A 128,885-nucleotide genomic window follows, 5' to 3' on the forward strand; every position below is an offset into this window, starting at 1 on the left:
GCGGTGTCGCTCGACATCGCCAATGCGTTTAACACCCTGCCCTGGTCCGTGATAGGGGGGGCACTGGAAAGACACGGAGTGCCTCTCTACCTTCGCCGACTGGTGGGTTCCTACTTGGAGGACAGATCGGTCACGTGTACCGGACACGGTGGGATCGTGCACAGGTTCCCGGTCGTGCGCGGTGTTCCACAGGGGTCGGTGCTCGGCCCCCTTTTGTGGAATATCGGGTATGACTGGGTACTGAGGGGTGCCCTCCTCCCGGGCCTAAGCGTAATCTGTTACGCAGACGACACGCTGGTCGTGGCCCGGGGGGGGAGTTTTGCTGAGTCTGCTCGTCTTGCCACCGCTGGGGTGGCGCATGTCGTCGGCAAAATCAGGAGATTGGGCCTCGACGTGGCGCTCAGTAAATCCGAGGCCATGTGGTTCCACAGGCCCCGGAGAGTGCCACCTGTCGATGCCCATATCATGGTTGGAGGCGTCCGTATCGAGGTCGGGGTGCAGTTGAAGTACCTCGGCCTCATTCTGGACAGTCGTTGGACCTTCCGTGCTCACTTTCAGAACCTGGTCCCTCGTTTGTTGGGGGTGGCCGGCGCGTTAAGCCGGCTCTTGCCCAACGTGGGGGGGCCTGACCAGGTGACGCGCCGTCTCTATACGGGGGTGGTGCGATCAATGGCCCTATACGGGGCGCCCGTGTGGGGCCAGTCCCTGGCCGTGGGGGTAGCGAAGCTGCTGCAACGGCCGCAACGCACCATCGCGGTCAGGGTCGTCCGTGGCTATCGCACCATCTCCTTCGAGGCGGCGTGTGTACTGGCTGGGACGCCGCCTTGGGTCCTGGAGGCGGAGGCGCTCGCCGCTGACTATCAGTGGCGGGCTGACCTTCGTGCCCGGGGCGTGGCACGTCTCAGCCCCAGTGTGGTCAGAGCGCGGAGGGCCCAATCTCGGCGGTCCGTGCTGGAGTCATGGTCCAGACGGCTGGCCGATCCTTCGGCTGGTCGTAGGACCGTCGAGGCGATTCGCCCGGTTCTTGTGAACTGGGTGAATCGTGACAGAGGACGCCTCACTTTCCGGCTCACGCAGGTGCTCACTAGGCATGGTTGCTTCGGTGAGTTCCTGCACCGGATCGGAGCCGAGCCGACGGCAGAGTGCCACCATTGTGGTTGCGACTTGGACACGGCGGAGCACACGCTCGTTGCCTGCCCCGCATGGGAGGGGTGGCGCCGTGTCCTCGTCGCAAAAATAGGAAACGACTTGTCGTTGCCGAGTGTTGTGGCATCGATGCTCGGTGACGACGAGTCGTGGAAGGCGATGCTCGACTTCTGCGAGTGCACCATCTCGCAGAAGGAGGCGGCGGGGCGCGTGAGAGACGCACAGGCCCGCCGCCGTCGAGCGGGGGCCAGGGAGGCGGATCTCGCCCAAGCCCTGGCCCTCTAAGTGTTTCGGGTCTCCCTCACATGTCGGCCTGGGGACCGACGAAGGGGGCCTAAGAAGACGACGTGCAAGCTGCTCTGCACGCGTTTTATGCATGAGCATCCGGGTGATGGAAGGCCGGCTATCCTCAACCCACGCTGGTTCTGACCCAGCGGGGTATTCCGTAGGATAGACCATTCTAACCGGCGCCATCTAGGCGGGCTTCGGATAGCCTGCCGACCGAGAGGGCTGGTGGTCGTGGCGCCGACGACCGCCAGTCCGGCGTCCCGAGGGGGAGGGTGATGGGAGAGATGTGCTCCGCACTAAACACTTCACTTTCCCCCCTTTGCCTTTTCATGATTTCTGTCTCATGTGAGGTTTGGACTTTGGTTGTTGAGCGACAGGAGGTTTTAGTCGGTTCGACTCCGACATGCCCCGCCCTCCATCCCCAGTGAAGGGCGGAAGTCCGGCGATTTCCTCCTGACAAAACACAAAAAAAAAAAAAAAAAAAAAAAAAAAAAAAAAAAAAAAAAAAAAAAAAAAAAAAAAAAAAAAAAAAAAAAAAAAAAAAAAAAAAAAAAAAAAAAAAAAAAAGCAAGTGCAGTGCCTTGCAGAATAGATTCATTAAAACAATTGTGATAGCCCACCGGACCGGAATCGCGACTCAATGAGATGATCCTAAGTAATTAATACAAAACTTTTCTTGGTCTTTAGCTAAGTGTTACAGGTTTTTAGGTAGGCCCACGCGAGTATGTACCACCGTAAGATAGGATAGATAGATAAGATGGTATGATTCAGAAGGCGGCATTAATGTCGCAGTATTTGTGGCTCCAGTGACCGTTTAATATTACCTAAATCGCTAGCTCATTAACGCTAATAAATATTAAATGAACTTATTATTACTATCAATGTGTATATAAAAAGCTAAAGTGATGAAGCAAACATATGTATATGTTTGATACTTTACTATCAGTAACTATCTTAATAACTTAATTAAACGCCTTTTATCTTTAGAAGCAGTAATGAAAAATCGTTAAAAATCCACGTAAACGTCTAAATTTTAGTAAGAAAATTCGGCATGCGACAAAGACATTCCTTGACGGCGACAAGACGACTATCCCCTTTTGTTCTTGAGGTGTCTATTCAAGCAGCGAAAGATAAAAATTACCAAGTCGGAGGTGGTTCGAGGCGTTTTTATCAAAGAAGAAAACAAAGGGTTGTTTAATGACGGTATTAGTGGAAAGTTCACGATAAATTCGGCCTCGTTAGGGGTTCTTTGTCACTGTTGTATTGTGTCGTGAGTCAGGTACTCAAGAACTGAACTGTTTTATTAATAAACCTAATTCATTGTGAATTTTAATAAGTGAAGCGTATTCGGTACACGAATCGACGGGAATTCTAATTTAAATGTTAACAAATGAATTTATGGTTTGGTTTACTTAGAGCGTTTAATTTGAATATAGTTCAAACTGTGTATTTACTTTGTGTGTGATTTTCATAATTTAATGAGATCGTCTTGAGAAACTTAGGCGGAATGTTTTAAATGCTTCATATACAATTAGGTATATGCCGCTAGCAAATCTTGTTTGAAATAACGTGGATTCATTGCCGAGGGGCAAAAAGTGACTAAAGGGTAACTGATAGTATTGTGTAACATTGTAGCAGCTCCCACTGTTAGTACCACGCACCATATTTGGTTTCCTCAACGCATTTTGAACGCAGAAATTTGAATTATACTCTTAATATTCAAGGTAGCATATCCATTACTCCAATAAAAATAAAGCGCATTAACATATTGGTTAACAACTTGAGATTGTTGGATTTTTTTGTCGATGGGCAGATAAATACATAACCCATGTAGTGATCTCGTAACCGGCTCAGAATCTGCTACCTGAAGTCAAAATCACGTTTGCAATGTAATAAGGACTTTACTAATTTTAGAAGCCGAAAATGGTGCCAAGGTGCTAAAGTGATAATAATTTTTTCTACTACGAAATCAAAGTCCGATACTTGAATTCTGTACCCTTGAAGTTGATTGCTTATGTCCTTATCTCGTATATCTGCTTAATATAACCATGACAGAATTGGTTGGAAACGTTGCATATGAAAAGTTACTTAAGCGAAAACAAAACTATAAAAATATACCATAAAATGAAATCAAACTCGGGATACTGTTAAATTTTGGTAATAGTCCGTGACACTTTTGTTTTTTTGGTCATAAGGAAATCGCCAGACTCCCACCCTCCACTGGGGATGGCGGGCGGGGTACGTCAGAGTCGAACCGACTAAAACCTCCTGTCGCTCAACAACCAGTATCCAAACCTCGCATGAGAACAGAACTCATGAAAAGGTAAAGGGGGGAGCCCTTGAAGCGTTTGAGTGAACCGCTTAGTGCAGAGCACATCTCTCCCACCACCCTCCCCTTCAGGACGCCGGACAGGAGGTCGTCGGCGCCACGACCACCAGCCCTCTCGATCGGCAGGCTATCCGGAGCCCGCCTAGATGGCGCCGGTTAGAATGGGTTATCCTACGGAATACCCCGCTGGGTCAAAACCAGCGTGGTTCGAGGATAGCCGGCCTTCCATCACCCGGATGCTCTTACCTAAAACGCGTGCAGAGCAGCTTGCACGTCGTCTTCTTAGGCCCCCTTCGCCGGTTCCCAAACCGACATGTGAGGGGGATCTGAAACACTTAGGAGGGCCAGGGCTTGTGCGAGGTCCGCCTCCCTGGCCCCCGTCGACGGCGGTGGGCTTGTGCGTCTCTCACGCGCCCCGCCGCCTCCTTCTGCGAGATGGTGCACTCGCAGAAGTCGAGCATCGCCCTCCACGACTCGTCGTCGCCGAGCATCGATGCCACAACACTCGGCAACGACAAGTCGTTTCCTATTTTTTCGAGGAGGGCACGGCGCCACCCCTTCCATGCGGGGCAGGCGATGAGCGTGTGCTCCGTCGTGTCCAAGTCGTAACCGCAATGGTGGCACTCTGCCGTCGGCTCGGCTCCGATCCGGTGCAGGAACTCACCGAAGCAACCATGCCCAGTGAGCACCTGCGTGAGCCGGAAGGTGAGGCGTCCTCTATCACGATTCACCCAGTCCACAAGAACTGGGCCACTGATAGTCAGCAGCGAGTGCCTCCGCCTCCAGGACCCAAGGTGGCGTCCCAGCCAGCACATACGCCACCTCGAAAGAGATGGTGCGATAACCACGGAGTCCGTGACACTAGGTATTATGAGTATGAGTATATACATAGGCGGCACTGAAAATTTCGGGAATTAACGAAGTGACACAACATTACTATTTAAAAATGTATTTATTGCTTTTCGAAGTATTCTCCGCGAAATTTGACACATTTTTCCATACGATGGAACCAATCATTGAAGCAACCATTCCATTCGGAAGTTGGGGTCTCCAAATTGGCCGTTTTGTAGGCGTCCACAGCTTCTTCAGGTGATCAAAATCTTTGTCCACGCAATTTATTCTTTATTTTAGGGAAAGGATAGAAATCATTAGGGCTTAGGTCGGGGCTGTACGGCGGATGGTCTAATAATTCTATGTTTTCTTGCTCTAAAAACTCTTTTGTTCTGTGCGCGGTGTGAGAACTCGCATTGTCGTGATGGAGAATGATGCGGCGGTTGCAGTTCTCTTTACGGAGTTCAGAAACGACCTGTGGCAAACAAATGCTAGCATACCGTTCTGCATTAACCGTTCTTTGTCCCTCAAGAGGAATAGTCGTAACATGGCCGGTTTTGGAGACAAACGTGGCCACCATTTTTTTTTTGCAACACTGCGTGAACGAACAATTTTTGTTGGCTTTAATTCATTTTCGAACACCCAAACTCGTGATTGATTTTTGTTTCGGGTTCGTACGCGTATATCCAGGATTCGTCACCTGATACAATGTTGTATACAGCATTTGAGGATCCTGCGTGGAATCTTTCGAGAATTCTGACGCACCAAGTAATGCGAGCCGCTTTTTGCTCTTCACAGAGCGAACGCGATATCCATCGGGAAAACAACTTTTTTACACCTAATTGTTCATGCAAGATTATTTGTATTTGACTCATGCCAATGTCTAAAGTTGCCTGAATTTCGCGGTATGTCACATGTCGATCTTCCTCAATCAGCTTACGCACAGCATCAACGTTTTCTTGGGTGACTGCAGTTTTTGGACGACCTTGACGGGGATAATCACTGAGCTTGACACGTCCACGTTGAAACTCAGCAAACCAGCGATAAATTGTGGTTTTGGATGGGGCTTCATCACCAAATGCAGAAATCATCCGGTCAACACACTGTTTTTGTGTTAAACCACTTCGAAAGTCATAATAAATCATCGCTCTTGAATTTTCTCGAGTCAATTCCATTTTCTCAACGACTAAACAAGTTTGACAAAACCTCGTGACAAGACCGAGAACCTTTTTTTAAATAAATAAATGGTATTCGATTTTTAAAACCAAGGAGTTTTCAATTAAAAAGATTTTAATATGACAGGAACAGTGGAAATATTCCATTCCCGATACTTTTAGTGCAGCCTCGTACAAAATCCTGGTCATTTGTACTGCGAAGCATTCGTGTACTCTAGTTGGAAGGAGAATCCGCTATTACGTATTAAGTATCTACGCCATGCCCAAGACTGGTTGACAGCATTCCAGTAATTTTTACTGTTTGCCGAAGGATGGTATCTAATTCCGAGCGAATATATGTACATATATGTATAATTAATTGGCATGTTTTACAGCCTTTTGACAGGTATCAACATTTAAGGTGTCGTCATTATGACATAATAAATATAAGGAGCTACATCTCAGTTCTGAAAGTAACATTATATGTATTTACATTCAGTAGAAAAGTATCAGGAATGGATGATTTGGGGAATAAGCGAGAATGGCACTATTAAAATATACAGTGTTGTTTTTAATTATATCATATCTAGTCAATATTGCGAATTTCATAATAGCCAAAAAAATCGAAAAGAAAGTTGTCATAATTTGACATCGTCAATTTGATGGAATTTCATATTCAAAGTCACTAATAATGTTACAGACGACGCGAATCGACTTTATCAAATACACGTGCTTATGCGTGGAACAAAGCTTTCAAAAGTGGTCGAGGTAAGACGTAAGATTTGAGTCGCTTTGGTGATAAAATTTGGCTGAATAACATTTTTTTTTTGTACTTCTTGACATCGTAGTATATAATAATATAATATAGAAGATAAAACTAATTTATTTTATTTATAATAACGTACTATACATACGTAACATAACGTACATAACGTCTATTTCCATTTAAAAATCAAATGGTTACTTATAGATAATTCAATGCGAAGTACGTGGCTAAGTAGTGAGGTACAATCCATTAGCACGGACTGCTATTACTCCGATTGCGAGCTAAACGTAACACTGACATTTGCACCCAGATGCTCTGGCCGGATAAAGAGCATTCACGTGTGATCTGAAAAACATTTTTATTCTCTGCTTTCAGACATCGTGTTTACTGTTGTTGTTTATGGGTTTAAAAGGTATAATCTATTCCGTGCGAAGCTCGTAACCGAACTGGCCACGTGGCGATGTATTTTTAACACTTCGTAGATACACGTATGTTTTATATTTAAATAAACATATTATAGTTAGTTTGAAGAAATAGGTCAGTGTACTTTAAATGAGAGGTCACCTTAAATTTGTTATTCTTTGTAAATTCATATAGATTTATTATTATCTCTTTTTGGTTTCCGCATTTGGAACGAATTTGTAGTTTTTTTTTATGATTAAAGGATTACTGGTGGCCCGGAGGCCTTTCCAGTTTCACCAGGACAGGTGGGCGAGCAAAGACTCAGCCAGGAGGGGTGGGATTTACTAACACTTACCCGAGCGCCTCCGAAGGAGACCTAACAGCTCAAGAGCAATTGCTTCGCGAATGAATCTACTACCGGATCGGAATCGCGATCCGCTGAGAAGATCCGGCGAGAAACTCAGCGAGCTGATTCATGGGTTAGGTTGCACGGCGAACTCTTTGTCGAGTTCGACGAGTACGGTTACCGAGGTCCCTAAGCCTGCTCCTAGTGTTAGAGCTGCAGGCGTCTAATGCAAAGGTTATTGGATCTGATGGATCCGTAAGGACGTGTCTAGGGCGTCGACGGTGACTGGCTCCTGCGTGATCAGGATTCGGGGAGTAGTCAGCGGCGGCAACGATAAGGCGATTATCATGACGCATAGCCTTATCGAAGTACCGTTCCGACGCTGACTTCATGTATTTCTGGATAGATTCGAGGCCCAGGTCGTCGTGTAGATCAACGTTCCTCACGAACCACGGAGCTCCGACGGCTATTAGTTAGTATTCACGCAATTAATGTCTGCTGACTGTCAAACAAACAAAAGACCACAACCAAATAAGCACTTTTTAAGTGATCCTCGATGTACTGATGAAAAGATTATATGTATTATGATTACATAAAGGTCAAGGTCACGCGATATATTTATAATATATTAAATTATTTTTCAGATCATTATGAGATACTATTTGCTATTTTTAGAGCGTTTATAAAGTAAACTTACTTTTTTTTATTTAAATGCATAATTTTAAAATAGTCCAATTGATCTCAATCCCCTTCCTAATCTTGTTGTTTGAAACTTTACAAATTTTGTATGACAAATTTCTGGAAAATCTATTCTTAATATTATAAAGCTGAAGAGTTTGTTCGTTTGTTTGGTTGAATGCGTTAATCTCAGGAACTACTGGCCCAATAAAAAAAAATCTTTCAATGCTAGATAGCTTAGTGAGGAAGCCTGTAGAGCATATAACATTACGCTAAGACCAATACGAGTGGAGCACTAATAAATAATGTTTCAAAATCGATATATCATCAAATATTTTATAAAATAAAAAAAAAAAAATTTCAAAAATTATTATTAAATTTATAAATTGTTCGGCGGTAAAATTATTTAATACGCTAAAATATTTTATTACAGGTATTTAATTGAAAAGAATTTGCCCTTTACAACATTTGATTTCAATGAGTATCTTTGAAGATATCGCAGTTTGAAAATAACATCGCAGCAAAATAATGATCAAGCGTGTAATAATGATGTACAAGCCGCCGGCCAGGTGGCACGCGGCGGCACAGTATAAGAATAATAACAAGAAACACCCAAATCACTTCAAGATAGGCTTTGAAAATTGTAGATTTTTCTTGATTTCTCCAGGATCCTATCATCAGATCCTGATCCTAATGATTACAGGACCTTTCGGGAAGTTTACCTTTTCGAATAAAAATAAATAACAAATAATTACCAGAACGGCTGCGTTCTCGAGAAATCGGTGAACAAATGTAAATAAAAAAAGGTAGTCGAATTGATAACCTCCTTTTTTGAAGTCCGTTAAAAAACATGATTATGGTACCTTAAATAGCTCCTTAGCATTCTATTATTCAAAAATAATTTCACCTTCTACGTAAATGGAGTCGCGGGTAAAATTTAGGGTTATCACAAAGTAACTATTCCATGCGAACGAAATCGCGGGCAAAAGCTAGTTTCAATTTTTCTATTACGCTATCGCTTCGACCAGCTTTACTCCAAGAATTTCGGGACAACTCTTCCCCAGCAAAGATAATGTCTACAGTTGCATTTATAGTTTTGTGACCTTTTGTACATTAGCAACACAGAACAAGTTCGTAAAATGAATAAGATGTTGATGGAATTGTGACGGTTTCTGGAACACGACGTGGCTAATAATGTGGGAAGCTTGAAAAATCGTTGACCGAAAATATATTAACCCTGTTTAAAAGTTGGAAATTGAGTAGTACGGCATAACCTCAAAGTTTTGATTTTAATTTTAAATCAGGTGAGTCCTCAAAAGAACTAAATTGACTTCGAGCCAGAGTAGAACAGTTATTAAAAACAGATAAGATAACCTGAAATATTCGCAAAAAAGACTCAATGAGGCTTACAATTTCAAAAAGCGTATTTTTTTATTGTTTTTTTTTTTCACTATACATAAACAATTGGACTGATAAACCATTATTTTTTGGATACATTTTCTCTAATACGCGGTTTAACACCTTCTATATTTATCTTATATTTTATTATTTAGTAGCACTCCCAAACTTTTCATACTTACTGTAAAATATGTACTTGCTCTGCAACTTTTTCCAGATACAAGAACTAATAAATAAAAAATCACAGCACAATCTCAACTTTTCAAAGTTTGCCAATATTTTTTTGTTACTGAAATATAATGTTCTCTTTTTAATCCCGTCTATAACGTAAATGCATTTTATGCGACTATACATTTATCACGTGTGATCTTAAGAGAGTCGTGACTGCAACAGTGTCGATGAACGCAAAAATAGAATCTCAGGATGTTTGTCTATATCAAGTGAGTACGTCAAATTAACTATGAAACAGTATACATATACCGATTTTTAGGAAATTCTCCCTGACATATGCTATCAGTTAAACTGGGTAGGGATAGAGGCTTGAAACTTATTGATACGTACCTACATTAAAAAACTATGTATAAACAGTCAAGCACACAGTGAAGTGCTGCCTCTTAAAAACATCAGATCGATGACTTACATTGGAATGACGCATATCGCATCTTTCAAACCGAGACTGCGTTAATACTTCGTCGTATGTACTCTACCAGTACTTACGATAGGTATTATGGGAAGTTAAAAAATAAAATAAGATGCCATTGCTAATTACTGTGTCAATATCTTAACGGTAGCTCGTTGAGGACATGGCTGCATACTCTTAAGTAATAAAAAACCGAACAGACTATTGATCGAATAAAAAACGACGTACGTGAGAAAAAACACTGGTGGTAGGACCTCTTGTGAGTCCCCACGGATAGGTACTACCGCCTAGCCTATTTCTGCCGTGAAGCAGTAATGCGGTTCGGTTTGAAGCGTGGTGCAGCCGTTGCAACTATACTGAGTCTTTACAGCTTATATCTCAAGGTGGGTAGCGCATTTACGTTGCAAATGTCGATGCTCGATGTGCGAGCTCGTCCATTCATCTAAGCAATAAAAAAATAATAAAAAAAGGGCTTCAGTAACCACTTAACACCAGGTGGGGTGTGAGCTCGTCCACCAATCTAAGCAATAAAAAAAAAATGAACCATCTGTCGCTTCGATTACTAATTTAATAGAAGGTTCAAAAAAAATCCAGTTGTTCGCATTACATTGATAATTTTAGTCTAATATGATATTGATGGTCACTGGTCACACCGGGGAACCATGACAACGCGGACGTCGACCTATACTCGTATCGTGGAAAATAATAATAGACACTTCCTACTTGCCAATTATAACAAGTGTTTATTTGAAGCGTTTCTCCCTTACTCCTATTTTGATAGGACCGACGAAACCTCTACACGGAAAAATACGAGTTTCATAAAACATCGACACTTCTGTAATTTTTAGACCCCGATATATTTCTACTTTTTTTTGGTATGTAACATCAAACATGGGCAATCGAGCGGCTAGTCAGTATTTTGTTGCGAAATCTGTTCTGAATTTATTTTATTCTGAGTCACAATGTACCAGACATTCGATTTCGTCTATAAAAATGTATGTGACTGTAGTGAAAACACTAAAATTTCGTATTAAATATGTTAGATTATGATGAAACTCCGACGTTGATGAATTTCGTGCGACCTATATTTAAAAAAAAACACAAGTTACATAATCCGTTTGTTATTTACGGCGAACTCGTCGGAAAGATACGAAAATAAATTATTAGTTGTAGGTAGGTACGACTCATTCGATTCTTTTTTTTTATTAACAATCTTAAACTTACAACAAACTAATCACAAATTTAGTAATTATCGTCGTAATATAATACATATAAGTAGGACCCACGTGATCTTTCAAGCTAATTAGCAATCAGACTTACCACCGATTCGCGATGAACTTTCGCCACTGTAAAAAATCGACAAAGAAACTTTTTTTTTTAATGCTCATATGGGTGGACGAGCTCACAGCCCACCACTGCTGACCACGGATCCGGCCGGATACAGTGTGGTGGTCGACGCTCCACTTGGATCGTCTGATCACTGCCTTATCCGTGCTGTTGTACCACTCTCTCGTCCTGGTCGTCGAACGACGACCGGGTATCGAAGAGTTTGGAAGTATATGTCAGCAGATTGGGATGGATTGCGTGAATTTTACGCATCCTACCCATGGGGGCGGTTCTGCTTTTCCTCTGCTGATCCTGATGTCTGTGCGGACCGTCTTAAAGACGTGGTGCTCCAGGGGATGGAATTGTTTATTCCCTCCTCTGAGGTGCCCGTTGGGGGTCGCAGTAGACCCTGGTATAACAATGCCAGCAGGGATGCTGCACACCTCAAGCGGTCCGCATACGTGGCATGGGATAATGCCAGGAGACGTCAGGATCCTAACATCTCAGAGGAAAGGCGGAAATATAACGCCGCTTCCAGGTCCTACAAGAAGGTTATTGCCAAGGCGAAGTCGGAGCACGTTGCTAGAGTTGGCGAGCGACTAAATAGCTATCCCTCTGGGAGCCGTGCTTTTTGGTCGCTCGCCAAAGCTGCAGAAGGAAACTTTTGCAGGTCTAGTCTCCCACCACTGCGCAAGTCCGATGACAGTTTGGCCCATAGTGCGAAAGAGAAGGCTGACCTTCTGGTCAAACTCTTTGCCTCGAACTCGACCGTGGACGACGGGGGTGCTACACCACCGAACATCCCCCGGTGTGATAGCTCCCTGCCTGAGATCTGCTTCACGCAGTGTGCAGTCAGGCGGGAGCTCCGACTCCTGGACGTCCATAAGTCGAGTGGACCAGACGGCATCCCTGCAGTGGTTCTGAAAACGTGCGCCCCTGAGCTGACGCCTGCGCTAACGCGTTTGTATCGCCTCTCTTATTGCACTAACAGGGTTCCGTCTTCATGGAAGACCGCCCACGTCCACCCTATCCCCAAGAAGGGTGACCGGTCGGACCCATCGAGTTATAGGCCTATCCCGATAACTTCCTTGCTTTCCAAGGTGATGGAGCGAATAATAAATATACAACTCCTGAAGTATCTGGAGGATCGCCAGCTGATCAGTGACCGACAGTACGGTTTCCGTCACGGTCGCTCAGCTGGCGATCTTCTTGTATACCTTACTCACAGGTGGGCTGAAGCCTTGGAGAGCAAGGGCGAGGCTCTTGCTGTGAGCCTTGATATCGCGAAGGCCTTCGACAGGGTCTGGCATAGGGCACTTCTATCGAAGTTACCATCTTACGGAATCCCCGAGGGTCTCTGCAAGTGGATCGCTAGCTTTTTGGATGGGCGGAGCATCACGGTCGTTGTAGACGGTGACTGCTCTGATACCATGACCATTAACGCTGGCGTTCCACAAGGTTCGGTGCTCTCCCCCACGCTTTTCATCCTGTATATCAATGACATGCTGTCTATTGATGGCATGCATTGCTATGCGGATGACAGCACGGGGGATGCGCGATATATCGGCCATCAGAGTCTCTCTCGGAGCGTGGTGCAAGAGAGACGATCAAAACTTGTGTCTGAAGTGGAGAACTCTCTGGGGCGAGTCTCCGAATGGGGTGAATTGAACTTGGTTCAATTCAACCCGACAAAGACACAAGTTTGCGCGTTCACTGCGAAGAAGGACCCCTTTGTCATGGCGCCGCAATTTCAAGGAGTATCCCTGCAAGCTTCCGGGAGTATCGGGATACTTGGGGTCGACATTTCGAGCGATGTCCAATTTCGGAGTCATTTGGAAGGCAAAGCCAAGTTGGCGTCCAAAATGCTGGGAGTCCTCAACAGAGCGAAGCGGTACTTCACGCCTGGACAAAGACTTTTGCTCTATAAAGCACAAGTCCGGCCTCGCGTGGAGTACTGCTCCCATCTCTGGGCCTGGGCTCCCAAATACCAGCTTCTTCCATTTGACTCCATACAGAAGAGAGCCGTTCGGATTGTCGATAATCCCATTCTCACGGATCGCTTGGAGCCTCTGGGTCTGCGGAGGGACTTCGGGTCCCTCTGTATTTTGTACCGCATGTTCCATGGGGAGTGCTCTGAGGAATTGTTCGAGATGATACCAACGTCTCGTTTTTACCATCGCACCGCCCGCCACCGGAGTAGAGTTCATCCATACTACCTGGAGCCACTGCGGTCATCCACAGTGCGTTTCCAGAGGTCTTTTTTGCCACGTACCATCCGGCTATGGAATGAGCTCCCCTCCACGGTGTTTCCCGAACGCTATGACATGTCCTTCTTCAAACGAGGCTTGTGGAGAGTATTAAGCCGTAGGCAGCGGCTTGGCTCTGCTCCTGGCATTGCTGAAGTCCATGGGCGACGGTAACCACTTACCATCAGGTGGGCCGTACGCTCGTCTGCCTACAAAGGCAATAAAAAAAAAAAATTAAAAAAAAAAAAAAAAACCTGGTGCTAAGTGGTTACTGGAGCCCATAGACATGTACAACGTAAATGCTGCGACTTACCTTAAGATATAAGTTCTAAGGTCTCAAGTATAGTTACAACGACTTCCCCACCCTTCAAACCGAAACGCTGCTTCACGGTAGAAATAGGCAGGGTGGTGGTACTTACCCGCGCGGACTCGCAAGAGTTCCTACCACCAGTAATGACGCAAATTATAATTTTTGCGGGTTTGATTTTTATTACACGATGTTATTACTTCACCGTGGAAGTCAATCGTGAACATTTGTTGAGTACGTTTTTCATTACAAAAATTGGTACCCGCCTGAGATTCGAACACCGGTGCATCGTTCAACACGAATGCACCGGACATCTTATCCTTTAGGCCACGACGACTTCTCGGAACTTGGAGGTTTCCTCTGTTCCAAATAAAGATTTCGCAAGACAAAAAAAGTCATTGGATTAATATTTCAAATCATACCACAAATCATACTACAAGGTCGACAGCAAATGAAATAAGAATAATATTTTATTATGTTGATAAATTGAAATTCGAACGAATGAATAATGTAAACTATTTACAAAATCGTTTTTGTGATAAAGTAATTAACATTTGTTATGTACGAAACATATCTTGTTACCTTTTTTTCCTTTTGAATCCTTAAAGCAAAGATTTATAAACATTGAACAAGTCAATTAGACATAAGCACTTTGTTGAGGAAATACTCCATTGTATAAAATCCACAAAGAAAATATTAACATGCAAATATTAAGTAGAGAAACAAGAGCAAAGAGAACCAAGTTTGTTTTCAATTTTCATAATTGCAATACAAGCATTTACTTGAAACGTCGGGTAGACAGAGCTGGGTATTCACGTAATAAAAAGTTATACACAACTCTTAAGTCATAACTCGTTTTCCACAAGAAAACAAATGCCGCTATAGCGCTGCTAAATGAAAACAATAGCTGCTAGTGGCTGCGTTGCAAATCAAATTACAACTTTTACATTATGTCGGTTCCTAGATTCATTCAACACATAAACTTGCGAGGCCTTTTGCACTTAAAACTTTCTCCGGGGTAAAACTGCGGTCACAATATATCGCTGAACGAATTGTTATTGTTTGTGAAGGGAACTTTAACCGCTGTGGATTAAATTCAACCGAAGTGGCTCGTAGGCTTTCGTCGTCGTAAACTGGGAGACCTAATGTGCTTTGATTCTGCGAGACAAATACAAAAGCCTTAGAAACGAACAATTCAGTGATCTTTGTTATAAATCTTCCTTCACAACCATTCCTAATTTTTTTAGCTCCAAAAAGAAACAAAAAAAAAACCAGATGGGGTGTTTTCGTCCACTTGGATCAAAATTTATGCAGTAATAGGATGATTTCAAACAAAACATATTTGACACTAATGGTAGCCTCCCACGGTGCTATCTACTATCCTATTTCTGATACGAGGTTGATACGAAGCTGATGCGCATCTGATGCGAGGTCTGATGCATTTTGGTTTAAAGGGTGAGCGAGGCATAATACAATATAGTTGATAATTCAATCTCATCTCTGAAGGCGGGAAGTGGTAGTCACGATATGACATAAAATGGCTTCGGTAACCATTTTACACTGGGTGAGCCGATAACTCGTTTACCCATATATTCAATAAATAAAAACTATATTTTGCATATAAGCGACCGTCAAAGACCTTACATAAAACATGTCTGTTAGTCTTATTAGAATTTATGTTTTATTTATAACGTGTATAAAATGCAAATCATCGAGGAACATTCGAACCCGTTATTTGAGATATAAACCCGTGGAAAACATATCACGAGTGCTATGTTTCTTTTCACACGAGGGAATTCAAAACAACCATTAATGCTACTCAGGGTAATCATGAATATTCCATTGCAAAACCCTTTTAAGAGATAACGTTCTGCGAACCGCCTTTAATAATATTTTGTAAATATTTAATAATACACCAAAAAAAAAATTATGTTATTCGTTATCACAGCAGATAGCCGACGATCGTTTTCGTTTTCAACCTTGGTAAATGTAAACTAAATTAAATTTGGTAATTAACTGAAGATAATCAAGGGGGCGTAGAGATTTCCTTTCCGGAGATCGTCTTGCAAAACAAAAGAAAGCCAAAAGTGGGAAATAAAACGTGAGCCTTTATGAAAGTTGCGGAAACGGAAAGTTTTCCAATTGATAATAATTCCCATTGTGATGCAACACAAAGGAGAACAAGAAAGTATGGAGTTCAGAAATAAATTCTTAATTTAAGAGCTGACTGAACGCTATCTGAAAGGAAAGTCGGGATTAGAAGAACAAAGAGTGCCGCTCAGCTCACTGCGGCGAATAATTTTTTGTTGACTTCTGTTTTGCTCTTAGCCGTTTGCATAAATTGGACTGTAAACTTCTTCGGCTAACTTATTTGGCATCGATAGCAACAAAACGATGTTTGGTATAGACAGCCGGATCATTATATGTTTAGAACTTAGAACAACAAACTGAAAATATGTCATTTTGGAAACTGATAATCGAAACAAATTATTTTTGTCATTTCAGCTTCAAAAGTTGGGGATGAATTTCATGAAAATTTTCATCATCCAACGGTTTTCATTTGTCAGTGTTTTTTTTTTTTAATATAGAGAGTAGTTTATGGTTCCTCAGCCAAAAATTGCTGAAAATTGTAAGAGTTAAATTTCAAAAAAATTCAAGCAGTTCATTCTTTTTTACTAGCTCTTCTTCTTCTTCAAGATAGGTTTAACAACAGTACCAAGTGGTAGTTCAGCTATATTTCTTGTATTAACGCTATCCATGAGCATCGGTGAATACTTACAAGTGAAATGTATGAGCCGAAGAGTAATAATCAATACTTTCTGCTTATTATGTTAAGGCCCTAAACTAAAATCGACCCTCAAGATAGGATTAGCCCTTGCAAAGGGCGCATAGAGCGGAAGTTGTCAGCAATGCTCGTAAATCCTGGTTTTCCCGTGCACCCCGATTATATTCCGCTTTGAAATGATTGAATAAACGATACGCGCCAACTGAAGCCTACTGTACACTGGGTTAAATGAAAACTAGATATTTTATTCCTATTTTTGTTCAATGAAATTACAAAATTTTACAAATTACAACACATATCTTTTTATAAAATAGCATTATGTTTAATGTTTGGATTTAATATCTTTGGAAAATTTTAATCCGTGACGATAAATATCATTAAATAAATAAACACGGGGCAAAGTGTCCAGCTAGGTAGGTCCAACTTCGATAAAGAGGTGAATCGTCGAATCAAACTCAGAGGGGCAGCGTTCGGAAAGCTACGTAGAATCTTCTCATCACAAACACCGCAGTGTCAAAAGCCTTTGATCAGTGTATATTGCCAGTGATGACGTATGACACTGCGATATGGTAGCTCATAATGGGCCTTATCAGGATACTCAAGGTCACCCAAAGAGCAATGGACAGAACTATGCTCGGAGATTCGCAAGAAAACCATTGCTTTTCTTGTCTACCTATTGCTAGCAATCTCGAGGGGTTATGCTAGCTTTACCGGATGTAAAGCAGGTGATGCTCGACTTCTGCGAGTCCACCATCTCGCAGAAGGAGGCGGCGGAACGGGAGAGGGAGAGCTCTTCTTCCCTCTCGGCGCCGTGCCGCCGCCGTCGGGCCGGGGGTCGGAGGAGGGCGTTTGTCCAGCTCCAGCCCCTATGAGGAGGCAGTCTCCTCCCGGTGATGGTCACGGGGCGACCTAAGGGGGTTGAGGCTGCGCCGCACGCTACCGTCACTCTAGCGCGCTGGCACCAGGAGGACGGGACGGCGCGTCGGCGGCTGCGGACTGCGATGCGGTCCGCATTTTCGTCGTCGCTGTCGTCGCCGAACATACTGTTGAAGAGCAACCCGGTCGGCGGTGTATCGCGTTCCGACCCGGCAGGCTGGTTCTGGCCCAGCGGGGTATCCCGGAACACCAGCGGCACCGCCCGGGCGGCCTGGTAGGGCCGCCGTACCGCGGAGACCGACGTCGTTGGTCGTCGACTATCGCCTCGACGACCCGTGGGTCGGGCGTCCTCGGGGTGGCGCCGCGTGTCTGGTTGTAGTGTTGACCGCGGGAACCCCCCTACTCTGAACGGGTTCTGACCCCGGACGGAGATCGGACGTCGGGTGTAAGAGTGCAGGGGAGTCGTTTAGTGGGTGGGCCCTAAAATCCTTGGGCCCGCGATCTGCTCTCAACACCTGCAGATCGTTGAGTCTCACATACCCCGCGCGCCCCCTAGGCGCGGGGACCTCGTAGGAGGTTCGGCCCCCGGCCCGAAAAAAAAAAAAAAAAAAAAAAAAAAGCTTTACCGGATGTGTAGACGAGCTCACGGGACTCAGCCTGGCGACTTAGCTAACACTAGCAAGAGCAGTGCTTTGCTGAATCTACCACCGGATCGGAATCGCGACTCACTGACCAGATCCAGCGAGAAACTCGGTGGGCTGTGGATCAGGAGGATCCGAAATGAGCAAAAACTATTTTTATTGCAAATATATACTGCGTAATATTTTATAATACAAATTCTTTATCATTATCAGTTTGTAGATCATAGAAATAAAGTTTAAATGTGTGTTTTTGTGATTTAGCGAAAAATATTTGACCCGAAGTCTTCTTACAAGAATGTTGCATAATAAATTCTTTGCCGAGTCAATAGTAAACTTAAAATAATATAACAATACAATTGCGGCGTGCATGTAATATATCGCGTTTAATTTACGAAATAAATACCATGATTACGTGACCGGATGTATTCAGCACGGTGGAGTGAAGTGCGAGCTGGATTATTGTAAATAATAGTCCTTTGACGACACGAAATGCTAAGCGCTTTTAGAGCGACATAAAATGTAATTCAGTTACTTTCTTTGTAAAAATAATATTGTACATTTTGCAAATATAAATAAAAATACCATCCTTTTTATTAAAACTTATAATTGAATCTCTTTTGATTATTTTTCGAACTAATGAATAAAAATTCTATGCCTACATATTATATACTTTCATTTATAGAGTGAAACCATGGAGTACGAGCGTCAGCTTTATTTTGTAACTAATAGAAACTAAACTAAAACATTTGTGATGCCTTTTTACAAAACCTATCATTAGCACTACCACTTGTATTTATTATGGAAACAGTTCCATTACATTCTGAATATATTTTCTGAATTACAAACAAACAAAAATAAACACACTTTTGCTATATTTTTATTAGGGTACCTACAGAGATAGAAAAGAAACAGCGAGTAAAAATGTACAATATTTTAAATACAATGAGATATAAATCTAAATTCATGACTTGGACACACTGAGCAAAGATCCCAAACAAAAACAATGAACGAAAATGAAAAATCTTCCCTTTGTTTAATACAACCGAGACACCCTTATAATGTAACCTCCCTTTATTGTTGTATTTAATCACCTCGTTGGCCAAGTGGTGAGTGATTATCGACTTAGGGGCATCCCGATTCGATTCCCAGTCGCATTCAGAATCTTGGAGAAAATTATTTCGTATTCCGGATTCACGTGTATTTCACATTGTTACGTTTAGGTTTCTAGCATCCATAACTTAAGAACACATCCTACCGCTGGTTATGGATTGCTTATTAATTTTGAAAGGCCACAGGAAACAGAAATTCCAAATGGTATATAGACCAAAACTACTGTTGGACTGTTGTTGTAAACTTATTATATCAGGATTCTTTAAATTACCAAGTCCCTATAAGCTGTTTTAAAATCAAATATGTAATCTAAAAAAACTGTTTTATTATAATCACTGTCGCCAAAATCTGATAATAATTCCGCTCCGTGTACTCGTAATAATGTAATTATATATTAGAAGCCGTCGTGGCCTAAAAGATAAGACGTCCGGTGCAATAGTGTTGAAGCGATGCACCGGTGTTCGAATCCCGCAGGCGGGTACCAATTTTTCCAATGAAATACGTACTCAACAAATGTTCACGATTGACTTCCACGGTGAAGGAATAACATCGTGTAATAAAAGTGAAACCCGCAAAATTATAATTTGCGTAATTACTGGTGGTAGGACCTGTTGTGAGTCCGCGCGGGTAGGTACCACCGCCCTGCCTATTTCTGCCGTGAAGCAGTAATGCGTTTCGGTTTGAAGGGTGGGGCAGCCGTTGTAACTATACTGAGACCTTACAACTTATATCTCAAGGTGGGTGGCGCATTTACGTTGTAGATGTCTATGGGCTCCAGTAACCACTTAACATCAGGTGGGCTGTGAGCTCGTCCACCCATCTAAGCAATAAAAAAATAAAAAAATAAAAAATATATAATGTATTTAACTCGTAGTAATTATAATTGTATATAATGCAAATATATACTACTGGTGGTAGCACCTCTTGTGAGTCCGCACGGGTAGGTACCACCACCCTACCTATTTAGGCCGTGAAGCAGTAATGCGTTTCGGTTTAATAAAAATAAAGGGGTCGCTATTTAAAACGCAGACAAAGCTTCGACTTCATATCTCGAGGTGGGTAGCGGTATTCACAATGCGATATCTATGGGCTGCGGCAGTCAGCACCTGACGTGTCGTTTTTTTCCCCTACCTAAGCTGATGATAGCCTTGAGAGGCTATTTCAGCGTAACCTTAGCCAGTAGGTGAGCTCACGGGGCTCAAACCGGAGTGATGCTAACACTGACCCTAGCATGAGCAGTGCTTCGCAGAATCTACCACCGAATCGGAAACGCGACCCACTGAGAAGATCCGCCGAGAAACTCAGCGGGCTATGTCTGTGGGTTAATTCACTCGTCTAGCTCTTCGTCGCAAGCGACGGGTTCGACGAGGACGGTGACCAGTGCTTGTGGTACCTAAAAGCACCGTTAATGGATCGGGAGGATCCGTAATGACGTGTTTTGGGCGTGTTTACCATTTGGTCTACAGGATCGGGTATGAACGGGTCGTGAAGTCATTTGCAATGTATGTTAGCAGTATTTTTTCACATTGCCCACCTATCGCTGCCACTGACTACCGCTGAGTACTCACCGTACGCCTCCCTTGAAGAAGGACTAATATAAAAAAAATTATTATTAAAATGTTATATTATTTTGAGAAAAAGTATTAAGCTCTGAACGTTTACAGCTTAAGGTATCCATTGCAATAATTAAATTTTTTATTTAATTTTCTATTTAACTAAAACTTGTAAAGCACTCGTGCGTTCTAAAAATTAAAATAAGTAAACACTAATCGTAAGATATAAATATAGCTTTTATATCGTTCATAACATTGTCCACTAAAAAAATATTAATACAGCATTTGGAGTTTTTCTTTCATTCTACAAAGTATTGTAGTAAAATATAGTAATATTAACGATAACAGTGACATCATAAATAAATGAGGTCACACTATTTTGTAACAGACTACAGTTTCCGCCCTCAAATTACACAAATCAAAACGATCGATCCAAGCTCATCAAACGATTTGTGTATACAATCTTAGAAGCTTATGTACGTTACAATCTGCATCAATAAATTCAATATAAAGTAAATATTATTAATACGGTAGGCTTCTGTGGAGTCTACGCGAAAAAAAAAGAAGACTGAATTCAAAACAGTGAAAATTTAGAAAGAGCTGATCCACATATTATTATGATGCTTCTTAAGAAAGGCAATGGTTGCGCATGTGATTGCATTTCTTTTAACCCGTATAACGATGAACATCAATTGCTCAATAGCTCATAATGTAACTACTTAGCAAAGTAGCCAAGTTCACACCTAATTGGTATACAAGCAGTCAGCCAACCGTTCGGTCATCTCGATGATTTATTTCCATGCAAATTATACATCCGAACCGGCAGGGATATCGCCGACCTAAATCACAACTAGGTATGTTAGTACTAGGTAATCTACATAGTAGGTACTGTAATAGTTAAGTTGCATTTTACTGTATGTACGATATGAATATTTATCATAATTCATTTTAGTATTACTTCAATAAAAAATGTGAACTTAATGTAATATATAAATAATAAAAATAATAGAAATTCGTTCTTTATTTCTGTTTTATGGGCTGTTCGAACGACCCTAATCTAAAAGGTGTCCAAAAATTGACGAGCTTAGTGCCTTTAGGCAGTAAAACGTGGTGTCATTTGAGAATGTCAATCTCTAGTGACAATTTGAATCCAAGTGCTAATTCTAATCTCCTAATCTTGAAACTTAAATTGAAAAACGCTTCGCAGCTAAAACTAACATGACGTTATCGACTCATGCGGCCTTAGTACTTTGTGGGCGCAACACGACGCTGTTGCACTGAACGCGTTTGACTTTATCGAATCTTTATGTTTTAATTAACGGATACCACTTCGCCGGCGGGGTTTCAAGGAAGAGTGTCAGCGTAGTCTCAAGTGGGAATGAGATGGATTTTTACTGGTGGTAAGACCTCTTGTGAGTCCGCGCGGATAGGTACCACCACCCTGCCTATTTCTGCTGTGAAACAATACTGCGTATCGGTTTGAAGGATGGGGCAGCCGTTGTAACTATACTGAGACCTTGAAAATCATATCTCAAGGTGGGTGGCATTTACGTCCTAGATGTCTATGGGCTCCGGTAACCACTTAACACCAGGTGGGCTGTGAGCTCGTCCACCCATCTATTCAATAAATGAATAAAAAATGTGTGTTTCGGGATAAAAGCTAATCCACGTTACTCTCCCGACCTTTGTTTTTTTTCTAAACAATCGCTGGTCATATATAGGATCTATTCCAGGTATTCTCCGACTCTGAATCTGAGAAAATTTGCTCACATTAGCAGAAGTGCAGTGTAGGATCTATGACCGGATTGGAATTCCACCCATGGAGAGAATCCGGCGGGAAACTCAGCGGGTTATGTTTTCGTGTTTTCGGTTACAAGTCGAACTCTCGACGAGAACCATAACGGGTGCTTGAAGAGTCGAGATTGGCCAAAATGCGCCGAGAGTGGATCCGGAGGAGGAAGATATTATGTTTTAGGCGACGACGACTTTGCGTCACCTGGGTCGAATAGTTAGTTAGAGGCGGCCAAGATAACTTGGCTATCACTCCCGGCCTAATAGTATCACTTACAAAAAAATAACGTTTATCCCACAACACAACACAAACAAACAAACTTTCACGTTTATGATACTGAGCTTGGAAGTATGGATTTCCGTGGTTACAGGAGGAACTTAGTTTGTTTGCTTTAACTATTGTTGTGGGCGTTAACTCACAATCGAATAGTTGTTGTTCAAAATCTACACGTATACTAGCTGGCCCGGCAAACGTTGTTTTGCCATATAAATTATTTCTAGGAATGATAAATAACCTAGATACCGACTGCAGCGCCCTCTGCCGGTCTGATTTGTGAATCTAAACCATCCAGGGTGCCACCCAAACGCATACAAAAAAAATCATTCAAATCGGTCCTGTCAGGACGAGTTCAGTAACAAACACACGCACAGAAGAAATATAATAATACATAAATTATATAAAGATTACAATATAAGTATAACACGCACACATACAAAACGTTTTTTGTGAAGAGCAGCGCAAAAAAAACATTTTCAGTTGTTATGGTTATTATTAAGCAATTTTACCGTTTTGTTTATATCTTCATCATTGAGCCCTTATCATTTCAAAGTAATCCTTTTATTTCGAATGAAAAATAAAACAAAATACAGAAAACAGAGGATCGTTAAAAAGGTTGTATCAACAACTAATTAGCATAACAATGACGTTATTCTTTTTTCATTTCGTTTTACGATTGGTGATCCAAATATCTAAGCATCTTATTTAAATTTTACTGGTATATAACGAACTCTAATTCATTAGGGCATAACGAAACAACTAACAAACTACAACAAAAAAACTAACAATTAAAATATAAAATAAAATAATAAGAGCGTAAATTGTAAAATGTAACAATAGTGGTTCCCAAAACCAAAAGTAGTATTCAAAGCTGGCTACTTATGGTACTGTAACATTAAAGTAACAACATTAGAAAGACATTTTCTCAATAAATTTTACACTTTACAATTTAATGTGATAAAAACAATTATCACATTAAATAACGGATGGGCCATTCTCGTACGATCGAGCGTGTGTCCACCAACTGTCTGTGCATTTTTTTTTTTTTCCACAGTAGAAAATCGCCGGATCCCCACCCGCGCGGCAGGTGGGGTATGTGGGAGTTGAACCTCACTAAACATATAACAATAAAACAAAACTGTCACTGGAGAAAGATTTAATTTCGAAAAATATGCCATTTTTGATTTTTGTGATTTTGTTTTCTTGATATTTTGATCAAGATCAAGGTCAAGGACACACATACACACACACAAACTATGTGTTTTTAATTTACGTTTAGGTCAATGAACCAGCGTTGCCAACTCGAAATTCGTCAAGGTGGGAGATAGGGTTCTACAAGTTGGTAGTTTTCAACAAACCCTACTATACTATATAAACTAAGTTTTTTAGAGACCCTCCAATAAGAATCTGGCATCCTTAATTTACTTTTCGATTGGATAAGACATATTTGAACTATTTTTATTAGAAATCCAATGATAAAACAGAATTACAGGCCGCTAATATTCTTCTTTTTCCCATAGTTGAGAATATTTTTGATTGTAATGCATCTTTTTTAATTTTCGAGGAGGAGAATTTTCTTCATTTTCACTTTCACTTTCACTCATTTTGATAATGTTCAATTGAAACGTTTTAAAAATTACAATCAGTTATTTGTTAATTGAATCGCGTTATGATTTGAACTTTTTGAAAACTTCAAAAGTTGGTAGATAAAGTGGTAGGTTTGATTTACGACACTAAAAGTTGGTAGATCTACCGAAAAGTTGGTAGAGTTGGCAACGCTGCAATGAACGGATGTTATACGCATTTCAAATCGGTATTAATATTAATAGTGCATTAAGGACACATTATTTCTACACTTTTTTTATTAAATAGTGCATAAATTAATCCAAAATTATACTTAAAATTTTTGATTTCATAAATCTCGGTCAGGATATTCAGCAAAAGATACATATAAATTAGTTGTATTGTCATCGATCCTTGATGCCTCTAAAACATAATCAAGTTAATTGGACTTTTCGAAATTGGTGAAAATATTTTTGAAAAGTTGCGGTACATTTGTACATAAACAATTACTCTAGGCAAAGATGATAAAACCCTATTATTAAAACTAATTTTATGTAGGTTTGAATCTCGCATTTTTATTGTCATTACATTATTTCTGAGGTTTCGTAAATTTGCTAATAAAATTAATCATACTAATAAGTTAAAGTCTAATAAAAACAAAAACACCATTTATCCACCACTAAAGCAAACTGAAGAATTATTATTGTTTAAGTATTTAAACAGCTTACTGCGACAGCGAAAGGTTATTTACGGTAAAATATATTACATTATGGTATATTTTACGGTACTGGACTGTTTTCCTATCTGTTAACAAGACGGTTCTATTATTACAAACATTCAGCGTAGCATAAGAAACACAGCGGGTGAAGTTGGCCCCATAGCTACACGTGCCGAAGATCTGTACTCTATATATAAGATAGCAAATGTCATTCAGTTATAATGAATTGAATATTATCTATGGAACGTGGAGCCGAGACAGCCAGACAATGCTATCAGTAGTTATTCATTATATCTAGGTAGACTGAAACACGCAACCTATGAAGGCCATATGCTACATGGAAATGAATGTGGAATATGAAATGGAAAATATAAAAGACAAATTATGGTTTACGTTCGCTGAGAATCGCAATGATTAGGGTTCGTATTTTCAAATAATTTCGTAGAATTTCGAGCGTTTAATTTAATATTTTATAAGGGTTAAAATCTCAAAAAGGTTTATTAGTGCTAATTCTTCTTTCATTTAGTAGGTGAGTGAACGAGCTGACGAACCGGTAGGTATTAAGTGTTTTTGACGTGACAACGTCTTATAATTCGATGGAGCCGGCTGCACGCACGAAAAAAAAAACATGACTCATGCGGCGTTACTTCGCTCTGAGGCGTTCCCTTTAAGGCTTGAAGTGCAAGCGAGAGCGCGCAACGAGCGACAAAGAGGCACAATCGGCCTCCGCGTTCGGCAGCGTTCGACATCTGTCTCTCCTCCTACTTGAGTAAGCGATGCATCCGCGTGGACAGCTGCTATACAAAAAACATTTGCATGTTTTCGTCAAGTATGAAGTTCAGTGAAAAGTGAATGTGGTGTCAATTGTTTATAGCAACGATAATTGCGGCGATAAAGGTAATGATTCTTTCGATTATATGTTTTATGACGTTGTCACGTTCAACTATCGTCAGTAAAGCGACTTTACAGACAACCGATTTTTTTTGTACCTCGGTCTTCCTCTTCTCCCTCTTCTTCTCTAGAGGCGCCGGAGTTTGACTTAACCCGGTCTGTTACTCCCCTTGATCGGGTAAACGGATTCCCCAGCATTAAAAAAAAGGTATTAAGTGTTTCGAAGCTATTACATGTTCATGTTCACTTTGAAACACGTGGTCGCAGTTTCAATTTTACTTATTATAAATATATCAAAGTTTCAGCTGCTTTGAAATAATAACCAACCTGTCTTTATGATTAATATAATAAACACTTCTACCGTGGAGCATTCGTGCGTTCTGGTTTAAAAGAAAGAACAGTTATTACAATATCGACATTTTGACCATGTATACATACATACATATATAAATATACACACATATACATAGGCATTTACATAGGCATTCTAAAGGATAAAGAAGTCCGGTGCATTCGTATGTAGCGATGCACCGGTGTTCAGATCCCAGGCGGTACCAATTTTTCTAATGAAATACATACGTACTCAACAAATGTTCACGATTGACTTCCACGGTGAAGGAATAACATCGTGTAATAAAAATGAAACCCGCAAAATTATAATTTGCATAATTTGGTGGTAGGACCTCTTGTGAGTCCGCGCGGGTAGATACCACCACCCTGCCTATTTCTGCCGTGATGCAGTAATGCGTTTCGGTTTGAAGGGCGGGGCAGCCGTTGTAACTATACTGAGACCTTAGAACTGATATCTCAAGGTGGGTGGCGCATTTACGTCGTAGAGGTCTATAGGCTCCAGTAACCACTTAACACCAGGTGGGCTGTGAGCTCGTCCACCCGTCTAAGCATTATTGCTTGTGATAGCAGTTTTTGTGGAGTCGGATTTCGTTTCCATTTGACCCCATTTAGTTCATTTATTATTTGACTAGCCGACCCTGCAGACTTCGTAGTGCCTCAATCGCCTAAACTTTTGTATAAAATAAACGTAAAACAAACAAAAGGAATCCGTCCGACGGAGGACACATCAAAGGAAAAACAAAATTGTTATTTTTATTTAATTCCGAGCATTTTCATATTTATCTACCTTTTAAACCTTCTCTGGACTAACACAAATAATTCAAGACCAAAATTAGCCAAATCGGTCCAGCCGTTCTCGAGTTTTGGCGTGACTAACGAACAGCAATTCATTTTTATATATATAGATGATTATGGTGATTTCGTGTCTCACTAGTCTCCCATCTGTTTCTGGTATACCGCAGTTATGTACTCTGTAAAGCCATGGTTCAATTCATTTCTTACTTTACACAATTAGAATACAAATATGGTGTAGAGCGACCTCGTTGTCTATGTTCTTCGGTTACCATTTAACAATAAATGAGCTGCGAAGTAGTCGTAGACAAGGATTTAAAATGTCCGGTGTACACTTATCAATGAATTCAACTGTACTGGTATTCGAATTCCACAGGCATGTATTAATTTATATATTAAAATACGCTACTTGATATATGTTCAAGAATAAGTTTCACTATGAAGGAATAATGTTGTGTAATATTTATTTAATTAGGCAGTAGGTAGGGCATAAGGCCGCTTAAATAAGTACCACTATCTTGCCTATTTTCTCCGCAATCTCAGCCAAATTTTTGTGTTCTTTATCGCCTACAAAGTCCGCCACAGGGTCTTATGTTCAGCAGAGAATGTTTTTTTCCAACATTAATTAGGTTGCTGTTTCCGTAACTTAATAAAATGTCTTGAAGACCACTCATAATTTTTATTCGTTATTTTAATTGGTTAATATCATATGACCAAATGCGGACTGGGATAAAACTTAATTGGAATTATGAAAGTCATTGACCAAACAATTTCGTAATAAAGATAATTGCAGCATTTTACAGCCTAGCACTTAATTTGTCATCCCGTTAATACGGATAATCTTCTCTTGCTTAAATAACTGATAATAAATTAATGATGAAACGTATCTTAATCTAACTGAGGGAATTAGATAGGATCAGATTTCGAGAAATCGAACAATAGTAACCAAATCGTAAAATTATTGATATCAGACCGTAGATAACTAAGACAAATAGATAGAGAGATAGATAAGAGAAGATAAATCTATAATATAAAAATGAATCGTTGAATGTGTTGCGATGTCTCGAAAGTTAGATCTCGAGATCAGCTGAACCGATTTCGCTAATTTTTTTTTTAGATTAAACCTTGAAGTACGAGGATGGTTCTTACGTAGAGAAAAATTAAAAAAAATGCCTGATAAATTCTAAAAACAACACTTATACACTCATACAACTCTCATACAACGGATTCGTAATAATACTTAAAAGTCAATTTGAACTTTAATACCATACCATAAAGTTTAAGTGTTAGTGGAGAGGTTCCGTGAAGGCAAAACAATTGAATGACGTTTGTATCGTAATGTCAATATTTGTCAATAGCAGAATAAATAATAATAAATTAAAGAATCGACTGTTAGGTGGTACGAAGTTCGCCGGGTCAGCTAGTAAGATAAAAGACGTGTGGCACTCGGGGACTGCCGCGGTAAAGCTATTGCAAAGCATTTTTTATCAACTTACGCAATTACAATTAGACAATAATAATTTCATATTAAAACAATAATAAAAATAAGACCACGCTATATTTATAAACATTAACAAAAGCAAAACATTAACTGTCCCCTTCACACTCATAAGCTAGACCGCGTGAGAGAAAGATGGGCAGACTTTTCATGATGCTCGTGCAGTGCGACGTCACGACACACGCTTATTCACAAACAATACACCAGCGCAACGTGTGAATGTGTTGAACGCGAGCTACATAGTAGGCGTAGTGGGGGTGTCAGGTTATTTTCGTTACGGAATTTCTTGATTCAGTCGCCGCGCTCAAGGCCCGCGATAGAAGCTATGCAATAGCTTAATAAAAATTAATAAGCGCCACTCAAACGAAAAAGTTAAATACGAGGAATTTAAAAAACTTAACTCATAAATCAAGCTATCAATTATAATCAAGATTAAAAGCTATTTTCGTCAGTAAACGATTAGACCAACCTTAATTTTTTTTTTAGATCCCCACTAATTGTCGTATATTAAAATGCAAACACAGTTGTGTTTTATAAAGGACGTTATTACAAACATAAATTTCATCTGAAGACGTTAACCGACCCGCGAAGACCCGAGATATTGTTCAATTTGTCAGACAGTAGCCAGGGTCGGCATTCCAGCAAGCCACCTCGAAAAGAGGCACCGCCCTGGACACAAGCCAAATTTTGTGATTATCTATTCATTCTTTTCATGAACGATTCGTAAATAGCTGGATAAATATAACCTTTGTTCTACTTTAATTTTAAAAGGCACAGCTCTCTTAAATAGCGTGTACTGAAGCTACCTACTTGTATTGTAAAACCAGACTTTGTAAAGGAAACGGGAAAACAGCCGATAATTGCGCAAAAAATAATTGTTAAAATCTTTTCATTTAAACTTGCCTTCCCGTTCTTGGTATTACAGTTAAGTAATATTATAAGTTTTTTTTTTTTTTTATAGCTTAGATGTGTGGACGAGCTCACAGCCCACCTGGTGTTAAGTGGTTACTGGAGCCCATAGACATCTACAACGTAAATGCGCCACACACCTTGAGATAAAGTTCTAAGGTCTCAGTATAGTCACAACGGCTGCCCCACCCTTCAAACCGAAACGCATTACTGCTTCACGGCAGAAATAGGCGGGGCGGTGGTACCTACCCGTGCGGACTCACAAGAGGTCCTACCACCAGTAAGTATATAACATTATAGGTACATATATAACATTATAGATATATAAAATCATAGTTTCAAATTCAGAAGGTAAATTCTGCGTGTGATAAATCTAAATAGATTGTTCAATGTAATCTAGGCTTTCGCAATGATATTTTCTTAGAACAAAGTACTCTTTAATAAACAATATCTCCGCATTGATACCGGCTACATGACAAGAGAAACACGCCAGTGGCTCAATAAAAATCGACGTGTGTGAAATCGCCTTTAAGCATGATCGCATTTCCATATAATCACTATTGGACTATCACAGCCATCCATCCGAACCATTTGTTACGTTTTCTCATTTCCTATCGACTAACTTCAGATAGATTATGACTTATACGTTTTTTTTATTTGTATTTTGACTACTACTTTAACTCTAGTAATTTATTGTTTTAGATAATTGTAGCTCTCGTACTTATTGTAAGTACATTCGGCAATTTTATTAGGCTTGTTCAAAGTTATCCAATTACATTAAAGCAAAACAAAATACCTATACGTATTGCACCAAAAGTAGTGATCACTTTATTTTATTTAAACAATGAATACTCACAAAAAATGTGAATGTGAGATCTCAGAGAATTATTATTTATTATTTCTGCCGTGAAGCAGTAATGCGTTTCGGTTTGAAGGGTGGGGCAGCCGTTGTAACTATACTGAGACTTTAGAACTTATATCTCAAGGTGGGTGGCGCATTTACGGTTGTAGATGTCTCTGGGTTCCAGTAACCACTTAACACCAGGTGGGCTGTGAGCTCGTCCACACATATATATATATATATATATATATATATATATATATATATATATATATATATATATATATATATATCAAAAGAGTGATATTCCAGACAGATGTACTGAAAATCCTGACGCCAAAATCCGCCAGATACACGATGGACAAGGTAAACTCTCCGGGACTGTTTGCTTTTAATTAACCATTGATCAACAAACGGCTTTTGCCCCATACACTTTTCATGAAACAATTCCACTGAACTTAATATAGCCCTGTTTGCTCAATGTACCACGTTTAAATTACTGAACCGGCTCGTCTCATCTACATGTATTGGAGATGCTTTTTGTTTTTTAAGCACTCTTTTATTAGCCTGGTTTAAGTGTATCTTTTTATACTTACATACATATGTACGTGTATACAACAGAATCTTTGAACGTCATTTCACCGAATTTAAAACGTTTTTATTTTTATTGCTTAGATGGGTGGACGAGCTCACAGCACACCTGGTATTAAGTGGTTACTCGAGCCCATAGAGATCCACAACGTAAATGCGCCACCCACCTTGAGATATAAGTTCTAAGGTCTCAGTATAGCTACAACGGCTGCTCCATCCTTCAAACCGAAACGCATTACTGCTTCACGGCAGAAATAGGCAGGGCGGTGGTACCCACCCGCGCGGACTCACAAGAGGTCCTACCACCAGTAATTACGCAAATTATAATTTTGCTGGTTTCATTTTTATTACACGATGTTATTCCTTCACCGTGGAAGTCAATCGTGAACATTTGTTGAGTACGTATTTCATTAGAAAAATTGGTACCTGCCTGAGATTCGAACATCGATGCATCGCTCAACACGAATGCACCGGATGTCTTATCCGTTAGGCCACGACGACTTCCAGAACGTCGAATTAACTTAAAAATTTACATTGACTACTCGTATAATACAAACAATAATCTTGAAAATTCGCTTCATTCAGACTTAAAGTTCAAAAGCTTAAATTAATTAATATCACATATTATATCATTATGATAAGATCATGATTTTTTCATACAGGTGACGTGTCTGTAAACAAAAATAGGAAATAATACCAGATGTATAATATTTCAGTTAAATTAAGCTATAATAAACGATGCGATGACCGATAGAAAGTAAAATCCAATAAGTTAATACAAATATAGATACTATGTGAACGTGATAACTAACATGCTGAATAATGGTTTAAAAAAAAACTAAAAGACATGCTCCTATACAAAAACCAACTAAAAAATAGAAAAAAAAAAAATGTAATGTGCGCGATGTCAAAAGTTTTAATATGTTATTGACAGATATGACTAGAAGTCTTATCATTTTGATAGATTACAATAAACTAGAGGTCCCGCAGTCATTCCGATAGAGGCACCCGTCACGTGCGGACGTGCTCATTGTCCACTCGATCGCCCGGTCTTTGTTCGCCCGGCTTTTGTTAGCCCGGCCATTGTTCGCGCGGCCTGTGTTCGTGATACATCTGCCGACCAAGTGTGTTTCCTGGAAGCTTTTATTTGTTTTGTTTTAGTTATTTTTGTGTTCATGGAACATTTGCCGACAAAGTGTTTTCCTGCAAGTATTTATTTGTTTTGTTTCTTTTTGTAATTTCCGTTTTGTTGAGCTTTTTCTTTGTCCTGTAGTAATCGCGCCGCATTGCCACCTGTGTTCAATAGAACCGCTCAGGTCCGAGAAGTTGGGGCCTCGCCGCAAGGCGAGTGTTTTCAAGACCCGGGGCCGCCCCACCTGGGTACTCAGCGATCATGGACGCTGTATTCGCGGAATTCCTCCGACTTCGCCACCCACAGCTCGCCTCAGAGTTTCTGGCCTTCAAATCCAATCACACTGCGAGCCCTCTCGAGGACTCCGCCGCGCTCGCTGCTCCTGCGTCGCCTGTACCTGCGTGCAGAGCTTCTGTATTGAGCACCGCAGCCTCTGTCGTGCCTGCCGCTCCCGTGTCGCCTATACTGGCGAGAAAAGCTGCTGCGTCGTCCGCCGTGACCATCGTTTCAGCTGAGCGATCATCCGCGGCCTCCGTCGCGCCCTCTAAAACACCTACACTTGCTCGTAGGTCGCCTGCACCCGCCTCCTCGTGCTCCGACTCTGACTCTGACATGGAGGTCGACCTCGCCCCCGCCTCATCGACGGATGGATTCACCCTGGTACAGAAGGGTAAGAAGCGTGCCGCGGAGTCTCGAGCTCCCGCGGCCGCTAAAATTAGCAAAGCCGTGAACGCGTCGCGCCCCCGCCCTCAGACTCCCGTTGCGCCCCCAGCCCGTGCCACTCCGTCGCCGCGTCCGGTGGCACAAAATAAAACCCAGACCCCTCCCCCGGTTATCCTTCAGGAGAAGGCAGCTTGGGATCGAGTTTGCCTGGCCCTTAAGGCCAAAAATATAAATTTCACGAATGCCCGTAACCTCGCGAACGGCATTCAAATTAAGGTTCAAACACCCGACGACCATAGGGCCCTCTCTTCTTACCTCCGTAAGGAACGTATAAGTTTCCATACTTATACGCTCCAGGAGGAGCGCGAACTCCGCGTTGTAATACGCGGAATCCCTAAAGAGTTAGATGTAGAGCTCGTCAAGGCCGATCTGTTAGAACAGGGCTTTCCAGTGAATTCTGTGCACCGTATGCACACCGGTCGCGGTAGGGAGCCATATAATATGGTTCTAGTCACCCTCCAGCCTACCCCCGAGGGTAAGAAAATCTTCAACACACAGACCGTCTGTAGGCTCTCCGGTATCGCCATCGAAGCCCCCCATAAAAAAGGCACTCCTAGCCAGTGCCATAACTGTCAATTGTACGGGCACTCTTCCCGTAACTGTCACGCGCGCCCCCGATGTGTTAAGTGTTTGGGCGATCACGCCACGGCCCTCTGCGCTCGCGACCAAATAACCGCGACGGAACCGCCTAGCTGCGTCCTGTGTCGAACACAGGGTCACCCCGCGAATTACCGTGGTTGCCCCCGAGCCCCTAAAATAAATCGCCGCGTCGTCCGCCAAAACCGCCTCCGAGCTTCCGGCCCAGTCATCAAAGCCTCGGCACCCTCTGCGTCGCAGGCTAAGCCAGCGTTCGTTCCGGCGGCGGTTCCCAGTGTCTCGGCCTGGGCAAAACCGCTGCCGTACACGAACACGGCTACAACTCCCTCCTCCGCGATTCGTCCCGCCCCCGCGATTCGTCCCGCCCCCGCGACTCGTCCCTCTCCCGCGACTCGTCCCTCTCCCGCGACTCGTCCCTCTCCCGCGACTTGCCCTCCGACCGCGTCCGAAAATCTCGCTTTAGCGATCGACTTCTTTCAGTCGATCAACTTTGAGCGCGTTAACGCTTTGGGCGACGCCATTCGCGCTGCCTCCACTGCACAACACTTTATCGCCGTTGTGCAGGAATACGCCGACGTATACGCGTCATTAAATACGTACGTCCTCCCCTCACTCCGCCGGTAATCAATGGCGTATATAAGTAGAATAAAGCCCCTATCCGTAACGATAGGATTTTTTAACGCTTACGGTCTCGCAAATCAACGTGATCAGGTTTCTGACTTTTTGCGTGACCATCAAATTGATATCTTTTTAGTGCAGGAGACCCTACTTAAGCCCGCGCGCCGTGACCCTAAAATCGCGAACTATAACATGGTCAGGAACGACAGGCTCTCTGCCCGTGGTGGTGGTACCGTCATTTACTATAGAAGAGCCCTGCATTGCGTCCCGCTCGATCCTCCCGCGCTCGCTAATATCGAAGCATCAGTGTGCCGAATCTCACTGACGGGACACGCGCCGATCGTTATCGCGTCCGTTTATCTTCCACCGGATAAGATCGTTCTAAGCAGTGATATCGAGGCGCTGCTCGGTATGGGGAGCTCTGTCATTCTGGCGGGCGACCTAAATTGTAAACACATCAGGTGGAACTCACACACCACAACCCCGAATGGCAGGCGGCTTGACGCGTTAGTCGATGATCTCGCCTTCGATATCGTCGCTCCGCTAACCCCGACTCACTACCCGCTAAATATCGCGCATCGCCCGGATATACTCGACATAGTGTTATTAAAAAACGTAACTCTGCGCTTACACTCGATCGAAGTAGTTTCAGAGTTAGATTCAGACCACCGTCCCGTCGTTATGAAGCTCGGTCGCGCTCCCGATTCCGTTCCCGTCACGAGGACTGTGGTGGATTGGCACACGCGGGGCATCAGCCTGGCTGAATCTGATCCACCATCGCTCCCGTTTAACCCGGACTCTATCCCGTCTCCTCAGGATACCGCTGAAGCCATAGACATCTTAACGTCACACATCACCTCAACATTAGATAGGTCATCGAAACAAGTTGTAGCGGAGGACTTCCTTCACCGCTTCAAATTGTCCGACGATATTAGGGAACTCCTTAGAGCTAAGAACGCCTCGATACGCGCCTACGACAGGTATCCTACCGCGGAAAATCGTATTCGAATGCGTGCCCTACAACGCGACGTAAAGTCTCGCATCGCCGAAGTCCGAGATGCCAGATGGTCTGATTTCTTAGAAGAACTCGCGCCCTTCCAAAGGTCTTACTACCGCTTAGCTCGTACTCTCAAATCGGATACGGTAGTAACTATGCCCCCCCTCGTAGGCCCCTCAGGCCGACTCGCGGCGTTCGATGATGACGAAAAAGCAGAGCTGCTGGCCGATACATTGCAAACCCAGTGCACGCCCAGCACTCAATCCGTGGACCCTGTTCATGTAGAATTAGTAGACAGTGAGGTAGAACGCAGAGCCTCCTTGCCACCATCGGATGCGTTACCACCCGTCACCCCGATAGAAGTTAAAGACTTGATCAAAGACCTACGTCCTCGCAAGGCTCCCGGTTCCGACGGTATATCTAACCGCGTTATTAAACTTCTACCCGTCCAACTCATCGTAATGTTGGCATCTATTTTCAATGCCGCTATGGCGAACTGTATCTTTCCCGCGGTGTGGAAAGAAGCGGACGTTATCGGCATACATAAACCCGGTAAACCAAAAAATCATCCGACGAGCTACCGCCCGATTAGCCTCCTCATGTCTCTAGGCAAACTGTATGAGCGTCTGCTCTACAAACGCCTCAGAGACTTCGTCTCATCCAAGGGCATTCTCATCGATGAACAATTCGGATTCCGTACAAATCACTCATGCGTTCAACAGGTGCACCGCCTCACGGAGCACATTCTTGTGGGGCTTAATCGACCAAAACCGTTATACACGGGAGCTCTCTTCTTCGACGTCGCAAAAGCGTTCGACAAAGTCTGGCACAATGGTTTGATTTTCAAACTATTCAACATGGGCGTGCCGGATAGTCTCGTGCTCATCATACGGGACTTCTTGTCGAACCGCTCTTTTCGATATCGAGTCGAGGGAACCCGCTCCTCCCCACGACCTCTCACAGCTGGAGTCCCGCAAGGCTCTGTCCTCTCACCCCTCCTATTTAGCTTATTCGTCAATGATATTCCCCGGTCGCCGCCGACCCATTTAGCTTTATTCGCCGACGACACGACTGTTTACTATTCTAGTAGAAATAAGTCCCTAATCGCGAAGAAGCTTCAGAGCGCAGCCCTAGCCCTAGGACAGTGGTTCCGAAAATGGCGCATAGACATCAACCCAGCGAAAAGTACTGCGGTGCTATTTCAGAGGGGAAGCTCCACACGGATTTCCTCCCGAATTAGGAGGAGGAATCTCACACCCCCGATTACTCTCTTTAGACAACCCATACCCTGGGCCAGGAAGGTCAAGTACCTGGGCGTTACCCTGGATGCATCGATGACATTCCGCCCGCATATAAAATCAGTCCGTGACCGTGCCGCGTTTATTCTCGGTAGACTCTACCCCATGATCTGTAAGCGGAGTAAAATGTTCCTTCGGAACAAGGTGACACTTTACAAAACTTGCATAAGGCCCGTCATGACTTACGCGAGTGTGGTGTTCGCTCACGCGGCCCGCACACACATAGACACCCTCCAATCCCTACAATCCCGCTTTTGCAGGTTAGCTGTCGGGGCTCCGTGGTTCGTGAGGAACGTTGACCTACACGACGACCTGGGCCTCGAATCAATTCGGAAATACATGAAGTCAGCGTCGGAACGATACTTCGATAAGGCTATGCGTCATGATAATCGCCTTATCGTTGCCGCCGCTGACTACTCCCCGAATCCTGATCATGCAGGAGCCAGTCACCGTCGACGCCCTAGACACGTCCTTACGGATCCATCAGATCCAATAACCTTTGCATTAGATGCCTTCAGCTCTAATACTAGGGGCAGGCTTAGGGACCCCGGTAACTGTACTCGTCGAACTCGACAAAGAGGTCGACGTGCAACCTAACCCATGCATCAGCCCACTGAGTTTCTCGCCGGATCTTCTCAGCGGGTCGCGATTCCGATCCGGTAGTAGATTCATTCGCGAAACAATTGCTCTTGAGTTGTTAGGTCTCCTTCGGAGGCGCTCGGGCAGTTGTTAGCAAATCCCACCCCTCTTGGCTGAGCCTTTGCTCGCCCACCTGTCCTGGTGAAACTGGAAAGGCCTTCGGGCCACCAGTAAACTTCCAATCATAAAAAAAAGGTCCCGCAGTAGTCGAAATTCGACTATAATTAATTGGAATTGTAAGTTTGTACTCTTTATTTCTTTATTTATAATTCTTTATTATGGTTGTATTTTATACTTCTTTAATCACAAATTTCGCCAAGGCTACACTATTATAAAATATTAATAAAGACAAACAATATTAAATCTATTCTCAGTTTGACCACAGACGTCAAGAACAAAAGTTTGACATTATATAGTATGCATGCGTGTGTGCGTTAAATACATGGTATGTAGTGTGTGTAATGTTTTCTTTATTGATTTAATGTATCTTTAATGCATTATTTAAAAAAAATATTAGCATTGTGCACTTCTTCTCTGTATTGTCTATAAGTTTGGAAAATTTCATACTCCTCCGTCCGCGCAATTTTCGTAAAAAGGGATACGTTAATAAAGATTTATTTTCTATTCTAGTTGGATTTTCTATAAAACCGTGTTTTAGTTGTTTTCAAACTATCATTTATTTATAATTTTTTAGTTTAAGTAGCATTACGTATCATAATTACTCATTAATGTACATTGAGGCAAGTACAACAGTTTCCAATTTGGCAAGTGAAAAAATGAAGGCGCTCAAATGAATTTGTTGTTTTGACTACCAAAAGTAAATAATGGATTTAACTGTTTAAAATATTGAATTGTCATCGGTCCTTGATAAGTATGCCAAATTATCGAGTTAATCCGACGATTTGAAGGGGGTAAAAATTGTAATGGACTGTAGGATTAGGATGGGCAAGGAACTTAATAAATAAACTCGCGAGGATTGCACGTATAAAATTGGTATATTTTGGATTTTTTTATAAATCGCGTACAATACCACGGAAAAAAGAGAATGCCAAATTTAAGACATTCCAAAATTCAAAATTCAAATGTAATGTTAAAAACCACAACCACAACAATAAAAAAGGTTTTATACCAATTTGTTGGGTTGCCAACAAAAATAATGTTCAAAAATTCCGTCACATACTCTAAAATACATACCTTTTTTTTAGAGATTACTGGTGGCCTGGAGGCCTTTCCAGTTTTACCAGGACAGGTAGGCGAGCAAGGGCTCAGCCGGAGGGGTTGGACTTGCTAACAGCTACCCGAGCGTCTCCAAAGGAGACCTAACAGCTCAAGAGTAGCTTCTTCGCGAATGAATCTACTACCGGATCAGAATCGCGACCCGCTGAGAAGATCCGGCGAGAAACGCAGCGGGCTGATGTTTAGGTTAGGCTGCACGTTTCGAGCTCTTTGCTGAGTTCGACAACATACGTACTAACATACGTATGAAGCTAACAAAAACGTTTTAATAAAAGAGGTAGAAACTCTAGGTTTCACAACACTACTTGAAATTAAGCACAGATTTACACCGAACACGGTCGCAGGCACACTCATCTAGGACACGAGGGTCGCAACCGGGTGAAAAATAAATTTAAAAGGCAAAATATCAAATAGCAATCATCAAATAGATCATATCGAATGATCATTGTTCTATACTCTTCGTATATACTGTGTTACTTATAATATTTTGTATTCAAGTTTAACAATATTTGCTATGTGTATGTGCATTACTATAATTCTCATGTTGTATGTATTATTTTAGCTGTTCTACACACACTTATCACTTTTAATTATTATTCTCATAATCCTCTCACAGGTCTGCTGGAGGAGATTTCTTAAAAAAATATGCTGTGCCTTTGTACATAATTTTCCTATTACTCTGTACTATGTCTTCTTTTTTTTGTGTGTACATAAATAAATAGCTGCCGTTGTTACTTACATAAATTGTACTCCACGGAAATTTGAATTACAAAAATTAATCAGAATGTGTCCAATTTGAGGAATTTTTGTAAAGCTGTTGATGAAACTCGTTTCGATTATAACTATCCGAATGATGATACGGCAGAAGCAGCATTTTCATGGACATTAATAATTGCGTCTTTAATCAATTCGGGCTGTTACCGAATGATGAATCGGTTTTATTACACGAAAACGTCTATTCTGATTCGCTTTAATGTAATTAGGTAACTTTGAACGAGCTTAATAAAATTGTCGAAGGTACCACCTACCTATAATAGATACATAACTTAGGTGCAATGATCTAAAACAAGAAATCTAAAAATGTTCTTAACATTTTATGCCTACAGGCCATTCAATTTACAATGTTCTCAAAATACTGTATAGAGAACTATTTTCACATTAACAGAGATAATTAACATACAGTTTAGAGGAGGGTTAATATTGTACATAGTGCAGAATTTTTAATGATCTGGATGGAAAGCTCACAACCCTTCTGGTCTCCATGGTACCGTAATCTAGAGATGCAACGACGCGCAACTTGTGAAACCTGTAGAAATGTATTGATTCAGACTACTAGACACTTTAGACAACAAGTTGAATTTTTTTTATCATCCACTCACCATTAATATAATTCTAGCCACATTTAAACAGAATTTCTGTAATGCTGCATGCATTAAACGAATACTTGGGACATTTAAAAAGGCTTTGTGATTTTAATTGCCTTTTACAGATACCGCACTTCAATATCGAGTAGAATACCCAAGGGGGACTTGGCGGTCGCAAATCGGACGGTTGCAGCCAGACACATTAAGAAGAATCCCATTTTCAGTGAAAAAGTTAGGTAAATGGTCTGGAATGAAGCACTGCTAATAGAAAATGGACGACAATCTTTATTTCCTTGTTCAATATTCAAATGAGATACGTACGGGTATGAAGACTATTATCATATCTATCCCGTTGGAAATGAGAATCAACGACACTTATATAGATAGTTACATCTATATTTCATGTTCATATCCACGCTAACGATAAGGGAACCTTCATTCGGATAACGATGTACTGATCTCGTACCTCTGTGATTATTATCTTGACTTGAATCCCTTGATTTAATTGAAACTTTGTACCGGTTAGTTTAATAAATTGGTTTTAGTATACAGATTCTGTATGTATATAAGATTATTAGGTATGTTGTTTTATTAAAATAAAACTTCAATGTGTTGCTCCGAAAGAACAAAGAAACGACATTTAAAGTTTATTTTATAATCTTGTAACTATCTAAATAGAAATTATTTTTATAAAATTTTACACAATGACATATTGTTTATCTGTCAAGGCTTTTCGACTTTACAACATGTCGACAGCGCATGCGTGACATAATTCAAATTAAAGAATCAAATTAAAGAAAGGAATAACTTTCTTTACATGTATATGACGGAGAGACTTGTTCCATGGTGTATTTAAAATGATGACGCCATTTTCTTCATCATTATCATTGCCTTCCAGATTAACAGTAATTCAGACTCACTTTTCCAATGATTTCTGTTTATTACATTTGAAGTGTACAACGATAACAACAGAGGGCTCCGCCTCGGTCGGCTGCTCCGGTCGGAATGTTTTGTGCGACAATAGTCATTCGTATTTAGTCGTAGCCTAGTAATGAATTCTCTTAAATACAGTCTAAAGCAGTTGTCGACATGCATAACATTAAAGAAACAGTTAACTTTAACTATTTTTCGTTAACTAAATAGTGACGTTGCGCCGACATATATATTATATGCATATAAAGAAATACATTTGGGTATACCTATGTAGTTTTATTAATTCTTCGTACGGAAAACAAGAAGTTGTGAACAGGTCGAATGAATGCCATGTACGATATATATTGACTTCCGGTCAGCCGGAGGAAGGTGATCTGTGTTAATAATCCATAGTGAACAAAGAACTAGCTGTAACCTACTCAACTACACACTATTTTACAAATTCATATACTATATAGGTTTCTCATAGACCCATACTTCAATGTACAAATTGCTGTTCTGTGTGAAGTTAGTTGAAGTGTTTTATTTTGTCAATTTAGTATTTTTTTCCGGTTTAAGCGTGGTGGATTATAAAGTGTAAAGTTAAACGTGAAATTTAACTCATAGACACAAACAACTGAGTTTCTCTTCGAATCTTCTCAGTGGGTCGCGATTCCGATCCGGTGATTGATTCAGCGAAGCACTGCTCTGGCTAAAGCAAATGTTAGGATGTTACTGATGTTAGTAAGCTCGTTAACCCCGGTAACCGTACTCGTCGAACTCGACAAAGAGTTCGACCTAACCCATGAATCAGTTCGCTGAGTTTCTCGCCGGATCTTCTCAGCGGGTTGCGATTCCGATCCGGTAGTAGATTCATTTTCGAAGCAGCTGCTCTTGAGTAGTAAGGTCTCCTTCGGAGGCGCTCGGGCTGCTATTAGCAAATCCCACCCCTCCTGGCTGAGCCTTTGCTTGCCCACCTGTCCTGGTAAAACTGGAGAGGCCTCCGGGCCACCAGTAAGCCTTCAATCCTAAAAAAAAAAGTAAGCTCGCCTACCAACAATGTGAAGCCAGAATAACCCCTCGAGGCTATCGGTAGTTGGGTAGGAATATAAAAATATGTATTATATGTCATTGTGGGCAAGTGGTGAAAAAGTGAAACGGAATCGTATATCGTGGCTTCTCGGATTCTTCCAAAAAGTCTATTAAGCTCTTATAAAATTCGTTTCGTTTTTCGGTTATTTTGTTTCGTCACATCCAACATTTACGAGATATTTTCTCATCTCATTTAATTGTTTCATTTCATTCCAGACAAATGTATTTGATCCCGTCCCGTATAATTTTTCGGGTTCAATAAATATTTAAATGAAAAATAGCCTTGAGGAATAAAATCCAAGCCGTTATAGCAATTTCGCTGTGTTTAGCACCCTATTCCGGTTTAATATTATAAGAATATTTCACAACGATTGACGTAAAAATGAGAAAACACAATATTTACATTAAATTGTCAGGTTCCAGCTTTAATATTTTCTATAATATTTAATTATATTTAATATTTTTTTAATGTAACGGTAATTGTGGCCGTTTTGTATATCATGTGAGTCAGTGAGTGAATAAGTCACTATGGCCAACATTTGTACAGTACGTACTGTACCGCCCTGCCTATTTCCCTATTTCCGCAATGAAGCAGTAATGCGTTTCGGTTTGAAGGGTGGGGCAGCCGTTGTACTGTTACAACTGAGACCTGAGAACTCTTCTCTCATGGTGAGTGGCGGTATTTACGTTGTAGTTGTCTATGGGCTCCAGTAACCACTTAACACCAGGTAGACCGTGAGCTCATCCACCCGTCTAAGCAATAAAAAGAAACTAAAAAAAAAAACTTAGCTTTTTTTTTTATTGCCCTTGTAGGCAGACGAGCATACGGCCCACCTGATGGTGAGTGGTTACCGTCGCCCATGGAGTTCAGCAATGCCAGAGGCAGAGCCAAGTCGCTGCCTACCGTAAGCTTGTTTTGTTTTATACTGATGGTAGGACCTCTTGTGAGTCCGCGCGGGTAGGTACCACCGACCTGCCAATTTCTGCCGTGAAGCAGTAATACGTTTCGCTTTGAAGGGTGGGGCAGCCGTTGTGACTATACTTGAGACCTTAGAACTCTTGTCTCAAGGTGAGTGGCGGCATTTAGATACGTTGTAGTTGTCTATATACTCCACTAACTACTTAACACAAGGTAGACCCTGAGCTCGTCCACCCGTCTAATCTATAAATAAAAACAAAAAAAGAAACTTAGCTTGTTTCGTTTTATACAACATCTACTGTGTGTAACGTGCGGAGAACATCCATATAACAAAAATTCTCGTTATCGGTGAGCTGTAGCACTCAGCACGCCCTCCGGAAATTAACATTTTCTGAAGCACTTGCATATGAAAGCGGTTAGTATAGAAATGTCATTCGACAGCTTTATTATTTCTTACAAAATCGTCACCCGACTCCCCGAAGAAATGATGATACACATTAAATAAAACGTTTCATTTTCGTACTATTTGTCGAACACTCAATCCATCTCTAATAAACGAATGATAAAGGAAGCCGAAAAAGCATTTAATAGATATTCATAATGCAAAGGAAAGGAAGCACAATCAGATTTTCATTGGAGATCTCAGACGCCGATTGTCGATGCTAAGAACGGAGGAGGGAGAGATGAATACTTATTGCTAAAATGAAGCGGCCGATTAATGAACGCCGACTCTCTTGAACCTGTCGGCAGAGATTTAATTCCCTTCGAAAAATATTCAATAAACGCCACAAAGACTTCTCGCGGATCATCTGCAAATAAATCGAGGCCATCGGAGAGGAAAAATTGCAACGACTGGAGAAAAATTTCGAATTTATTAAAGCTAATTTTTATTCTTTTTATATTTTTTACTTACTTCCATTTTGAGCGCAGAAAATCTTGATGCCAGTATCTCATTTTTATTTTATTCATAATCCATTTCGTCGGAGGAAAAGTTGTCTGCTTTTGAAAAATAAATATCGAATGGAACATAAGATTACAGGCAAACTTTCTTGAAAAAAAAAACACTTCTTCAATGTTCACAATGCGAAGGAACCATTTATTATACCCTATTGTTGTGAATAGCTGCTGCCGGCTCTAGCGTTATCATGTTAACTTTTTCCATGTCCTAGTAAAAAAAAAGCCCGCTCCTACACATTAGTCATTTTATTTTATACTTTTTTTATTAGAGTACATTAGCTGATAGGTAGATATTATGTTGTACGAATCTTCCTTGTGTTAAATGGTAAACAAAACCTATACCGAAACATAATGTAAGTGTGCGCCACCAATAATCAATATCGAGGCATGTTTCTTTCATAAAGCATGTTCTATGCACTCTCAATTCTAATGGAGCGACTACCCTACAAATCAAAGCGAACAAATTCTATATATGAATTTCTAGATCTAATCACCCACTTACTTAGTAACTTATCATTAGAGTATTTCTTACTTTAGTGATATTCCGATTTTTACAGATTATTCATCGTTTTACGTCGGCCATGGTTATTAACAAGTCTAAGTAAACGTAAGATTGGATCACTTCGCAGTTTGCTATGTGTGTTAATTCAGGAAGTTACGGTTGACGAGGTCAAAAAACATAATCTTGGTTTTGTTACAAGTTATCATAAATACAAATTTCTTGACTGACGCGCTCCATTTTAAACATGGGTAGGTCCTACGTAGGTATACCTACCTAGTATAAATTACTGAAGATCAATCAAATCAATCAAAAGATTTGAGTATCATCGCCTTCAAAAGACGTAAAACGGAGGTTACCTATTCTAACATTTTTCTTTAAAATAAAACCAGGCTCTTTACATGGAATTTTTATTATTTATAGCAGCACATATTAAAAATCAACAACGACAACAACATATTAAAAATCACTTTAAATGTAATTCATGATGAGTTATTAGAGTAGTGTGAACCTTGAACATCGAAACTGAATAAGATCACATACAGCTAAGATTTTGGTCACATAGCATGCAGAAACGATGATAGCCTAGAAAGATTTATCGCTACCTGTGTGCTTAGTGCAAGTTTTTTAACGTTCTCGATAGCGTAAAAGTTAGCTCATATTTGTATGGTATGGGATCGTTTACGTACGTTTTCCGCTAGGGGCGCTGTTCCAACTGCATACTAAATTGACTTAACTTTTACGCTATCGAGAACGTTAACAAACTCGCACTAAACACACTATAAATTAGAAAACCAAAAACCTACAGGCCCGTAGCCCAAAGCGGTGGCCTGCCCCCGCGACTCATTAACTCGAAATGCTGGTCAACCAAGCTCTCCGCGACACAAAATATAGGAATAATAGATGGAGGGAAAGTGAGAAGACGACAGAAGAATCACAATCTTCAACAATGCGGGAAAGATTGAGAAGGAAAAGAAAGCTCCAACAACTCAACATGACCGTATATTTTCAAATATGAATTATACTCATGCATGATTTTTTTATTAGCAACTACGAACATTGGAATACATAGATCACAGTTTCTGATAAAGCAACGTGTAGGTAAACTGTAATACAACAGTCGAGAAATTGTCTGAATATACCTACTTATAATATGTATCGGTAGTAGGGGATAATGCGATTATGGCATCTTCAGGGAATTTCTTCACATCGAACAACAAACAATTATATACACTCAAAATTACCGTAACACTATCGGACCGCCACAGATAACGGAAACCCACACTCAACAAATATCAAGTACACCTCATCGATGATCACTTGGCCCGTACCATCGATCTTCCGGTTACTTACGTAATCGAGATCAGAGGGTTTAATCTATGTATAACTAGGTAAAACCAAAATATTTATGTACAATTTTATTCTCTATTTGCCGTTTTATTTTTCTTTTTTAATATTTTGTAACTATTATAAGATTTAATACTAATAATTATCTTATTGTTTGAAGTAATAGTTTTTTATTTCCAAAAAAGAAAAAGCCTTTAGATATCTACTGACGTTTTTGCATCTGTTTATCAACCGATTCCTTTTCTAAATGATTACAGAGACATATATTTATGTATTATAGGTACTTATTCTCAAAGTACATGGAATCCTAATATGTATTCCGTCTTCTATCCTATAGGAATATCTCGCCTAATAGCTATTCAATAAATGAATAAATCTGTTTATATCATAATATATTAGTTATTGGTAAAATACTAATGTTAACATTCGTAGCTTTGTGTACTCTCATAGTTGTACGACTATAGGTTCGGTCCTGGGAAACATACCATTTTAATAAAGTAAATACCTACATAGGATATATATAATATGTTTAAATGGGTAATTAAGTTGATTTCAGTAATCAAGAAACTTACACGATGAAGATACAGCACCGTATAATCAAAAGTTAATTCGCAAAATTTGCGTTACTAGTGGTAAATACGTAATAAATTTTAAATTTATTATGTACCTACCTATTCTATGCCATTCTATGCGGAGCTTCAAAAAAACCTACGATGCTCTCCAAATTTCGTAAATAAAATAAAATTTGTTTTTTTAATTTCAGTTTGCATGTGTTATATATTCTAATGTTAGTTTCATAATCATATATTCGTATTTATACTATAGAGCAATGTGAACTAGGGATTTAGCTATTACAAACGGATTTCAATTTCAACAGCCTATTTTTAATCAAGAAGGATGTTTAGTATATTTCAGTTTGTGCATTACATTAGTTTAATACCTACTTACGTACATTCTTAACGTTGAGAGTTATGATTATGATACAATACGAAAGATTATAAGTTCAAATACACATTTGAAAAAAATAGGACAATATTTTGCAGTGTGTCAAATACCATAGAATCCCATAAAAATACCATTAAAATTAAGGTTTTTTTGCCTACGTCAAACTATTCGATGACCCGCTGTAGGCGTCAGCAACTCACCCCATTGTGAATGAATGCAGGGAGTAGACCTAGACTACGACAGCTGTTGTTAATACAATTGGAAGGAAATGAGGGAACAATTACATTTATTAAGTAAAATTATACGAATAAAGACAAGGTTAATTTTCATGGTCTCATCTAACTAGGGACTTTGTTATAAATAACTTTTAAAATGTAATAAAATATGGCATGTATGATACAATCAGCATTAGAAAAAAATATAGTTATTAACGGCGACTAGTTTGAGATACTAATTGCAGTAGGTAGTTGTTTTTTTTTATATTTATGTATTGAGTTTACCGATTACATATATGAAGATTGCATACAAATGCGTTTTTGTATATATACACGTGGTCTAAATAAAATATTGATTTCAATTTATTCCAGTAACCTCGAAATTTCATGCTGGCCATGTTCATTTCATGTAAGCCGCGAGATCAAGCGGACTATTGAAAACGTATCAAAGGCCACATTTCGAAGACACGCGGAGACTACGGGTGAATGTCTCACACCAGACCCCTGATACGTACAGGTTACGGGAGATTCCTAAAACCAGAACACTAAACAATCAGTATAGTAATTCTAATTTTAATTGTCAATGCTATATGCCGCAATGTAATTAAAACAGATTCAAATGACGCGCAGGGTCAGTGATCTTGAAACGCGCTTGTCGCCCTTCAACTACACTCATGAAATATTAACTTAAAGGCTTATTACACTTGGCTGAATTTAGTCGACTGAATTCAGAAGCAAATTTAGAAGCTTCTGATTACACTGTTCTAAATTCAATTACTGAATCAATTGTCAGTTTAAACGCGACGAAGTAAGACGTGTCGTGTGCGTAAGAGAATGGCCCCAGTATTGTCTAGAAAACAACAATTTTTTTGTTTTTTTTGTTTTCGTTTTTTGTTTCAATTTCTCAAAATAAAAATAAATAAAAACAAGAATATCGGTGAAGAAATATTTATTGCTGTGCGGAATGTTAGCAAATATGAACTTCGTATCCAGATTTAAAATTTAGTTCTTCAATATCCCAACCCCTGATGACATAAACTATCCCTGAAACATGTCAGGCTATTTATAAATGTCTGTCACATTAAATAAAGGCGACCGAAATTAATATTTTTTATTCGAAAGCAAAAAACAAACTAAAACGTCCTCACGCACGGAGAGCTATGGGACGACTGAAACCATTAAGTAACTAAATGCGATTACACCTTCCTAAATGCGTTTCTAATTAGGCTTCTATATGATTTTGTCAGTCAGAAACCATCCTTGCTACTGAATTCAGTAGACTAACTTACTTAATGCTATTACACTTCACTGAATTCAGTAGCGACTGAATTCAGTCGACTAAATTCAGCCAAGTGTAATAAGCCTTTAACGAAACAACATGTATTTTTGTTTAGTTTAATAATGACTAACGTGTTCAATGTACAGTGTGCTTTAACAATTAATAGAAATTTCACAATCGAGATTTTGTGAATGTAGTGTCTAGGAAAGACTGCCGTTACAACTCCTTTTGGAAAATACACAGTGTAACACACTTCATTAGACACTACCACTGCTACTACAAATAATAGCAATAATAAATAAAAAAACATTAAAATAAAAGAACAAAAGTAAAATTTATTACATGTCCTTTAATGCCTTAACTATACAGATATTATACATCAACTGAGTTTGTAATTTCGACCATGATTCTGTGGCCGCTTCTTCTACTGAAATCAATGAATCACGCAGTTCTTTTTCCTCGGATATAACCTTTGTGTGAGATTTTAAAAATAAACTTAAATAAGATTGAGCTAATTCGAAATCTCTGTTACTGTTCAATGTAGTCTCTAACATTTGCAAGAATTTAACCATTACGTCTATAGAACCGCCCATGTCAGGCGCCATACTGTTGATTTCGACTTCAATAGCCGACGAGGATAAAGACTTCAAAATCTCAACGCATTTACTGAAGTCTTCATTACTATCAGAAGATACTAGTTTCTTGGCGAATGCTGACAACGTCGACAGAGATTCGGGTATCAATAACTTAGAATTACTATTGTGTTCTTTATCTTTTTCTACGTCAAATTCCAGCTCTAAGCTAGGTATGGTGGGCAGGAAGAAAGGTGCCGATTTTGGTATTGTCAGAGGTGTTTTTGGCTTATTACGTTTTTTAACAATATCGAGGTTTAATAAATTCAACCATCGCGACGTTGGCTGATTCGACAAAGTTATTAATTCTTCACTGATTTGGATGGGAGATTTGTATTCTGGTTCTTCACAGACTTCAATGATTTCTGTTTCATTTTGACATGGATCTTTTGGTGTCAATGTAGGCAGAGCTGTAAAAATTGAATAAAAATATATACTGGTGGTAGGACCTCTTGTGAGTCCGCGCGGGTGGGTACCACCACCCTGCCTATTTCTGCCGCAAAGCACTAATGCGTTTCGGTTTGAAAGGTGGGGCAGCCGTTGTAACTATACTGAGACCTTAGTACTTATATCTCAAGGTGGGTGGCGCATTTACGTTGTAGATGTCTATGGGCTCCAGTAACCAAATAGCACCAGGTGGGCTGTGAGCTCGTTCACCCATTTAGCAAAAAAATAATTATAATCTACTTGCCATACAAGATTGTGTTTTAAATATATTCTCAAAATTGTTTATCTGGTTATGATACTAGATATGTATGTTGTACTTACCAAGTTTAGGTATATCCACAGAATATCGGTCAATTGGTTTCAGGAATATCTTTTCATACAAAAGTTTGTTAGCCCACAGAAACACTCCTATATCACCGACATGCGTCGTGGCTAAGTAATCGCCAGTAGGTGACATGCTTAAGGATGTACATGGTCGCTCAGTCTACAAATAACAGTCAAATAATAAGTTATCATGTTTTTAGTACTTATACGTAATTTTTGAAAGCAATTTTCTATTTTTCGATCGTTTATTGTTGGTTAAAATTTGTTTTTTCTTAAAACAATACCCTGGGAACCTGGCATGCGTATCTCATGAAAAAGCAATCAAATATTATTATAATTTTCAGGAAAATAGCATCACAACTGACACAACATGATGACATAAAAGGATGTATATTGTGAAAATGTTCTATGTTAGTCTACTTACTACAAATATATCTACAAGTTCACCACTAGGTATGTCCCATGTACATATTGTAGAATCCATTGAAGAACTAATCAGCCACCTGAAAATTTTAAATATTCATGTTTCAAACTCCTATTTTTTTTTAATTCTGAAGATTACAAACAAGACAAAACCACTTTTTTGTGTTTCATACTAAAATACATTTATTACACACCTGCTTTGGTGGTCAAAATCAATGTCATTTATTTTTCCTGCATGTCCCTCAAATTTTCTCACTATATTCACTGTGTCTATATCAACTATAGTAATACTGAAATCCTCATTAGCCAATGCTAACAAGGCACTCTCTCTGTGGCATTTAGTCATTGAAACTGACTCTTCTAATCGCATAACTGAGTATGGTGCAGTTACTGAAATAGACATAATTCTAATTAAATGAATATTTATACTTATTCTAGGTGATTATTTTATAATATAGAATCAGCACTTTATTTTACACTAAATTGAGGTCACAATATCAAATAAATAAACAGTTATCTGTGAATCCTAATATGGAACAAGTTAAGCCATTTAAATGGTACAAAAATTAGGCACATCGAGTTTCTCAGATAATATTACTGAAAACCACCACCAAATTTATTCTATTTACAATTTTACTATACTGAACATAACAAAGATGAAAATAATAACTGGTGGATTCCTTGCATGAATAAAAAATCATTTAATTCTGCATGATATTGACTAAAATCAGATGTTTTGTGGGGACATTGTCTGGGATTGCAAGTAAACAAAATATGAATTTGTAAAAATCTTAGTGCTTGTATAGCTTGACCAATTAACATGCTTTTGAGTTAACTGTTATATATAAAGTTAATTAATTGGTAGGCATGATTTGCAAATTGTTCAATTAAATTCTGTACATAAATCAAAAATTGTTGTGATATTATAGCCAAAGGAAGTTCACTTACAATTCTTAAAGTACCAGAATTTCAGTTTATTATCTGCACCTGCAGTGATAGCCTTTTGGTTACATAAATCAGTCTCAACTCCTCTGACGGCACTTTTGTGTGCTATTTTCTTCTCATTCCCAAAAGTCCCTCTGTGTATTCCTGATTGCATGTTGAATCTGTGTACTTGTCCATTACTATAACCTAAAGGTAATTGAAATGTAATAATTTAATAAAAAAAGGGTTTTTTTGCATTTGGCATATTCCAAACTATCTCTTAATGTGTGTTTTTATTCTTTCTGTCTAAGTTTTTTTACTACCACTATAAAAGAAGGGACTTAACAAAATACAACATTTTTGAGAACATAATTAATTTTGAATACTGCTTACCGATTATAACAAAGTTTCCACAGTTAGTGACAGTGAGGCATGTTGCAACATCTCCTTTTATAAGGCCTGGAGCCTTCAGTATGTGCTGACCCATTTTCATTTTATGATAAGACCAAGTTGTCACCCAATGTAAGTTCCTATGAATCGCTGCTACACTATCCCACTGTTTATCTCTTTGCATGCATAGGCTAAGCCTTGTGACTGGCGGCATGATCAATGGATCATATTGACTTCTCTCTGTTAATAATATAAAATTTATTTCAATGCACAATATTCACTGGTGGTAGGACCTCTTGGGAGTCCGCACGGGTAGGTACCACCACCCCGCCTATTTACGCAGTGAAGCAGTAATGCGTTTCGGTTCGAAGGGTGGGGTAGCCGTTGTAACTATACTGAGACCTTAGAACTTATATCTCGAGGTGGGTGGCGCATTTACATTGTAGATGTCTATGGGCTCCAGTAACCACTTAACATCAGGTGGGCTGTGAGCTCATCCAACCAACTAAGCAATAAAAAAAAAATAAAAAAAATACCACAAAAGAATAACTTGTTTCTTTACCCTATCTTGTACCTAGTTTTCAAAAGTAAGGCTTAAAGACTTGGCTAAGAACTGTATAATTTTGCTGTTGTGTGTTTGACATACTTATGTGAAGGGATTTCTATGTGATATCTTAAATTTATAGTGTAGGTCTACAAAGTTTAACCATTAACAATAGGTATAAATTTAGGCTATGAACAAATAGTTTAAGGTTCACATTGAGTACATCAATGCCACTTCCATTTCAGGAATGGTAGTTACCTATCATCCTGTTTACTTTGTATTAATTTCTGCTGATATTTATGATAAACCTACTTTAAAGTTAATTAATTTAAAGCATATTATGCCAGTACCCCTAGCCTTTGTAGAAACACTATGATTTAGAATCTAGTATGTATATAAGACCTATCAGTTATAATAGAACTTACTTTTTTTCTTGGAAGCCTTTCTGTTACGAGAAGCTCTCCCCAAATTCTTATTGAATGTTTCTGATATAGTATTCATAATGTAGAGGCTACTATCTCTTCCAGCTACTAAAAGATTATCTCCAGTTAAGCCACAATATGTTACATAATTTGGAGGGAGAGCGGGTCCGTCTCTGCAAAAATTAAAATTTTATTATGATAACAGTGTTCTAGTAACCTTCACAACTAATTTAGCTGATTTTTTTTTTTATATATTAAGCCCTGTTATATTTGGATCTTATATTTGTTAACTAATCTGATGAAATTTTAAAAACAATACTAGTCTTTAAAATAATGGCTTAGTTTCAAAAGTTGACTTGACAATACCTTTTTCGCAAAAGTCGAGCTCCACCATCAGGCATATCAAATATCCATAGCTTCAGAGAGTTGTCCTCAGAATTTGTTACCATCAATGGTTCCGATAACATACAGTGCAAGCCTGCTACACTAGCATTATGAGCAGACTCCATCTGTGTATGAACTCTCTTTTCTTCTAAGTTCCATGTAACTATATGACCGGCAGAGCTTCCGGTAACCATAATAGGTGTGCCGTTTATTTGAAATGACAGAGAAGTGACCTTTCCCCAGTCATGGGTGAACTCCATAACAAGTTGATCATAACGCAAATTGTGAAGCACAATCTTGTTATTCGCTAAAGCTATCGCAACAACATCGATTGCAGGAGCTGGCTCCGTAATTTTAACGCAAGAGTTCCAGCCATTAAAAGTATAAACTAATTTTGATGTATTTAAATTCCATAACTGTAATCTGCCTTGTTTGCTGCCCAAGAGAACTTTGTTTAAATATGTAGGAGGATGACATATAGTGGTTATGTCAAATACTTTCTTTTCATATGGTATTTCTAGTACTACTGTCTCTTCTTTGATATCAAACACTTTCAAAATGTTTTCTTCATCTATTGATATAAGATGAGGGCCAAAAGGATACATCAACTTAATGGAAGCATTGTGTCCTCTATACACATGCGTTAATTCGCAACCACGTCTCCAGGCATAAATGTTATTTTCACTTGCAGTGTAGACATGATATTTGTCTCCAACCATACATGTTATGGGTCCTGGATGCTCACCACTAACGCTAAGCAAGCGGAATTTGTTACAGCCATAAGTGTGAAACCACTTTCCTACGCTCGTACAAAGTATTGTTTCACCACGTCTTTGGATATATCTAGCAACACACGGCACATGTGTACTAACATAACCTAAAACCCTGCTGCCTGAGAAAATGCGACTACTAGTTTTTTCTGACATATTGAAAAACTATTAAACATTTAGTTATTTTCGAGAAATTAATTCACAAAAATGTTCATCATAATATTTCTAAAATAAGACAATACGATAGTTATTCCGAATATAACTTCAAATGATCTCACTTTTAATTATTTTGTTGTTGTTTTCTAAATAGATGAACTGTTTTTTGATAATGAAAACAGATGTTTAAAACAATTTGACAATGTCTGACAAGTGACTGATTACCATGGAGTTAATAAGTACCTACAACTGGAGTGCTGTCTGATGCCGAGAAATCGGTCTCGAAAGAGAATACTTTTTGGTCGCGGTGTCCTTGTCTAATGTGGTGACCATATAAAATTTATTTATAGGATAAAATTATACACATGCATCAGTTTTGAATTTACCTTAAGTAATTCTGTGTAACCCTATGTAAATACAAAACACGTGCTTGCAACGTTTTATTTATGTAAATTCAATTCTAAACATTGCTTCGTCGTCATGGTGCCTTTTTTCGACGTTTTTTTTTGGAAGTTGCTGCGTTGTCGAAAATCTAGCACTGAGTTTTATTACAAACATCATTACCTCAGTGCTATTACTTAAACTTCCTCAAACTCATGTTTAACGTCCGAATACTCAACCGCGACTTAAATATTATGTTGAACTTAATTACGCAATTCCTACTTTAGTGTACTGGCTAAGTGGGCCGTGCAAATTAATATTTGACACACTGAGTGAGACACTGCAACACAGATGGTCTGCGCGTATCGGGTGCTCTTTTCCTACATTCACATCTTCAATTGATTTAAAATTACTTGTATTTTTACTTCTGTGCTATTATCATGACACGTGTATATTAAGTCTACTAGTTACATTTTATGAAATAAAACACAATGGGTAATAAAATGAAATGAACTGAAATTCATTTATTTGTTATATGTAAACAATTAAATAACTCTTAAATGACAAGTCAATACACATAACACAATACACATAGTACTTGATCTCTATTTACAAAATATTGGTTATATTATTATTATTAAGTTCAGTAAATTTTCTGTAATCTTATAATATAACATTTCCTCTATTTATTTTTAAGTAAATTCTTTTTTTTCAACGAAATACATAATTTATTTTAATCAATATCTAAGTGGACCATGAGTATCATTAAAATTTCGCAATTTAAATTTCAATTCAATTAAAAATCGCCATTTTTCTTTAATAAATCTAAAATCGACTTTATATTTACAATCACTATTTCACGACTTTTAAGTTTTTGTTTCAATACCTTAACATCTTGTCGTAATTTTGCTTTTCTCGGGGTATTTTTTATTTCTTGCGTTTGAGTACTTGATTCTTCTTGTTTGACCTTTTTAAAGGACATTTTCCAGAAATTCCAAAGTCATATTTACTAGAAGATCCTCCTCGTTCGCTTAACGTCAGGCAAATGATATACATGCTTGCGTGCGACGCTATTCAATACAATAAAAAAAGTTCAAGAAATACCACGTGATGGCTCTTATAATATGAAAAATACATTGCAAAATTATAGTTTTCACGATTGTTTTTTCAAATTTAGTATATGACATAGATTAAGTACAATTTACAAGACAAATGGTATTAAATATTATAATGAGAAAATATATCTCACATTTTAAAAATATATGCTCACACTAGTAAAAATTTATCAATGAATCTGACATATGGAAGGATATTCCACAAACTGGAGAGGATTCTCGCTTAAAACCACTTATATTAAAAGTGTTCACCATGATTACACGGAAACTTTTACGATTTTCGAAAAAAAAACAAGCCACAAGCTGTATCAGTGCCATTTTAACTTCGCACTACAAACGTAAATAGACGCCATTTTTCTTTTAATCCATTCATAGCTCTTTTTCGGTGATGCCAACAATTAATCTGGCTTCCCACCAAATTCAACATGAAAACCATCAGAAATCTACGTACCTACCATAAAATTTTCCATTAAACAGAGTTCTTATTAATATAGAACAATATTTTTTTTGTTAATGAGCTTTATTAATATATGATGTTCTATTAAAAATCAATATATATCATATAATCAATACTTCTTATATAATTTATTTTAATAAATTGTCATCATCAGAAAATAAATTCACCATAACTTTGTACGTTTATGTTGAACCAATTTAATTTTTGACGTTGATGGAAATTCTAAATTGACGCAATATTTTCTAGTTAAGTTTAAGTCACATCGTTTAAATAATATGTATTTAGATATATTATTGTCATAAAATGTTTAAAATCCTGTAAAGTGGATTGATTTTAACCTTTTCAATAATTTTCAACAACGCCCAAGCTACTAAAAAATCCACTAACCACTAAAAGCCATTTTTGATAACTAAGACGGGGGTCCAAATTCCGAGATTTTATGGAAAATCCTCTAAGCTAGCAACACTGCTTTTTGTTTGTAAAATGTGCGAGAGGGACACCACCACTTAATAATCATTCTCTTTTCAGACCGTTTTTCCTTACATCTTTTGCTATTTAAAAATAAACTTTAAGCCATAGAGATAAAGTATATTTTTAGTTTTTATGTCAAACGAAGTAAGCACTCCAGTTAGAATAGTAACTCTATGCTGATTACCCTTTGATTCGTCCATTAGACAAGCAAAAGGAACGCTGCCCATGCAGTAAGAACTTTTTGTCCCAAAGGTCAGTCACGTCTGTGTGTCAGTCACGTCATCGCGTCACCACGTGTGAATGGTTAAATAAAATGGAAAGCAAGCAGTTTAAAAATTTGAAACTGAAAGGTAACTAAATGAGGTGATGTAATACACCACTGTAGATGTTAGATGAGAAGAAATTAAATAACTCCAGTATACTTGTGAAACGCTTAGCTCTTAATTAGCGACCTTTACTACAGTTTTTAACCGGAAAAACGCCAAATATGCTTTCCCGCCAAAAATATTTTTTATAATTATCAAATTTTTCATTAAAGTCGTCGTGGCCTAAAAAAGGACGAAATGTTCGATACGTTCGTATTAAGCGATGCAACGATGTTCGAATCCGGCAGGCGAGTACCAATTTTTGTAATAAAATACTTTTTTTTTTATTGCTTAGATGTTTGGACGAGCTCACAGCCCACCTGATGTTAAGTGGTTACTGGAGCCCATGGACATCTACAACGTAAATGCGCCACCCACCTTGAGATATAAGTTCTAAGATCTCAGTATAGTTACAACGGCTGCCCCACCCTTCAAACCGAAACGCATTACTGCTTCACGGCAGAAATATGCAGGGCGAATACTTAACAAATGTTCACGATTGACTTCCACGGTGAAGGAATAACATCGTGTAATAAAAGCATTCCCGCAAAATTACAATTTTCGTAATTACTGGTGATAGGATCTCGTGTGAGTCCGCACGGGTAGGTACCACCACCCTGCCTATTTCAGCCGTGAAGAGGTAATGCGTTTCAATTTAAAGGGTGGAGCCGTTGTAGCCGTTGTAACCCATTGTAACTATACTGAGTCCTTATAACTCATATCTCAAGGTAAGGGGCGGCATTTACGTTATAGACGTCTATGGGCTCCGGTAACTACTTAACACCAGGTGGACTGTGAGCTCGTCCACTCATCCGTCCGTTCAAGTATAGCACCTTTTGGGGTCGTGGTCTAAACAAAAAAGACAATAATGTTCGAAACTTTGGGTGGCTTGTCCACCCAGCCCTCAAGACAATACAAGATAAAATATACGTAAAAACAAAATCTATACACTGAGGCCATAAGTTTTAAATAATTGGTGCCAAATTCCAATTCAATCAAGGAATTCAAGTCTAGATAAAGATTCCTTAATGAATAAAAGTACATAATATTTTCTTTACAGATATGGGGTATCGATTTAAACACGGAACGGAACTAAAGGACTACTATGATGACGGAGTAGAACAACACAAATCAGTAAAGGCTCTAAAGCTTTGGCGCAAAGTTCATACAGATTGCAAATTTTATTTTAAAATAAAGCTAACAACATCTATACACGAAATATTTATTTCATACGAATCATAAAAATAAGAACCATGAAAAAACTCCTTATAGAAGTCCTTGGCGTTTTAAATCTTCGAAAGTCTTACGATTTACAACATTGCCTTGAGAATCTTCAAATTCTTCATCATTCTCTGCCACGAAACGTTCAGTTTCTTTCTGTTGTTTAATTTTCTCCCACACTGAAAGTAAGTATGTGTTTTTAAAACAACCTTTAATAATTATTTTTTCATTTGGTATTTACTATAATAATAATATAATGACTATAGGAATAAATTTTAACACTGTTGTTTTTCGGAGGTGCTTAAATGATGAAGTTTATCAAAAGCAAATGCCGAATTGTAGAAATAAGCCTTAGTACAGTTGAGAAGGCAAGAAATACAGCTAAATTTGATGTGTACAAAAAGTTGTGAAACAAATTAAGAACGTTAACTTACAAGCAAGGGCATCTTCAATTTGTGTGACATTGGCAAAATGAGCTGTATTCGGTATTCCAAGACATCGCATTCCGTGAGCGTGTCTCCACTCCGCAAAATGTCTCTGAAACGCTTTCGGTCCCTTGTATGTATAGTTCCCGCAAATTTCGCAATTGTAGCTTATATTGAGACCGTGTAACTTGTATAACCAATATGGAATAGGCTGAAATACCATTCTTACATTTATTATTATGGAATATGTAAAAATTATTTATATCTTGTTTTGGAATCTTTTACAGTATATTCTCACTGATCCGGCACTTCACTAGACTGACATGTCCAATAATCTGGCACTCTCCGTCCACGCCTCCCTCGCCCCTCTACGCTTATGCGTATGTAATGCATCAGAAACAGAAGAAACAGGAGAATGAGATCCTGAAGTGATATTCTATCTATTGCCGATTGATTACAAAATCTATCAGAAAGAGGATTGAAGTTGAGTTGAGTGAAGAAGGGATCGAAGAAACAGAGCAAATTATGACAGATGTAGAAATATGCGAAGTAGTACAAGAAGAAGAAACCTTTAAATACAACTGTAAGAGTTAAACCAGATGAAGCATTTAATTGTTTCAATACCTGCATGACATGGGCAGAAGAAAGCGTCATTTCTGCCAAAGGTATTGTTATAATTCTTCTAAACATGCGAGAAGAGGTTGTTAAGCAAGGCAGTGCGTTTCCAGAGATCTTTTTTGCCACGTACCATCCGGCTATGGAATGAGCTCCCCTCCACGGTGTTTCCCGAGCGCTATGACATGTCCTTCTTCAAACGAGGCTTGTGGAGAGTATTAAGCGGTAGGCAGCAGCTTGGCTCTGCCCCTGGCATTGCTGAAGTCCATGAGCGACGGTAACCACTCACCATCAGGTGGGCCGTATGCTCATCTGCCTACAGGGGCAATAAAAAAAAAAAAAAATGATTTTTTCTCTATAATCCAGATTTAACCGAACATTCCATTAATCCAGCACCCTCTGGTTTTTAACAGTTTTTAACAGTACTGAATTAGTGAAATTATACTGTAATTACATTTGGCCAAAATATTTCAGCATCTACCGTTTATGCGATCTTATTAATGTCTATTTGTATACATACATACCTAGTCAGGTCATAAATTCTGTCACATGTTTAATGTAAAATAATTGAAACAATTTATTCATTATGTAACCATTCATATACCAAAATGAACTTAACAAAACATAGATTCTTATGACACTAAAGTTTATTCAAATTGACCTCCGTGATTTTGAATACAGGCCTTCAATCTGCGCGGCCAGTCGTCTATCGCAGCACGAACGAGGTCCATGTCAATATCGGCGGCTGCCTTAATCAAGGATGTCTTGAGTGACTCCAAATTGGGATGAGGCTTTGAGCACGCCTTTTCCTCCAAGTGTTGCCATATCTTGTAATCTAACGGATTCAAATCTGGACTGGAGGAGGGCCAGTCTTCGTGCCGGATGAAGTCGATTTCACGCGCCGCCAGCCAGTCTTGTGTGCTCTTCGCTCTATGAGCTGGCGCCGAATCTTGTTGGAATACCCAGTGCCTGTTATTGAACATGGTATGAGAAACAGGTTCCACAAGGTTCGTCAGGACTGTATTTTGATACACAACTGCATTCGTTTTTACACTTTTCTCACAAAAATGTACCTCTGTTAAGCCCCAATAAGAAACTCCCAACCATACCATGAGCGAGGATGGAAAATGACCTCGTTGGATACGCGGAATACGGTTGCTCGCTTCTTCACTACTGTGTGCGTACACCTTATCATTTTGTTTGTTGTAGCTCTCTTCTACGGTAAAAATTTTTTCATCCGAAAAAAGAATTTCCCGATATTTTTTTCCTGCGTACCGCTTCAACAAAGCGCGGCATCTCTTCAGTCTCAGGTCCATTAGACGAGCATTCAAACGATGTCCTGTTTTTCTTCGATATGCCCGAAGCCCTTTTTTTTTTTTTTTTTTAACGCTGGGGAATCCATTTACGGATACCCGGTCCGGGGGGGTAACGAACCGGGTTATGTCGGACTCCGGCGCCTCCTGAGAGGAAGAGGGGGACGAGAAGGTCCTCCACCTCCCCGAATTTCTCGCAAGAGACTACGCCTTGAAAAAGGCGCGCGAAGCACTTGCCCCGCAGAACGACTACCGACTAAACCCCATCGAGCTCCACCACACCGGCTACACCAGACATACGGTACCGCAGTGCGCGCCGAAAGTCTGCCTTCGCCGGTATCCGTCCTGATGATAAGACGGGATTTCATATCCGGGAAAATCCCGAAGGACGTCATTTCGGGAGATACACCGTGGGCGGCGCACAGGAGCCACCTTGCACCGCTCCACCACCGGACCGACAGTCGAGTACCGGGCGCCCCCGCACCCGCCACCTGATAGTCCCTACGGGGGCTGAGCGGGAGCTTCACGCCCGCGCCGGCCATCCCGCCTTCTGCGCTGAGGTGCTGAAGAGGGATCCCACTCCCTTTCACGCTCCTCAGCGTCACGGGACGCCATTACCAGGTCACAAAACCTGGCCATGGCCTCCCAATGCCCGAAGCCCTAAGTCTTCATTTAACACCCTTTTCACCGTGGTTCTGCTTAACCCCATCTGAAGGGCCAACAGTTTCTACTTACGTTTGGGATTTCTTTGAATTCGCGCCTTCACAGCTTTTATCACTGCTGGAGTCCTAACAGACCGAGGGCGACCACTTCTTGACCTGTCATCTACACTAGAGTCTTCATTGTATCGTTTGATGGTACGATAAACGAATCTTTTGGTTATATTCAAATTTTTCAGTATGTTAAAAATTTGAATTGGCGCGTAACCGCAACGATGCAACGCAATAACTGCAACACGGTCTTCTTTAAGCGTCCACTCCATATTTAAAAATGAGTAAAATTCTAAAAGTATACATTTTTATTTTCATGAACAAATCGAAATTCGAATTCAATAAACTTTTTTGTGGCCAGCATTCTAAAATAAAAGTTTTTACTGTGTGACAATACTTATGACCTGACTAGGTATTTATAAAATTTCGCCTGCATATTTACTTTCTAATTCTGTTGCAGAATTATGCAGTTAATAATTATGAGGTTTCAAAGAAGTTCATGCATATGTATTCAATGCATATTTATTTATAAAACATGAAACAAATCAGAACATTTGAACCTCAACCCCAGTCATAGTTGCATAATTTGATATGAATAGACGCGATGTCTTGCCCCATCAGCCTGTTATTTACTAATACATGAGTAATGTTTACATTCGAACTGTTTTTCACAACTTTAGCAAATAATAATCTAAAACTCACCTTTCCATCCCATCCCAGTGGCAAATTCTTAGGATTATATGGCACTTCATCATCATCTGAATCAAGGTCTGGTGCTGCAGAAGCATCACTTTCGTCACCGCTTTCGTCGCGACGTTCACCAGCAGCTCTTGCAGCACGACGCGTTACATTTTCAATAGTTGATGCTCGTGTACTACTTATTATAGTCGCGAACCTATGGAATTCAATCAAAATAACACCTTCTTATGTTAGTTTCTTTTTAGGGCAAAGAAAGCCTACACTTAATGTATTATCCTGTCTTGTATACACATTAAGCTTTTCCTCATGGCTAACCAAATCAATATCAATTGCATTTGTATCCTACTCTACTATTAGTCCTAGTATCCTATTTACATGCCTAGAGTTAGAGATAAACCTTCTAGTACTGTTCTGGTACAACTTTTCATTATATTAGCTCTACCGTTGCTCCACTCCAGCCTCGCTTGCACAAAGAAGTTGCTTTCTAAATCTATCAGTTTTCACTCTGCAGTCTAAAAACTATATTCCTTGCATGTTGCTTAGATGTTTTAGTTAGTAAATTATAAAATTAGTAACCAACACTATTTTGAATATTGATTTGGATATTGATTCTTTATTGTTTGGTAATTGAATAATATATTCTACAATAATCTACTTACCTATAAACCTGTGCTTCAATTGCAGCAATGTCTTTTTGTCTTTGTTGTGTGGTAGCCTTTGCCTTATTTCCCTTTTTCGCAACAAGAGACTTGTCAAGGGCTGTTTGACCTTTAGTGCTAAACAACCTAGAATAAAAAAAATATTAAATGTTTTTTTATAGTATTGATAAGAGGACGAGCTCAAAGCCGACCTGCTGTGAAGTAGTTACCGGAGCCCATAGACATCTATAACGTAAATACGGCCACCCACCTTGAGATATGAGTTTTAAGGTCTCAGTATAGTTACAATGTTGTAAACTTACGAAAAAAAAGCTAATATAATACTCACCTCTGTGCTCTTTCTTCCAAAGTTCCACCACATTTTAAGCCGAGAGCCATAAGAGCTGATTTTAATCTGTCCAGGCCAAGAGACGCCAACTCTTCCCATGATGAAAAAGCCGACAGATCTAAATGCGCCCCCACATTTGTTAAAGCTCCACCAGTTTCTTTCTACAAGAATTTAAATGTCAATGTTACCAGTACTAATCATTTTCTAAATTTATTTTCAAAATTTAATTTCAATTCAATATATAATAATACTAAACAAAATTATTTTCATAAAATGAAGTACACAATTATATTTTTATAATTTCATACTTACAGGCCATCCTGGAAATGTACCAGACTCCCATTGTTTTAAAAACTCCTGATGCCCTAGAGCCATTTCTTGAGCCTGATCCAAAAGAGGTTTAACTCTGGACACAAAATCTTTCATATAAGTGAGCAATGCACGAATGTAATTCCTGTATTCACTATTCTTCCTTTCACGAGGTATGTCAAAGAGATGATCAAATATGCTCAAGTATGTAATATAATCTACTTTCTGTAACAAAAATACTAGTCTTTTTGGTTTGGTCTTAAAATCCTACAATCAACATGCTGGCTTTTAAATGACTATATATGACTATATATAAATATGTTCCAAATAAACTATATGAACATTCACATTGTACTGTATAATTTATATAACTTTTATTATATAAAACAATGAAATACTTGCCTCAATACCTTTCAAGTTAATGTACTTTTCATAACACGAATGTAGGTCCAAATACTTTCCATAGCCTTCTTCATCAGTGAACTCGACAGGAACTGAAAATTTATAATTATTTTTTTCTAATACAATTAATAATAAAATAACATAACTTCTGTTGAAAACAACAATGATGACAATATGTACAAAAAATATTTAATATTTCCAACAAATACCTGTGTAATCCTCAGCAGGATTTTCCCTTTGATTTGCCAACTCTTCAAATTCTACAGACATGGGTACAGATATCTACAACAGAATACATCATGCATATGAAATAAATTTTAAATATATTGGGTACTGATGAAGGTGTTTATGAAAAATGTTAGGGTGCTAATCTGACCCATAAAATTTAAATAGATCCTTAACCTGTCTTACTCATCGCTTTTACATTCATGTATTTATTTTCTGGATCCCAATCAAGTGTCACTCCTCGAGACAGCTAGCAAAATTAAACAACTGGCTGCATTCTGGCAAGGGAGTCAGGATGCTTGTATCCCACACATCCCACATAAACATGAATTAAATCAAAATATAAAAAAATGGTTTATTAATCAAATTATTATGCAAAATTTATACAAGTAATAACTTTTCAGGTGTAAAAATTTCTACATCTACATAATAGATGCACTAAATCACAAGTATTTTCTATTATAATTATTGTAACTCACTTCATTTGGATGTTTTCTATGAAACTCTTTAATTTGCTTAAGTCTCGAATAGAACTCCTGGAACTCATGTGGACCTGACAATGCTGATATTTCTTCTTTTCGTAATCCATCTTTATCTTCATACAATTCTTTAAGTCTTATAGAGGCTTCAATATATCTCTAGAAACAATTAATATATGCTAAAAGACTAGTGGTTACACAAACTGTAAATTTAATTGTATATACATACATCATGTAAATTCTTCAAACGATGATCAGCATTTATAGTCTCCCGATGCTGAAGAAACATAACCATTATAATATATTTCAGCATAGTATGTAGTATATGCAAAAAAAAATTCAAATTCTATAACATACAGTGTACAATTATAAAACAACAAGTATTAATTAGGTTTACATCAAAAATAAATATATTCCATAGCAAATACTTTCATCATGAAGCAATTCTGATTTCCTATACATTAGAGAAAAAAATTACATTTCCTCAAGTCTAACATTAATTCCTACGATCATGAGCTCTGTTAGATATATAATATTTATTTTTGGCTTAGAGAAATAATGCATAATTATTAATTATGCATAATCAGTTACAAGTACCTAAGGAGAAAAAACGAAAAAAAGAGATGACGAAATAAAAGAGCGCTGGAAGATATATTTTGAAAAATTAATGAATGAGGAGAACGACTGGAATAGAGTGATTAATAGGAAGCCAGAGAACGTCGGATTTGTGAATGAGATTAGTATGTATGAAGTTAGAGAAGCAGTGAGAAGTATGAAAAGCGGAAAATCGGAAGGACCAGACGGTATACCAGTGGAAGTATGGAAGATACTGGGAGAAGACGGATATAAGTGGCTGACTTTATTCTTCAATAAGCTGCTGCAAGAAGAAGTGATCCCTACGGAATGGAGCATCAGTACGCTGGTGCCCATATACAAAAATAAAGGGGATGTGCAAGACTGTGGCAGCTATCGGGGAATAAAGCTTATGTCTCATAGTATGAAAGTTTGGGAGAAAGTGATAGAAAAGCGATTGCGAGATGAAAGTGAGATCACCCAAAACCAGTTCGGGTTCATGCCTGGTCGCGGGACAACGGACGCCATATTTGCACTACGCCAAGTGTGCGAAAAACATCGCGACGTGCACAGGAATCTGCATATGGTGTTCGTTGATCTAGAAAAAGCGTACGACCGAGTACCTAGAGTAGTTTTGTGGTGGGCATTGAATGAGAAAGGTATACCTGGTAAGTATGTGAGGTTAATCTGTGCCATGTACAGTCGAGCCAGGACGTATGTACGAACCGCCGCGGGGAATTCCGACGAGTTCAATGTGGCAGTGGGCTTACACCAAGGGTCTGCACTAAGTCCCTATCTCTTCCTGCTTGTGATGGATGCCTTGACATCGGAGATACAGGAAGAGCCCCCTTGGTGTATGCTGTTTGTCGATGACATAGTACTCGTCGGAGAAAACGGGCTCGAGGTCCAAAACATACTGGAGAAATGGCGATGCAAGTTGGAGAGTGTTGGCCTAAAAATCAGCAGATCGAAAACCGAACATCTGTTCTGTGATTTTGGCGGTCTCTCCAATTTTACACCCATTTCCCTCGACGGAACACCTTTGCCAGTATGTCAAGACTTCCGATACCTAGGGTCTGTTATCCAAAGCGACGGTGAACTGGATCGTACTGTGAGGCACAGAATTGACGCAGGATGGATGAAATGGCGGCAGGTCACGGGCACCATATGTGACTCGCACATCCCTCTTCCCCTAAAAGGGAAGATATATAAGACCTTAATAAGGCCTGCCGTCTTGTATGGATCAGCTTGTTGGACAACGAAAGTGGCGGATGAAAGGCGATTGCATGCAGCAGAGATGCGAATGTTGCGATGGATGTGTGGAGTAACGAGAATGGATAGAATACGGAATGAATATGTTAGAGGAAGTCTGAAAGTGGCACCTGTGACAGAGAAGCTGAGGAGTGCACGTTTGGGATGGTATGGACATGTGATGAGACGGAATGAAAATGAGGTTGTTAAGAGAGTGTTAACTATGAATGTGGAAGGATTTAGAGGAAGAGGTAGACCTAAGAAGAAATGGATGGATTGTGTGAAAGACGATATGGGTAGGAGGGGAGTGAGCGAAGAAATGGTATATGATAGAAGAGTATGGAAGGAGAAAACATGTTGCGCCGACCCCAGGTGACTGGGAGAAGGGCAGGATAATGATGATATGTAATTACATAATAATGCAATTTGTTGATTTAGAAAAAGCGTATGATAGGGTTCCCCGTGAGGTTTTGTGGTGGAGCATGAAAGTGAAAGGAGTGCCAGGGAAATACCAACGGCTTGTTCGAGCTATGTACGGTAGAGCTAGTACGTACGTACGCTCCGCAGCTGGCAATAGCGACGAGTTCAGTGTGGCGGTAGGCTTACACCAGGGATCAGCTTTAAGCCCTTACCTGTTCATCCTAATAATGGATGCCCTAACATCGGACATACAGGAAGAGGCGCCTTGGTGTATGCTGTTCGCCGACGACATTGTTCTCGTTGGAGAGGAAGGGCCTGAGATACAGAGGAGATTGGCAAAATGGAAAGAAAGGTTGGAAAACGTGGGTTTGAAGATCTGTCGAACAAAAACCAAGCACATGTTTTGTGATTTTGGTGGTTCTTCAGACTTCACGCCAATCGACTTCAAGTACCTCGGCTCTATACTCCAGAACGACGGCAACATAGACCGGGACGTCGCAAATCGAATAAACGCTGGTTGGATGAAATGGCGACAGGTCTCTGCAACAGCATGCGATCGTAGAATGCCCCTTCAGCTCAAGGGCAAAATTTACAAAACGATCATTAGACCTGTCGTGCTGTATGGATCTGAGTGTTGGGCGACGAAAGTTAAGCAAAGCATGAAAGAGGAGTGCATGCGGCAGAGATGCGAATGTTGAGATGGATGTGTGGAGTGACAAGAATGGATAAGATAAAGAATGAGTATATCAGAGGAAGTGTGAAAGTGGCCCCGGTAAACAACAAATTAAGGAGCGGACGGTTAGCGTGGTATGGACATGTGATGCGTAGAGAGAAGATGCATGTGACTAGGAGATGTATGGAAATGGTAGTGCAAGGTAGAGGGGGAAGAGGTCGACCAAAGAAGACATGGATGGAGTGTGTGAATGACGATATGAGAGAGAGAGGAGTGAGTGTTGAGATGACGGCTGATAGAAGAGAATGGAAGAGAAAAATTAGCTGTGCCGACCCCACATAGTGGGATAAGGTGGAGAAAAAGAAGAAGAAATAATGCATAAGCCCACAGCCTAAATAGTATTAAATGGTTACTTGTACATTAAGACATTAATGCCACAAAATAAGAGTCTACTAGAGGCTTCAGTTCTGACTGGTGTGTAGAATAGCTTCAAGACAGAAACTAACAAAGTTGTAGTGCCTAATAGTACCATACAAGGTGTCCCTAATGGGACAAACCAAATCAACAATAAATCAAGCTGAAACATTGTTATAGATGGAACAATGCAGATCACATTAAAAATGTAAAAAATCTAAGTTGTAATTAGTAGTTTCATAACAAAACTAACTTATTAATTGTTTCATCTGTTCGATAACAGCCCTGAATTTATACAACAAAGGTACCATTCATTCAGCAGTTCATTCAAATGTTAAATGCATCAGAATTAGACATTTAATTTTAAACAAATACATTTAGTTCATTTCTAAAAAATAAATACAACAAAAAATGTAACCATATTACTATGTGCAATAGGTGTACTAGGTGATTGTTACTAAGTTTCACCTTAATGTACAAACAAAAAAATCTTTGAAGGGGTATTCATGTGTGTATGTATTTCAATAAGCTAACATCAAGCAACTGTTTTTAATTTATTAACCTCAATAAGGCACCCGCACCCCTTAGGTAAATCCAATCTACAGTGATCATGTAACATGGCTTACCCCAGTTTTTTTGTGAAGAATTTCTTTGACCATTGCGTCCATGGTTCTTTCCCTTTCCTCATGGTAGCTTCGTTGTTGCTCTAAAATTGTTTCCATTTTTAAAGGTTATAGAAATTGTTTTATGTCAATCACCTTGTAAAATACAATAATATTAAAATAATGATTAATGATTTTGAAGTTTAAATTATGTGAGAAAATATATGGTAGCATACAAAATATGCTTCAACTCAGTTGAATCAACTGTACTAAATTTACGTTACTGAGTATTGAAATCAATATTTTAGATAATAACAATAATGAAGAATCAAATCATCAACGTTTTTTAGATATATTTTATTCATTGAAGTAGTATGTATGAAATGTATACGTAAACCATAGATACAGTGTGACCATCTCTTAACTATAGATCCTGCCTTATGCCGGCCACTGACATGCGCGCAAATATTCGTACATTGTACGAATGTTTGCGCGCATGTGAAAGGCCGTCAAACATTCATTCGCAAACCTAGCGGCCGTGCAAATGGGTTCGCATACTCAATTTGCGAACCCGTTTGCGCTTCCTCCTACACTTGTTTACGAATGTCTCACGAATTTCTCCTCCTTTTTAATTCGTCAATAGAACATTGAAGAGAAAAAGAGTTTTGAATTCTTTCCCAGACATCATTAACAGCCATGCGGTTTTTATGGGATTTCTTTTGATGAAGATACGCTACACAGTAGACGTGAAAAACTATGAAAATGGCGATTCGTCCGTTACATTCGCAATCGTCGGCGCAACTGGGCAAACGAATGTGTGAGAGACTACGCGAAGGTTCGCGGTTCGCGCGCTTTGATGTCTGTTAAAAACCGACACAGCTTGGAAAACCACGAATGTGGCGAAAACTTTGCATAATCATTTGCAAATGTCGTCCTACACTTGCGGGTTTGCGTATTCGTGCGCATGTGAGTGACCGGTGTAAGAGTCCAATCCTGCCAAAATGGCAAGATCCTGCCACATATGGTCACACTGCATAGATATTTTTTGGTACAATTTTTCCTTACTAGGAAAAGCAAAGAGATCTAAACCCATACAATCTTGTCTGTTCTAAAAATCATAGATATTAATAGAGATACAACTAGGATTTTTTTAAGGGCCTGGATTTAAGTCTTTTAAACCAGATAGCTGTTTGAATTAATAGTAACAAAGATAATTTATCTTAATTATATAACTTAGTTTTTATTTATTGTTTTACTGAACCATAAGATTACTGCGACAAGTCTCGAGATCTTTGATAAAACTCGGTAGGCATCGGCTTTTTTTTCGAAGTCCCTGCATTTCCGAAGTCCATGAGCAACTACAGCCACTCAACACCAGGTGGGTTGTTTGATGAGCTGCCTACAACAGCAAATGGAAGAATATTACAACGTATAATTTGATAAAAAATACCTTTTATCGCAATGCAATATCTAAATCATCATGCCATGGCGAAGCTATCATTCATAAAATACAATGAAAACATTTATGTAGTGCTAGAGATATAATCATTATTATATTTTTTTTAATTTCCGAATGGAAATATGAACAACATTAAAGACATGCATATTGGTTCTAGAAGGAAGAGGTAAGGAGAATCATCTCATAAGGGAGAAAAAATTAAAGTGTCCAGCTGTATGCTATAAATCAGTTCAAAAACCTCTCACAATCGCGCTGGTGTAGACAACGGATATGGTATAAATGTAGCAATCATTGAACTGAAGTATGCGGAGTTAAAAAAATAATATAATTTCGACGAAATTTCGTTTATTATTGATAATTTCAACAACTTACGGTGTACAAAATACTACAGTAAATATAACCATAAAAAATTAAGTATTACAAGAAAACGTGTACCTTACCTTTTGTGATTTTATTTCGTAATCTGTGAATGGTATAATTATTGATTTAGAAAAAGTATCTGTCAAACCTACTCTCTAATAATATTTGGCGGTTCCTTGAAATTATACCTTGATGCTAATGTAGCGTTACCCTAATTTAATACATTTCGACGGACAGTTTTCATATAGATACCTACACAGTTCTACTCTACCCTCCATTGGTATTATTTGTTAGTGATGTGCAGAGTTCGCCTTTTTTTGCATTAGAATTTCGAATCATTGATTCGAGATTAATGATCCAGAAATTCGGTACACTGCAACGCGCTTATGAAAATTACCGCGTACGTTTTCAAAAGAGTAAATCCTTTTAAAAAAATTATGGTTTCAATGAATTCAAATAAATCATCAGAATTTCAAGCTTGGTTATATTATAAAATTCTTTTGATATTATAAAGTTATGACACTTAAATTTCTTTCATTTTACAGTGAATAAGTAGGTAATTACTTAGTACAGTACAACAGTGGTAGCTATAAGTCACTAGATAGTAAAGATGGGTTAATACCGATATTTGTCAATATTAGCTAATACGAATATATTCATGATGTAATATTATAATACCTTAACTAATACGTAAATATATCCTGATATCTTAATAAACTTCGATAAAACGGGTAAACGAGTTAAACCTAGTACGGTATTCATGAAATACGTTAATAATCATAGTTATTACACATAAATTAGTTATTAAATGATTATAAATAGTATATTGTATCTAGGAATTTGACTTCATACTAAATATTTTACAAGTACTACTGGTGGTAGGACCTATTGTGAGTCCGCGCGGGTAGGCATCGGCCTGCCTATTTCTGCCGTGAAGCAGTAATGCGTTTCGGTTTGAAGGGTGGGGCAGCCGTTGTAACTATACTTGAGACCTTAGAACTTATATCTCAAAGTGGGTGGCGCATTTACGTCGTAGATGTCTAGGGGCTCCAGTTACCACTTAACACCAGGTGGGCTGTGAGCTCATCCACCCTTCTAGCAATAAAAAAAAAAAGGAATATTATGTACATTAAAATGAACATTATTATTAAATCAGAATTTGGTCAACATTGTTCATAAATATAAACAACAAGTTAGTAATATTATTTATTTCTTATTGGTGCATAAAAACATCAGCTTTTTTATTTTTTCTACCGAAAGACTGGTACGTCGCTCAGAGTGAGTATTCCAGATTCCGAAAAAAACCTCTGACACGGTACTGAGGTGGATAGTAGGTACACAACAGTTATAATATTATAATCCACGAACCGTTTGTTTCGAAAGTCATTTCGATTCAAAAATCAAACTTTTATTTATATTTCGAGAAGTTCTTAGAAGATAATTAAATACCACCGCAAAAATATATTGCCATCATAATTTATTACGTAAAAACACTTAATTTAGTTCTGGCCCTATTACGTTTTGTGTAAAAATATTTTAATTTATGAAATTGGTAAATAATGTCAACTACCTACTTTCGTTTTTCAAATCATCGTTTTAAAACCAACTAATTCGAAGGAAACAGAAAATAAAATTAAAATAATGAAAATAAAGCTCACCGATTTTATTCCAATAAATGTGAAAATGTACTATTTTGTCTTGAGTAGAATCTTTAGTAGAATCAAGAAATGAAGGTTCAAACATAAAAAAGTAATGCGTTTGAAAATTCCCACGAGCATCTTTGACATGTAAAAAGTGCAATACAAAATAGTCCTTAAAATCATACCGAAATGTACTTATTTTCATTGCTCAGTATATAAACATGTAGATTATCTCACTTAATCTTAGCGCATGCAGTATGAATGTGATAAACAGATATCCGCGGGACATGTACGGCGTATGCCAGTATATTTTCGTGTGATAGATACTTCGCTAGAAGTAGCAGTGTTCTGTGGTAGATACAACCCGACCGATGTGGTTGGCTATTATTATGAATAAGTGAATACGGAATATTAGCATATCAGAATTCGACGGATTACCGATACACGAATACAACCTGTATTACGAATATCTTAGTGAATTCTTATATATCGGTACCACCCTTACTAGATAGCATTTTTAATGTTGTAGACAGGTTTACGTAACTGTGATACTTACCAATATTCAACTTATATGATTTAACCACATGAAACTAACAAAATATAATTGATGTGACATGTCCTGTATTAAAGTTAATTTACTTTCCAGGTGAATTAAAGTTGAAACTTATACTCTTATCGCAAACCCAAACAAATAATTGAGGGGTAATTTTCAGACACTGTTAGGTTTATAATGAAAGAACAAATTGCCTTCTCATCAACTACCTACTATGTAAAAGCAATATCTTTAACTCTAATTACATATACTTATGTACATTAGTACATACAGCGTATTCGAGTCGGCATTCAAGCCTTATCGAGTAACTTGGCTCTGCACAACACTGCTTCACGTCAGCGCTGTCATTTTTCGAAATATCTACACGTTTGATAATTCTAAAAGTCGCGAATTTCTAAGTGACCGGTATTTCGTTTATGGTTAATTAAACTATAACCATGGTCTGTAAAACATGGATCGACCGATTTTCCTCCTATTTCGTAATATTTTGTTCCGTCATCATATTTGCCCAGTCCGATGTGCCTAGACCCCGCGGTGTATCTTTGTCTAAAGCATCTCTCTATTTACCGACAAAAGATTTTACTTGTTTTGATGGAACTGCTACAATACCTTTCAGCTACGTTAATGACGACTACTGTGATTGTTTCGACGGTAGCGATGAACCCGGTACATCGGCTTGTATAAACGGTGTTTTCCATTGTACAAATGCCGGACACCGGCCTCAGAATTTGCCGAGTTCCAGGGTTAATGACGGAGTCTGTGATTGCTGTGATGGAACAGATGAATACGCTAATCCTACGGCCTGTACTAACATTTGTGAAGAGCTCGGAAAAGAAGCCCGAGCAGAAGCTCAAAGAGTAGCAGAGTTGCATAAAGCAGGCAGCCAATTGAGAATAGACCTCATAGAAAAAGGAAATAAGAAGCGAAATGAAATGGCAGAACAACTAACACAACTTGAAAAAGACAAATCTGAAGCAGAAAAAATAAAGGCTGAAAAAGAGCTTCTAAAGAATGATCTAGAAATGAAAGAAAATGAGGTTTTGAAAGTATATAGAGAAGCAGAAGAATTGGAAAAACAAAAGAAATTAGACCAAGAGAAAGAAACTAATTTAAAAGAATCAACGGAACACTTTAATAGATTTGATTCAAATAATGATGGAGAGTTAAGTATAGATGAAATCAAAGTTGTTAATGTATTTGATAGGAACAAGGATGGCCAAGTTGATGATGATGAAGTAAAGATGTTCTTGGGTGGTGATGAAAAAGTAGATAAAGATGCATTCTTGTCCACAACTTGGCCTATCTTAAAACCACTTTTGATGATGGAGCAAGGTATGTTTAAACCAGAGGATGCTAAAACAGATACCACGGAGACAGAAGCTGAAGAAAACCATGAAGAATTGGATGCTGATTTTGAAGGAAATGAAGAAGATAATAGCGATTTAGATTTACAAGAAGAACATGAAGAAGATGAGACTGTGTCAGAGCAGTCAAAATCATATAATGATGAGACTCAAAAAATTGTTGATCAGGCTTCAGAAGCTCGCAGGCAATACACAGATGCTGAGCGAACTGTTAGAGAAATAGAGTCTAACATTAGAAACATAAAACAGAACTTAGAAAAGGATTATGGTCTAGAACAGGAATTTGCTTCCTTGGATGGTGATTGCTTTGAATATGAAGACAAAGAATATGTATACAAACTGTGTATGTTCCAGAAGGTAACACAAAAATCCAAGAATGGTGGTATGGAGGTAGGTCTTGGTAATTGGGGAGAATGGGCAGGTCCTGAAAACAATAAATACTCTGTGATGAAATACACAAATGGAATTGCTTGCTGGAATGGTCCAAGTCGAACAACAACTGTTAATGTCAACTGTGACTTGGAAACAAAGATCACATCAGTAACTGAACCTTTCCGTTGTGAATACAAAATGGAATTAAGCACTCCTGCTGCATGTGATGATTCTAGCACATCACAAGAGCATACATCACATGATGAACTTTAATTTATTATTAAATAGTTTATATGTTTTCAGTGCATTTCTCACTTTTTTTTGTGTTTAACACGGAATATTTGTGAAAAGTTGTAATTTTCATTAGGTGAAATGTTAACTGGCATTACAATTAATTATGAATGTTTTCTTTTCATTTTGATCAAAAGAAACTAGAGTAACTCAAGTAGTTTAAGTAGAAAAAAATTATTAAAAAGAAAATCATATTTTAATGTTCTAAATGTTGTAATCATTTTCACAATCTACATAGTTATACCTAAGTTAAAGATTTTGGGAGTCAAGACTCCGGTGTATAAATCATTATTTTTACATTCCTCAAATGCAAGGCTGTTTTAGTTTCAAATAATATAATGGCATAATGAACATAATGTGATCACTATTTCAATAAATTTATTGTTTTGGTGTGTTTATATATTGTTTTTAAATTAATGGCAGGCTACTATTCAAAAGATAAAAGTATAACATTTTGCTTTACTCTCAATTAAGGCCGATAAAAATAGATAACACCACAGTGTCAATGTCATTACCTAGAATTGAACAAATATAAAGTTGCTTGCTTCAATTTGGCTACTATCTTAACCATCAAAATTGAACAACCACTTGCTTATTTAATGGAATTGAACCTTAAACAGTAAATGTATTCTCTGTAGTGGATGTGTTAAAAAGCTCAGTCCGCCTAATAGTGGTTAATTAAAAAAAAAAATTTTAATGTGGCAACTAACTAGCATGAACTGAATGTTGGAATAGTATTGTAATAAAGCTGCCCTAGCCATCAGACATCGTAGTAGTAGCTAGAGATTGGTAGTTCTTGTTGCATCATGAGTGGCCATACACTTTTACAGTAAGATCTTTTAATCTAAATAGCAGGTATTTTCGCAACAGAGGGCGCTGGTGATATCTGATCTATTATTGGTACTTTTAGTATTTATGCCCTATTAAAATTGATTACGGTTAACGGCATGCGCTGCCTTTCAGTTACTAAAATCTTATTGGCTAGTACACAGTATATTTTCTCACATTCTTCACGAAAAGCGTAGTAAATCAGTATATAGGATATATACATAAAGGTTAGTATTATTAATATAGGTATTAATATGCAATTTAAAGCGAAAGCCACTGGTAGTCGCTCTTTCATTCCCAAAAAACCGTTGTTTCCCATAACCAGTCGTTAATTGTTAAATTGCGACCAATGCAAAAACATTAAAAAAATTAAATTTTAATATTTTTAGTGTCACATTGACTGACTCTTTGATGCATTTGCTAGTGCTCCTCAACCTGAGGGGGTCGTGACTGCGCCGCACATTAGCACCAATGGCAACGCCAGTGAGAATGTCGTTGTTGGTCGTTGACGACCCGTCGGTCGGGCGTCCTCGGGGTGGCGCCGCGAGTCTAGTTATAGTGTTGACTGCGGGAAGCGGAGATAGGACGTCGGGTCAGAGAGTGCAAGAGGATTCGTTTCTTAGGTATGGTCCTAAAAACATCTTTGGGCCCGCGATTTGCTCCCAACATCAGCAGATAGTCAAGTTCCATGTATCCCGCGTGCCCCCTAGACGCGGATACATAATATGAGGTGCCCTGCTCGAATTTCTTTTTAATTATAGTAGTTAGCCCAGCTGACTGCAACCTGACACCACCACACTTCCCATATCCCACAACAGGTTGATCTCGTGAGCTCACCTAGCGATCTCCGCAAAGTTGGCTATCAACGATGAGGTAAAGAAACAAAAAAAAGGATAATATATGTGTGTTTAGTGCGAGTTTTTGAACATTCTCGGTAGCTTATATGTTAATGTAAAATTGTATGGAGTTGGAATGTTTGCTTATGCTTGTAGCTAGTTAGCTAGGGGCGCTGTTCCAACTGCATACAAATTTGAGTTATATTGCTATTGAGAACGTTCAAAAGTCGCATTAAGCACACTGGTTCCAATAGTACAGGGAATCCTAGATTGGAGTACTAATCGTGAGTGATTTTTCGGTCAGAAATCAGCAGTACTGCTATTAAAGCTTTAGACTTTACGTTAGTATTATACCACCTGGCAGTCACAGTTTCCGGGAGCCGTTGCAGCACACTCTGTAGAAGCACACTTACACTGACAAATAAACTTTAAGTAGGTACTTGTACATATAAAGCTACCTGCTCCATAGGCCGCCTTTTTTTTTTATTTATTGATTAGATGGCTGGACGAGCTGGTGTTAAGCGGTTACTGGAGCCCATAGACATCTACAACGTAAATGCGCCACCCACCTTGAGATATAAGTTCTAAGGTCTCAGTGTTACAACGGCTGCCCTACCCTTCAAACCGAAACGCATTACTGCTTCACGGCAGAAATAGGCAGGGCGGTGGTACCTACCCGCGCGGACTCACAAGAGGTCCTACCACCAGTAATAAATGATTTAAAGACTTAGTTTCGTACAATAGCATTCAAAATGGTATGATAGGTCCTATGGATCTATTCTAGTTTACCATCTATGATATAGTGTAAACCATAGATTATCACTAATATATTTTAAGAAAAAATATAGGTTACTTTACATTATTTTACAAATTCGATGTCTAAAATCGACATAAATATTGTTTTGTTACTTAATACATAAATTAAAATTCAGCAACAATTGTTAATTGAAAAAAAATGAGCGCTAACGATATTTATCCTAAGTGTACATTTTCCATGCTCAAAGGTAAAATCGACTGTAGAATTCTTTCTACGTTAAGACAAATGGGGTTTCAAAGACCTACACGTATCCAAGCTCAGGCAATGCCCTATTTATTACAACAGAAGGACCTTATAGGTGCAGCTAAAACAGGAAGTGGAAAAACATTAGCTTTCTTAATACCTGCTGTAGATCAACTTATTAAACTTGGATTTACACTAAAACATGGTAAGTGGAATTATATTTAATCAATAGTTATTTGGGAAGGTATTTCGGAAGGTAGATAAAGCTTATGATAAAAGTACTATTTTACCTTTCCTGGGCCTGGGGATGAAAAGGATTTTGTTACTTCCCTCTCATTCATATGTAGTAGTAGTATCCTTCATCCTTTCATTTACTGTTTCATTTGCATTTGCATTTTATTATTAATGTCTTTATGTAGTACTAGATATGCCCAGTAGTATATAGCAAACCAGTAAATAATATGTTCATATTTATTACAGCAGAAATACCCACTGTTGCTTTGGTCATATTATTTACCATGATAAATAGTATCCATGTTATTATAACACAGGTTATAAACTATCCTTACAAGGTGGACGGCGCATTTACGTTGTGAATGTCTATGGGCTCCAGTAACCACTTAACACCAGATGGGCTGGGAGCTCGTCCACTCATCTATGCAATAAAAAAAAAACTAGCTAAATTTTATCCAATTTTGTTTAGTCTTTTTAAGTGATTAGGTAACAGACATCGAAATATATAAACTTACATTTTATAATGTTAGTACTATAATATTTACATTTTTTTTTTGTTATGCATCAATTCTTTTTTACTACTTGCTATGTATAATTTGATTATCCTTGGTATCTTCTTAGCTATATACAATCTTTAAACATAACTATGGATAGCTAATGGTTTTCTTGAAAACAAAAATAATAAGTAAAATAAAATCCAAACCTCATTTTCATGACTACAATTTTACATTTTGAATACTAACAACTGTGAGCCTATTCGGCTATTATTTGATGAGAAAATAAACAATAGTTCAGAAAGGAGATGCTTGGTGCTAATGCTGTTGTCACTATTTACTTAAATTAAAAAGTGTAAAAGAATCCCATAGCATATTAAACTTCATCGGCTAAGTGAATTTTAGGTACAGGTTGCATCATTCTATCTCCAACAAGAGAATTAGCTCTGCAGACATTTGAAGTACTAAAGAGACTCTTGACAGATATTGATATTTCACATTGCTTGATTGTTGGAGGTGAGAAAAAAAATAAGGATGTGTCCAAGCTACAAAAAGGTGTGTAAAGATTTCTTATTTCTAGAATAATAGAAATACATGAAAAAGTCGTTCAGATGTAAAATAAGTATATTGGTTGACATTTTTAATATTTTTCAATATGAGCTGAGCTATTAGTCCACCCTATGTTATGAATCTATTAAAGTCATACACGAAAATGTCAACTGATAATTACTCAGAACATTAATGCAAAAGCATTAACCCTTAAATGCTTTAAAATAAAAGATGTAGACAAATAATGAACAATGTAACCATTCCATATTACATAACGTAGTAAACAAATTCTGTTTTAAAGGATAAGATACCAAACCTATATCGAATGATGCAACCATGCAAATGAGGAAATGTCTGTTTTGAAATTCTGCAGGCAGGTATATTATAGGTATATTATATAGGTAAATTCTGCAGTCATACCAATTTTTCTAATAAAAACGCACATACAAGTGTCCAAAATGCTTCTCTCAATTTTTATTTTATTTTAGGCATGAATATTGTAGTGAGTACTCCTGGAAGACTTCTTGATCATTTACAAACCACAAACACATTTAATTGCAAAAATCTGAAATGTCTTATAATTGATGAAGCTGATAAACTGTTAGAATCTGGCTTTGAAAAGCATGTAAATGGAATACTGGAAAAACTTCCAAGTAAGTACATGTTTTTTGTATATTTCATCAGCCTATTTTTACCTCATAGAAACTATGTTAGTCATAGAAAGGTGGTTGGTAGGTATAGTAATATATATTATTATGCTCAAATGCACCTAAAGAGCTTGAGCTCTCCATCCCAGAAAAACGAACCTATTCACTGGTATAGTCATAAGCTTCGATCAACAATAGTAACTAGATTTCGGGTCGGTGCATAAAATCCGTCTCGTCAAATAACAGCGCACTTGAAATGTGAGCTCTTATTTTGTTTAGTTCACTTCAAACACAGCCAATGTCTACCCGTCTCACAATACCGCAGTGTGTTCAAAAGTTGCAAAAATAAGGCCCGAAAAAGCAATTTAACGGCCGGAATATCTTACTTTCGGTAAGTACATGAAGTATAAACTATATTGTAAGCTTTAAACTTATAAATAATATTAAACTTTGAACAAAATTACCGATTTTTAACCACCGCTACAAATGTTGGCCAAGGCTCGGCCAACACATGGACAAACTTTTGCTTAACAGAACAATAAATGCATGGAGTAGATTTGTGTTGTAATAATTTTTTTAAATTTGTTAGCAGCACTTCAAAATTAGTTGGTTAAAATTGGTTAATGCTGCTTTTGTGTCTGTTTGTTGGACTCTCATTAGATACTTAGCTTTGCATTTTTATTTTAGCTTTCCTAGCAATCACGTGTGCAGAATGGATCTCGATTGTCGCCAGAGAAACAAGAGATGACTTTTATAAGCCAGCTAATATCTCCGTTTATTGACACTGGACATCTTTGCCTTCCGTGCTCACGGCTACTGAAACGTGGCCGAAACATTGTAATAAAAATACCACGCTTGAAACCGTTTAAACGTTGTTTTATTATGTGCACTGGTCGCGAAAACTTAAAAATATATATTACACAAAAACGTAACGCTAATAAAATAATAAGTAATGTATAGATACTAACAAACATACATTTCCAAAACATAAAAAGTAAACAACTAAACTTTTACTTTAATTCAATAATAAATTATTTTAGTGTTAAGCGCGACTCCCTTACCTCCTGTAGTAAATAGAAATCGGCATTTCAAGAAGCAAAAATAAATAAAGCAAAACGATGTTAGTTCTCAGAGCAATTAAGGGAAAATTTACTTTATTTGTTGCCTGTTAAGATTGATTTAACATTAAAAGTTGTTTAAAATATGTATTTTTATTGGTAAGTGACAGAAGTAATTTATTGCTTTGCTCGTTTTATGTGACGAATGATCGTAAGTATTAGATAATGTTTTGGAGATTTGTGACTTTAGTACTAGGTGCCATAGTTGTTATTAGTTTGAACGTAAAAGTGTTTCAAAACTTTTTTCTCCGTTTGTTAGTAAACGAATGTAGCTATATAAGTATATATTCACGCGGACAGTTTTTGCTTTAATTTTGTACGTATCCCTTTATCTAGTTACTATTATTGATCGAAGGTCATAAGGGTCAATTTCCAAATACGCCCGGAGGGGAAAAACGAACATAATCGTGTTCTAAAAGTGTGTCCTTGATAAGTTCAGTTCAAATAAGAGGAGACCCCACAGGATAGCACACTGCCGTATGTGCCTTTACATTAATAAAAAGTTAATATTTATGAAAGTTTAGGCAGATTGCTCATCACATGCTATTAATGATAAAATTGTTATTCAGATGATAATGAAATCAGTGAACGACCATAAACACTCATCCTAAAGTACATTAAAAGTATGATATCTCGAACCTACGACCTTTGAGAGCGTGATAAATAAACAAGTAAAAACACACATTTGTTTACTCTTCGATAATGTGTGTTTATACTTAAACGATTCTTGCAAAAAATCCCGAATAGGTTAGAGGTGTCAACTTACACACATTAATAACCTCGCTGATAGTTTATAACTAGTCTGGCCATAAATACTGTTACCTACATAAAAACTTTTCTCTTTTTCAACTTTCTAATTACATATTTTGAATTTGGAACACGTATATTATTTTAAAAACTTCTTTCGATTTTGCGCCATTTTTCATATTTTTTCGTTTGCATTATCAAATTACAATATGGAATGGGGTGTTATAGAAAATAGGATTGCAGTGATCGCCTTGCACAAAGTGGGTTTTTTTATTGCCTTTGTAGGCAGACGAGCATACGGCCCACCTGATGGAAAGTGGTCACCGTCGCTCATGGACGTCAGCAACGCCAAGGGCAGAGCCAAGCCGCTGTCTACCTGCTTGATACAACAGCACCGTTCCGGACTTTATAAGAGCTGAAGACTGGCCCTCATCTAGCCCAGACCTCAACCCTTTAGACTTCAAATTATGGTCAGTTTTAGAGGACATAGCCTGCTCTAAACGACACGGCGACATTGAGCTCTCAAGGCTATCAGCTTAGGTAGGGAAAAAAATGAGTCTCTTAAAAAATCTTTGGAGCAAGCAGTGGCGAAATTTCCCTTGGAAACAGTGCGTAAATCCATAGATTCTTGACCAAATAGATTAAAGACCTGTTAAACCAAAGGTGGCCATTTCGAATAGAATTTTTTAATTTTTGCTGAGACTTTAATAAATATGTAGGCAGTGGCGTACCTAGAACTTTTGCCGCCCGGGGCGATCTCCAGTCTGCCGCTCTTTCTATTATAAGTCAATCAAATAGTGGTTTTTATAAATTAATACACATAAATAAATTATTAAGTTATTTAATAAATATTAATTAATACACAGAGTAAATTTTTTAGACTTATGCACGTATGCACTCGTAATGCACTCGTAAACATATTTATATAATATCTACTCTTCTAGCTTTCATACTAGAAAAATCGTGTATAATGCCAAGTCCATGTCAACTGGTAGTTTACACGGGCATATGAGCGGTGCAATTTATCAATCCAAATACAATTCTTCAAAACGGACTGAGAATATTTATCTACAATTTCAGAACTCGCAAATGAGTTCGTCAGTATTTTTGTTTTGTCTCGTTTAGATTTTGTTGTTTGAAAAAGATAGTTCTTATGCCGGCGCCCTAATGCTTTGCAGACCTAGCAGACCGCCTTCCGCCGGCCCTGCTTTTCAAAAGAAAAATCGATGAATAAAAAAATATTGATATATTACTTCAAAGTAATCATATAAACTTTTCAAAAGAAATGACATTTATAAACTGATATTAAAAAAATTTAGTTAGGAAAAATTGCCGAACAAAATCGAAAAGATACTTTTACGAATTCAAAGAATTTTAATGAATACAATAAAATCAAATTATTACCTTGTTCTTGAATTCAAAATTTAAACTAAGTAATATGCATTTATATACACCGATGAATAATATTCGAAATCATATAGTTAATCATAATTTATATAAATCAAATATTAAACTTATAATAATCATTTATTATTCAAGAAAGAAAATAAATATGAAATGAATAAATTGCTTTATACAACTAAAAGTAAATGCTAAAATGCCGCCCCAGGGTAAGTGCCGCCCGATGCGGACCGCACCCACCGCCCCCCCTTAGGTACGCCACTGTATCAAAACCAGCTCCGGGGGTCCAAGCTCTCCTCCCCCTTCACTCGTTGAAGGGTGGTCCTCCTGGAGATGCGTGGGCCTCCACCTTTTATTCTTTTCCTTTTGATTATTTCGTTAATTTATTTACTGTCTTTTTGTTATCTTCATTTGTTTTATTTATATTTTGATTTGTAATCTGTAACTTTCTTCGTTTTACTGTTTGGTTTATCATTTTGTGTTATTCTCTATCCTGTCTTTCTTCGCCTTTGGTTTTTATTTTTGGTTTTATTAGTTTTATTTTCTTCTTCTTTTCATTTCAATCCTAATCCTAAGCTTTGACACCCGGTGAGAGGATGCATGGCCGGTGGGCGACCGGTCGCTAGGGTGTCCCAGGGGACCGCACCCCGGGCAAAAAAAACAAAGGGAAACCAATGAAGATGTCCAGTTTGCAAAGAGTAATACCCCAGGAGGGTACCCGCCAAGCGGGAGAATCCCTCCGTACTACCGACTCGTCGGTAGTGCGCAGCCCCTCGTATTCTGGGGGGGGCACAAACTGCACTGAGATAAGGTCCGGGAAGGACGGCGTCAAAAAAGGAGCAGGGTCCTTGAAGGACATAAGTAGGAAGAACGAGTCCGCGAAGGACGTAGTAGCTATAGGGTCCGTTAAGGACAGTGAAGGGAGATCGTCCGGAACCGCTCTCGTGTCGGACGATAGTATGGCCACAGCTGGGTCGGCCCATTCGTCGGCCCGCTCTTCGCCGACACGCAGACAGCGAAAAAGAGTACTGACGATCAGTAGTGACGAGCTTGGAAGCAGTTCCGGCTCTGACGGAGCAGCCTCTACTGGCAAAGGTGGTGTCATGCCGCAATCAAAGAGAGGGCGTGGTCGTCTGCCGACCACTGGTCTGACTGTGGACAAACAGACGTGTCTTAAAACTCAGCGCTCTGAGATAAAGGCCACCGGTAGCATGAGTAGTATGCGCGAAGTAAGAAGCGCAAAAGCCACGGAAGGGAGCTCTAAAAAGGATCCTGAGTGTCGTCTGAAGGAGAGTGCTGCGATGGCCCTGAAGGTATGCAGTAAGCCCGGCAACCTGAAGAGTACGTATCAACGTGCCCTAAAGGAATTGGCGGTGACAATAATGGAGGTCACAGAAGAGCTGGCGAACCGTCCCGCGGCCCAAGAGACGGAAAGGCTGCGAGCGGTAAACGCCGGTCAGCAGGAGGAGATTTTACAGCTCCGACAGGAGCTGCAGGAGGTACGCAAGGAGCTGGCGCGCATCTCACGGGCTTTGACGTTGTCCAACCCAGTCGAAACCCCAGCCCCAGCTTCAAGCAACACGACAGAGGACCAGGAGGAGCTACGTGTCCAACGCATTATGCGTGCCGTCGGCACCATGGTTGACGCTCGCTTTGCGAGTCTGGAGATGCGGCTGCCCCCGGAGCCTCGCATCAGGCCACCCTTGGCGGCGGATAGACGGAAGACCTGTGAGAAATCGCCAGACCCTCCTCTCATCGTTGATGCTACGCTGGAATCAACATCGGTACAAGCAGCATTGCCGCCCTCCGCGAATAAGAAGACACAAGGCCCTAGACGTAAGACCACGGTGCTAGCACCCCTGTCCGAACTGGGTGCCTTCCCTCCGGCTCCAGTTGTTTTAACCGAAAGCTGGTCCACGGTCACCCGTAGGGGTGCTAAGTCAAGGGGGAAGGTCGTGAAAACAGCCGCAGCTGTTCCACCGGAGGAGAAAGCACCGTCTTCAAAGAAGAGGACGAAGAAGCGGCTTCGAGCTCCGCGTTCTCAGGCTGTGGTATTAAAACTACAGCCAGAAGCCGCAAGCCGCGGCCTTACATATCGGTCCGTCCTTGCGGAAGCGAGGGCAAAGATCGACCTAGAATCGTTAGGCATCCCGGTCCAGAGGATTCGGTCCTCTTTAACTGGTGCCAAGGTCCTGGTGGTAGATGGAGACGATCAAGTGGAGAAGGCTGATCTCCTGGCGAATAGGCTGAAAGAAATTCTGCCCGCGGAGGGCGTCGAAATCTCCAGGCCATCGGTGACTGCAGCGATGCGCATCAGTGGCCTCGACGACTCGGTGTCGCGTGAGGAGATCACCGATGAGCTCGCCAAAATCGGGGGGTGCCCGTCTGAGAGTATCAAGGTCGGGGAAATAAAGTCCGGTCCAGGCGGGATGGGCCAAGTCTTAGTTCGATGCCCGGTCTCAACAGCTGCGAAAATCGCAGCAGTCCCCAAGCTGAGGATTGGCTGGAGCGTACTCCGCGCTCATTTGTTGGAGGCCAGGAGGCTGCAGTGCTTTCGGTGCCACGAGCTGGGCCACGTGAGCGCACGTTGCCCGTCGTCAGTTGACCGCAGCCGGGATTGCTACCGGTGCGGCCAGGCCGGTCACGTGGCCTCTGGCTGCTCGTTGGCGCCGCACTGCACCGTTTGTGTCTCTGCTGGCAGACCGGCGGACCACGTCTCCGGGGGCAAGGCTTGCGCCAAGCCCCCGAGACAGAGACAACGACGGCAGGATTTCGCCACGCTTGAGAGCGCGCGGAGTCGGCCCGGTATGGCCTCGGCGACACCGATGGACGCCCAGTCATGACAGACGTCCTTCGTGTTCTCCAGGGGAATCTCAATCACTCCGCCAGGGCTCAAGACCTTTTGTTTCAGAGCATGGTGGAGGGATTGACCCACCTTGCGGTGGTTGCAGAGCCATACCGGGTCCTTACGGGTCCCGATTGGGCAGCTGACCTTGACGGCCGGGTTGCCATTATCCGTCGTGGTTGTGTGGGCGCTCCGCCCGAGTTCGCCGTCGTTGAGAGGGGTCGCAGCTTCGTCGCCGTCCTCTGGGCCGAGATGATCGTGGTGGGAGTATACTTCTCCCCCAACAGGACACTTGCTGAGTTTGAAGGCCTCCTCCTTGAGCTCAGCCGCGTCACTGGGAGGTCGCACTCCCGGCAGTTGCTTGTTCTCGGAGACCTCAATGCCAAATCATCGGCTTGGGGTTCCTCGAGGACGTGCCCCAGAGGAAGGGCGGTGGAGGAGTGGCTGGTCGAAAGCGGTCTCGTCATACTCAACCGCGGCACGGAATTCACATGCGTGAGACGTTTAGGCGGGTCCGTGGTGGATGTCACGTTCGCATCGCCGGACGTCGCGTGTCGCATCCGCGGTTGGGCGGTGATGGTTGGTGAGGAGACGCTTTCCGACCACCGCTACATCCGTTTCAGCATCGTTGTGACCCCAGGAGCGGTGTCAACGTCTTCATTCTTCGGTGGAGGCGCGGAGGGTCCTCGTTGGGCCCAGAAGCGCCTAGATGTCGAGCGGCTGCACGAGGCGGCTGTCGTCCAGGCGTGGCGCCTCGACTCACTTGGCGAGCCGATGGACGTACGCGTGGGGGCGGAACGTATGCGCGAGGCCATGTCGCGGGTGTGTGATGCCGCCATGCCCCGCATCAGAGCTCTCGCCCCTAAGCGCCGCGTACATTGGTGGACTGAGGAAATCGCCAACCTGCGCCAGTCGTGCAACGTCAGTCGTCGTGCGTACCAACGGAGCCGACGTCGAAGGACGCATCGAGACCCGGAGGAGCAAGACCGCCTTTACGTAGTGTACAGGACAGCGGTGAGGGCCCTTTGCGTGGCCATCGGAATGGCAAAGGAAGCCGCCTGGAACGATCTACTCGCCTCGCTCGATCGCGATCCATGGGGGCGGCCCTACAGGCTGGCGCGCAATGCGCTTCGACCTTGGGCTCCCCCTACGACCAGCACACTGCCACCCGAGACTTTGCACCGGGTGGTCGGGGGTCTATTTCCGGACTCATCCGGAACGGCTTTCGTCCCTCCTGTAATGGCAACGGTGCAGGTCGCTGACGGCGGAGAGCTGGAAGGTGTGTCCCAGGCGGAATTCAAGGCGGTGGTGGCGAAGATGCGCTCGAAGCGCACGGCGCCCGGCCCCGACGGTCTGTCGAGCAAGGCATGGGCTCTCGCCCTAACTGAAGATGGTTTGGGACCTGCACTTCGAAGGCTTTTTAGCAAGTGCCTCCGAGAGGGCAGGTTCCCGGAGCCGTGGCGTACGGGCCGGCTGGTGCTCATCCCGAAGGACGGTCGCCCTAGAGATGAGCCCTCCGGGTATCGCCCGATAGTCGTGTTGGACGAGGCCGGTAAGCTCCTTGAGCGTATCGTTGCCGGGCGTCTTGTTCAGCACCTGGAGAATATTGGGCCGAATCTAGCGTCCAACCAATTTGGCTTCCGGAGAGGTCGGTCGACCGTGGACGCGGTCTTGCGCGTCCGTGACCTCACCGACCAGGCGTGCTCTGGGGGGGGCGTGCTATTGGCTGTGTCAATCGATATAGCCAACGCCTTCAACACGATCCCCTGGAGTACGATCATGGAGTCATTACGATTTCACCGCGTGCCTACCGGTCTCCGCAATCTGATCGAAGATTATCTCTCAGGGCGGGCTGTAGTCTTCCCCGAGCGGAGTGGGTGGGGACGGAAAACAGTGTCGCGGGGGGTTCCACAGGGGTCGGTACTGGGTCCGCTCCTGTGGGATATAGGCTTCGACTGGGTCCTCCGTGGGGCTAACCTGCGTGGCGTCGAAGTGGTTTGCTACGCTGACGACACGCTGGTGACGGCCCGCGGAGACGACTACCGGTCAGCAGCCATCCTGGCTGTAGCAGGTGTAGCGACTGTGGTGAGTCGAATAAAGAGACTCGGCCTCGAGGTGGCCCTTCATAAATCCGAAGCAGTGTGCTTCCACTCGGCTCGGGAGGGGCCGCCTCAAGGCGCGAATCTCGTAGTCGGTGGTGTCACCATTGCTGTCCAGCCGAAGCTCAAGTATTTGGGCCTTGTGTTGGACAGCAAATGGAGATTCGACCACCATTTCAAAATGCTGGTTCCAAGGCTGATGGGGACGGCGGGTGCGCTGACCCGTCTTCTTCCCAACACCGGTGGATGCAGCGCCGGTATCCGGCGACTGTACCTGGGGGTGGTGCGTAGTATGGCCCTGTACGGTGCTCCCGTGTGGTCGCCCGCACTTACCGCGCGAAACGCGGCTCTGCTGCTCAGAGCTCAGCGGGCGCTCGCGGTGAGGGTCATCAGGGGGTACCGTACCATCTCTCAGGATGTGGCCTGTGCCCTCGCCGGATCCTTACCGTGGGACCTCGAGGCCGAAATCTTGGCCGCGACATACCGACGGAGAAGACAGTCCTCGACTCGGGAACAGACACCCGGCCCGTCGGTTGTCGATCGATGGAGGCATGCTGCGCGTGGTCTGGCGTATGCCAAATGGAGAGAGCGCTTGTTGGAGGAGCTCGGCCGAACTTCGGCCACTCGTCAGCGCACGCTCGAGGCACTGGTGCCTGTGCTGGAGGCATGGTCGGACCGGCGACATGGTGAGCTCTCCTTTCGCCTCACCCAGGTCCTTTCGGGGCATGGATGCTTCGGGAGGTATCTGTGGAGAGTCTGCAGAAGGGAGCCACATCCGGGCTGCCACCAGTGCGGGCACCCGAACGATGACGCTCAGCACGCGCTAGAAGCGTGCCCACGGTGGGAGCACCCGCGGCGAAACCTCGTCGCGGTGTTGGGGCAGGACCTCTCTTTGAGGGCTATCGTCGCCCGTATGGTAGAGGACCGGAGTTCGTGGGAGGCCATGGCTGGGTTCTGTGACTTGGTCATGGCGCTTCGTGAGGCTGAGGAGCGCGAAAGGGAATGGGATCCCTCTTCGGCTCCTCAGCGCAGAAGGCGGGGTGGACGGCGCGTGCGAGAGGCCGCCGCTCAGCCCTCGTAGGGACTATCGAGTCTAGTCGAGTGCCGGGTGCGGGAGCCCCCGCACCCGGCACTCGACTGTTGGTCCGGTGGTGAAGCGGTGCAAGGTGGCTCCTGTGCGCCGCTCACGGTGTGTCGCCCGAGACGAGGTTCTACGGGATTTTCCCGGGGATGAAATCCCGTCTTAACATTGGTACGGGTACCGCCTAAGGCGAGACTTTCGGCGCGCATCGCGGTACCGTAAGTTTCGTGTAGTCGGTGTGGTGGAGCTCGATGGGGTTTAGTCGGTAGTCGTTCTGCGGGGCAAGTGCTTCGCGCGCCTTTTTCAAGGCGTAGTCTCCTGTGAGAAATTGGGGGAGGTGAAGGACCTCGGCCCTTCTCTTCTCCCCTTCTTCCTCTCAGGAGGCGCCGGAGTCCGACATAACCCGGTTCGTTACCCCCCTCGACCGGGTATCCGTAGATGGATTCCCCAGCGTTAAAAAAAAAAAAAAAAAAAAAAAAAAAAAAAAAAAAAAAAAAAAAAAAAAAAAAAAAAAAAAAAAAAAAAAAAAGGTACGCCACTGTATGTAGGTATAATTTTTAATAATATTACATTACTTTTTACTTTATTAATATTACTTTTACGGATGTTCCGTTATAACTACTGAACCATGCATCCGATTGACTTGAAACTTGGTATCCATTTAGAAAATTACTTGTATTTAATGGATAGGCTAATATTTATATGAGTTTTGGATTCCCTAATAATAATGTTAATTTTAAATGCGCAGCGAAGCGGGCAAGTACGGCTAGTCGTATAATAAAAATAACACCCGCAAAATTCATCATTTACGTACGACCTACTCAGGGTAAAGCGTATTTTGATCGGATCGGGTACCATAATCCTGCCAATATCCAAGGGCGGATCCAGGGGGGGGGTCATGGTGTCATGACCCCCCCCCCTGAGCTGGTCCCTAGGTGGACCACATATTGAACATAATGATTTTAGGACACACTATATTGTTGCTCCTTATATTGCTCCTTAATTGAAAAATTTGAATTTTACCGCGCCACACTCGCGCGCGCTTGTCGACTACGTAACGTCTAGGTCTTTCTCTACGTTGCGCAGACTTAAATCGTGGCTAAGATCTTCAATGGTTGAAGATCGCCTAACCGGACTGGCACTTCTCCACGTTCATAAAAACGTACCCGTTGACGTAAATGACGTAATAACGCGTTTCGGGAGAAGACTTAAAAGAAAAATTGATTTTGTTATTTAAATATATGTATTTTGTCTGTTTGTATTTTGTTTGTTGGAAACCCTTGTCGTACCACTTTTGCGGAGTTTTGCGTCATACCCCTCGACATACCTCTAGCTGTTATGACAAACCATTCACCACGGTTATGGAATATAAATAAGCTGCCTCATTCCGGGCGTGATAGTGCTTCTCTGGATGTCTTCTAGAGAAGATGACAATATGTACGTGTATATGTACAAGTTATTATGTGTTAAGTTTTTCAAGTGTACAACAAAGAATAAATATTTTTAAGTACAGTACTTACGTACATTAATAACATACCTACTTTTTACTTGTATCTATTGTTGTCAAAATTAAATTATAAGCTCTTGACTTGACCATGACTATGTGACCCCCTCCTGGCACCAAAGCTGGATTCGCCCTTGCCAATATCTGCTGCGAATCAATAATGAGTTCCGGATTAATAGATTTAATAGGTCGGACATCGGTTCTGGAATAAAATTGAGACGTCAATCTCCTGTACCAATGCGGGTGGTAGCGGATTATAAGTTCGTTGAAATTATGAATTTTGTTAAAATATCAATAGTAATTTTTTATTATTAAAATGTTGGTGAGATTGCTTCTAAACTTCTAAAAAAATTGTTTTGTGTAGTGTGGCAAAATAATCTTTGTTATCTTATATTTTATCACCGTTCATTCTAACGGCGGAATCCCGCCCCTTACGTTTTAGAACTTATCCGAGTTAAGAATATTTTTATTAAAATATCAAATATCGATCGAAATATCGATTTCTAAATTATTATAGTTCTAAAACTAATAAAACGCTTTAATATAATCTCTATATATAAAAATGAATTGCTGTTCGTTAGTCTCGCTAAAACTCGAGAACGGCTGAACCGATTTGGCTAATTTTGGTCTTGAATTATTTGTGGAAGTCCAGAGAAGGTTTAAAAGGTAGATAAATAATATGAAAATGCTCGGAATTAAATAAAAATAACAATTTTGTTTTACCTTTGATGTGTCCCCCGTCGGTCTTTTATTTATCGATTGAGGCACTACGAAGTCTGCCGGGTCAGATAGTTTAATATAAAAATTGGTCTTACTGATCCTAGTCACGATATTAGGTCAATGTAATACAACGTATTGCACATTACGTTATTGCATACATATTTACTTACATCGACCTTGATGCGGGAGCAAAATTCTCTGCCTATTTCTGCCGTGAAGCAGTAATGCGTTTCGGTTTGAAGGGTGGGGCAGCCGTTGTAACTATACTTGAGACATTAGAACTTATATCTCAAGGTGGGTGGCGCATTTACGTTGTGGATGTCTGTGGGCTCCAGTAGCCACTTAACACCAGGTGGACTGTAAGCTCGTCCACCTATCTAAGCGATAAAAAAAAATCAACTTTATGGGAATTCTTGAAGCTCATCAAGTCAGAGTCAATTAATAAAATTTGTGTTAAAAACATAACTTTTTACTCATATATAATTCTTTCCTTCCCTATTGAAATATACCCCATGTGTATTATATCTAAACACATGCAAAATATCCACGTCATAATCTAACAGCATCTTTCAAGTAACCAAAGCATGATTTGGACCATATCTATGTCAGAGATTATTCTCTTAGATAGTATTTTCAGATAGTATATGTAGTTAATCTTAAATTTTTTACCAGTAGATATAAAATCATTGTACGAGTGTTTGTAATAAAATACAAATAACTATATGAATCTTAACTAACGTCTGTAGTCTGTTTATGTGGTGCTAAATACTGTATTCCATGGATCCATTCTGACGGGACTCATAACGATTTTTTAAGTAATAAATTAGGATCATAAACATACCGTAGAAGGACAGCCATTTTTCCACGGCCAATGAGATTGATCTAATTTATCTTTAGGAGACAACAAATAAAATATTATTACATTTATGATGTTGTCAGAGGAATTAAAATCGTTGATGTCTGATTAAACAGGAACTTTATTCATTCACATAACAAATTATACAAAAAAACGGATACGTGAATATATATATTTTTTCTTTTTAATTGCTTAGATGGGTGGACGAGCTCACAGCCCACCTGAAATTAAGTGGTTACTGGAGCCCATAGACATCTACAACATAAATGCGCCACCCACCTTAAAATATTTAGGTAAACCTACAAATATCTAAGCCTAGTTCTTAGAACGGGGTGCGGGGCTACCGCTCAGATCATGCTTGGGCAAACGAGTGGACTGCGAAGCTATCGCACTCATTGACGGCTATCGAATCCTATCCTATAATACTGTTGGAATTCACAAAAGTAGGCAGAGATTATATGACCTTTATCATGAAAAATCCTATAATCATAATAAGTCATTTCATGAGTATGTCTGTAAATATTCCAAGCTTTTTAAAAAAGTCTGTACATTGGCCAAGTCATTGCACTTAGGCAAACTTATAAAAAATGCACCTGACAAAATTAAAATGACTTGGAATATCATTAATAGGGAGACTGGGAATGTCAGAAACAGCAATGCTGAATCAATTTTGAAAATCAATGATCAAATAATAACTTCTCATCAAGAAGTGGCCAGTGCTTTTGAGCGCTACTTTGCTGATATCCCAGCTTCTACTACAAAATCTTTAATTTCATCTCCTACCGTCGCCGAATCATTACTGCAAGATCATGTTGATGAATGCAGTGTTAACTTTAAGTTCACAAATATTGCTATAAAGGACATAATTGATAATTTCAAGACCATTAATATTAAAAAAACTGGTGATTTATGGGGAATATCAATTAAGGTTATAAAATCCATTATTGATATAATCGCACCTTACCTTGCTACAATATTTAATGACTGTATTTATAATGGTGTGTTTCCTGATCTAATGAAATATAGTAAAATAATACCTCTGTTTAAATCTGGTAGTACTTTTGACCCCACTAACTTTAGACCCATTTCAGTACTACCTACATTGAGTAAAATTTTTGAAAAAATTATTTTGGAACAGCTTTTGAACCATTTCTATTCCAATAACCTGCTTCATAACAAACAATATGGATTCACTAGAGGTCGTTCGACTATTGATGCAGGTGTAGATCTTATTAAAAATATTTTTCAGGCTTGGGAGGAATCGCATAATGCCCTTGGGGTATTCTGCGACTTATCTAAAGCTTTTGATTGTGTTGAGCATAATACATTGTTGAGGAAATTACACCATTATGGTATTAGGGGCGTTTCATTAGAACTTATTAAATCTTATTTATCCGGAAGAATCCAAAAGGTAGACGTTAAAGGAAAGAGATCTTCCGGTGTCTTACTTAATATGGGTGTTCCTCAGGGTTCCATATTGGGTCCCTTCTTATTTCTTGTGTATATCAATGATTTACCAAAGTTTATTGAAACCCGTCACGAGGTCGTATTATTCGCTGATGATACATCCTTATTGTTTAAAATTAAACGACAATTGGAAGATTATGACGATGTGAATGATGCTATCTCGCGCGTGGTACATTGGTTTAGTGTTAATAATCTGTTATTAAATAACAAAAAAACAAAATGTATAAAATTTACCACACCCAATGTTAGACAAGTAGACACTAATATCATTGTAAGTGGAGAGACACTGGAGCTTGTTGATTCGACAGTTTTTCTTGGTATAACAGTTGATTCCAGGCTGCAGTGGGGTCCTCACATATGCAAGTTAGCGAATAGACTTAGTTCTGCAGCGTTTGCGGTAAAAAAAATACGAACGTATACTGATGAAGATACGGCACGTCTAGTTTATTTCAGTTATTTTCATAGTGTTATGTCCTATGGCATTTTGCTGTGGGGCAATGCTGCCGATGTCGAAACGATTTTCATCCTGCAGAAGAGGGCTATTCGTGCTATTTATAATATGCACCCGAGGGAATCCTTGAGGGACAAGTTTAAGGAAATCAAAATTCTAACTTTAGCGTCCCAATACATTTTTGAAAATTTATTGTACGTGCGTAAAAACATTGTAGAATTCCCCAGAGTCTGCGATTTGCATAATGTGAACACTAGGAACAAACATAGGCTTGCGTTACCGGCGGCTCGAATTAAGAAAATAAGCAACTCTTTCAGGGGGCTGGGTGTACAACTTTTCAACAAGATCCCACAAAACGTTCAACTACTACCTGTTCATAGATTTAAGAAAACTGTCAAGGAACGTTTGTGCAACAAGGCCTATTATAAAGTTAAGGATTTTTTACTAGATGGCACTACGTGGGAATGAGGCGTTCGCTCCTGGCCTTTTCATTTTTCATTATTATTATTATTTATTTGAATTGTATTTTTTTGACTTGTCTTTTTGTATACTGTAAATATGTTATCATGTTTAAAAAAAAAAAAAGAAGAAAATAGTTGAGAAAATACATAAAAAAGCCCGCTGAGTTTGTTTCGCCGGTTCTTCTCAGGACTGTGGCTTTTTTGGAACCGGTGGTAGAGTTAACATTTTCTTTTACATTTTGACATTCAACAAGTGTGTTTTTGATGACATCCAAGTTGAAATAAATGATTTTGAATTTGAATTTGAATATCACTGTTTTTTTTTAATTCTACCTATTATAGTAACTTCGAAGGGTTATATTAGATTCTCCGGGCGAGTAGGTGAGCTTACGGGACTCTAACCTGAAGACGTTGCTAGCACTAGCCCTAGCAAGAGCCGTGCTTTGTCGAATCTAACACCGGATCGGAAACGCAACCCACTGAAAAGATCCGACGAGAAACTAAGTGGGCTTTGTCTGTGGGTTAATTTACTCGCCGAACCGGACAAGCGACGGCTTCGGCGAGAACAGTGACCGGTGTTCGAGGTACTTAAAAGCACCGTTAGTGGATCGGGAGGATCCGAAATGACGTATTTAGGGCCCCATAACTGGCGAGATGCGTCCTCTTATATAGTGATCGTTGACGTCATAGTGTGCTGGAGAGGCGTAAATTACTCATGGTTATCGTTAAGTATGTCAGCGCATTACAATGCAGCGTTGTGCATTGATATACTTTTTACAAAATGTAGCATTGATATACTTTTTTTTTTCCTAACTGTTCTAGTGACCTCGAGGGGTCATGCTAGATTCACCAAACGGGAATAACAAGGACAACAAATGGCAGTAGTCAGTAATATCGTCATATTATTTTCTTATATAAATTTCGCCTAGATTTCATTCTATTGTAGCGTGCTGTTTGGTACCACAGCTGCACCTATTTCTGCATTCAAAATACCCTCTTCTCAGTCGGACACTCTTGTCAGAGTGGTCGTGGTTGCGCTGACGCTGTATGTGCAGTAGGACCTGTTAGGTCGCCCATGCTCCCGACGACCGCCCTCCAAGCAATGCGCTTCCGGGTCTGGCCAAAATACCCAGGGCAGTTGAAACTTCGACTTTCCATAAGCGACATTTCATTTATCGTCATCAGTAGCGAAACTTTACACGTGTGTGATATTTGAAACAGTCTACACCTAAACAAAGCAGACTAGAAATTAAGCGTGCAGTCCGAAACTGTTGCGAGGCTTTGTGAAATTGAATGTTCATATTTTTTTAGATGATAAACAAACCGTTCTTTTTAGTGCAACGATTGATGATAGAGTTAAGAATCTAGCTAGACTGGCGTTGAGGAGCGATCCGATCTGGATAACTGTTGATGATGACGCAAAGCGGTCCACTGTCTCTGGATTGCAACAGGGGTAACCTCTTTTTTATTTTTCATGTAAAAAGCTTTTTGTTTACGACGTTGATAGTTTACTTATCATCATCTAATGTTCAGTCAGCGGTAATCAGAGCCGGTTAAATTTACTTGGGATAAGTTTTATCCCATAAACCGTAATTGCATTGATGCGTGATCGAGCTCCCAAGCGATTAGGTTTCAATTGGGTACCGGAGTTCATAGGCGTCACAACGTAAATGCCGCCATCCAACTTGTGGCTCACGTCGTATCATGATCCTCGTGGTCAAAGTTTTCATTAAATATAACGATTGTCCGACCTTTCAAACCAGAATGCACGACAGTTTGGCGGCAAAGATATGCTGTCAGGGCCGCGCCGCCCCTGTGTGCGAAGTGTGCACACAGACGCCAAGACAATAAGCCGCTACTGAAATTATTTATGTTACACTTACACAACCACAAATTCTTTGTAGTGGAGTAAGTAAGTAGGTAAAATAGGCACAACATATAACTTGTAAATAACAAAACATATCATGCATTTATAGTACAAGCATGTAGGTATGCGGTAGGCAGCGGCTTGGCTCTGCCTCTGGCATTGCTGAAGTCCATGGGCGACGGTAACCACTCCCCATCAGGGGGGCCGTATGCTCGTCTGCCTACAAGGACAATAAAAAAATAAAAAATAAAAAACCTGCATCCCAAGATTTACGTCAATAATTATGTCAAAATTAACAAATAATAAAAAAAAAAACATTGAAAAATTAAGATTCGTAAAAATAGGAGGCGCTTCATGGGTTTCGCACACAGGTACTGCCGGGGGTAGGCGCGGCCCTGTATGCTGTCTGCACATGCTGACTTACCAATACCCTCTACCTCGAGTGATTAAACAAATCACTGACCTGTTTTTAATATCAGGATAACTATACAAATTGTCTTTCGGTTACGAAGATTGATTCGTTGATGAGTAATATTTTCTAAAGTAATAAGTCCTAGAGACAATTAAATCTAATTTACGGCTTAATCTCGATTGTATTATTTGATGTTATTTCTAAAGTTTACATACTTCAATTGTCAGTAATCACGGATACTGTGTAGTATCAGTGATTACTCTTTCTACCGTGTATTATTCTTCACTGGTGGTAGGACCTCTTGTGAGTCCGCACGGGTAGGTACCACCATCCTGCCTATTTCTGCCGTGAAGTATGCCGTGAAGTATGTAATGAAGTAGTAATGCGTTTTTGGTTTGAAGGGTGGGGCCGCCGTTGTAACTATACTGAGATCTTAGAACTTATATCTCAAGGTGGGTGGCGCATTTAAAGGCGTAGTCTCCGTGGACCAATTGGTTGAGGGCGCGGACCTCGGTTCGCGACTTCTTCCTCTTTGTTCCACCGGAGGCGCGGAGTCCGACATAACCCGGTCCGACCCCCGTCGGCAGGGTATCCGTAAAGACTAGGATTCCCCATCGATACCAAAAAAAAAAAAAAAAAGGTGGGTGGCGCATTTACGTTGTAGATGTCTATGGGCTCCAGTAACCACTTAACACCAGGTGGACTGTGAGCTCGTCCACCCATCTAAGCAATAAAAAAAATTTACAAATAATGAAATTTACAAATAATAAACGCAAGATTAAACCGTAAAAACAGTTTTAATAATAATAATACTTTTTATTTATTTAAAGAATCCGAAAAATGATTCAAATATGTCAGGGCAGTACCAGAACACTAGTGTCTATGTTTTAGGTACTACATTTGCCCAGTAGAAAAAAGAATGGCTTGGTTGTACAAGATGTTGAAGAAGTGCAAGAAACTGAAAGTCATGGTGTTTTTCTCATCGTGTAAATCGGTCGATTTTCATTATGAATTCTTTAGAGTGAATTGTAAGGCAATCGTCTCTAGTATACACGTAAGTAACACGGGACAGTCCTACTGTTGTTTATCTTGTTAATCTAATTTTTTTATCTACAGTGTTCATTGTAATAGGATTACATGTTGTATTAATGATATTTTCGTAGTAATTCAAACGTAAAAAAAATTTTGGGTATTGTTCTTTTAAAGGTTTCGTATCTATCACTGTTTTATACTATTTACTTTGTACTTACTGTGTTATATCTTTTACCTATATTTGTAGATAAATAGATAATTACGTTTGACGATTTGAAATCGATAAAAAAAAATATTGAATTATTATTGGAATTGATAATTACAATAAAACGTCCGTGGCCTTAATTGGTGCGCGCGGATACGACCTCGAAGGGGTTACCGTTTCGAAGTAATAATGTATTTAACACGTGTTTACCAATTCCTTGATGCAAATAAAACCTTTATAGCTTAATTTACGTTGGAATTTTCAGCTCAATACCATTTTTTTGCAGCCATTTCTATAACGAAATAGTAATGCATTTCATTCTGAAGTGTAGGGTAGTCGCTAATCGTTTATAGTTCAGAATTCGACCTCATATCTCAAAATTCATATTATCATGTCAACCTTTCAAAACGTAATGAGTTGTGAAGCGTGTAGTCTCATGGAGTTGTAATACAAAATAAATTAGTTTTAAAAAACTAACAAAATACGCTTTTATATAAAATTCAACAAAAAAATAGAAAATAAATTTTAATGAATTTCAATTAAAAATAGTACAAGAAAAAATGATTTTTTGTAAAAAAAGCGTGGGGTGCATGGTAACAGTAGTTATAAATATTTTATGAACAGATATGAGTAGAAGGGTTATTTCTTATACTATTTTTAATTCAAATTTATTAAAATTTATTTTCTATTTTTTAGTTGGATTTTCTATAAAAGCATATTTTGTTAGTTTTTTTAAATTATTATTTATTTTTCACTTTTTAGTTGAAGTTATTTTTTTTTCAATTATTTTTTTTATATTGAATAGTCATCGGTCCTTAATAAGTATACCAAATTTCGAGTTAATCCGACGTTTTGAAGGGGGTCAAAATCATGTTCAAAGAGTCCGTTACAAACATACATACGTCTGAAACTAATAAAAGCATATGAATTAATGAATAAGTACTTTTTTTATTGAGTTGTAATACAAAATGTATACTTTTTGTTCTATTTACAAACTCGTGTCGCTGCAGGGCAGACAAAGCCAGGCCAAAAGAAAAGAAGCCTATCACGGTTTCGTGGAAGCACAAAACGGTGCGTTGTTCTGTACCGATGTCGCCGCGAGAGGACTGGACATACCGAGCGTCGATTGGATTGTCCAATACGACCCTCCCACTGACCCTAAGGTGAGATATCATGAAAAAATTTTTGAATGTTCACGATTCACTTCCACGGTGAAGGAATAACATCGTGCAATAAAAATCAAACCCGCAAAATTATAATTTGCGTAATTACTGGTGGTAGGACCTCTTGTGAGTCCCCGCGGGTGGGTACCACCACCCTGCCTATTTCTGTCGTGAAGCAGTAATACGTTTCGGTTTGAAGGATGGGGGCAGCCGTTGTAACTATACTTGAGACCTTAGAACTTATATCTCAAGGTGGGTGGCGCATTTACGTTGTAAATGTCTATGGCCTCCAGTAACCACTTAACACCAGGTGGCCTGTGAGCTCGTCCAGCCATCTAAGCAATAGAAAAAATACACGAAGTACACGAATAATCGTGGAGGCAATGGGATACCAATAAGAATTGTTTGCTACCATTTGGGGTATCAAGTATAGACTTGACTTTTTTTTAGGAGTACATACATAGAGTTGGACGTACCGCCCGAGGTATGAACAGCAAAGGCAATGCAGTGATATTACTTAGACCAGAGGAAGAGGAATTCGTGAAGTTCTTAGAGAACGAAAAAGTTTATTTAGATAAATACACTTTTGGCGATCCCCCGGCAGACATACAAGAATTTGTAAGTTAATGGATTAATGAATTGTCGGTGTATATGTTACGGTAAATGTACACTCTTGGGAAATGTACACTTTTACCGGTAAATGTGCAAATTTGCCAAAAAGTTAGGTATATGTGAACTGAATATAATGTATATGTACATTTCCCGGCAAATGTGTACTCTTGCCTTCATGTTTTAAGAAAAGTTAGAATACAAATTTATTTATATAAACATAAAACAAAAGACTTTAATAACGAAAATTATTTTAATTAAAAAATTAAAACGACAAACAAAACATACTTTTCTTTGCATATTATATAATATGTCGTAGGTTAGGTTGTAATAACTAACTATGTAACGTATTTTGTATACCATGCTCACATTTACCAAAACGACATGGTCATTGTGAATTCAATGTACATTTAATTACCTTTCTCGAAATTGTAAATGAGTCGTCTATTATCAAAGGTGGCAATCTGTGCATTTGGACAAAAAAAAATTATTGATATGTCAATACAGATTGATTTGAATATAATCGTCTCCTTCAAAGAATACGGTTCAAAACTTGCGTTAAATAAAGGTTAATAGTTAACCTGTTTTCTATCTAAGATGTCGTTCCGAAGAGTTTTGTGACTGCCAATGGAATACAAAGTCAATAATTCGTTTTTCTGATTTACCAATCATTGTCCAAAAGTCAGATTGCCGGCTTTGATAATAGTCGACTCAAATGTTAGTTGAATGCACATTACCCAAACGAGGAGACAAATGTGTACGTTTGCCGCAATATCTACTTTTACCGTAACATATACATATTACTATGTATCTATATGGCAGTAAACATTCGTACGGCCTTACAATACGCGCTATCACCAAAAATTTATATGTAATGAAGTATGCAGGGTGGTGTTAACCTCAAGCACCGGTCACCGTCGCTTGCGACGAAGGGCTCGGCGAGGAAATTAACCCACTGAGTTTCTCGCCGGATCTTCTCAGTGGGTCGCGTTTCCGATCCGGTGGTAGATTCTGCGAAGCACTGCTCTTGCTAGGGCTAGTGTTAGCAACACACCCAGTTTGAGCCCCGTGAGCTCACCTACAGACGTCAAGGAGAAGCTGAAATAGCCTCTCAAGGCTATCAGCATAGGTAGAAAAAAAAGGGTGCTACTAAGCCGGGCAGTAATCAAATAATTATCGCTTAGTACAGGATAAAACGTTTCAGATTAGTATTAATTTGTTTGCCACGTGGAACTTTTTAATATTTCATATTTCTTATCAGTTCATTAATATAGTTTAATAATTTCGATATAGATGTTGTTAACCCTTTAATTAAAAATACTATCTCATGAAAACTATTTGAATTAAACAATTTAGCAGAAACATATTAAATTTCAAATGTATATTAAAAATTGGCTGGAATAAACGAAATGATAGACAGAATAATGGGTTTGTTGAGAAGCCCTGAGAATCTCTTTTTAAATTGACATAAAGGCAGTAAACGTTTTTTTACATACTAAGTTGTTTTTGCAACACATTCATGATGGGCAAAGTATCACAGGTGAGCTCAGGTATACTAACGTCTAATCAAAGTCATAATTCTTAACAATCTCGAACCTGCACCTAACTGATGCAAGCTCGATACCACTGGACGAAGAGCGTATAACGATAACGCGTTTGAAACAAAACAACTTAAATATTTTGTTATTTTTCAGCTTCAAAAACTAATAAAAGAGAACGGAGTTATGAAAGTTTTGGCGAGAAAAGCTTTTCTTTCGTTTTTACGTTGTTATAAAAATCATCCACTGAAGAGTATTTTTAATATCAAAAATCTGAATCTACAGTTGGCATCAAAAGCCTTTGGATTTGATGAAACGCCTCATGTCGATTTCTGTATCCTTTTTTGGCATTTACCTACCTTGGGTTGATAGAAGTTATAAAATAAAGTTGTTTTACCAAATTGAGTGTTAGAAGATTAACATAAAATACATAGTTATCGGAAGATTACAATAAACTTAAAATGCTAATTGCCTTTTAAAGTATTTTCATAGTATTATATTTTTAAAATTTTCTTGTTAAACAGTAATTCCTTACATATTATTTCAGTACGTTCTAAATGAAGGTATCGGAGCGGCAATACAGGTCTATGACTTTGAGAATCTGTGATATGTGATGTATTTTATTGGGAAATAAAATGTCTTTAAGAATAAAGTATAGCTGTTTCAATTCAATACTTGTAATGCTCATTCATAATTTAATTTAGTTAAACACAGAACGACGGTATTGAAGTAGAAAACTCGTTTGGAGTAATCGTAATGCAATTTATATTACATCATCATCATTCTCCTGCCCTTCTCCCAGTCACCCGGGGTCGGCGCAACATGTTTTCTCCTTCCATACTCTTCTATCATATAACATTTCTTCGCTCACTCCCCTCTTACACATATCTTCTTTCACGCAATCCATCCATTTCTTCTTAGGTCTAACTTCCTCCATATCCTTCCACATTTATAGGTAACACTCTCTTACCAACCTCATTTTAATTTCGTCTCATCACATGTCCATACCATCCCAAATGCGCACTTCTCGGATTCTCTGTCACAGGTGCCACTTTCAGACTTCCTTGAACATATTCATTCCGTATTCTATCCATTCTCGTTACACCACACATCCATCTCAACATTCGCAATTCATATTACAATACAAACATAATAGTCTGCATTTAGAGCCTTCTAGAATACTATAAGAAAAGTTAAAACGTTCCACATTTATCTAGGGGGTTTGTTTTGGCGTAGGCACCGATTTGTTGAAGACGAGAACTAATATACCTACCCAGATTCCGAATGCAAATTAGATTTTACAAATATATTGACAGACCAATGACTCCCCGAAAGTGGTCAGTAACCAATGCAAGAACAGAATAATCACAGAACATTAGCAAACTGATTAGACCTTAAAATGAAATAGTCTGGTAGACACATTCGTGGTTAAATTCTAATCATTACACAGTATGCAGCAGCAGCAGCTTGACTGCCTATAATTTGCATGTACACATACAAACTGAACGAGATATTCAGGTTCTATGCCATACATTTTAGTGTTTTGGGGAAAAGGAAAGATGAAGAATATTTTTTCAATACATTATATTAATTAGAGAACAATGGATGAAAGATTTAAACATCAACTGATCGTTTTCTTATTGTTCCCCTTTTGTCTGTATATTTTCGTTTTATCTGTCTTCCTTTTGAAATCGGATGGAGCGTTTAAGGACTTGAAGTATCCATAACCACCACCTCCCTTTCTTTTCTGTGGAGGTCCTTTGTTTGCGACTTTTAGTTCTACAGCGGGCGGTACATTGAAACCAAATGATTTCGATGCCTTAGCTAAATCGATTGTATCAATGTCAAAAATCGTTTTCAAGTGATGAGAATCATAGGCTCTCAGGTAACTTTTGAAGGCTTCTTTTGCAGATTGATTCAGGAAATAGTTTCGAGAGATAAGTTTTTCTAGCTGTAATATCAAATTCAATTATTTGATAAATCAAGATTAATTAATTATTTGACAAATAACACAAATATCAGCGACTTATGTCAAGACTTTTATCTTTATATTAATTCAGCAATAAGTAATTAAAATGATAACATTTTAAATTAAAATTTGCAGTTATCATGGCATAAAGAATACACCCTGTGCACACTTATCGAACGATGCTACTATGGCCATTTTCAAGCTGATACAAATTTATTTTTGTTCTCAAGAGCACAGAATGAGCTGTGAGCATGTTTTAATACATTAAAATAAGAACACACATAAAAATAAGACAGACCTGTAGTTGTATATCTGCAACTTTATTCCATGAGAATTCAAATTCGTTTAGGGTAACTCTCGACTGCTTTAAGTATCGTAAGAATCCAAGCTCTTCTGGACGTAAGAATAACAAAGCGTGTCCACTAGTTCCTAGACCCCTCGCAGTTCTTCCAACCCGATGGATGTATTCCTACACACAGATAACAAGTACAATAAATAAATGGCATTATATTTTTAAAACTGTGAAAACATTTTGTAAAAGGCTTTAATAAAAGAAAAGTTACTAGTCCGCAAACAATAGATCAATATGGTATTTTTGGTTTGATGGAATGACTGAAACAAAAATAAAATGGTACGTAGTGATAAATGTACCATCATATCAAGGGATGAATGGTATATGGTTTAAACGACATTTTTGCAATTTTACAGGAGAACCATTTAAAGTTTAAAATTTGGAAAAAATACCATTATAAATTATTATTTTTCAGCTATTTGAATGGAGTAAACTTAATTGATGTTCAATTAAAAACATCGAACTGGTGGTAGGACCTCTTGTGAGTTCGCGCGTGTAGGTACCACCACCCTGCCTATTTCTGCCGTGAAGTAGTAATGCGTTTCGGTTTGAAGGGTGGGGCAGCTGTTGTAACTATACTGAGACCTCAGAACTCATATCTCAAAGTGGGTGGCGGCATTAACGTTGTAGATGTCTATGGGCTCCGGTAACCACTTAACTCCGGGTGGGCCGTGGGTTTGTCCACTCATCAATGCAATACAAAATAAAAACAAAAATAAATAAAGCGGACCTTTAATTACAAAGATAAATGTTGCATATTAAGTGAAATGTCGCTTAAACCAAATATTCGGTCACCCCTCTATATTATGAATCGTACAAGTGGGTATCATCTTACTGCCTATTTCTACAGTAGAACAATCATGTCTTATGGGTAGGACACTCGTTTTGAAATACAATAAAGATTTTGGATCCCGTGTCTTAAAGTAGGGATGGTGGCATTCACATTATGTCGTTGGTCCTGAAGCTCTGTTGACTTTTAAATACAAGCACAAAGTAAACACAAGAATGTTGAATGATATATTTGTTCTTTCGACTCTTTAAGTAAATTTAAATGGTACTAATATTTAGATTATAAATAAATATAAAGGCTAATTTATATAATATTTAGGTTTTTAAGACGATGTAGCTTTAATTAATAAACACAAATTTGAAGACAAATCTTAAATGCATTTTTTTTATTGCTTAGATTGGTAGACGAGCACACAGCCCACCTGGTGTTAAGTGGTTACTGGAGCTTATAGACATCTACGACGTAAATGCGCCGCGCACCTTGAGATATAAGTTCTAAGGTCTCAAGTATAGTTAAACGGCTGCCCCACCCTTCAAACCGAAACACATAACTGCTTCACGGTAGAAATAGGCAGGGTGGTGGTGCCTACCCGCGCGAACTCGAGGTTCTACCACCTCACCTTTGGATCCTTACCTTTGGATCATCTGGAGGATCATACTGTACAATCCAATCAACGGCCGGAATGTCCAGACCACGCGCCGCGACATCAGTACAAAGTAGTATACCAGATTCAGCATTGCAAAACTGGAAGAATGTTGTTGTACGCTTCGTTTGTTGTTGTTTTCCCTACATGAAGAAAAAATTAAACATAATTATATATTAAACATAATTATATAATAATATATATAGACGCGTATTCAACACTATTGTCTTTGTTTGTGGAAACATACAAAGATACACTGAGAGATGAACACATTTTTAATTAAAGTATAAAATTATTATTGCATTTAATTTATCGGGTGATAAATCTGCCTTAGCCAGTTTTGGTAAACCAACTAAGACTAACAATTTCTATTTTATAGATTGGTATCTTTAGTGAGATTATTGATAGTTTGGCAACACAATAAAATGTAGCTTAGGTGAAGTACTCACATGTATGGACATCACAGGAAGGTCAATATAATTGAAAAGTTCATGGTGGTATTTGACAGACATACAGGTTGAAAAGAATACCATAACCTTCTTTTTTCTATTCTTCTTAAGGAATGTGAATAAAACCATCATACGTTTCTCTGATGGGCATACGATATATCTGAAATAATATTCCAAACTTTAGTTTTAAAAAACATACTATTTAAATGATTATAAATGATTAATAAATAATTGTTTGAATTACACAAACACTAGAAATCGGAATACCAAGGTTCCATAAACTTCATTTGTTGATTGCATCTAAAATATTTTATTTTTATATTTTATGTTTATCATGATGATTATTTACCCCTGTTCTAAACTATCAACAGTTGCCTGTTCTCTGTGGTCATCAACCCCAACATACACGGGTTCATGCTTCAATGCCAAAGCAGTTAGTGCTTCAGTCTTCTTTGTTTGTGTAGCACTGAATAACATAGTTTGCCGGCGTTCTGTAAATATTTGCAAATGCATAGTAAACTTTCGTTTTTATTTATTTTATAAACAAACTAATCACGAGTACGTATCAGAGTCAAAAAGGATCTTTAGCATAATAAGAGTATGTTCCTTTAAGTGTCAGAGTAATTTGAAAAATGTGAAGAGTCCTTTACACCAATCAAATAAATTGCTAAGCAGCCTCTTATTTTATAATCAAATAGTTTCATCTAATTAACATCAACCGTAAAGGGGATTGCCCACTCTCCATAGTGTGCTAGGCCCAAGATGGACATCAAATATTACTATAAAAATGTACTGATTCAAATTCTTAAATGTATTGGATATCTAAAAACTATATTGAAATTGACGCCACTATTATAAAAAATAGAATAAAAATAAAAACTCGTTTTGAGGTTAATTTTCTATATAAATAAGTGTCGGATTGTGAGATACTTCAAGAACTTTTCTTTTCTTAATGTTTAAGATGTTCCTAATGTATTTTTATCCAATAGGGTATAAAAACACACTTAATTCTTTAAATATCTATATTTTCTTCATCTTCATACACAATTAGTATCATCTTAAAATAGCAAAGGAGAGCATAGTTTTATGCTGAGAGAGCACGGTTTTAAATCTCGGTCAGGGTAAAACCACAATTCACACAATGTTTTTTAGTCGTAGTATGAAACGTTATTGATAAAAGTATAATAAAATACGAAGAAAAATCAAAACACATCCATTTTGTACGCAAGCACAACACCACAAGCAGCAAGCGAAGTGTCAGTCAGTCAGATTAAATTCAGTGTTGTCAGTATTAAGAAAAATAATTACATGAAATTCATATATCGATTATTTTTTTAAATAACCGATAATTGATTTATATCTTAATCTTTTTTTTACGAGTACACATTATTTTTTATGTTTTTGTTTTAGTTGTACATATTTAAATAATAATACTAGTAAAGTTTTTTTTATTGCTTAGATGGGTGGGCGAGCACACAGCCACCCTGGTGTTGCTAAGTGGTTACTCGAGCCCACATACATCTACAACGTAAATGCGCCACCCACCTTGAGATATAAGTTCTAAGGTCTCAAGTATAGTTACAAGTTAAAGTCCAATGGGTATGTCTTTGATGTTATTTTATGTGCATAAAATCCATTAAAGTCGTTTGATTAATGATAATACTTAAAATGATTTATTTATATGTTTTATTTATATACTCAAAATATTTACTTCATACGTAAAAGGATTTGAAGCTGGTAATATTTTTCCCGCAAAAATAAAAATCCTTGTTTTTTCAATAGAGTTACTTTTTTTAAACTACTTATTGTAAACTATAGTGGCGCTTATTTGCAAGAAAGTAAATGCATATTTATTTATGACAAAATTAATGCACTAAGTATTTTTTCTATAATCTAATGTCCACTTTGGGCCTAAAATGGGCCATCCCCTTTCATACTTCAATTTAGCAATTTTGAAATGAATATTTTTTTTTCTCTAGCTGTCAGCTGGTAGTCTAAGGGGCTATTTCAGCTACACCCAGATGGGTAGGTCAAGGGTTCAACCTAAGACACTTTGCTAACATTATCCTTAGCAAGAGCAGTGCTTCCCAAAATCTAACACTGGATTGAAATTGAGACCCATTGAAAAGATCTGTCAAGAAACGCAATGGGCTGTATCTACACTGTGCAATAATTATCACACCATAGAGAAGAAGATTTAATAGTAAATCTTACTTGGCAGCAATTTTATGATCTGTTTAACTTCTTCTTCAAATCCAATTTCCAATATCCTGTCAGCCTCATCAATAACTAAGCACTGAAGGTTCTTATACAAGAAGTCTGGTGTATTTTGCAAGTGATCCAGTAAACGTCCAGGAGTAGCAACTAAAATGTTGATACCTGTAGGCAAAATGTTTAATAACGATTTTTATTTATAGCTTTATTCAACAAATACTGGAACAATATCATCTTAGAGATCCTATTTGATAGTTTATCAAGACAGCAGTATTAACTGTAACTATAATTGAGACCTTCGAACTTATATCTCAAGGTGGATGGCGCATTTACATTGTAGATGTCTATGGGCTCCAGTAACCATTTAACACCATGTGGGCTGTGAGCTCGGCCATCCATCTAAGCAATAAAAAAAAACACCTTAGAATTTCAATGAATTTTTAAGGGAAATTTAAAATATATGCATATTTATTCTTAATTGCTTTGTTGAGTCATGAGCTCTTTTATATATTTTTTCTATTACTATTTTTTGTTGTTTCTGTTATGTAAATAAATATGTATAAAAATTACAGAAGTTTGCAAATAATCTATCTTTTACCTTTAGAGAGTTTCTGAGCTTCAGTACTTCTGTTTGCACCACCCATTACCAGACCATATGTATGGTGGTGGTATTTCATCAATTCCATGAGAACGCCAAATGTTTGCATTGATAACTCTCTTGTGGGTGACAAAATGATGACTCCAGTACCTAAAAATATCTAGTTTTTTATGCAACCCCACAAATGCTTACTTTGGTTTTCTTTGTAAGATATTTTCAGATATCCATTCTCTGTTCATGTACTGACTCAACACATACTCACAGTGTTAGTACTTAATTAAAAATAAATGTGCCTCGACAGTTTGCACCAGAGACTCAATTTATCTTTAAATGCATACAAACACCTTTGAAGTCTGTGGTTGTCAAACATTCATATTCGCCTTTTTATCATCATTATATAGCATGTTGAAGACTACATGTAATTTTTTAATGGAATTGATTATTTAAATTTTAAAATTATGAATAACTCAATAAATCACACCAGAGATATAAACATTTTTGAACTTAAATACAAATACCTACCATTTCTTGGTTTAAATTTTAATTTGTATATAAGGTCTATAGCCGGTATTAAGAATGCTAGTGTTTTTCCAGAGCCAGTTTTGGCAGCACCCACAAGATCCCTGCCTTCCAACAAAGGAGGTATAGCTTTAGCTTGAATCTCTGTCATCGTTATAAAGCCCATATCTTTAATTCCTAAAAGAGTTGGTTCGCACACTGTGCCTTCCAGTGCAGTGAATTTTTGATCTGATAGTATACCTAAGCAGAGGCTTGATCCAGGTACTGAAAAATAGTTTATTGTTAACATTTGTTATTGCTTCTATGAAACTATGCATCCATATAAAAACTACAATTTCGTTTAAAGTTTATTATCCAGAAAACCATAAGTCAATTAATTATATCGATGCTTGAAAGGCAAACGTGACTAAGCGACAATAACTGCTTTATATATAAATGATAGGCAATAACCATATTTGATGCGAAAAAAATATATATTTCTAGGTCTATTAAAATCATTTTAATCCTACAGCTAGATTTGTAAAAATATAAACTTTTTCAGGTATTTCAACTTTAAATTAGTCTACTGTAAAGTTCACGCATTGTCTCTTAGTCACGTTTGCCTTTCAAGCATCTATATGCTGGATGGTTTATTTATATGACACATGATGTTTTGAAATGTTTTTAATTTAACATATTACAATTGCAATTAGCTCTTATTATAACAATTGACTGTCAAGTAATTGTCTTTTTATAGGAGTAGCATTTAAGTAATTAAATATTCTACATAAATGTTGTTTCTAGGTAGGCATTTAGTAGGGCTATAGCATATTTAGAGCTTACTCGGGGAGATGCCCAGCTGTGAGCACAACCACGTTATCCATTACCACTGCGAAGCTGACACTAGTTCCGATTACGACAGTTATTTGAAAAGAAAATGATTATGCAGTACTTACAATCGTTGTTCGATTTTTTTTCCGAATCATCTTCTTTAGTGTCTTGCTCATCTTGAGAGTCATCACTAGATTCTTCCTCAGATTTTACTTCAACTGGTTCTTCTTTTAACTCTTCTTTAACCTTTTTCAATTTTTCTGAACACAAGTAAATTGTTATTAAATTATAAAATTGGCGTTATTCAATTTTAAAACTCAATTTAATCTGTCTGTCTAACTTACTTTTGGGAACTTTTCCATTTGTGTCACCGTCTTGTACAACTCTCTTCTTAGCTTCTTTTTCATTATTTAATGCTTCAATATCTATGAATGAGAAATTGAAGAATAACTAAATATATTTCGAATAGGTCAAATTAGGTACTTTAGCTTTAAAAAACTACGATTAAGATAAGATGTTGACAAACGCTTTTAGTCGTATACGTTATATTCGTTACCTTTTTCTGGTTCAGGATTTGAATCAGTTTTTTGAGATGTAAGTTTCAGTTTTCGTTTTTCTCGTTTTCTTATTTTTCTGAGAAGTATTTTATCTGGTGTCGGCATGGTAGCTTTACTTTTTTACCTATATAAAACAGCACTTCGAACACATGTACAGAAACCATAGACCTTTTTTTGGTACAATTTTTCCTTATTAGGAAAGGCAAGGGGATCTAAGCCCATACAACCAAAAAACCATAGACCTTTATTACTTTAGTGATAGAAATTGACAGTAGTAGTAGATGTATTTTTCTAATTGGAAAGGCAAAGATGTCATACCATACAGTCTAATTTTTCCAGATGTCTACTATGCCGAACTCCGAACAATGATAGCAAAACTTGCAGTGAAACAGCTCATGAATCGACTTTGACTATTATTGCTCCATGATAACACGAGACCTCATACAGCACAAGAAACCGTTTAAACTTTACAGGAACTGCAACAAGAAACCATTCGTCACCCTCCGTATTCGCCAGACCTTGCTCCAACGGACTACCATGTCTTTCGTGATTTGGACAATTTTCTGTGATAGAAAGTTTTCTTCCCAGGAGGCAATATAAACGCTTTCACACAGTTTGTAGAATCTAGGTCACCAGAGTTCTATCGCAAAGACATAAACGACATTTTTCTTCTCTCGTCTTCTCTCGTCTCATCCAACACCTAAGATCCTTTATCTAATTTAATCCGATGGCAATACATTCATCTTACTTCACATTATTCCAAAGTTAATTTTATTCCCTTCCATTTTACTTTTCGTACAACAGACTTGGCTTCGGCATTTGTTTTAAAAGATTTCGGTGGATATAAATCATAGACCGTTTATAAAACGATTTTATGACAATGATGATCTATGACAGTGTTTAATGACTCCAAATGTATTATCTATGCTCTGGTGGGACTTTTTGGCGTAAATGCGAGGAGCAAAGTTGTGTGAATTGTTTTATTTTATCTCGACTGTAATAAGAGAAAACCTTTAACGAATATAAGGTTTTAATAAGCTAAAATCTGTTAAAATTTGTTTTGGTTACATTAAAGGTCTATGCAGTAAATGCATTGACAAAAACACTAATAAAACAGATTGACAATGGCATCAACTTATGACTGATAGTTTCAAGTAAGAAGTTTACATCAGCGACAATCCGAATGGCCCTCTTCTGTAGAGTGTTAAATGGAAGTAGCTGGTATTTGAGAGCTCCGGCCCATAGGTGGGAGCAGTACTCCATGCGAGGCCGGACTTGTGCTTTATAAAGCAAAAGTCTTTGTCTAGGCGTGAAGTATCGCTTCGCTCTGTTGAGGACTCCCAGCATTTTGGACGCCAACTTGGCTTTGCCATCCAAATGACACCGAAACTGGACATCTCTTGAAATGTCGACCCTAAGTAATATCCCGATACTCGTAGGTTGTAGGGATACTCCTTGTAATTGCGGCACCATGACAAAGGGGTCCTTCTTCATAGTGAACGCGCAAACTTGTGTCTTTAACGGGTTGAATTGAACTAAGTTTGATTCACCCCACTCGGAGACACGCCTCAGAGAGTTCTCCACTTCAGACACAAGCTTAGATCGTCTCTCTTGCACCACGCTTCGAAAATGACTCTGATGGCCAATATGTCGCGCATCTCCCGTGCTATCATCTGGATAGCAATGCATACCATCATTAGATAGCATGTTATTGATATAGGTACAGGATGAAAAGCGTGGGGAAGAGCACCAAACCTTGTGGAATGCCAGCGTTAATGGTCATTATATCTGAGTAGTCACCGTCTAGAACTACCGTGATGCACCGTCCATCAAAAGTCTAGCGATCCACTTGCAGAGTCCCTCGATGATTCCGTAAGATGTTAGCTTCGACAAAAGTGCCCTATGCCAGACCCTGTTGAAGGTCTTCGCGATATCAAGGCTCACAGCGAGAGCCCTTGCTCTCCAAGGCTTCAGCCCACCTGTGAGTAAGGCATACAAGAAGATCGCTGGCTGAGCGACTGTGAGTGAAACCGTACTGTCGGTCACTGATCAGCTGACAATCCTCAAGATATCGGCTATATGAGCAATGTTTTCTTTGCCTGTACAATGAACGAATTAAAAATGATGTTTTTTTAGGTTATGAATTGCTGAATTCTGATGAAGTGATATGAATTTAGAAATAAATAAAGTTTTAAATTCCAGGGATGAACATAAATTTCTGTTTTTATTTAGCTTAATTTATAGATAATACACTTAATTATAACTGTAGCATACCTTCTTCTTCATGATATATGAAATAAATTTAACGGAAAGAAAAAAAAAATTATGGAATCTAAAAAACTTCCCAAATTTAAAGAACTTAAAGAGCAACTCTCTGCAGCTACTTTAAATGCAATCAGAGAGATGGGATTCAAAAGGATGACTGAAATACAGGCAGAGGTCCTACCATCAGCGCTGGATGGTAACGATATAGTGGCGACAGCAAAAACAGGCTCAGGAAAAACATTAGCATTTCTAATACCTGTAATCGAAGTGGTTGCTAAAAACATAGAAAAAGCTATGCACGGTAATGTTTCTTTCTTAATACTTTATTAAATGTTTACAATTTTAAGCTTGCTTCCCAGTTTGTTATGCACAACCATCTGCTCTGTAAAATACTCACACCTGATTAATTTCATTTTGATTAATTTCATGGTTTTTCATTGCTGTTCTATATACTCCCTGTTTCTGAGTGTACCCTATTTAATTGTTTTATTGAGTACTGTACATAATGTAATAATAATCAATTTGTAGTTAACACAAGGCTCCAGCTCTTGGTTTTCTTCCTTAATCATTACTAATAGCTGTGGATAATGCTAGGGATACAGCCTGATCTCTGCCTAATTACCTCAATTTTATATATGATTGATTGGATATTATAGGTGGGGCATTCACCCATCTATATTGCTCTATACCTATGCACCTATACTGTACTAGGTCTTAAGTGTTGAAACTCATAGATATTACAATATGAACTAGCCACCCTATTGATTAATTCATACTAAGAACACCCTATACATGCCTGTGCTGTGGAAAGTGTGTTCGGATTGCCTAATTTGATATCATGTGTAAACCAAAATAAAAGTTAAAAAATCTACTCTAGGTACGTTTTCCATCATAATTGCACCAACAAGGGAACTGGCAATACAAACATATTCAGTCTTACAGGAGTTGATCAATCATCATAATAAAATCACATCAACTTTAGTGATTGGTGGAGAGAGCAGAAAAAAACAGAGCTCTGATCTTGTTCAAGGCAGGTAACAAATAAAAAATTTAACTTGATATAAGAAAGAAATTATTGACAGTTTCAACTTTGAAATACTTTTTTTAATAAAGACAGACTAAAAAACAAGTAAACATCTTTTGAAATGTTACTTAGAATGTGTTGACATGTATTTAAATAATAGAAAAATTTTAGGTATGCATATTGTTGTAGCCACACCAGGTAGATTATTTGATCACATGAGAACTAAAGAGTTTGATTACAAATGTGTCAAATGTCTTGTACTGGATGAAGCTGATAAAATATTTCAATATGGTTTTGAAGAAGATCTAAAACAGATAATTAATCGGTTACCAAGTAAGTTAAATTTTTATTGATTTCCTGTAAATATTAAATACTGTAACTGTGTATCTTTACTTTATTTTACTTTTTTATTGTTTACACGTGCAGCATTTTATCTATACTTACCTACCTAACATCTGTTGCACCTAAATATAACTCTTTATTACAGGTGGGCTGGTATTCTTCTCCATTAGGCCTGAAGTGCAGTACAGATAATGTTTTTATTTCTCTAATTCTACAGAAATCACAGCCCACCTGATGTTAAGCAATTGTGGGTGCTAATAGACAACACAATTGAATGCCACCCAATATGTCTTGTAAATGTGAGGTCAGTTTCATTTGTACCTATAATTATTGTTCCAATCCAGAACGAACATCTGCCTAAGAACAAAAATTTCCTAATACTACAGAGGTTGATGTTTGCAGTAACTACTAGTTTATGTAATTCCATCTGTGTTAAAAAATAAAATGGGTACTGAAATCGCATCATTCATATTTCAGAGGATAGGCAAACAATGCTTTTCAGCGCAACACTTTCTGAGAGAACTGATGCTCTAGTGGAGTCTGCCATGAAAAAAGACAAGATACAACATATCAATACTGATCAGGATGACCTGTGTGCTACAGTGGAAGGTTTAAAACAGGGGTTAGTAAACAGTAATTTTGAGTGCAGTTAGTAGAATTCTAATAGTACATGTCTGTTGTATACTGCATATACCTCCCATTTGAGCGTTTTAAAACAAGTTTATGTGTGTACTATTGTGCCGTCCATATCTATGACAAATGAAAAACTATATCTAACATGAATAATTGTGTTTAGTAGTGATTATGTTTGGCAACATTTATATTAATATATTTTATTAAATTTGTAATGTCCTTAATTAGTTAGTTTGAGGGTCCACAAAAAAGGCTTTTTATATGAATTTTATATATAAATAATATTCATTTTTATGTTTGTAGTAAGCTTTAAAATAATTTGTTTTCTCCTTTGTAGATATGCTGTGTGTCAAACCCAGTATAGATTGTGGTGGTTACATAAGGTGCTGAAGAAAACAAAACAATTCAAAGTTATGGTATTTTTTTCGAGTTGTAAATCTGTTGTGTTCCATTACGAATTCTTTCAGAAATACTGTCAAATGAACGTTTTGTGTATCCATGTGAGTATTGGAAACATTTTTGCTACCAGTAACCAACTAACTCCCTTTTTTTTTGGGCCGCGGCCTTACCCCCTACGAGGTCCCCGCGCCTAGGGGGCCCGCGGGCGGGGTATGTGGGACTGGTCCGCGACTGCGAAACCGCGGGCCCAAGAATGTTTTCCGGACCCTACCCACTAAACATGCGGTGTCGTATGTCTCAATTGTATAGAAATTACTAAATTATAATTTTTACGGGGCTGAGTTTTTATTACATGGAGTTATTATGGAAGTAATTTGTGTCAGTGGGATATTAACACTAGCATAGTCGCATCGCTCCGTCTGTACATGCTAGGCATCTTATCTTTTAGGTTATAATGTCTTCTCTGATCAAGATAATTCGTTTTTGCCCCTTAAAGGTGCTAGCTCTCATCGTCTCTCCAATGATCAGTATCTTGGATGACAGAAAATATAAAAAAACAGTATAATTTGTTAAAATTCATTAAATGAACTTCTTACATACTTACTCTTCTTTTTATTTAAAATTATAAATTAAAATGTAGGTCACTTATAACTAATTTTGACGCAGTTTTTTTTACCATAATCATACCTTTTTGTTTGTCGTTTATTTCATTAACCGGTTATTAAAATATTCCTATTAATGTCGAAACGATTTCTGATATTCTTGATACGTTTAGCCATTGCAGTGTAATATTTGCTTTCAGGGTAAAATGAACCAAACCGATAGAACAGCAACCATCAATATATTCTATGAAACAGAAAATATAGCGTTATTCTGTACAGATGTTGCGGCAAGAGGATTGGATATACCGGCTGTAGATTGGATAGTCCAGTTCGATCCACCTGGTGATGCAAATGTTAGAGGTTTTACTTCAGTCTAAATGCAGTACCTATATCATACATAGTCATAGTCTTCTACTAGAAGCTAACTAATATACACCAATTTATATTAGATAGTTACCACCATTATGTAAAAATTGAAACGCTTTATAAAAATAGATGTGTAAGAATAGATAAGGGTGGAGCAGCTGTTGTAACTATACTTGAGACCTTAGAACTTATATCTCTAAGTGGGTGGCTCATTTACCTTAGGGATGTTTATGGGCTCCAGTAACCCCTTAACATCAGGTGGGCTGTGAGCTCGTCCACCTATCTAAGCAATACGAAAAAAAAGAAAATAAACTTAATATCTATAAAATAGGATAGAAGTAGTAATACATTTTGAACACAGCAAACAAGGCTGCTCCAAGCCAAAATAACGCGCTGAACAACACACCAGAATCCATGTTTAGGCCAGTGGGCCGCGGCGGACATCCCGTGACCACCAAATAGGTCGAGCTGCCATTTGACGTCTCTCGGAAAGTAATGAATTGGTAGTCACTGTTGCCGCAAGTCACACATTATTTTTGAGTTATGGCAATATTTACGAAACAACACCTCAACGGGGGTGGAGGCGAAAATATGCCGTGAACACGTGATGTCCCTCATGGTGTTTAGCGTGTTAAAGATTTTCAGTGTGCTTAATGCGAGTTTTTTTAACGTTCTCGGTAGCGTAAAAGTTAACTCCAAATTTGTATGGAGTAGGAACAGCGCGTCTAGCGGCAGACGTTAGGCAAAACTCACACTAAGCACACTGTTTTCAATTTGGTTAGCGGCAATTATTGTTCGCAGTATTTAAATTTATGAAATAAATTTTTAGGAATACATTCACAGAGTGGGCAGAACGGCGAGAGGTTTGGGTGCTGATGGTAATGCAGTTTTACTTCTAAGACCTGAGGAAGTGGGTTTTGTGGATTACCTGAAGGAATCTAAAATATATGTAGATAAATACGAAAGCTGGGATTCTTATTATAATTTACAAAAAAAGGTATTAAAAAAATACTAAGTACGCATGTTAAAATCTTGTATGAAGTGTGAATAATTAATGACGTTAAAAAAAACAATTTAAAGTCATAATAAAACATATGTAATTGTATAAAAAAACAGGTTGCCTTCGAATTTATAGCTAATTCGTTTTCAAAAGTTTTCAATGTAATGATTATTAACATATTTTTAAATCTAAGATCGAATCGATTTGTGGTAAACTTGCTTATTGGATCATCATCATCATTCTCCTGCCCTTCTCCCAGTCACCTCGGGTCGGCGCAACATGTTTTCTCCTTCCGTACTCCTCTATCATATACCATTTCTTTGCTCACTCCCCTCTTACACATATAGTTTTTCACACAACCTTACTTATTGGATGTGAATGTTTATTTTATTTATATTATTCTAGTTGGATACGGCAATGTCTGATTCTAATTTCGTAAACTTAGCGATTGAAGCATTTGAGGGATATGTTAGAGCGCTGGAAGTCAGAAAGCTAAAACAGATATTTAATTTGTTGACAATGGATCTAGACGTTTTAGCAAGATCTTTTGGTTTAAAAGAAAAGCCTGATGTTGATATACGTAAGTGTCTAAAATTTGTATTTATTGTTGTCTAAAATTACCATGTTAAGCTAATCAGGTGATACTATAGCCCTGCTTATCCACTGCTAACTTTATTTCTTTTAATGCTTACCTCCTTCCTTAATCACTATTGTTTGATTTAATTAAAAACTGGGTTTACGGTAGGCAGTGGCTTGGCTCTGCCCCTGGCATTGCTGAAGTCCATGGGCGACGGTAACCACTCACCATCCGGTGGGCCGTATGCTCGTTTGCCTACAAGGGCAACAAAAAAAAAACTGGGTACTCATTTAACTTAGTTGGCGGCAGAAAATCTTTTGAAATAATATCCAAATGCCCCTAAAGTTAAACTTTCTTTGTTTACACTACTTAATTCGAGATGCTATTTTGAATAATATATTTGTCATAGACTTTTAACGATTAGTATCAGGACGATTTTTTCTTTGAATCTGCTCTTCTATTCACGATTTCATCAAGATTAAAAACTATTTGGGTATGTTATTTTTAAAGTGAGCTAATGTTAATGCTCACTGTAATCTTTTTATTTATTCAATTAACTCATATATTTCATTAAAATCTCCCAGTAGGCAACGGCGGATCCAGGGGGGGTCATGACCCCCCCCCCCCCCCGTGCTAGTTCCAGGACTTGAACTAACTTGGACTAATTGAAGAACATCATGATTTATTTATTATCTATTGTTATCAAAATTAAATTATAAGTTCTTAACTTGCCCACGACTATGTGACCCCCTCCTGGCGCCAAAGCTGGATCCGCCCTTGCCAGTAGGATATTTATTTGTACGATTTATTGAATTTTTTTTTACTACACATTTACTATTTGACTGGTTATAAATTTTTTTAAATATTTTCAGGCATAGGGTTTAGTAAAAAACATCGACCAAGGAAAAGAATGGCAGCGATTTTAGCTTCCCAAAGTGACACAAAGAAAGCTAAATCATGATGCGATGGCATAAGAAGCAAATAAAACAATTTTTCAATTATTGGTGTTTTTTTATATTAATCATATATTTACTTATTTTTAAGATATTATATAATGAATATTATTTTTAATTTAGGTGTTTTCTGACTAGATGAACCTAAAGGTTACGTACAAAAACTATTGTAATTAGCTGAATTAATTAATACATTCGACAAATTATATTTCATAGGAACTTTACATTTATCTTAACTTAGTACTATGTACAGAGATTCATTCTTGTTTTGGCGAAACATTCATTTCATAAACATTGTTTCTAGATAGTTTCTCGATGCAGTCCTCATGATTATGTTGATGGTTCACCGCATATATCATAGAATCTATAGTTTCCACCGTAGCGGGACACCTATTTAATGAGAAGTACTGAACGCATCGCCACGAAGTTTTTCCATGTGTCGTAGAATGTTTCGTATATACAAAGTTCATATGCACCAATTGTTTGTGACCTTTCCTACTGTAAATGTATTTATACCGCACAGGTAACAGTTGGTTTTCACTAGATCCGTTCACGACCAATGACAGGGCACCTGCAATCAAATTTTTTTAAGAATAAATAGACCGTTTATTTTACCTATGTTCCGATTATTTATGAATGAGTTACAGTTTTTGTACTTTAATAAGTTTATTTGTCGTATTCTCTGTTCAAATAAAAGCAGGCTATTCATTCGTTAAACACGTTTATTTTAATTCAAATATGGATATAAAAAAATACATTCAGTTGCAGTAAAACACGCTTAAGTAACATCACACATTTCAATTTAATATCAATTTAATGTCTTTTAGAGTACTAAATTACAAAAAAGATCACTCAAATTTTATAGGAATGTAAATCTCATTTTTAAATCACCCAAATTATCAATCCTTAAACTCTTATAGAGATCAATTACAAATAAGTCAAATCGTGATAATAGTATAAAGCACACTGGAACATACACAGTAAAAGCTTACAATAAATAGACTAGAATATGAGCAATAAAGTGTTCATAAACGATATGGCAGTAAAACTCATGGCACTAGTCAAATGAGGAAAATTTTCAACATTTTGATTTATGAACTTTTTAAAAATATTTTTTTTCATGTAATTGGCACTTGAGAGCAGTCCTTATCACAGTGGATTACTTTTTATTGTGCAACATGATACCTTTATTACTCCTTCATTTATATGTGATATTTTGTATACTAATCCTAAAGTAAACCTAATGTAGCAAAATATGTAACTCATAAATTTTGATCTTGCCCTTTTGGTCCCAATACTGGTATTGAATCTATGATTCAAAATTTAATTCGAATTTGCCCGCAAATATCTTATAAACCTGTCTGGCCTCTTTAGAGGAATTATAGTTGCTAACAAACTCTAAACTAAGTAGCATAATAGTCTCCTTGCAACTGAGATACTTTGAGTACATCATTAAAATGTATTTCAAAACATGGTGACTTGCAAAATGGTAATTCGCAAGCTCCACACATAAAACGCGTATCCCTTCGTTTTCCAATTTTCCAACAAAGACGGCAAGATCTTTGTGGATATTTCTTTTTGCCATCCTCTTTCTGTGGTATTGTGACAAGACGATGTTCCACAGTCAAATTTCTTGGATATTCTTCACTTACACCACTTCTCAACATATTAGTCACCTTTCCATTCACTAAATTTTTAAGATCCATGAACAACGAACTTAAACCCGTATCTGAAATCACGATGGGCATTTTCAATTCAATGATAATAGATTGTAAAAAGAAACATTAAATATAAGATTCAATAATGTTGAAAATGCCATCGTGTTTTCATAGAAACCAATGCAAAAGAAAAAAGTGCCTTATGAAAACTAATAAAATGATTGCATTTTCAACACAATCTCTGTCTTATTTTATTTCATGAAACACAACCGCTGTACACAGGATTAAGTAAATTAAGTAGACACAGTCTAAATTACAAGTCCAGTTCAGTGAAACTGCTGCTAACATTTCTTTTAACTCTCAACGTAGAATTACGTTAAATCCATATTTTAATTTCTGCCAACAAATTCTGTTAATTTTAGATTTTTATGAAGTTTATACTAACTAAAAACAAAATCTTTGAAAAATGAAAATTACTCAAGATATAAGCTTTAGGCTAATTAATTAACTTAACCAAAAGTTTTAGAGCCTGGATAGTAATAATATTCGGGACACAAGATTTGGTCCAAATATACCTACTACTAGTAAGCTAGTATGCTACTCACTGATATCACTTTATACAGATTTATAGTATATCTATTTTTAGGGTAGTAGTTATATAAGAAAACTAATACAATTGTATTATATGAAGAAATGCCTATGGAATACCAGTCTAAACTATAGCCAACTGTTTATTTTTTCATGTTTTTACTTTCGTTATAGCCAACAAATAGGCTTTAAATCATGGTCTGTTCTAGCTTGTAACTTTGAAAAACTAACCCCACATATCCTAGGAATAGGTAAGAATGGGTCAACCATTTAGGTTTATTTGAAAACTACTTACTGTCTTGTGGTGATGGATAGTCTATTGGCACCGTATCTTTAGACATATCTCTGGCAACATCATAATTTTTTGGAGTTGTACAAGCTGCTGGATCAGTCACAACTATGTCTCCATCGTCACATTCAGTTTTCAATTCTAACCTATGTTCAGGTGAAAGTTGTTCCTTAATTTTTTCATTTATCTCATTATTATTCTTCTGAACATGAGTATTATAAGAAGTTGTGATATCAACTGGATTTTCATCATAAATATTTTTTATTTTATCAAAATTGTTACTATGTAACGCTGTATGGTTATGTTTATTGTAAGTTTTCTCTTTTATTTTTGGCCTCTTTTCAGAGTTAGCAACGTCAAAATAATTATTTTGTAGGTAATCTTCAGATTTCCTTTTCAAGTTACTTAGTCTTTGCAATTTTTCTATAAACTGTCTTTGTTTGAGCAGAATAAGTTCACTGTTAGTTGTTTCATCAGAATGATCATAGTTTTCTGTATTGTGTGAGTCAGTTTCTAGAATATTTTGAGCCTCCAATGTTTGTTTGGATAAATTTTGTTCCTTTTCAATCTCTTCTTCTTCAGTCTAAAATAAAGATATCGAAAAATTATAGGGAAAACCAATTACTTCTTACAGATTGTACACATGGAATATTTATTGAAATGATTTAAGGTCTGTTTGTGGAAAATCATTTAAGGTGCTATAATAGTTAATATTTGTCAAAAAAATGTTTCTCCAATGTAACTCAATAGATTGATTGTTCGTTTTATCATTCCAGTTCAAGGTATCCTTGATTTTATGTTTAGAATTCCTATATTTAAACGCAGTAAGAATAAATAAATAATTAAATTGTTATTTCTTATATGTGTGGATGAGCTCAGGGCCCACTTGGTATATGCCACCACTCACCTAGAGATATAAGTTCTAAGGTCTCAGAATAGTTACAACGGCTGCCCCACCTTTCAAACCGAAACGCATTACTGCTTCACGGCAAAAATGTGCAGGGTGGTGGTACCTACCTGTGTGGACTCACAAGATGCCCTACCACCAGTAACTAGATGGTTATTAATTGCCATTGCTATATTAATACACATTGGTGTTTACCATTACCCTAAACACTGATCATAGAACTTTTTTCACCAGTATTGAACAACAGAATGCCATTGACCACAATATCCATTATTTTTGAAACCATTCTAATGCACCTTACTTAATTGCCTAAGTAGCTGAACAAGCTGTGAGCCACACAGTGGTCACTAGTGTTCAGATTTTTAGTATCTAAGAAAAATAGATGAGATGGAATCAATGTTTTTTTTTTTTTAATTCTGATTTAACTATACCTCTTTGTTTGTTAATCCTTTGATCTGCAAAACCTCTGCTGTACCTATAAAACTAGTGAGATCTTCTCTTTTTACGCTAACTTCACCATGGTACATAAATTGTAGTAAATCTCTCATTGCTTTGTGAGTGACATCTCTTAAAACAACTAAAAAGAAAATATAATATACAAAAATTATACGAACATTAGAATGTTTTAAAATTACAAGTTGTGTTTTTTGGGCTAAAATGTTTAGGTTTTTAATGTCTCCAGAAATACTGAAAGCTATTTTATTAGCTGTATGAATCATTTTTGTATTTTCTGGTTTTTTTGTTTAGAAAAATACTCACTTATTGGATGTTGACACGGATTCATTAGGAACATTTTCTTGAAATACGGCGAACATATTGATAATATCACTTTATGGGCTTGTAGTAAATGCCCTTCAACTGCTATTGTAACATCGACGAACTCGCTGTTGCCCAATAAGCCGGCGAATCCCTTCGTTAAGTTTCCGTGAAAATTGTTCCAAGACAATGAGAACTGTTGGTCCATGTCTGACGCTTGTTACATTGCGCCTTGAAAACAAAGATGAATGACGATATAATCATGCGTTTATTGTTATAGTTACAATTGAACTAAATCAAATAATTATCTTCTTACGGTACAAAACCCGCAAGTTGACAAAATTGTAATTTAATAAATAAATATGACAGCTGGTGCGGACTGCGCGTCGCTTAGCAGTGCTGCCGGTAGTCAAACAAGAAAAAGTACTAAACTTAAAAAATGTATAGCTCAAAATAGCTGTGGTGCTGTAATGTCCCATTAATAAACAATTGTTTCTCAAATACGAATAATGGGACTGATTAGTAAATATAAAAATCGCTTTTCAATCATGCTTACAAGTGCAGAAGAGTATTAATATATAAGTAGTTACATTTCGAGCTCAAAGACCATTTTTTGAATATAAACTAAAAACTAACCTGGTCTGGTAGTATTCGGATGGTATTGTACAATAGTAATTTACAGTACCTACATTTAGAAATGAGATGTAAAGGACCTAAAATGAAATGGATACGGAGAAAATGAGGATTATCGCAAAATTACTCGAAAGTCATCGTAAATAGTAAAATATTCTAAACTATTAAATTTCTCGAAATCAGATTAAATTCTAGCTCTGGTAACTTTTATCCGTTTCTTCCATTGATAATTCGACCTTGTAGCTCATCATTGTGATTTTAGTAAATAACAAATAACAGAAATCGTTGTGGCCTAACGGATAAGAAGTCCGATGCATTCGTATCTAGCGATGCGTCGGGGTTCGAATCCCGCAGGCGGGTACCAATTTTTCTAATGAAATACGTACTTAACAAATGTTCACGATTTACTTCCACGGTGAAGGAATAACATCGTGTAATAAAAATCAAACCCGCAAAATTATAATTTGCGTAATCACTTGTGGTAGGACCTCTTGTGAGTCCGCACGGGTAGGTATTTCTGCCGTGAAGCAGTAATGCGTTTCGGTTTAAAGGGTGGGGCAGCCGTTGTAACTATACTGAGACCTTAGAACTTATTACTCAGGGTGTGTGGCGCATTTACGTTGTAGATGTCTATGGGTTCAAGTAACCACTTAACACCAGGTGAGATGTGAGCTTGTCCAAACATCTAGGCAATAAAAAAAATAAAAAAAAGTGGTTTGCAATTCCAAACTGTTGATTCAATTGACGCCAATTCAGCGAAGCGCTACTCTTGCTAGGGCCAGTGTTAGCAATTCTTTCAGGTTAAGCCCGTGAGCTCACCTACCAGTCCAGGCTTTTTCAATTATTCATGTTACAGGCTTCTTCTCCAGTAGTGTAATAGCGATCAGAGACAGAAGCCCTATAAATCCCACAATATGAAGTCACTGACTTTGAGTCAAACTGACCGCTATCCTAACCTTGAAATTACAACTTACAATTAGGTACTGTGCTGCAGAAACAAGAAAGTGGTTGTTAACCATGCGGGCTTGTAACATGATCTATCCTAATTCCTACCATCTGTGTGAATAACGCTTAAATTATTTCATGATCTAGTGTGAAATCTATTTGCTTTTAGTGCAATATAACGATATACTATAATAGTAACAGCAAAGTCACGCATCAGATAGGATTGTATCACTATATAACGGAATTTATTTTGTGGTAAAAAACAAAAGTCGACTTCTTTATTAAGAATTAGATTATTTAATTTAACTTTAAACACCTTATCATTTATGTATATAAATTGTATATTTCAACATTGTTCAACTGTACAAAATATCCTAAAAAGTGTGTTCAAGGAATCTTCATTAAATTAAATATTACCATTTTTATATAGGTATAGATGTGTGAGCAAACTCGACTCATTCTGTTTCATACGTACATAGTGAGTACAATTTAGTAGGCCGTTAGCTTGCTTGTTCCTCCATCTACGCTGTGAATAATTAAAAACCACTTTGAGACCTGAGATCGAAATTGCAATTGTATTACATAACGGCGGTTCAGAACCGGAATGCACGACTGCTTCGCGGCAGAAATACCTGCTCGTATACTTACTATACGCCCAATAAATACCTGATACCAGTAAATACGTCAATTTACAAATGAAGCGGGCTTTATTTTATTGCTTGACATTATTCCTTCATCGTGGAAGTCGTCGGCGAAAACGTCTAATTTGCATAATATTAATATAGAACAATTATTGTCTCTTGCACTCTTTACAGGCTTACTCGATGTATGTCTTACGCTTTGGTCTCTGTAGCAATGGCGGATCCAGGGGGGGGGTCATGGGGGTCATGACCACCCCCTGAGCTGGTTCCAGGACTTAGGTGAACCACTAATTGAATATAATGACTTAATTTATATATTTTGTCACCATACAGATTTTATGTAACTACATACCTTCAATATTTAATTAATTTAATATAATATAATAACTTTGTATAATGGCAAACGTTTGGGAACGAACGCATCTAAATTTGACTATGTGACCCCCTCCTGGCGCCAAAGCTGGATCCGCCCTTGCTCTGTAGAATAAATTTCGCGTTCAAGCTTTTGTTGTGCTTGTTTATGCTAGGTAGTTCATGGCTTTGGCATCACGAGGAGAGGATCACGAGATGTAGTTTTCTGGTTTTGTTTATTAATAGAGAGAGACAACCAGTACTATTATTCAATAAATAAATTTTATATACATACTTTAACGAGTGTCTTCTCATCTTCATCACGGTTTTCGATTCAGAGTTTAGACGCCTGTGACGCCGCTTCGTTGAGATTCAATAAATTCTCTTTGAAGGCGTAGGAATTCCAAAGATGGTTCACTAATAACATAATTTTAAATTTGGAACTCATAGAACCAATTCAAATTCCCGCTTCTGTACGTGCAATACGCAACGTTATCTAAAAGTAATTAAAATCAAACTCAAATAAATCTAAGATTCGTTTATTTTTTTCGCTATCAAATACCATATTCGAACTTTCAATTAACACTGTGAAGTTATTGACGTCGTATTTCGTCGGCAAAAAACCACTGGAAAATAATTTTGGCCACTTGGAGCATCAATCAGGTGAGGCATGATTTTTATTATAGTATTCTTTGATTTAAGCCAAAAAGTATCAAAAAGTACCACCACATTGCTTTTAACTATTTTCTAACTTTTTTTTGAACTATATACCACCGCCGAGTGGGCGAAAATTTTTGATTGATATTTTTTCTTGTAAGGGTGAGCGAAAACAACTGTGACAAATTTTTTGTATGAATAGCTACTAAATAATTATAAAAAAGGTGGAAAAACAAAGGAAAACCAGGAGACGATGTTGTCGAAGTGTATTGTCTGTCAATGTTTTTGAAGTGAAAACTTCTTTAGAATCGTTGTGATTTCAAACCGGATGCAACGGAAAAAACGACAGGTAGGAGACACAAATACAAAAATGTGTAGGATGAAGCCAGCAAAGAATGAGACAGAAATATACATACTATTTATTTAATACAGCGCCATCTGTGAGATTTTTTAATACTAACGTGTGTATGAAAGCTCTTGTAGTGAATTTTAATTTAGGATTATACGTGAAATTAAAATATCAATTCACAGAGGGCGCTACCTTACAATTATTTACTAATGACAAAATTTTACATATACTTGAGACGTTTAGGATAATTGTATTTTAATTTTGGAAGGTTTCACTTCTACCACGTGTGAATTGCACACATGTTTTCTTTTTTTTTATAATAACATAGTTCTGTATTATTAATTTATAGGTATATATATTTTCGGCATTGAACTATGAGCCACTTGATATTGATAGAACTGGTTATCGAAGTTCATCGACATAGCAATGTAATAGTGTTCAACATAAGATATTAGGCCGAAGCCTCGAATATATCGTGGGAAATCCTCGTGGCCTAAATGATAAGACGTCCGGTGCATTCATCTCTTGCGATGCAACGGTGTTAGAATCCCGCAGGCAAGAACTAATTTTTCTAATGAAATACGTACTTTTTTTTTATTGCCCTTGTAGACAGACGAGCATACGGCCCATCTGATGGTGAGTGGTTACCGTCGCCCATGGACTTCAGCAATGCCAGGGGCAGAGCCAAGCTGCTGTCTACCGCTAACCTGCCTAACAAATGTTCAAAGATTGACTTCCAAGGTGAAGGAATAACATAGTGTAATAATAATGAACCCGCAAAATTATAATTTACGTAATTACTGGTGGTAGAATGTTTTGTGAGTCCGCACGGGTAAGTACCACCACCCTGTCTATTTCTGTCGTGAAGCAGTAATGCGTTTCGGTTAGAAGGGTAAGGTAGCCGTTGTACTGTAGAAACTGAGACCTTAGAACTCATATCTTAAGGTAAGTCGCAGCATTTACGTTGTACATGTCTATGGGCTCTGGTAACCACTTAGCATCAATCAGGTGGGCCGTCCATCCATGTAAGCAATAAAAAAAAGGATATGTTAGTAGTGAATATTTAAGAAAATTCACGAATGTTTCAAATTTATTCCAATGTAAGTACACAGTATATAGCACTTGATTATTAGCGTGACATTTATCAACATTATTGGAACGAGCGTGAAAGCCACGCTTCTCGTAAATGTATCGATTTAATGTCACTCACAGTGGTGAGGGGGCGCAGCACCCGCTTTTACATCTCAGGACCTGTCTACAGAAGTCATTTGAGCAACGCACTTTACTTTGTTTATTTCGTAAATTTTATATGTATCTACAATAGGCTTATACTACGATGTCGGTCGATTTGCTTTTTCAGTAATTTACATATCTATTTTTGTCGAGTTGGAAAAGAGCGTTAAGCTAAGTGCTTTCTCATTGGTATTGAAACATAATTTTTTTTGTCTAATTATTTAACTATGATGTATTAACTTGGATGAGAATTTCTATAAATTTAAGGTTTTTACAAAAGCTGGTAGTTATCTAACAGAGGATAATTATGAGGTTAAAAACAAGAACAACAATTTTATTAGTGAAATGTTCTGTGATAAAATCAAATTAAGATTACTGTATGTCATTCCTAAAAATTAAAAAAATGAATTATTTTCAAAATAATAAACAGTTTTGCACAATCAGTTTACGAGTATAACTAATCTATCATTTTGCTAGTTCAGACACTTGAAGGTTTAAGAGCCAATTAATTAAGTTAGCAGAAGCATAGTCACCCTATTTTCTGAGATAGCCCAACCATGACTTCGCACTTTTAATTTTCTTGTGTCACGGGTTGTAGCGATAAAGCTATCCTTGCTTCTTACCCATTTTCCCACTAAAGGAAAGTACGCGATGAATGGGTCTCTCTTATTAAAAGTAGAAAAGTTTCGTTAAGACAAAGTTCCCCTATTGTACTGTTAACACGGTAATAATAAAATTCTTCGAGAATTTTTAGCGTCACATTCGCAACGTTCGAAGTGAGTATTCATAATTCGGAATTGCTCGGTTATAAAATTTATCAAGTATTAAATAATTGCCTTAACAATAAGTATGTTATTAAAACTACTAAAGTACAATCTTTTTTTTTTTTGGTCAGGAGGAAATCGCCAGACTACCACCCTGCACTGGGGATGGCGGGCGGGGTATGTCCGAGTCGAACCGACTAAAACCTCCTGTCGCTCAACAACCCACGTCCGAGCCTCTCATGAGACAGAACTCATGAAAAGGCAAAGGGGGGAGAGTGAAGCGTTTAGTGCGGAGCACATCTCTCCTATCACCCTCACCCTCGGAATGCCGGACCGGCGGTCGTCGGCGCCACGACCACCAGCCCTCTCGGTCGGCAGGCTGTCCGAAGCCCGCCTAGATGGCGCCGGTTAGAGTTAGTTATCCTACGGAATACCCCGCTGGGCTAGAACCAGCGTGGGTCGAGGATAGCCGGCCTTCCATCACCCGGATGCTCTTGCGTAAAACGCGTGCAGAACAGCTTGCAAAAGTAAAATCTAGCACTTTTTTATTGTCAGTATATTATTTCCGACGTTTTTAATACTTTATGGTATCCGTGGTTACATACGACTAGAACTGAAAAAAACGAGAATTGTAGCACTAGAACTAGAAATGCAAGATTATATCGTAAAAATTTAATTCCTTACGATCGTGAAAACCGAAGGAAATACTAAGCAGTATGTATATACTTGAATTTCAGCTGGGGTTTTTTCAGATAAATGTAGTGGTTAAAGAAAGGCCTGGAAGACGTTTCCGAATAATATCGGTGTAATACTGTAGTAAATGTAATAGGTATAGAAGCAGGACGGTCTCGGACCGACGGCGCGGTCACTCGGTTCTGGGCTGCCATTGACAGGTAATCGATGCGGTTTGCTAGTTTATTTGGCTATCGGTTCCGTTCCCAGCATGTGTATCTACTCGTTATAATCGGTATACGCCCGGCTTAATACGGTTATGAATCAGAGCGTACTTCGATTACCTACATAGAATTTTTCCAAATAGAAAAAGTAAACTATGTTTTTGTTCGTTGTTTCATAGATGCGACTTTAAATGTTTTAAGTAAAGAAGTATTTCGTTTCTTTGTTCACATAAATCTAATTTGCTTTTCGCTAAGACGAGAATTAATTTTTTTTCAGAACAATAATTATCACGCGTTATTAAGATTGATTTATTAAGATTTTATTTTATTCTTTTTTAGATTTTAAGTGTCGATTCACGTTCGGAATTACTGTCTTTGATCAAGATATTTTGCATTCAGAGTCTGGGTGTGCATTATAATGAATTTTTTTTATAGCGTTTTATTATGAGTTCACACGAGTAGTTTCCACCATAGCTTTTTTTTCTGCCGTACAACAATTATGCTTTCTGTTTTGAAGGGTACAATAGTGATTACGTTATTACAATTCAATTGGGACTTCTACCGCTGCGGTAATCTCCCAACACCAAGCTTCTCGCGAGCTCCTGTGTTGAATTAAAGCTATAGGATATTTTTATTTCAAAATACATAAAAAACGAAAAATCACGAATTCGCATTAAATCTAAATCAAACTGGAAGTATTTGGAAACTCGGAAGTGAGAGAGAACGTGCCTCTCAGAAGGTCTTGGAAGTTGCCGCCGCGTGATTGGACTCATTGTGAACCTTCTATAGACTATCTCAGGACCGTTCCGAATGTTCCATGCTTCATTCCGCGTCTCCGGATGTGGGTCTGATCAATTCAAGAACGTTTTGAAACAGTGCAGTTGAATACAACCGTAGTATTGTATATCAAATAGTAATCAATTTAAGGTGAATTAATTTAATTATTTTCTATTAAGCATTTATAAAACTACTTTGTTATAAATTTTGTTCTAATTTACATTTATGAATACTTATTATTTTGATACCTACCTTTGCGGCCAATCTTGTTATCGGCGCGCAAATTATTATTTTATCGGTCGAATTTTTGTTACTAATATTCAGACGTTAACTGCTGAAATCTTCTATCTAGGTTTTTTTTTCAATTAACTAGCGACAAGGCTGTCAAAAACTGTAATTACATCCACAATAACAGAAAGAAGTTCGATCATGCCGCCGGCTGCTAACCGTTTACCAATATCTCAGTTGAATGGACCTCAATTAAGCCTTCCCGACTGACCTAGAATAAATCTTTCTCCCTAAAAATTTAATCCCTTACAATAATACTGATGACAGTAATTCAGATGTAGATTATTCTGCCTTGGATGGATCTTTATTTTATTTAACGCAATTCGGCGAACAGTTCGTATGCATACGGATCGGATTTAGAAAGCTAAGAAATTAAAGTTTTTGTACAAATAGTGTTAATGAGAATAGTACGATAATAAATAAGCGTAATAAGTTAGAGCATGTTTAATAAATAAATACATTTTCAAAAAACAAACCGGAAATTGTCGAGAAAAGACCAAATAACAAAATCGTCCGGTTTTGTATTGTAATACAAAGGCTGTATGTCTTTAG

General features: G+C 38.4%; 7 protein-coding genes across 13 annotated transcripts; 3 read left to right on the plus strand and 4 right to left on the minus strand.

Annotated features, from left to right (window-relative positions):
- Positions 1-48,128: 48,128 nt before the first annotated feature.
- Positions 48,129-54,005, minus strand: LOC101735526 (WD repeat-containing protein 36). The gene is made up of 8 exons (XM_021350858.3): positions 52,286-54,005; positions 51,923-52,092; positions 50,957-51,193; positions 50,588-50,770; positions 49,834-50,029; positions 49,641-49,719; positions 49,214-49,376; positions 48,129-48,855 (listed from the first exon to the last, which is right to left on the minus strand). Exons 1-8 carry the CDS (start codon positions 53,227-53,229, stop codon positions 48,152-48,154), a joined length of 2,676 nt encoding a protein of 891 aa, XP_021206533.2. The 5' UTR covers positions 53,230-54,005; the 3' UTR covers positions 48,129-48,151.
- A 3,221-nt stretch (positions 54,006-57,226) lies between these two features.
- LOC101735663 (splicing factor 3A subunit 3) lies at positions 57,227-67,798 on the minus strand. Its single transcript, XM_004930562.5, has 11 exons — positions 67,361-67,798; positions 63,633-63,680; positions 63,404-63,562; positions 62,909-62,981; positions 62,700-62,791; positions 62,301-62,522; positions 61,989-62,149; positions 61,661-61,786; positions 61,005-61,197; positions 57,674-57,875; positions 57,227-57,418 (listed from the first exon to the last, which is right to left on the minus strand). Exons 1-11 carry the CDS (start codon positions 67,454-67,456, stop codon positions 57,285-57,287), a joined length of 1,506 nt encoding a protein of 501 aa, XP_004930619.1. The 5' UTR covers positions 67,457-67,798; the 3' UTR covers positions 57,227-57,284.
- A 3,864-nt stretch (positions 67,799-71,662) lies between these two features.
- LOC101746261 (glucosidase 2 subunit beta-like) lies at positions 71,663-73,773 on the plus strand. The gene has a single exon (NM_001309568.1). It carries the CDS (start codon positions 71,786-71,788, stop codon positions 73,355-73,357), a length of 1,572 nt encoding a protein of 523 aa, NP_001296497.1. The 5' UTR covers positions 71,663-71,785; the 3' UTR covers positions 73,358-73,773.
- Positions 73,774-73,876: 103 nt separating this feature from the next.
- On the plus strand, positions 73,877-100,191 carry LOC101746400 (ATP-dependent RNA helicase DDX18). The gene is made up of 10 exons (XM_012694237.3): positions 73,877-74,430; positions 74,593-76,244; positions 77,173-77,322; positions 77,805-77,969; positions 94,025-94,166; positions 95,884-96,046; positions 97,240-97,392; positions 97,843-98,010; positions 99,696-99,873; positions 100,087-100,191. Exons 2-10 carry the CDS (start codon positions 75,995-75,997, stop codon positions 100,098-100,100), a joined length of 1,383 nt encoding a protein of 460 aa, XP_012549691.1. The 5' UTR covers positions 73,877-74,430; positions 74,593-75,994; the 3' UTR covers positions 100,101-100,191.
- On the minus strand, positions 98,772-108,705 carry LOC101735809 (probable ATP-dependent RNA helicase pitchoune). The gene is made up of 11 exons (XM_004930563.5): positions 108,440-108,705; positions 108,228-108,308; positions 108,009-108,143; positions 107,077-107,337; positions 106,555-106,704; positions 105,957-106,121; positions 104,092-104,233; positions 103,743-103,902; positions 103,284-103,436; positions 101,807-101,977; positions 98,772-101,490 (listed from the first exon to the last, which is right to left on the minus strand). The coding sequence occupies exons 1-11, from the start codon at positions 108,543-108,545 to the stop codon at positions 101,161-101,163; spliced, it is 1,854 nt and encodes a 617-aa protein (XP_004930620.1). The 5' UTR covers positions 108,546-108,705; the 3' UTR covers positions 98,772-101,160.
- Positions 108,706-109,424: 719 nt separating this feature from the next.
- LOC101746537 (probable ATP-dependent RNA helicase pitchoune) lies at positions 109,425-116,649 on the plus strand. Of its 4 annotated transcripts, none has more exons than XM_038011427.2 (9): positions 109,425-111,006; positions 111,583-111,735; positions 111,901-112,062; positions 112,549-112,693; positions 113,042-113,204; positions 113,906-114,058; positions 114,901-115,068; positions 115,477-115,651; positions 116,521-116,649. In XM_038011427.2, exons 1-9 carry the CDS (start codon positions 110,766-110,768, stop codon positions 116,607-116,609), a joined length of 1,449 nt encoding a protein of 482 aa, XP_037867355.1. In that variant the 5' UTR covers positions 109,425-110,765; the 3' UTR covers positions 116,610-116,649. The 4 variants fall into 4 exon arrangements, with proteins under 4 accessions (XP_037867355.1, XP_037867356.1, XP_037867360.1 ...); XM_038011428.2 differs by having other exon boundaries at positions 111,919-112,062; XM_038011432.1 differs by lacking the exon at positions 109,425-111,006 and having other exon boundaries at positions 111,599-111,739; positions 111,919-112,062.
- Positions 116,639-121,264, minus strand: LOC101735938 (zinc finger and BTB domain-containing protein 11). 4 transcript variants are annotated; one of them, XM_062669091.1, is made up of 5 exons: positions 121,116-121,264; positions 120,803-121,030; positions 120,475-120,620; positions 119,143-119,719; positions 116,639-117,172 (listed from the first exon to the last, which is right to left on the minus strand). In XM_062669091.1, exons 2-5 carry the CDS (start codon positions 121,005-121,007, stop codon positions 116,859-116,861), a joined length of 1,242 nt encoding a protein of 413 aa, XP_062525075.1. In that variant the 5' UTR covers positions 121,008-121,030; positions 121,116-121,264; the 3' UTR covers positions 116,639-116,858. The 4 variants fall into 4 exon arrangements, with proteins under 4 accessions (XP_062525075.1, XP_012549682.1, XP_021206507.2 ...); XM_012694228.4 differs by having other exon boundaries at positions 116,639-118,330; XM_021350832.3 differs by having other exon boundaries at positions 120,803-121,212.
- Between the last annotated feature and the right edge of the window lie 7,621 nt (positions 121,265-128,885).

Source organism: Bombyx mori, chromosome 6, assembly GCF_030269925.1.
Source record: "Bombyx mori chromosome 6, ASM3026992v2".
NCBI lineage: Eukaryota > Metazoa > Arthropoda > Insecta > Lepidoptera > Bombycidae > Bombyx > Bombyx mori.

Bases quoted from the DNA above. Each gene is read 5' to 3' on its own strand.
- LOC101735526 (XM_021350858.3), bottom strand. From the start codon at position 53,229: ATGTCAGAAAAAACTAGTAGTCGCATTTTCTCAGGCAGCAGGGTTTTA. The intron at 52,093-52,285 runs GTATTGTCAAGT...TAATTTTTGCAG, and splicing joins GCTCGACTTTTGCGAAAAAG to AGACGGACCCGCTCTCCCTC. The intron at 49,720-49,833 runs GTGTGTAATAAA...TAAAATTTTCAG, and splicing joins GATTTTGACCACCAAAGCAG to GTGGCTGATTAGTTCTTCAA.
- LOC101735663 (XM_004930562.5), bottom strand. From the start codon at position 67,456: ATGGAAACAATTTTAGAGCAACAACGAAGCTACCATGAGGAAAGGGAA. The intron at 62,982-63,403 runs GTGAGTTACAAT...ATTCTGTTGTAG, and splicing joins ATAGAAAACATCCAAATGAA to ATATCTGTACCCATGTCTGT. The intron at 61,787-61,988 runs GTGAGTATTATA...TTTTTATTCTAG, and splicing joins TTGGAAGAAAGAGCACAGAG to GTTGTTTAGCACTAAAGGTC.
- LOC101746261 (NM_001309568.1), top strand. From the start codon at position 71,786: ATGGTCTGTAAAACATGGATCGACCGATTTTCCTCCTATTTCGTAATA.
- LOC101746400 (XM_012694237.3), top strand. From the start codon at position 75,995: ATGAGCGCTAACGATATTTATCCTAAGTGTACATTTTCCATGCTCAAA. The intron at 76,245-77,172 runs GTAAGTGGAATT...AGTGAATTTTAG, and splicing joins TGGATTTACACTAAAACATG to GTACAGGTTGCATCATTCTA. The intron at 94,167-95,883 runs GTAACCTCTTTT...TCTATGTTTTAG, and splicing joins GTCTCTGGATTGCAACAGGG to GTACTACATTTGCCCAGTAG.
- LOC101735809 (XM_004930563.5), bottom strand. From the start codon at position 108,545: ATGCCGACACCAGATAAAATACTTCTCAGAAAAATAAGAAAACGAGAA. The intron at 107,338-108,008 runs GTAAGTACTGCA...ACTATTTTTCAG, and splicing joins AAAAAAATCGAACAACGATT to TACCTGGATCAAGCCTCTGC. The intron at 104,234-105,956 runs GTAAGATTTACT...AAATATTTACAG, and splicing joins GATCATAAAATTGCTGCCAA to AACGCCGGCAAACTATGTTA.
- LOC101746537 (XM_038011427.2), top strand. From the start codon at position 110,766: ATGGAATCTAAAAAACTTCCCAAATTTAAAGAACTTAAAGAGCAACTC. The intron at 112,063-112,548 runs GTAAGTTAAATT...TTCATATTTCAG, and splicing joins GATAATTAATCGGTTACCAA to AGGATAGGCAAACAATGCTT. The intron at 114,059-114,900 runs GTTAGAGGTTTT...ATAAATTTTTAG, and splicing joins ATCCACCTGGTGATGCAAAT to GAATACATTCACAGAGTGGG.
- LOC101735938 (XM_012694228.4), bottom strand. From the start codon at position 121,007: ATGGACCAACAGTTCTCATTGTCTTGGAACAATTTTCACGGAAACTTA. The intron at 120,621-120,802 runs GTGAGTATTTTT...TTTTCTTTTTAG, and splicing joins TCCGTGTCAACATCCAATAA to TTGTTTTAAGAGATGTCACT. The intron at 119,720-120,474 runs GTATAGTTAAAT...TCTTTATTTTAG, and splicing joins AAGGATTAACAAACAAAGAG to ACTGAAGAAGAAGAGATTGA.